At 35.9% G+C, this 137,105-nt stretch overlaps 23 protein-coding genes and 1 pseudogene across 28 annotated transcripts; 9 read left to right on the forward strand and 15 right to left on the reverse strand.

The window, feature by feature from the left end:
* Positions 1 to 3,362: 3,362 nt before the first annotated feature.
* Positions 3,363 to 4,776, forward strand: LOC18025778 (zinc finger CCCH domain-containing protein 20). The gene has a single exon (XM_006408837.2). The coding sequence runs from the start codon at positions 3,422 to 3,424 to the stop codon at positions 4,499 to 4,501; it is 1,080 nt and encodes a 359-aa protein (XP_006408900.1). The 5' UTR covers positions 3,363 to 3,421; the 3' UTR covers positions 4,502 to 4,776.
* A 2,525-nt stretch (positions 4,777 to 7,301) lies between these two features.
* Positions 7,302 to 9,614, reverse strand: LOC18025779 (putative F-box protein At2g04810). The gene is made up of 3 exons (XM_024160201.1): positions 9,587 to 9,614; positions 9,128 to 9,358; positions 7,302 to 8,233 (listed from the first exon to the last, which is right to left on the reverse strand). Exons 1-3 carry the CDS (start codon positions 9,612 to 9,614, stop codon positions 7,302 to 7,304), a joined length of 1,191 nt encoding a protein of 396 aa, XP_024015969.1.
* A 6,871-nt stretch (positions 9,615 to 16,485) lies between these two features.
* Positions 16,486 to 18,568, reverse strand: LOC18025780 (vacuolar protein sorting-associated protein 32 homolog 1). The gene is made up of 7 exons (XM_006408839.2): positions 18,371 to 18,568; positions 18,070 to 18,186; positions 17,672 to 17,771; positions 17,439 to 17,524; positions 17,242 to 17,333; positions 17,033 to 17,147; positions 16,486 to 16,930 (listed from the first exon to the last, which is right to left on the reverse strand). Exons 2-7 carry the CDS (start codon positions 18,139 to 18,141, stop codon positions 16,748 to 16,750), a joined length of 648 nt encoding a protein of 215 aa, XP_006408902.1. The 5' UTR covers positions 18,142 to 18,186; positions 18,371 to 18,568; the 3' UTR covers positions 16,486 to 16,747.
* Positions 18,569 to 23,264: 4,696 nt separating this feature from the next.
* Positions 23,265 to 26,625, forward strand: LOC18025781 (hexokinase-1). Its single transcript, XM_006408840.2, has 10 exons — positions 23,265 to 23,398; positions 23,511 to 23,797; positions 24,395 to 24,545; positions 24,650 to 24,832; positions 25,037 to 25,111; positions 25,219 to 25,374; positions 25,454 to 25,552; positions 25,631 to 25,761; positions 25,830 to 25,911; positions 25,991 to 26,625. The coding sequence occupies exons 2-10, from the start codon at positions 23,526 to 23,528 to the stop codon at positions 26,339 to 26,341; spliced, it is 1,500 nt and encodes a 499-aa protein (XP_006408903.1). The 5' UTR covers positions 23,265 to 23,398; positions 23,511 to 23,525; the 3' UTR covers positions 26,342 to 26,625.
* A 434-nt stretch (positions 26,626 to 27,059) lies between these two features.
* Positions 27,060 to 29,094, forward strand: LOC18025782 (uncharacterized tRNA/rRNA methyltransferase slr0955). The gene has a single exon (XM_006408841.2). It carries the CDS (start codon positions 27,158 to 27,160, stop codon positions 28,970 to 28,972), a length of 1,815 nt encoding a protein of 604 aa, XP_006408904.1. The 5' UTR covers positions 27,060 to 27,157; the 3' UTR covers positions 28,973 to 29,094.
* Positions 29,095 to 30,984: 1,890 nt separating this feature from the next.
* Positions 30,985 to 35,125, forward strand: LOC18025783. Its single transcript, XM_006408842.2, has 14 exons — positions 30,985 to 31,347; positions 31,761 to 31,816; positions 31,939 to 32,113; positions 32,239 to 32,340; positions 32,446 to 32,517; positions 32,743 to 32,859; positions 32,998 to 33,075; positions 33,225 to 33,287; positions 33,384 to 33,480; positions 33,581 to 33,659; positions 33,741 to 33,955; positions 34,121 to 34,266; positions 34,393 to 34,515; positions 34,614 to 35,125. The coding sequence occupies exons 1-14, from the start codon at positions 31,261 to 31,263 to the stop codon at positions 34,764 to 34,766; spliced, it is 1,563 nt and encodes a 520-aa protein (XP_006408905.1). The 5' UTR covers positions 30,985 to 31,260; the 3' UTR covers positions 34,767 to 35,125.
* A 154-nt stretch (positions 35,126 to 35,279) lies between these two features.
* Positions 35,280 to 38,840, reverse strand: LOC18025784 (NADP-dependent malic enzyme 1). Its single transcript, XM_006408843.2, has 19 exons — positions 38,596 to 38,840; positions 38,391 to 38,511; positions 38,215 to 38,289; positions 37,965 to 38,116; positions 37,782 to 37,887; positions 37,631 to 37,696; positions 37,454 to 37,549; positions 37,289 to 37,360; positions 37,117 to 37,200; positions 36,953 to 37,051; positions 36,827 to 36,874; positions 36,704 to 36,757; positions 36,524 to 36,622; positions 36,348 to 36,437; positions 36,191 to 36,268; positions 36,027 to 36,101; positions 35,835 to 35,925; positions 35,621 to 35,749; positions 35,280 to 35,523 (listed from the first exon to the last, which is right to left on the reverse strand). Exons 1-19 carry the CDS (start codon positions 38,715 to 38,717, stop codon positions 35,435 to 35,437), a joined length of 1,746 nt encoding a protein of 581 aa, XP_006408906.1. The 5' UTR covers positions 38,718 to 38,840; the 3' UTR covers positions 35,280 to 35,434.
* A 285-nt stretch (positions 38,841 to 39,125) lies between these two features.
* LOC18025785 (probable RNA-dependent RNA polymerase 3) lies at positions 39,126 to 43,958 on the reverse strand. The gene is given in 19 exon segments (XM_024160288.1): positions 39,126 to 39,449; positions 39,577 to 39,737; positions 39,822 to 40,129; positions 40,244 to 40,392; positions 40,478 to 40,534; positions 40,536 to 40,700; positions 40,838 to 41,052; positions 41,150 to 41,298; positions 41,389 to 41,495; positions 41,571 to 41,642; positions 41,743 to 41,763; positions 41,893 to 42,036; positions 42,133 to 42,220; positions 42,315 to 42,513; positions 42,665 to 42,845; positions 42,989 to 43,062; positions 43,194 to 43,300; positions 43,395 to 43,539; positions 43,631 to 43,958. Coding segments are annotated over 19 exon segments (2,907 nt in total). The 3' UTR covers positions 39,126 to 39,212.
* A 739-nt stretch (positions 43,959 to 44,697) lies between these two features.
* LOC112089218 lies at positions 44,698 to 47,159 on the reverse strand (annotated as a pseudogene).
* Positions 47,160 to 47,614: 455 nt separating this feature from the next.
* Positions 47,615 to 52,862, reverse strand: LOC18025786 (probable RNA-dependent RNA polymerase 5). 2 transcript variants are annotated; one of them, XM_006408845.2, is made up of 18 exons: positions 52,377 to 52,862; positions 52,143 to 52,290; positions 51,926 to 52,055; positions 51,683 to 51,757; positions 51,291 to 51,474; positions 50,974 to 51,172; positions 50,776 to 50,863; positions 50,535 to 50,678; positions 50,408 to 50,428; positions 50,257 to 50,328; positions 50,073 to 50,179; positions 49,830 to 49,978; positions 49,489 to 49,711; positions 49,124 to 49,349; positions 48,900 to 49,048; positions 48,502 to 48,806; positions 48,247 to 48,401; positions 47,615 to 48,099 (listed from the first exon to the last, which is right to left on the reverse strand). In XM_006408845.2, the coding sequence occupies exons 1-18, from the start codon at positions 52,729 to 52,731 to the stop codon at positions 47,863 to 47,865; spliced, it is 2,967 nt and encodes a 988-aa protein (XP_006408908.1). In that variant the 5' UTR covers positions 52,732 to 52,862; the 3' UTR covers positions 47,615 to 47,862. The 2 variants fall into 2 exon arrangements, with proteins under 2 accessions (XP_006408908.1, XP_024015999.1); XM_024160231.1 differs by having other exon boundaries at positions 47,863 to 48,099; positions 52,143 to 52,287.
* Positions 52,863 to 53,129: 267 nt separating this feature from the next.
* LOC18025787 (probable N-acetyl-gamma-glutamyl-phosphate reductase, chloroplastic) lies at positions 53,130 to 55,946 on the forward strand. Its single transcript, XM_024160250.1, is given in 15 exon segments — positions 53,130 to 53,176; positions 53,269 to 53,339; positions 53,446 to 53,616; positions 53,859 to 53,966; positions 54,056 to 54,142; positions 54,224 to 54,274; positions 54,350 to 54,421; positions 54,503 to 54,622; positions 54,701 to 54,761; positions 54,850 to 54,930; positions 55,018 to 55,097; positions 55,178 to 55,267; positions 55,344 to 55,389; positions 55,392 to 55,471; positions 55,558 to 55,946. Coding segments are annotated over 14 exon segments (1,212 nt in total). The 5' UTR covers positions 53,130 to 53,176; positions 53,269 to 53,282; the 3' UTR covers positions 55,666 to 55,946.
* A 126-nt stretch (positions 55,947 to 56,072) lies between these two features.
* Positions 56,073 to 61,265, reverse strand: LOC18025788 (golgin candidate 1). The gene is made up of 21 exons (XM_006408847.2): positions 61,062 to 61,265; positions 60,808 to 60,888; positions 60,439 to 60,488; positions 59,684 to 60,343; positions 59,524 to 59,586; positions 59,302 to 59,379; positions 58,995 to 59,198; positions 58,785 to 58,841; positions 58,607 to 58,681; positions 58,438 to 58,509; positions 58,177 to 58,239; positions 58,001 to 58,099; positions 57,566 to 57,643; positions 57,397 to 57,465; positions 57,208 to 57,255; positions 57,027 to 57,122; positions 56,870 to 56,946; positions 56,715 to 56,760; positions 56,522 to 56,620; positions 56,387 to 56,431; positions 56,073 to 56,309 (listed from the first exon to the last, which is right to left on the reverse strand). The coding sequence occupies exons 1-21, from the start codon at positions 61,087 to 61,089 to the stop codon at positions 56,253 to 56,255; spliced, it is 2,145 nt and encodes a 714-aa protein (XP_006408910.1). The 5' UTR covers positions 61,090 to 61,265; the 3' UTR covers positions 56,073 to 56,252.
* Positions 61,266 to 62,794: 1,529 nt separating this feature from the next.
* On the reverse strand, positions 62,795 to 63,489 carry LOC18025697 (pathogenesis-related protein 1). Its single transcript, XM_006408848.2, has one exon. The coding sequence runs from the start codon at positions 63,412 to 63,414 to the stop codon at positions 62,875 to 62,877; it is 540 nt and encodes a 179-aa protein (XP_006408911.1). The 5' UTR covers positions 63,415 to 63,489; the 3' UTR covers positions 62,795 to 62,874.
* Positions 63,490 to 65,618: 2,129 nt separating this feature from the next.
* Positions 65,619 to 66,310, reverse strand: LOC18025698 (pathogenesis-related protein 1). Its single transcript, XM_006408849.2, has one exon. It carries the CDS (start codon positions 66,283 to 66,285, stop codon positions 65,764 to 65,766), a length of 522 nt encoding a protein of 173 aa, XP_006408912.1. The 5' UTR covers positions 66,286 to 66,310; the 3' UTR covers positions 65,619 to 65,763.
* Positions 66,311 to 67,581: 1,271 nt separating this feature from the next.
* Positions 67,582 to 68,141, reverse strand: LOC18025699 (pathogenesis-related protein 1). Its single transcript, XM_006408850.2, has one exon. The coding sequence runs from the start codon at positions 68,113 to 68,115 to the stop codon at positions 67,582 to 67,584; it is 534 nt and encodes a 177-aa protein (XP_006408913.1). The 5' UTR covers positions 68,116 to 68,141.
* Positions 68,142 to 75,140: 6,999 nt separating this feature from the next.
* LOC18025700 (cell division cycle protein 27 homolog B) lies at positions 75,141 to 80,490 on the reverse strand. Of its 2 annotated transcripts, XM_006408851.2 has the most exons (16): positions 80,321 to 80,490; positions 79,579 to 79,651; positions 79,345 to 79,454; positions 79,154 to 79,200; positions 78,959 to 79,056; positions 78,591 to 78,877; positions 77,864 to 78,019; positions 77,505 to 77,718; positions 77,150 to 77,373; positions 76,997 to 77,062; positions 76,685 to 76,804; positions 76,453 to 76,529; positions 76,244 to 76,363; positions 75,931 to 76,150; positions 75,548 to 75,829; positions 75,141 to 75,412 (listed from the first exon to the last, which is right to left on the reverse strand). In XM_006408851.2, the coding sequence occupies exons 1-16, from the start codon at positions 80,423 to 80,425 to the stop codon at positions 75,362 to 75,364; spliced, it is 2,250 nt and encodes a 749-aa protein (XP_006408914.1). In that variant the 5' UTR covers positions 80,426 to 80,490; the 3' UTR covers positions 75,141 to 75,361. The 2 variants fall into 2 exon arrangements, with proteins under 2 accessions (XP_006408914.1, XP_024016069.1); XM_024160301.1 differs by lacking the exon at positions 80,321 to 80,490 and having other exon boundaries at positions 79,353 to 79,454; positions 79,579 to 79,648.
* Positions 80,491 to 81,969: 1,479 nt separating this feature from the next.
* Positions 81,970 to 86,043, reverse strand: LOC18025701. The gene is made up of 5 exons (XM_006408852.2): positions 85,133 to 86,043; positions 84,073 to 84,945; positions 83,521 to 83,979; positions 83,244 to 83,433; positions 81,970 to 83,149 (listed from the first exon to the last, which is right to left on the reverse strand). The coding sequence occupies exons 1-5, from the start codon at positions 85,541 to 85,543 to the stop codon at positions 82,236 to 82,238; spliced, it is 2,847 nt and encodes a 948-aa protein (XP_006408915.1). The 5' UTR covers positions 85,544 to 86,043; the 3' UTR covers positions 81,970 to 82,235.
* Positions 86,044 to 88,486: 2,443 nt separating this feature from the next.
* LOC18025702 (CRS2-associated factor 1, chloroplastic) lies at positions 88,487 to 90,977 on the forward strand. Its single transcript, XM_006408853.2, has 4 exons — positions 88,487 to 89,279; positions 89,417 to 89,544; positions 89,635 to 89,988; positions 90,097 to 90,977. Exons 1-4 carry the CDS (start codon positions 88,487 to 88,489, stop codon positions 90,856 to 90,858), a joined length of 2,037 nt encoding a protein of 678 aa, XP_006408916.1. The 3' UTR covers positions 90,859 to 90,977.
* Positions 90,978 to 91,206: 229 nt separating this feature from the next.
* On the forward strand, positions 91,207 to 92,442 carry LOC18025703 (putative RING-H2 finger protein ATL12). The gene has a single exon (XM_006408854.2). It carries the CDS (start codon positions 91,207 to 91,209, stop codon positions 92,440 to 92,442), a length of 1,236 nt encoding a protein of 411 aa, XP_006408917.2.
* A 518-nt stretch (positions 92,443 to 92,960) lies between these two features.
* On the reverse strand, positions 92,961 to 98,315 carry LOC18025704 (protein phosphatase 2C and cyclic nucleotide-binding/kinase domain-containing protein). 3 transcript variants are annotated; one of them, XR_002900876.1, is made up of 15 exons: positions 96,792 to 98,315; positions 96,553 to 96,684; positions 96,237 to 96,467; positions 96,011 to 96,136; positions 95,842 to 95,916; positions 95,684 to 95,766; positions 95,345 to 95,576; positions 94,935 to 95,251; positions 94,753 to 94,840; positions 94,329 to 94,676; positions 94,176 to 94,241; positions 93,956 to 94,077; positions 93,707 to 93,863; positions 93,290 to 93,604; positions 92,961 to 93,132 (listed from the first exon to the last, which is right to left on the reverse strand). XR_002900876.1 is itself a non-coding variant. In XM_006408856.2 (14 exons), the coding sequence occupies exons 1-14, from the start codon at positions 97,878 to 97,880 to the stop codon at positions 93,359 to 93,361; spliced, it is 3,312 nt and encodes a 1,103-aa protein (XP_006408919.1). In that variant the 5' UTR covers positions 97,881 to 98,315; the 3' UTR covers positions 93,203 to 93,358. The 3 variants fall into 3 exon arrangements, 2 of the variants coding, with proteins under 2 accessions (XP_006408919.1, XP_006408918.1); XM_006408856.2 differs by lacking the exon at positions 92,961 to 93,132 and having other exon boundaries at positions 93,203 to 93,604; XM_006408855.2 differs by lacking the exon at positions 92,961 to 93,132 and having other exon boundaries at positions 93,226 to 93,604; positions 95,854 to 95,916.
* Positions 98,316 to 104,788: 6,473 nt separating this feature from the next.
* Positions 104,789 to 107,204, forward strand: LOC18025705 (50S ribosomal protein L4). Its single transcript, XM_024160275.1, has 9 exons — positions 104,789 to 104,871; positions 105,119 to 105,251; positions 105,339 to 105,394; positions 105,510 to 105,636; positions 106,001 to 106,149; positions 106,247 to 106,354; positions 106,431 to 106,550; positions 106,683 to 106,856; positions 106,945 to 107,204. Exons 2-9 carry the CDS (start codon positions 105,176 to 105,178, stop codon positions 107,044 to 107,046), a joined length of 912 nt encoding a protein of 303 aa, XP_024016043.1. The 5' UTR covers positions 104,789 to 104,871; positions 105,119 to 105,175; the 3' UTR covers positions 107,047 to 107,204.
* Positions 107,205 to 110,315: 3,111 nt separating this feature from the next.
* On the reverse strand, positions 110,316 to 112,490 carry LOC18025706 (protein SPEAR1). Of its 2 annotated transcripts, XM_006408859.1 has the most exons (5): positions 112,260 to 112,490; positions 111,390 to 111,506; positions 111,055 to 111,095; positions 110,852 to 110,927; positions 110,316 to 110,420 (listed from the first exon to the last, which is right to left on the reverse strand). In XM_006408859.1, exons 1-5 carry the CDS (start codon positions 112,488 to 112,490, stop codon positions 110,316 to 110,318), a joined length of 570 nt encoding a protein of 189 aa, XP_006408922.1. The 2 variants fall into 2 exon arrangements, with proteins under 2 accessions (XP_006408922.1, XP_024016088.1); XM_024160320.1 differs by lacking the exon at positions 111,390 to 111,506.
* Positions 112,491 to 120,390: 7,900 nt separating this feature from the next.
* On the reverse strand, positions 120,391 to 121,263 carry LOC112089219. Its single transcript, XM_024160202.1, has one exon. It carries the CDS (start codon positions 121,261 to 121,263, stop codon positions 120,391 to 120,393), a length of 873 nt encoding a protein of 290 aa, XP_024015970.1.
* Positions 121,264 to 128,127: 6,864 nt separating this feature from the next.
* LOC18025707 lies at positions 128,128 to 128,565 on the forward strand. The gene has a single exon (XM_006408860.1). The coding sequence runs from the start codon at positions 128,128 to 128,130 to the stop codon at positions 128,563 to 128,565; it is 438 nt and encodes a 145-aa protein (XP_006408923.1).
* The last annotated feature ends 8,540 nt before the right edge of the window (positions 128,566 to 137,105 follow it).

Here is a 137,105-nt window from a genome sequence, read left to right on the forward strand (position 1 = left end):
GGTGCGGCAAGTCTTAAGGTATGTTCAAGGGACTCAAAGTGTCGGCCTTACATTCAAGCGAGAGGGATCAAGGGGAGATGGACTTGTGGGCTACAGCGATAGTAGCCACAATGTGGATGTTGATGATGGTAAAAGTACCACAAGTCACATTTTTTATTTGAATGATTGTCCAATTACTTGGTGCTCTCAAAAGCAGGAGACCGTAGCTTTATCATCATGTGAGGCCGAGTTTATGGCTGGAACAGAGGCTGCAAAACAGGTGATATGGTTGCAGGATCTCTTAAGTGAAGTCGCAGGCAAACCGTGTGAGAAGGTGACAATCCGGATTGATAACAAATCAGCAATTGCCCTCACCAAAAACCCGGTTTTCCATGGTCGTAGCAAACATATACACCGAAGATATCATTTTATCAGAGAATGCGTCGAAAACGAGCAAGTGAATATAGAGCATGTTCTCGGAACAGAACAGAAAGCAGACATCTTGACAAAGGCACTTGGTAGGATCAAGTTTAAGGAAATGAGAGAGCTCATAGGTGTTAAAGATGTACTTCAAGCTTAAGGGGGAGATTGTTGGAAGTAAGCTTGAAGAGCAAGCTTCTAGATTATTCTTTGAATGAAGTTTTCCTAAAAGAGTTAGGATTAGAAAAAAGGAAACTAGGAGTTGTCTATTTCCTTTAGGTTTAGGAGTTATCTAAATCATTCCCTATATAAGTAGTTATTAAAGATGTGGTTTCATTTAGTTTTGGAAGTTTTAGTTTTTGAGTCAGTTTTCTAAAGCAATAAAAAGAGAAACTTTTATTAACCTAAATCTTTAAAGGTTCTAATAATAGTACATACGTATACGTTAAAAAAAAAAGTAACAATATATAAACCGTCGAGTTCAAACGTTTGGTCTATAGACACTACTGTAATATTAGACTAAACATATATATATATATAAACTTGTGCCGTATTAGCAAGGAAAAATTTTAATCCTAAATTTAGTTCAGTCATTGAACCGAAATTATGGAACAAAACAACAAATCATTATAAGAAACTGTTTCACAGAAAAATAGAAATTAAATTTCACTTTCACAAGATTAATTAGATTATGGTATCAATTTCACATAAAAATAGAAGTTAGACAATGCTTATGGTATTTTTGATGCGTATTATTGGTGCATTTAGATAGTGATGATAATATTAATATCACTGGTGCCTTTAGATAGCGATGATAGTAGGGATCACCGGTGCAATTGAACAATGACGATGATATCATTGATGCGTATGATAATGAATTAATGACGAGGCTATTGCATGTGTTTTAAAAGTTGTGTTCATTAGTATCATTGATGTGTTTAAATAACGAAGAAATTTTTATTCTAAAGGTTTTTTTTATCTTCTTTTTTTTCGTATCATGGTTATCTAATTAGAAATCTTTTATTATACTCTTTTATAAATATTTTTACAGCAGTATTTGGCATATATGCTTTCCCACAGTATGTGTTTATTTGGTAATCTAAGCTTAATTATAATGTTTATGTATTTTATATTTCTATTGTGTTTAACTCAGTAAATTATACTATATTTCTAACATAAGGTATTATTTTGTTTAACAATTTAGATGTTTCTCAAAAATCAAAAGTCAAGACTGACCGTCCATATGACAAGCCAATTAAGCGCAAAGGTAACAGTCATTAGTGTTTTCCTAGGGTTGCTTATTTTCTTTTATGAGAGCTAATTATAATATGTAATGTAAACATCACCAATTTTTTTCTACTATGTACGTAATCGTTGTTTAAATTTTTTAAATACAGTTCTATACTTTTTAAAAGTTGATATTGTTTTCTGATTAAGACCACAACTTTTATTAGAAGAATCATCTTGTAAAATTATTGCCATGCCTTCTGACTTTTGAGAATGACTTTTGAGAATGCAAGAATCAACTGGAACTAGCTAATAGTAATTTATTTGGAGAAGTTCATTAGTTGTATGGTCGAGATTCTCCGAAGACACCAAATTTGGAAGTTATCAGTCACCAGTCACCACTAGTCAATGTGAGCGAAATTAAATAAGATATTTTGAAGAAAACAAAAATGGGTAACTTAAAACTTGTGGCTGAGATGAAGCATTGCAGGATTTGATCATTTTGAGGTCCACTTTCTCTCTCTTTTGTTTTCAAAGTGGTATGAATATTATGTTTTTTTTAAAGTAATTATTACAATAGTTAACTATTTGTAAGTGAGTTGTAAAAATAGTTATGGTCAGAAAAAAATTCCATTATCGACGAAACGATCAATAGTGAAGAGCATTTTAATGTACTCGGCAGTCTCGGCTTGAAAATATCATAATCTGACTGGTATGTTTAGGTAAGAAGGCTGTTTCACTAATTATGTAATGTTTTTCTTTATCATTCTGCTAAACCTTTTCTTTTGTTAGTTAAAGGAAGCATTCTGATAAACTCTTTTTTTTTGGTTAAAAGAAGCATTCTGCTAAACTCCTTTTTTTTGGTTAAAGGAATTATTCTGCTAAACTCTTTGTATTCTGTTTTAACCAAATGTTATTTCTTAGATATATGATATATCCAACAAGACCTTGAGTAGAAAACTATCGTGATTCGTAACAAAGAAAAGAAAAGGAAAAAAACAAAAAAAGATGAGGATAAACGAGAGAGGTGGAATTGCTTCTAGATTTAGTAAAGAAGCATAAGAGAGCCTCCTTTAATGTCTTTTAACGTTACTCTTCCCAATTTGTTCCAACATGTCTTCTTCTTCACAGACACATACGTTTTATCCCTTTCTCTCTCCATGTAAAATATCCAAAATTCTCGATCAGTTTATATAAATCAAATGAAAATATTTTTTCCGGGAAAAAAATTATACCCGTACCTTAATTTGCTAATTATGTGATTTTTACTTTGAACATGAAAAAATGATGGTGAAGAGTGATTTCAAAATTAATGATTATGCGTTCCCATTAGTTTTATTTCTATATATAAAAAACTAAATTAAATAGTACTAATAATTAAAGTTGGATTATCTGTTTTGTCGTTTTCAAGCGTATCTAAAGGTTCCTTCCACCGCCTTCGGAACTCAAAGAAAGAGTTAAAAAGAAATCAGTTTAGTATCATCGCAGCCGCTCAACTCACAGAGCTGTCACGTAAAGTAACTTATAAATCTTCCACGTCATCAAATAATCCACGTGATCAAGTCTTACACCGCCGATTTGTGACTCGTATCTCACAGGCACGTCACGCGAGCTTATCACTTTGGATTTAACCGCGGTTTGAAAAAATATAGATAACCATGGTTAAATATTAACCAAACAGTGGTTTAAGTATTTCCCACTACTCAGCATCAGTTTATAAAGAAGCAAAACTTTGCCGGAGATTTAGCAAACACATCGGAGAAGACGAATGTGATTTTCTCTTTCACTTAAATAAATGATGATCGGAGAAACTCATCGTGCTTATCCAACGGTTCATATTCCTCCATGGCCATTTTTCGACGATCTAACGGCGGCAGATTTTAATGGAAGTCCTGACGGCGGAAATAGCATGATCGAGGCTTTGGCTGCGTTGCAGCATTATCTTCCGTCGAACGAGCCGGATCCGGATTCGGATCCTGATTTATCGGGTCCGGATTCACCAATCGATGCTTACTCCTGCGATCATTTCCGGATGTTCGAGTTTAAAGTCCGGCGATGTGCCCGTGGCCGGAGCCATGACTGGACGGAGTGTCCGTACGCTCATCCCGGAGAAAAAGCTCGCCGTCGAGATCCGAGGAAGTATCATTACTCAGGTACGGCGTGTCCTGATTTTCGAAAAGGCAATTGCCCAAAAGGCGACACGTGTGAGTTTTCTCATGGAGTCTTCGAGTGTTGGCTTCATCCGGCGCGTTACCGGACTCAGCCGTGTAAAGACGGTGGTCACTGTCGCCGTCGTGTTTGTTTCTTCGCTCATTCGCCGGATCAGCTTAGGGTTTTGCCGAATCAAAGCCCCGATCGAGTCGATTCGTTCGACGGTGTGTCTCCGATACGTAGGGCGTTTCAGTTTTCAATTTCTCCGGCGTCTGGTTCGCCGCCGGTGAGTCCACGAGCTGACTCGGAGTCTTCTGCTTTACTGAGTCGTTCACTCGGGTCTGGTTCTGTGAACGACGTCGTTGCGTCTCTGAGGAACTTGCAGCTTAATAAAGTGAAATCTCTTCCTTCGTCTTGCAACAATCATCAAATCGGATGCTACGGATCCGGGTTCGGGTCTCCTCGTGGATCAGTCTTGGGTCCCGGGTTTCGGAGTTTACCAAATACCCCGACCCGACTCGACACTGGGTATACGGACATTTGGGATAATGGTTTGGAGGAAGAACCGGCGATGGAACGGGTTGAGTCGGGTCGTGAACTGCGAGCGAAGATGTTCGAGAAGCTGAGCAAGGAAAATTGTATGGATCGGGTTGACCCGGATCCATATCAGGGATCGGGTGAAGCTCCTGATGTCGGGTGGGTCTCTGAGCTCGTGATGTTATAGAACCCGATCCGTACCCGGATATTTGAATTTGGTTGATAAATTAAGGAGCTAAAGGATTATAATCGTCATGGATTTTCTTAGAAAAATTATGTGTAAATATTTTCTACTAATTTCGCCTATATATATTATTGATTATCGGGGGAGATGTCTCAATGTAATATACAATGCTTAGGATCTTTTTCTTATGATTAAATCTGTAAGAATATTATATTGTTTTGTTTTTTTTTCATGTAGTTTATTAATTATATGAATGTAACGCCAACGCAAATTATTAATTTTCTTAGAGCCCTAACTGGGATATTTGTTTAATGTTTCAATTTGAGTAATGATTTGTTTTGTTCTATTTATTTAGGCATGCGTGAAATGGTGTGTGATGTGGATTAACGTCCGTAAACATCATTATCCGAGAGTGTGATTATGTCCTAAATAAGTGGGTGATCAATTTTTGTCTTGTCGAACTTGGGATGGGTCGTTGTACTTGTGTGTCCTTTTGGCAAATATAGTCATTAATTTGCTTAAACAAAAATTTAAATATATATTATACTTAGTGGAAGTTCTATAGACCATTTCCATTGAGAGTTCTAAGGGGATTCATGGTCCAGAATTCAATGCATTCGGATTTTAAAAAAAAAAATAAAAACGCTCAATAACTTAAGAATTGCCGTTTAGTTAAGAGCTCGAAAATTGGAGTTATTAATCCGTAGTGCGTTATTAGGCGGAGAAATAATGTGTTTTGTAAATAAAAATGACATTTCTCTTTCTTTTGCACGACATTTTATCGTGAATCAAAAAAAAAAAACATGTTCGTGTTTCACCAGCAATTTTGTTTTTTTCGACGATTTGATTGCGATGGCAAATCGGAGCGGAGTTGGGGAAAATCAAGACTGTTAACTCCATTCTCGTTGTCAAGGTTTGTTTTCCTCCACTGATTCTCTGTTTTCGTGTGCAAATCGGATTTGGGTGAAAAATTAGGGTTTTTTATTTGGAAAACCCCTAAATAAAATTCACTAATAGAAGATAATTTTAATATGGGATTCTTCACTATTTACAAAAAAAAAATGGTAAGAATCCCAAACCGGGTTCATTGATAGAGATGCTTTTAGTCCAGTGGTCGATTAAAAGTTCATTAATGCTTTCACACTAAGAAGTTTAGGTTTCAATCCTGGAAAATGCGATTTTGTAAGTTATTTAATAAAGACAAGTTTATAAAAAAAAATTTTAGCGTGGTGTAAAAAGAACCGTTCGTTGTGGATTCAGACTGTGTAGATTCTAGTGGAGCGGATAAATTATTAATTGAAAAAATTGTTTTTGTAATAATTCTTCTAATAAAATAAAAAAACATTGAGATGATAAAAAAATTATTATACTTAAAATTAAATAATGGATCTTAAGCTGTATAGAAAATATTTTGCATGTTGCATGATGTTGAACTCTTATTTTTTTTTGTATATGAGAATTGAGATATGAAACTCCGCATAAAGATATGGTAGTAAAGTACGCAGCTAGTTTACAAAACAACTGTAAAATAATTATACACAAGAGATGAGTATTTTTGTTTGTTTGTCAAAGGATATTATAAGAGAGAGTATTAATCAGCATTTGTTGAATAAATAATTAAAAGCAAGTGTCGTATTTTGATGGTTAAAGAAGAGAGTATTAATCACTTTTTGTTGAATAAATAGTTAAAAGCAAGTGTCGTATTTTGATGGTTAAAGAATAGGATACTTCGTCTATAAATTCTTCTGCTATGGTAGTATATTTGTCAATGCTTCAAATGATAACAACGTACTCCTAACGACGCCTTTAAGTAGTTTACTTCACATTTTAATTAAGTTCTTAGATTTGAGTTGTTGTTGTGTATTGACTCTAAAAATAGTCATAGATCTTATCCGAAGGGATTATTGCAACGCACCTTAAAGAAATTAATGGGAGTTTTATAATAATGTTTATTGGATCGTTTTGATGATAAAAAGGGGACATGAGGGTCCATTGTTAGATACGCAAGTCCCGTATTTCTTTACTTTGACAAAAAAAGAATTAATAATTATTAAGCTATGAATGAAGAACAAGGATATGATTAATAGAGGAAAAAACTAAATTCGTAGGGTTGCGTAGTGATTATTAGTCTACACAACTAAAATAAGTGACGGAGAAAAGAAGAAACCTATTGCACGAACTCATTAGTAGACTCATTATCATATTGGTGATAATGCTTAGTAAAAGTGGAGACAATTTTTTCTTTAACCTAGTCCGGTATATATGCATGTTAGACTCTTATATTATCAGCAGAACGAAGATTAGGATTCACTTAAATATTAGCTAAATGCCTATATTCATACGGAAATTATGGTCCAGGTTAGATATAGGGTACGATTGATAACACTATCAAAATCCATAAATGAGACAGTTAAGAGAAAAGATAGATTAAAAGAATGGTTCTAATAAAATAGCAGTAAAAGAGAAGGTTTGGTTGAAACTTGAAAGTTGAAACAGACAGTTAAACAATGTTTTTAACTATTTTCTGAAAGTATAGAAATTTGACAGAAACCTTTTAAGTAGTTTTATATATGGGTTCTTACAATCTCATCTCATTGTCGCTAATGAGACACTGATCAAAAATTTGTTCGTTCTTCGCGTAAGCTCTACTTAGAAACTACTTAGAAAAAAAAGAGAGTAGGAAAAAGAAACCATTCAAATGCAGACTAATAATCAACTCCTGGAACATTCATAAATCATTCAAAGAACAAAACTAACAACAAGAAAGCAAACAAAATACTTGATCAAAACTGAAGAAAACTTGTTAAAACAAACGACTATAGTCATAATCAACTCCTGGAACAAACCACTGAGCTTCGTTTATATAAAAACATGATTTCTTAGGCCATTCGATTCTACCAGTAGCCATGTCGAAGACACCACAATCCGAAGCACGATCTTCATGATCTTGATTATCAGGCCAAACATCATCTTCAACGAAACAGATTGAATCACTCTTGATCCCTTCAGTAAAACAACATTCAACAGGTGCTCTTAGTGTAACCCCATGACCAAAAACCACCATCTCTCCATCTCCTATAGAATCCACTCTTTCCCACTCGCAGCTCTCGCGATTCATCTTGAATACGTAGAACAAAAGTTTCTCTTCATCATATTTCTTTTCTTTTAAGCTCAAGATGATCAAAACCTCTCCTGATCTCTGAATCGCTATTTTCCTCTTCCAAACGAATTCCCTCGGCTTCTCATCGAATCGAAAAGGATGTTTACGATAAGGGTTCTTCTTCTTCTCTTCTCTAGGGTTTCCTTCTTTAGAAACATCGAAAATCTTGATTTTCTGTTTAGTTGTCAACACGTAAAGCTTGCTGTTCTTATAAGCTATGTCAAGAAAAACCGACTCGCTGCCTTCTCCTCGAGGTTTAACATTCGACCAAGAATCATCTCCCTTCTTGTATGTGAACAAGTGGTGCTGACTGAAAGTCCAAGCAACGAAGTAATCCTCTTTAACCTCGTCTATCCACAGAACAGCTGAGTTTTTCAAACGATCTGGCCCTTCAAAGGATCCATAGCTCTTCCAATCATCGATTGCTGGGAGATTGATCCTTTTGCGCGTTAACAGGTTCAAAAGATGGAAATGAAAACGAGAATCAACCATCAGGATCCAACTCCCGGAGCTAGCCATACAATAGCTGCTTTCTTTAAGTCCTCTTCTTGTGTTTTTTATAGAGGACTCGTTTTCTTGGGGATCAAGCAACGGTTGACCACCTTTTGTGTAATAATTGTTGGGCCGAAATTATTGAACCCATTAAGGGTGAAGATGAAATGAAGTGTGTTGTAAGTGGTTTTATCCCACATCGGTAGATTAGTGGGAAAATCTGTAGTATATATTAAGATATGTTTTATACATGTTCAAAACATGTGAGAGAGAAAAAAATAAGCCCCACACGCGCCCCGCCGCCAAGCCGGGTACGGGTCGTGTTGGTCGAATGGGCCTAAGGCGAATATTCTTTTTGGACCATATTTTTATGGGCGTTTTGGTTGACTTTCTGCATATGTTTTGATTCAGTTAAAGAGAATATTGGATATTCATTATCCCTTCAAAAACGTATCAGATTGTGATTAATCACAGATTGCTGATTTCTCGCCTTTGACTACGCTAAATTTATGGTCGAGATTCGTGTTGACTAGCGGATTTCTTGGGATTTTTTGAGACTGCTCAAGTCTCTTCCTCCGCTATATATACACGACTTTTCTCTCATTTTTTTGACCTTACACCTCTCATTTTTCCTCTCATAAATTCTCTCAACAGTCTCTCTCTCTCTCTTTTATTTTTCGTAAGTCTTCTACCGAGAGTATAGTAGAATTATAGTTCGTTTAAATCCGTGTTTCTTAGTGCTGTTGAAAACGGATAAGTTTGGTTGTATCCTGCGACTCTTGAATTACAGAAACCCGTCGCACTACGGGCAATTCATAGAGTTAAGGAAAGAGATCATACTCTCGCCTCCATTCGTTTATATTTTCCTTAACGTTTATTTTTAAAAACTCGTATTTCAATTGCTATTTCGTAGTGTTCAATATTTATGGTTTTACAATAATAAGGGGACCAGTTTTCTTGGGGATCGAACAACAAACCACCTTGGTGTATGATGCGTAAAGGACACGGAGGACGATTCAAGCATGTTTTCCAAACGGAAAACCAATCTGAGCAAACGGCTTTTGCTTGGTGAGAATCAATAGGGCTCAGTGTCTCTAAAATCTTTCGCAAAACGTCAGGACTAAGGTTGGACCAGTCGCTACATCTCGTCTTCTCCTTTCTGATATTTCTAAACGCTTTTGTCACAGGGTGAATATGTCCACCTTTATCTTACCTTTATCATATTCCAAATAAATTAGTCCGGTATTTCGTTTGGTACGTTTGGTACGTTGCCTATGTAAGGCCTTTTGGCATTTGTAGAAACCTTAATCGAATAATCATTTCCTCACTCTTCACTCTCTCTCTACCTTTTCTCTCTGAAATCTTCTCTATCTCCTCCGTCGTCTCTATCCACGGATTCCAAGATCAAAAGGTGATCTCCTCTCTCCTTCTATCACCATTTTGAGACTGTTTCTTCATCTCCATCAGATATTCCTTCTGGGTTTCTGATTTGGAGTTACCTATCTTATATTTACTGCTTCATTGGTATCAGAGCTCTGCACGATCCCGGAGAGATGACTATGGAGACGAGACAGCATTCGATTTCCGAGCTACACAAGCAGATCGATGACCTGCGTTCACTACAATCGAAGCAAGACGCCGATCAGAAGCTACGAACAGATTCTTTGTTCGCTGGTCTCCGATCTGAGCTCGACGGGAAGTTCGCGAGCTTCGACGACAGGTTCACGGGGTTGGAGACGGCGATTCTGAAGTACTTTTCTCAAGGATCGGTACTGAATCAGCCTAACTCACCTCAGTCAGCTGGAACTACTTCATCGGCGGGTACCACCAACTCCGCCGGTCTACTACCGACGCCGGGTTCTACAAGGCCACCAGATCCGCCAGATCTGACAAGATCGGGACCGAATCTGAGAAGCAACAACCCAACGGAGGTTACGACGGATCTAGCGCTGCCAAATGGGTTGTTTTCGAGGTTGACGAAGGTCGGATTCCCCTCATTTGACGGTACGACGCTCCGTGAGTGGCTTTATCGGTGTGAGCAGTTTTTCTCTCTAGACAACACCTTACCGGAGTATAAGGTCCGGCTCGCATCGATGCACATGACAGGAGATGCGCTGGAGTTTCATCAGAACCTCATCAAGGAAAGGTATGGAGTGTACCCTCCCTGGTCTGAGTATGTTGAGGCTATTTCAGCAAGGTTTAGTGAATTGTTTGATGATCCGATGGCTGAGTTAGTCTGTTTGAAGCAAGATAATGACTCGATCGCCGATTACCTGCGAAAGTTTGAGCGAGTTAAAACCAGGTTGACCATATCGGCGGCTGATGCTCTCAGCATCTTTCTCACCAATATGAATCAACATCTCGCGTTACACGCCAGACAGTTCGGGGTCAAAACAGTCACTGAGGCAGCTCGCATAGCCAAGCTGGAAGAGTCTGTCCTGCAGTGCCTACCGACAAAGTTTCATAGAGCTCCCTTCAGTCCTTTTTCGATGCAACACCAACAATCCAACTTTAAGAGCCCCAGCTCCTCTACCATGGTGGCGTCGCCGAAGCAGTATGAGATGTCTAAGCCTCAGTCTATCAAACCGAACTTCATACCTAAGAGTGCCCCAGATAAGTACCCTCGGAAGTACTCTTTCGACGAGATGCAGGAACGGAAGAGTAAAGGCCAATGTATGTATTGCGATGAACCCTATACACCCGGGCATCATCTCAAACATAAGAGAGCTCAGATTTTCGTTCTTGATGGAGATGAGGAATGTTCAGATGACGATGGTGAGTCCGTGGAGTTGTCAGAGGAAGCCACTCCCGGTGAAGTTGTCAAAGCTCCAACCATCTCCATACATGCACTTAGTGGAACTACCAGTTTCCACTGTATGCGAGTGGTGGGTCAGTTCGGTGAGAAGAAGGCGAGACTTCACATACTGATTGATCCGGGAAGCACTCATAACTTCTTGGACCTTGGGATTGTGGAAAAGATCGGTTGTTCCGTAACTCCTATCAAAACTATGGCCGTGGTAGCAGCGAGTGGGTTAATGGAAACATCCTACAAATGCTCTGAGTTTGTCTTCCGAACACATGGTTATGAGTTTCAGACCGAAGTCCGAACACTTCCTCTCGATTGTTGCGATTTGGTGCTGGGAGTGCAGTGGCTCTCCACATTGGGGCCTATTTTGTGGGATTTCCTCAATCTCACTATGGAGTTTACATTGGCAGGAATTCGGTACAAGTTGAAAGGGGTCACTAAGAACAACTGCAAGGTCATTAAAGGTGACGGCCTCAACAAGTTACTCGCTCAAGGACCACAGATTGCTATGCTCCAGGTCCGGGAGGTTGTAGAAGGAGACACCAATACCCGCTCTTTGGAACCAGAAGCAATGCTTTCCCACATCTCCGCGAAGAGCCCTGATAGTACGCAGGAGGCTGAGCTCCAACCTCTCCTGGATGCTCATTCTGATCTGTTTGCAGAGCCTACTGCACTACCTCCTTTTCGCGAAGGGTTCGACCACCGTATTCCTCTTGAAGCAGGCGCCAACCCGGTCAACCAACGACCCTACAGGTACTCTTCTCTCCAGAAAGATGTCGTTGATAAACTGGTGCAAGACATGCTTTCGCAGGGGATAATACAGTACAGTTCTAGTCCATACGCCTCTCCTATCGTACTAGTGAAGAAGAAGGATGGTTCTTGGAGATTATGTGTGGATTACAGGGGGCTCAATAAGCAGACGATCAAGGATAAATACCCGATACCATTGCTTGAAGACTTGTTGGATGAACTGGGTGGATCTCGCTACTTCTCTAAGCTGGACTTGCGCGCAGGGTTTCATCAGCTGCGCATGGATCCACAGGATGTATACAAAACCGCTTTCAAGACACACGCCGGGCACTTTGAGTATCTTGTGATGCCCTTCGGGCTAACAAACGCTCCCTGTACCTTTCAGGGCTTAATGAACCACATATTCCAAGGTGTTGCCAGGAAGTTTCTACTCGTCTTTTTCGACGACATTCTGGTATATAGCCCCACGTGGGAGGCGCATCTACAACACCTGTCCGAGGTATTTTCCATTCTGCGAGAACAGCAGTTATACTTGAAGGCATCCAAATGTACTTTTGGTGCCACAGTGATTGAGTACTTAGGCCACTTTATCTCGGCGGAAGGCATTAGCACAGATCCCAGCAAAATTAAAGCCATCGAGCAATGGCCCACTCCTACTAGTCAGAAGCAGCTACGGAGTTTTCTGGGTCTTGCAAACTACTACAGGCGATTCATTAAAGGGTACAGCATCATTGCTCGCCCCCTCACTAATCTTCTAAAGAAGGACGGGTTCTCTTGGTCCGCTGAAGCAACAGACGCCTTCACAGCTTTGAAAGCCGCTCTTGTGTCTTCACCAGTGCTAGCTCTTCCGGATTTTGAGAAGACCTTTGTGGTCGAAACTGATGCATCCAACACCGGCGTGGGAGCAGTGTTGATGCAGGATCACCATCCAATTTGTTACATCAGTAGATCACTTGGTCCGAAACACCAGTCCCTGTCTGTGTATGAAAAAGAGTTGATGGCGGTTGTTCACGCAGTGCAGAGTTGGAGTTCTTATCTGACTCATCGTCCTTTTATCATCAAGACGGATCAGAAGAGTCTGAAGTTTTTGATGGAACAGAAAATCTCTACACCTTTCCAACATATGTGGTTATCCAAATTGATAGGTTACAATTTTGAGATTCAGTACAAGCAGGGGAAAGAAAACTATGCTGCAGATGCTCTTTCCCGTGTCACTGGTTCCCAACCCCTTCACGTTACGTTATCTCAAGCTCATCAGGGGTTCTACGATTCGATCAGGCTCCTCTGGCAAACTGATCCTCACCTTAAGAGGATAATCACCGATTTACAGTCAGATCCTGCTTCACATCCTCTGTATTCTTTCACAAATGATGAACTCAGGCGAAAGGGGAAGCTTGTTGTGGGTAATGACTCTGGGGTAAAGCTGCTTATCTTGAAATGGTTGCATGATTCAGCGGTTGGAGGTCATTCTGGTCGTGATGCAACTTTACACCGAGTGAAATCTCTGTTCTTTTGGCCGAAGATGAGTTTGGAAGTTCAGCGTTACATCAGGAATTGTGGGGTTTGTCAGAAAAACAAGTACGACGTTTCTGCTAAACCTGGTCTCCTCCAGCCTTTGCCTGTTCCAAAGGGGGTCTGGGAATCGATCAGCATGGATTTTATTGAGGGTTTACCTCCCTCGTTTGGCAAGCACTGTATCCTTGTAGTAGTGGACCGTTTAAGCAAAAATGCCCATTTCCATCCTCTATCTCACCCTTATACGGCAATAGAGGTGGCTCAAGTGTACTTGGATCACGTCTTCAAGCTTCACGGGATGCCTCAGGATATTGTCAGTGATAGAGACCCGACGTTTTTAAGCGAAGTCTGGAAGGAGTTATTCAAGGTTCATGGAGTTGAACTCAAGTTCTCCACAGCCTACCACCCTCAAACTGATGGGCAGACTGAGGTCACGAATAAGACCTTGGAGACCTATCTCAGATGCATGACTTCAGAGGCGCCTCACACATGGAGCAAGTGGTTGCCACTGGCTGAGTGGTGGTATAACACCACTTTTCATTCCGCAGCTCAGAGTACTCCATTTGAGATAGTCTACGGGCAACCACCTCCTTTGCACCTCCCTTATTTACCAGGTGAGAGTTCCTCGGCAGTGGTTGATAGGAGTCTGCAGAAACGTGAAGATCTCATCGCTATGTTGAAGTTCCATTTACTGCAAGCACAAAACCGGATGAAACAGTACACTGATTCTCACCGCTCAGCTCGTGAGTTTCACATTGGTGATCATGTGTATTTGAAACTTCAACCATACCGTCAACACTCTCTGAAGAACCGCAAGGTACCTCATAAGTTATCCCCTCGTTATTATGGTCCATTTCGTGTGGTTGATCGTGTGGGTAAAGTCGCCTATAAGCTGCAACTCCCTACCACTGCTGCTGTTCACAATGTGTTTCACGTCAGTCAGTTGAAGCTATGCCCGAACCCTCCATCCTCGGACCCAGTCCTACCCCAGTATCTCCTGGATATCGGCACAAGCAAAGAACCAGAGGCCATTCTCGAGACAGATGGTTCAGCGACAGAACAAAGCTGTCACTAAGGTACTCGTGCAGTGGAGAGGTCAACCCCCAGATCAAGCCACTTGGGAATTCTACCAGGATTTCATAAGCAAGTATCCAGAGTTTCATCTTTGAGGACAAAGATGGTTTGAACAGGGGAGTATTGTCACAGGGTGAATATGTCCACCTTTATCTTACCTTTATCATATTCCAAATAAATTAGTCCGGTATTTCGTTTGGTACGTTTGGTACGTTGCCTATGTAAGGCCTTTTGGCATTTGTAGAAACCTTAATCGAATAATCATTTCCTCACTCTTCACTCTCTCTCTACCTTTTCTCTCTGAAATCTTCTCTATCTCCTCCGTCGTCTCTATCCACGGATTCCAGGATCAAAAGGTGATCTCCTCTCTCCTTCTATCACCATTTTGAGACTGTTTCTTCATCTCCATCAGATATTCCTTCTGGATTTCTGATTTGGAGTTACCTATCTTATATTTACTGCTTCAGCTTTTTCTGTCTTCTCTCTTCTCATCAAATCATTAAGCGCATCCATGCCTGCGCTTACCTGCCACCGAGCACACTAATGGAACTAGCTAGGGTTTTGTTTTGATTTTATCAAGTGTTTATTCACAATTTATCAATCATTATTTTCAATAACTTACATTTTTATTTCGTATAATAAAAAAAAAAATCTCTAAAACTTATAAACATCTTATTCTATTATATAAAGCAATATTATAATTTATCAGATCGTGACATTTGTCATGGTTAATTTATATTGTGACATGTGTTAATGCAATAATATATATTTTTTTAATTTTCAATTATTTATTTAAAAATATATGTTATTTTAAAATAAAAATTATTAAAAATAAAAAATAAAGTTAGGAAAAATAGAAACAACATATCTTGGAAATTATCTCTTCGGAACCTTATAATTTATTTAGAGGATCGTTTATGAGATTTATGGATACTATAGATTAATCTGTAATTTCTTAATTGTGAATCTTAAAATAAAATTTGTGAATAATTTAAAAAAATTAATTTAGAATTTAACTATACATATCATAATTACGCTGGTTATAAAATATAAAGTTTAATTATGTTTTCTTCAATAAAAATTACTAAATAGAAATAAGAGAAAAAAACAAAATGTACAACAGAAATTATGTATTTGCAACCTTATCATTTATTTAGAAGTATTTATTTATAAATTTGAATTATGAATCATAAAACGTAATTTGTGAATAAATTAACAAAATTTTAATTTAGAATCTAATCATCATATAAATCATAATTAAGCAGATTATTAATTCAAATCTAAATAGTTTCTTATTTTTCCATGTATTACGCGGCACTTTATCTAGTTAATGTATATTACCAAATCAGAACGAAACTAAATCTTGAAAATCTTTTAATATCATTATATCTACTAAACCTATAATCTATTCTATAATCTATTTTTAATCCTGCGAACTTTTTTTTTTCTAAGAACAAGAATCATATAAATTTTGACAGAAATCTTAAAAGCAACTCTATGGGTCAAAGACCCTGAACTAAAACTTATTCATACAAAAAGATTGATGTGGTTCTTTATACCTCATTTAATCTAACATGAAATTGAGACATTTATTAAATCTATGAATAAGTTCTATATGAACAGAAACTCCAAATGTAATCTTACTGATCAGTTTTGTATTTCTTTTCAGTATCTTGATAAAGTTGGGTCAAAGCATCTTTTTGTTTTGTGCAAACTTCTCGTTTTATATTTAACTTGGTTTCGAGCATACAAACAGAGAGCATGTTTTGCAAGGTTTATCAGCCAATACATTTGTTGGATCAGGAAATAAACTTGAAAGCTAAGTAAAAGACTAAGAGATATCGAGAGGACTCCATCAAGATCAGATTCGAATCGGATTCTAAAAAATCCCAAATCCTTTGTTAGATGCCATAATAACGGTTAAAGACTCATCTGATTGCCGGCACAGCTTGTAAGGCTCGAAAATATATCTTCATTTATGGACATTGTGAAATAACACTTAGTGTAGAACAAGAACAGTAAGTTTTGAACTTTACTTTACAGATGGGATTTCATTGAATTTGCAGGCACGTAGTTCTATCGAGGAAGTCAGAAACTGTCAACAGAACCAGAATGGAAAGCAAGGAAGAGAAAAAGAATAGCAAGTACCAAGTCAAAACCAAGAAAAAGAAGATTAATAACACAATAAAGTGTTAAAGAAACATTCAAATGCAGTTTATAAATAAAGCTCATGAGCCAATTGTATATAAATATAATTTCTCCGATCAATTTGACTCGGATCCTTATATACATATATAATCTTCCTTTCTGTTTTAAAAATAATGCACACCCAAATCTCATCTTCCAAGACCAGCTTCAGTTGCAAGAAACAACAGCCGTTGTTTAACTAACTATATGATTCTTCAATGGGTTTTGATTGTTTTTAATATGAGACGTTGAAAAGGTTATACCTTTAGAGAGCCATCTCAGCCTGTAATGCAGCGAGTTCATCTTCATCAGCGGTTTGTTGCTTCTGAGTTGCAGGACGAGCAGGTTGCTTCTGAGGTATACCGTTTTGAGCGGGTCCTGTTGGCTGAAGAAGTTGCTCTTCTAGCTCCGCGCCTTCTAGTTCTTCAAGTTCTGCTTCCAATTCATCCTGCAATCTCCCAATAAAGACAATGTTGACAAAGCTGAAAAAGACTATGTGTGTGTGTTTTTGTAAAGAGTATGATCGTGGGGCTAAGAGAAAAGTCTTTACCTCATCGAAATCAGCACCATATCCAAATGGAGCTGACAATGCTTCCTGGATCTGTTTCATGTTATCAGTTTGCTCGTTGATCTCATCCATTGTCTTGTCAACATCGTCAATGTTTCTGCATAACACAGATGTGTTCAAAACGCACACTTAGTCCTCTGCTTAAATCATACCCACTATTTGGAAAAACTCAGGTAAAAATAACCACATACGTTGCTTTTTGCATAGCTTTCATTGTAGAAGCTCCAGTCCTCAAAGCATCTACAGTCTCTGTTGTTGCTTTGGCACCTTCTAACATAATCATCTGTTAAAACACAGACAGTGATATATTCAATAAATCGCTTAATCATCGTAGCAAATTTCATAATATCCTTCATAAGTTATCAAACCAAAAAATAACAGGGCTTACTTGATCATGAATACGGAGCTGGAAATTCCCAAGCTGTTCAACTTGTTGCTCATATAACCTCTTCCTTTTCAAACATTGTATAGCCGCTGCACGATTACAACAAGCGTAAGACAATCTTATCTAGAGACAACGCAAACACATTCTCGGAGGTTTTCTACACAGAGAATATTCTAACAAGTCTAAACGAGAATTTGGTTCATAACAATCACAAAAACGAGGTTTAGCCTAATTACCGCGTTTGTTCTTCACCCGGGAGAATTCCTTCGCTCTCTCAACCTCTCCAGCAGCTTTTTTCAAGAGAACATTCTCCTTCTTCTCTAACATCTCAAGAGTCTGAGGAAGAACAATGGCACAATCGAGAAATTAACACAAAAGAAGCATCGAAAGAACAATAAACCAAAGTTGGTTTAACAAAGTAAGACAATTCCAATTTTCCAAAACACATACAAAAAAGAAACTAAGCTTTGTCTTGACTTTACATTGAAGAAGATAAAATAAGCAACAGTCCTTGACCCATTAAAGAGTTGTTGTTATCTAAATCTCTTAGCTTGTTAAAAAAATCCAGATTTGACATAAAGATCAAAATTTTCAAATCGGAAAAACAGAGGAATCGAGTGGTGGTGATAGATACCTCGTTAAGCTTGTCTAATGTTTGGAGAGTATTAGTCTCCTGCTTTGGTTTCCCGAACAGCCGATTCAACATTGCTGATTCTTGATTGATAATTCGCAAACCACACTGAGATCTCCTCTACATAAATCGAAACGATAAAAAATAAATAAACTTTCGCGTTCGAAATTAGGGTTTCTGTGGGTTCCGTTCACAAGAAAAAATTTTGATTACAAACCTAAAACCTTTTATTAATATTAGATGCCGAGATGTCTAGGTGAAGATTTTACAATAGAAAAGGAAGAATAAGGTTTTATCAATATACCTGAAGCGAAGGTTGCTTGATTGAGAGAGATTAATCGAGCGATGACGAAGAAGAAGAAGAAACGGCGTTGAAGTTTGTTCAATTTATTATACAAAAAAAAATCTAAGGATTTGGGTTTCCTAATCCTCTTCGACTTTGTAATGTAATAATTGATTGATATTTTCTTATAGACAGACATTGTGATATTTGATTTGTTCTTTTTTTCTTGTCGGGTGATATTGATTTGTTTTTTTTTATTATTATTTACGATGATATTAATTTGTTCTAACTTCTACCGTTTATATATTATCGCACTTCTATCTCCGAAATTTCGTTGAATCTTTTGCGAATTCCTCGGAACATATTAATAATTTGCTTGTAAAACTACTATACCCTAATTTTTACATATATTTAATTAAAAACAAAAATTGACATCTTTTGCTTACTGCATGATTCTTTGATTTCGTCTCTCAAGGGATGGGCCTGTGATCTTTCAAGAAAACAGATGGGTCAAATCTGAGATAGAGCCCAATTATAAGGGAATTCGAGGATACTTTGTCTAATAAATCCGGTTGAGTTTTGTTTTTTTTTTTGTTTTTTTGAAATTTGTTGATTTCCTCTTTTAATTGTTAATCTAAATTTACCAATTCGATGATTCTATGTGTGTACGTTCGCACGAGCTCGAGAAATGTCCTTTGTTTAATGCCTACCCATTTCAAGAAACACCATCATGAAATAATAATGTAAACGTTCCGCTAGCCTTCTAAATCTTTTAGGATCTTCATAATACCGATCGAGTACGTACGTACCATCATACGAGAGTAATTTGTGATTTTTTTTTTCGAGTGGCAATAATACTGTTAACCTTGATGTTGACTGACCATCATCGTTGTAACGAGTGGGTTCAACGCTTACATTCATAGTTGCTAAGAGCACTTGGTGTCGATTTTAAATATCGTGGTACTTGAACATACATGTCATATACTTATCCTAATTCTTGTGGTTATCTATCTTAATATATTCAAGTTATATTTAGCTATCTAAATATATTCTAGTTATATTTAACTAAGTTACGCAACCACGCACATCCTAATAGAGCGATTATTTTAAGTAAATAACAGCTTTTTTTATTTTTAACCTTGTAAATAACAGTATGTTGTATGATCAGTATGGACGTGTGGTTAGAATGAAAATATTCAGGTTTGTATTGATTTAGTCTTGGGCCGGCCTTTCTTATAATAAAAAAAAAAACTTAATACGAGGAAAACATAAAAAAAATGAATATGGAAAATGGAGAAAACACGAATTTGCATTTAACAAAGAACACGAAAAACAAATTGTTAAAAAAAATGAGGATGTATAGTAACATGGAAAGGGAAACTTCTAGCAATCGATGTCAGACTAAAGACGATGACAGAAGAGAAGAGTCATCTTTCCACCGTTAACAAAAAAAACAATTCTTTCCACCGTTGCTTTGAGAGAAGTAGTTCTGGACCACTATTTATTTTATTTCCAAACGACACATGATAATGACTAACCAAAAAGATGAATTAATAATGCTAAGACGTATACAAAACGGTATAATGTATATTCTTTGAACTGTGAAAGTTCATTCCCTTCATGTCTTAAATTCAAATCTCAAACGATTTGAAAGATCGCCAACGTTTGGTTTGCAGTAAGGTTAGATGTGGAAACTGTATCTCTCTTTCTTTCTTTTTTTTTTTTTTGCAGTAACTTAAAACATCTGTTTACAAAAATTAACGTCATTTTGAAAAAAATTATTTAAGAAGCTACATTTGTCCAAATAAATTATCAGAACTAACATAGGTTCATACATAATTTTACAAAAATGTTTTTTCAGATTCGATCCTTTTGATCAGAGTTTCAAGTTACATAATTGTATTTTCATGATAAATCGACGAGATCAAAGTCGTTTCCTAGATGATCAAGATTCCAACTAATGAAACCTTCTTACGATAATGAAAGATGTTGATTTATTGTAACGCATGAAAGTTACAAGTCAAAACTCGTTATTCAATAATATACTATAATAGTTCTTCCTATCATTTCGTAATTTTGTTCACATACGAACCCGTTAAAAAGTTACCCAAAGAAGACTCATAACATATCGTCTGTTAAGTTGAGTAGTTGTAGGGATCCCGACTGATGTGTTGTTGTTGTTCACGTGTTGCAGTCTACTTTTTTTTTTCGACACGTGTTGCAGTCTACTTAGCGATTGGAAAATGACTTCCACTACTCTTTTTATTCTATTGGTTTAATTCGGTTTGGCTTAAAAAAAAAAAAAAATATATATATATATATATATATATTATTCATTTTGTTGTTCCATTCGATGTGATGGAATGTCTACTCCTACCACCAGGGTTTGGACAAGGATTTTGCATAGTTATAGACTTATAGTATAAAAAAGGCGACTTAAAAAGTATAAAGTTAAAATTTGATTAGCTTTGTTAACACTTTATGCATAGTTAAACTAACAGAGACTACACATCTAGAGTGTGGGACTTACTGGGGTGTGGCGAGGGACAAAACTGAGGACCAAACTATTTTGCTTTCTCGTACCAAATCGATGTGAAATTTAAAGTGACTTTGAGATTAGAAGGAGAACATGCGCACACCAACTTATAAAAAAGGGGATAGATAGATATATTCCATTGATCTTACCGAGCTAATCCATTTTTTCTAATAACAATTTGTTTTTTTTTTTTCGATTTATAGATAGATATTACTCTTAGTCCCTACTCATTAATAGCTTTTATTGAAACATAGTTTTTGACTTTATGATCCTGAGGTGATTTGTCTAGGAGAGGGAAATGCCATGCATAAATATTTAACGTTTAACCAACATATTTATTTTATTTATTAAATGGACATTGAATTCTTTTTTTTTTTTCTTTTTTTGACAACCTGAACATTGATTTTTGTTTTTTTCTTCTCTCTTATTTTTTAATTATACAAAAAGACGTACTGGAAATTAGCAATGCACAATTACTGGATTTTTTCTAATGGAATTTTAAGATAATCAGTGTATAAAATCACAATAGTGTGTATACATTTTTTTAAGAATTTGGTGTACTTTTATTAGTTTTTTTATCTTTATTTAGGTTTATTATTTTACAAATTAAAGTGATCCTCTATATAGATTTGATATCTTATATTTTATGTAACTCTATAATATATAAAACCAGTTTGCACAATGTCTAAACATTATGAAAACACTCATGCATTTTATAGGTCATTTGGTATCTGAGCGGAACAAAAGGCTGAAGCTTTTGCACACACACTCTCACATTTTAAAGAACGACTCATATTTACCTCTTCTCTATATGTATCTTTTGAAGTTTTGTATCTTCTTTTTCAAATAAGCTTTTCCTTGTGTTTTATTTTCTGGTTTGATTTCTACTTTTGTATCTGTTTTAAAGACTAGATTTTGTACCATTTCCTTGCAGATTCACGATGCACTTCGTTTTCTTAAGTGGACTTACATCCATTGCATCTTGAGGCTCAGATTGCAGCCTCAGATTCATCTTCACCTTTCAACTCTTTTCAACCGGATCTAGGGAGCGATCACGTACCTTCCAAGGCGTACTATGCCAGTCGATGTGTGGCTCGTCTATGCTCCCTGTCTCTGCACCAGGATCATACACATTCTGGCATTTGTTTCTAGACATTAACAAACATTTGTTATTAGCAAAAAGAGTTGAAGTTTCTGTAAAACTATATCCTATCTGACAAATGCTTTCAGATTATGATTAGTTTTTAATTAGCATGTTGATTTTACGGTCAGTTTCAAAATCATGTTTCTTTGCTTTCAAAGGATTATGCATTCTACCCATTCCCTTGCTTAATGGAGCTTTATAGTGTGCAGTCGGTTTGGATCATAAATTTTCATTTGCATGCTGGTAAGCTTATATTCCATTTTTAGAACGGTGTGATAGTTCACTTAGATACTGGTGGCTTTTGAGTGAGAAGAATTATGGAGACGTGCCAATGAACGTCTTTGATGCAGTGTTGGACCAATCAATTTAGATGCCTTAGCCAAAATTTTAAAATATGCTTAACCGAATTATAGAAACATATTAATAAAATTTTTTTTGATAGTTTATTTATTTTTCTTTCTTAATTTTTTTTAATTATACATAAAGACATACTGGAAATTTGCTATGCACAATTACTGAATTTTTTCTAATGGAAGTTTAAGATATTCAGTGTATAAAATCATAATAGTGTATGCACATTTTTTGTAGAATTTGGTGTACTTTTATCAGTTTTTTTTTAATCTTTATTTAGGTATAGATTTGATATGTTATATTTTTCTTGTAACTCTATAATATAAAAAATCAGTTTGCACAATGTCCGAAAATTATGAAAACATTGCAATAAAATGAAATTAGAGAATCTACTAAATTATTAGCATAATATTAGTCTGTGGTCAAATCAATAACGAATTACTTGCGTCGTTTAGCTCATAAGTAGAGTCAAGCAAAGGAAATCAATCTGTAAAATTTAATGAGATTTTTCAAAAACCTATAGACAATCGTTTTGATAAGCTCTGAGAATATATAATCCATGAAAGACAAAATAATGACATACAATCTGTTCATTATTCATACAATAATTACATAAGCGATATACATACAAAAAAATACTTTCTTTTCTTAGAACATTCGATATATCATGATCATTACATTAATTTTTATACTTATTAATGTTTTGTAATTATCGGTTACTCAACGTCCTCCACAAAATTCGGCAAGAAAAAGACCAAAACCAAATCTCGGTGAGGGTCAGTTTCGTAATTCTAATCAAAATCAATGTCCATTATTTTCTCAGCTCAGCGAATAAAAAAAACCGGCGAGAAAATTACAAAACTCCTTAAATCGGAAGCAATTTAAAAAAAAAAAACAAACCAAAACCGAAAACTTGATCTTCTTTCCGTAGTTTACAGACAACGGAGCTGCTTACGTGGTCTTCTCTCATTTCTATACCATTCACAAACAAGCACCAGCTCAAGTAGATCGATCTAGGGTTCTTATTCTTTTCCCCTTCCTTTTTTCCTAATCCATTGATTTCAAACGAATTCGTTTTTTTTTTATAAATTGTTTTAGATCGGGATTCGTTGTTTTTTGTTTTGTTTTAGAATCGGTGAGGAGAGATGGGGAAAGTGGCTGTTGGTGCGACGGTTGTGTGCGCTGCGGCGGTTTGTGCGGCGGCCGTGTTTATTGTGCGGCGGCGGATGCAAAGCTCTGGAAAATGGGCTCGAGTGATTGAGATCTTGAAGGTGCTCGAGGAGGATTGCGCAACGCCAATCGCCAAACTTAGACAGGTGGCTGATGCTATGACCGTTGAGATGCACGCCGGTCTCGCATCCGAAGGTGGAAGCAAGCTCAAGATGCTTATTAGCTACGTCGATAATCTTCCTTCTGGGTAATTTTTCTTTTTCTGAATATTGGATTGAATTAAGATAAACATTGGCGATTTTTGTGCAAGTTTATCTGAATTTTACTTAAATTGTCAGATTCATTATCTGATTTAGACAAATCGTTGTCAAGTTTATTCTTTTTTTTTTCTTTTGGATAATTGATGAGCTCCATCTGATAAAGTTTCATGCTTTATGATTCTTTTGGATCGGGTTTCTCTGATTTTGATTTGATTTTTTTTGTTTCTTATTGCAATTAAAAGTTAGGGAATTCCATGAATTTAGATGTTTTTATATATGTTGTAATTAAAACTACTGATGGAATCCATTTGCGTTAATTTGAATCATAATAATCTCTCTTGAATCTGATTTTGGGGCTATTTGTGAAAAAGAAAAACTAATCTGGACAATGTAGTTTAAAGTCATTCGAGTCCTGATTAGTTTTCCTTGGAGTATCTGCATTTTGTTTCCATAGTTGACATGTTTTGATGTCTCACTGTTCCTTGGTTTTGATGTCTCACTGTTTCCATAGTTGACATTCTGATGCTGTTGACACAGTAAAATTGAGCTGTTAGTGAATCTAATCTTGAGCATCAATTTTACAGGGATGAACATGGTTTCTTTTATGCACTGGACCTAGGTGGAACAAACTTCCGTGTCATGCGTGTGCTTCTTGGTGGTAAACAAGACCGTGTTGTCAAACAAGAATTCGAAGAAGTCTCAATTCCTCCTCATTTGATGACCGGCGGCTCAGATGTTAGTTCCCTGACTAGAGCGTTTCCGATTCATTTTCAAGTTTAGTCTTGGTTGATTGATTATCTTTGTGTATTGACTATGTTTTGCCTAATTGATGGAGCCAGGAATTATTTAATTTTATCGCTGAAGCGCTTGCAAAGTTCGTCGCTACAGAAGGCGAGGACTTTCATCTCCCAGCGGGTAGACAAAGAGAATTAGGTTTCACTTTCTCTTTTCCGGTTCGGCAGACGTCTTTGTCATCTGGCACTCTCATCAAGTGGACCAAAGGATTTTCCATTGAAGATACAGTATGAGCTTCATTATCCTTCATTCTTTTCAAAATTTATTCCACAAGCAGCTTCTATGCTTCACATTCCTGTCTATTTCATGAACCCCTTTCTTGATTTAGCCCGGTAGATGAAAAGATTACAGTCACTTGCTTATCATTTTAAAAGCAAACACTCAATACGATTGTGCTTGCTTTTTCTGAACTCTGTTTCTGCTTTCTGTAGGTTGGACAAGATGTTGTCGGAGAGCTTATTAAAGCTATGGAAAGAGTTGGGCTCGACATGAATGTTACAGCCCTTGTGAGTTTTCTTCTTACCCAAAAGGAATATTTTTTTTGTGTTTTTTCACTTAAGCTTATGTCATTTATTTGGTGACGATTCTTTAATTTTCTTTGTGAACTTTACAGGTAAATGATACAGTGGGAACACTTGCTGGTGGTAGATACTATAACCCGGATGTTGTTGCCGCTGTTATTTTAGGCACTGGCACAAATGCAGCTTATGTCGAACGTGCACATGCAATTCCCAAATGGCACGGCTTACTTCCCAAATCAGGAGAAATGGTTTGTGTTTTTTTGCAGCAACATAGCAACTTCAGTTAAGCTTTGTACCACTTGAATCTTAGAATGTACTGCGATGTAGGTGATCAACATGGAGTGGGGTAACTTCAGGTCATCGCATCTTCCATTGACAGAGTATGACCACTCACTAGATTTCGAGAGTCTGAATCCAGGTGAACAGGTATGAGCTTTGAAAAATCTGCTGCTTTCAAGTTTGTTTAGAGAACTAGGATCGATGCTCACACTCTGGCTTTCTCAGATTCTTGAGAAGATCATTTCCGGTATGTATTTGGGAGAAATCTTGCGTAGAGTTCTTCTGAAAATGGCTGAAGAGGCTGCTTTCTTTGGCGACTCTGTCCCTCCTAAGCTGAGAATACCATTCATCATAAGGTACATTGTTATTTAATTGTTACTTGCATCAAATCAGAAGTCTGATATAATCACTTTACGGTATGCAGGACACCGAACATGTCTGCTATGCACAGCGATACTTCTCCGGATTTGAAGGTTGTCGGAAGCAAGTTAAAGGACATATTAGAGGTTAGATTCTCCTTATGCTTAACAATTCAACACTAACATATAATGAGGTCTCAACGAGATTGCTTTCATGATCTCTCAGGTCCCTACGACTTCTCTGAAGATGAGAAAAGTTGTGATCAGTCTCTGTAACATCATCGCTAGCCGAGGAGCTCGTCTATCTGCTGCTGGGATCTATGGGATCCTCAAGAAACTAGGAAGAGAGACACCAAAAGATGGAGAAACTCAGAAATCTGTGATCGCCATGGACGGTGGACTGTTCGAGCACTACACTCAGTTCAGCGAGTGTATGGAGAGCTCATTGAAAGAGTTGCTCGGAGATGAAGCATCAGAGAGCGTCGAGGTGATTCATTCGAATGACGGGTCTGGTGTTGGAGCCGCGTTACTCGCTGCCTCACACTCTCAATACCTTGAGGACTCTGAAACAAGTTAATTTAAAAGAAAGGCTTCATCTTTCATGGCTCCAACAAGCATGGAAAAAAGGTGAGACCTTTGTGTTTTATCTTATGAAGAACTCATTGTTTGCCTTTAGGGTTTAAACAAATAAAAGAGAAAAAAAAGGTAAGCCCTCCGGGGAAATTTTTTTTGTTTATCAATGTTCAGGAACAATAATAAACCCCTGGATTCTTCTTCAGGCTCTGGCAAAATCCAAAAACCAGCCAATGTTGTAGAACTATATATTTCGAGTTCTATATATAAATGATCATATTCATTTTTTTTCCTAGATTACAGAGTGAGATGTGTAATAAATTTTGCATCGTGGGCAATGAAAAATATCATATTTTCTTCTCCAGATTTTGATTTCCAGATTCAGGTGATATCCATGTTTTAGCAATCACACCATTGAGAAAAGATATGATCTTTCTACTGATCAAAGAACAATTACAACAACTTGAGAACGAATTAAGCTGCATCTTCTCACATTCTTGAAAATAATCCAGATAAATATTTCATAAAATCCTTCACTGTAGAAACTTGATCCAAGGTAAAAACTTGATCCAAATCCTTATTTCGAGAGGCGTTTTGGCTAAAAAAATTTAGCCTAAAATGCGTTTTCCTGGACGATGCCGTTTTTGGTGTAATCTTTCTCCGGTCTTCCCTTAAACCCTAAAACTTTGATATTAAGATTTGGCTTCTCAATGGGAGGAGAATCTTCTTTAATTTTCCTTTTCTGAGAAATGCTTCTCTCTCTGTACCAGGAGCGTTTTCCCTGAGAATTTCACCGGGAAAAAGTTCAACCCAGAAAAAAATGTACTGTAATTTGACAAGAACCCAAGGATTTCCCATGGCGATTAGGGTTTCCTTACAACAAACGAAACTCAAAAGTTTCCAGTTCTCCAAGTCTTCGAATTTACCAGCTAAGTGTTACGTAAACCCCAAAGGAAGCGCCTTTGCAGATGTTTCGACTGGGTTTAGCTGCGGTAAGAGTCAAAGGAGTCTTTTAGTTAGTTCTCGTCTTAAATCTGTGGAGCTTGGAATGTTAGGGAAGCTTGAAAGTGTTAGAGACTTTTCGAGCTTCGATTCACAGAGATTTGGGAAACGAAGTAGTAATTGTGGTAGAGGGAAATTCGGATTAGGATCGAAAGCTTTCCGAGAGAAGAGAAGTGGCGGTAATGGTCGTGGAGATTCAATTTGGGTGAAATCTGATGAGAAACCAGTGGAAGAGAGATTCCAGAGAGCTAATCGATCATCTTGGGAGAGGAGAGATGGTAGAACTCGAAACGATTCGGTTTCTAATGACAGGAGAAGTAGATTCGGTGCTCATGGTGAGACGAGGAATCGAGATTCTTTTCGTCCTCGAGGAGATGATAGAGGCGTTGAAGCAGAAGAAGAAAGCAAGAAAGCTGGTGGAAACTCAATTTGGGTTGCTAATGATAAACCTGCGAAAGACCAATTGCCGAGAGCTAACCGGTCATCTTGGGAGAAACAGGAAACAAGAAACCAGAACTCATTTCGTGCCAGAGGTGATAATAGAATCGCTGAAGTAGAAGACGAAGCAATGAGTTATTCCCATGGAGATGATGATAGAATCGTTGAAGAAGGGGAGACTGAGCAAATTGAAGAAGAACCAAATGATGCTAGGTGGCCTGAGATCAGAAACAGGTTCAATAGATATGATGTTAGAGACCAAGGGCGTGACAATGCAGCATATCGAAACTGGAATAGGCAAGAGAATTGGGGAAGGAAAACGTGGCAAGAGGCTACAGAGTCAAGCGTGCCTAGGATGGTTGGTGAAGTGGTTTATGGAGTAAGTCCAGTGTTAGCTGCACTCTCTGTTGGGAGAAGAGAGTTCTACGCTCTGTATGTTCAAGAAGGTTTGGATTTGAGTAGTAACAATAGGAAAAAGAAAGACAAGAAAGGTTTCGAGAAAGTCTTGAAAATGTCTGAAAAACTCGGGTTAGACATAAAGGAAACTTCGAAGCATGATCTTAACATGGTTGCTGATAACAGACCTCATCAAGGATTGGTGCTTGATGCTTCTCCACTGGAACTGGTGAAAGTGAAAGAACTTGATCCGGTTTCACCAGAGGATGAGAAATTCTCTCTTTGGGTAGCTCTAGATGAGGTCACTGATCCGCAGAACTTAGGTGCGATCATAAGATCGGCCTACTTTTTTGGAGCCACTGGTGTTGTGGTATGTGCGAAAAATTCAGCTCCTTTAAGTGCGGTTGTGAGTAAAGCAAGCGCTGGATCGCTTGAAGTAATGGAACTTAGATACTGCAAAAACATGATGCAGTTCTTAGAAGCTTCTGCTGAGAACGGTTGGCGTGTGGTTGGTGGTTCGGTTTCTCCAAAGGCTGTTGCTTTGAACGAGGTTTTACCTGGTAGCCCGACAATTCTTGTCTTGGGGAATGAAGGAACGGGTTTAAGGCCATTAGTAGAGAGATCATGTACTGAATTAGTTCGGATTAGCGGTAATATGCCTAGAGATGTTGCAGTTGCAGAGTCTGATGATGCGGAAGGCGATGGATTCAGATCTTTTCTAGCTGTGGAGAGCTTGAACGTGAGTGTTGCAGCTGGTTTGTTTCTTCATCACTTGATAGGAAAGAAAGCAAGTGTTTGATTCCGTGGTGAGTTCTTCTAAGCAATTTCATTTTTGCACCAAACTTAGGATCTGCTCTGTACTTGTATTACTTTCTACTTTCATTCTATGATTATCTTACGAAATTTGGTTGTCATTGATTTCTTTTACGTGATCTCTTTAAGCTCGAAAGGTTACGCTATAACGAAGTTCTTATGTTGCATTTAGTGAAGGGATAGATATGAAACTAGTGTCTATACGAACAAGTCTTCTTTGTACATGGTTTCGGTTGTTTGTTTGTATTTTCGTTTTTATTTTTACATTCAGTGTGATTTTCTGCAATGAACCTAATTGTAAACGCAAAACCAAACGCAAAAATTTGCTTTTGAAACAATTGAGATCAAATCTCTACAAGCAAATCTTGTTGTAATATGCTCCTTGGTAATTTGCAATGAGTAGGTGGATCTGCAACACGTTATGTGCCCCTTTTATATTTTGTTTTGAAAAGAAAAGGATATGGAGACAAAACATACAAAAGGATGTTTCAAAACATTTGTGTCTTCTTATTGCTCTCACATGGCCTTTCGTACTTATTAAGAGTTACATCTAACTTTATGTGTGTGTTTGCTTTATGTGCATGTGTAATCCTTATTGTTTTTCATCATATGGGTATATATATCCTTATCTAGGGATAGCACAAGGTATAAGCCTGGTCCATTTCAGCCTCGGATTTTGGATTTATATTTAAGGATAGTTTAAAGTCAATTTTCTTGTATATATAGTTTGTACCTTGTACACAAACACTCATAATCCATTGAAGTCAATATCTTGCGATATAGGTTATATATCTTGTACTACACACGCAAGTCTAGTTACGTACATAAGCAAATAATGTATTAGATTGGTCCGGGTGATTGTTTGACCATGACCAAATTTGATTTGATTTGAAGAACATAGAGCTAAGCAAACAAAATCATTCATTAGAGTCACATCAGAGTAGAAGAAGATGCATAGAATATACCCACTGAAATATTAAATTCGCAAATGAGATCAATGATTAGGTCTTAGGAGTAATAAATTATAGAATAAAATATGTGAAATAATTTAGGTTGTCACGTATGATATAAGTTTTTTTTTCTAGAAAAAACACATGTATCTAAGCTGTCAACACTTGTGATACGCTCTGTTCGAAAATGACATGGTCCCTCTCTCTTCAGATTCCGTAAATAGAAAGAATATCCGCGCCGTTTCACATGATCTGAAGATTAATCTAAAGCTTCGATTTAGGACTTTCGAGGTATAAAAAAAAGAAGTTAAACTTGGAGAGTTATATATCCTTCAAAATTACCATTATCATTTTTTCTAGTTCAGAAAAATTAAATTCGATTTTATTTTAATTTGCATGTTTGTTATTCTGTTGTAATAATTTGATTTCATAAAATATCAAATGATAAATGAATTATATTACTTTAAAAGTTGGAAAATTAGAAATGATAAAACTATTAGAAGTAACTATAGTTATTATTTCAAAAAGAGCGTGACTACTATGAGTCTATGATAATATACCTTAAAATGCTGATAAGGTCAAGGAAAATGCAAAATCAAATCATACTAGTAGCAAATGATTAAATTATTGGGTGGTCTTAGACTATTTTGAGGTTTTGTGTGAAACTCCGGCTTTCGAATATCACAAAATATTATGGGCTGAAAATCTCGAACGCTCACGAATTTTTATGTTCACAGTAAAAACTTTAAGTACAACTCTGTTCTTGTATAAAAACGTTTTACGCGGATTACAAATTGTTGGCTGGGTAGATTAAAGATCAATATTATGCGCATACTGATTTGTTAATAATAAACGCGTAAATATAGTAATATACGTTTCCATATTTACTATATTATTTTGAGGACAGCGAAAAAACAATTCTTATTTAGGTAGAGAGTGGTATTTGGTAAATCGTAATTATTAATATAATATATTTGTTTAATTAAAATAGTAAAATGTTGAAATTTCGAATTAAAAAAAAGGGAAGAAAATGGATGTGTCGATGATTGAATGGTGAATTGTGTGATTCCTTTTGAAATATATAAAAGTTTTTGAACTCTCTCTCTGGATTTTCGCTGGTCCGTCAATGGCGATCTGAGAAATTTGACGACTCTTATTGGTTCGATGTGTGTGACAGAGAGACAGCGAGAGGAATTAAGGTCATTTCAAATCTAGGGTTTCCTTATTTTGCTCCTCCATTATCCCATTCCCCTGTTTTCTTCCTCTTCTTCTTCTTTATCCTTATTGTTGCGGGGAAGGGGGAGAAAGAAATTGAGAGCGGAATATGTCTGCATTGGACTCCATTGATGCGATTCTCTTCTCTCTCAGCAGAGCCTTTTGTAGCCCTTTCGCTGTCTTCGTTCAGATCCAGGTGAGCTTTTTTATTTTATTTCTTATTTCTTTTTGGGTTCAGATCGAAGTTTTGGTCACTTCTCTCTTTGAAATGTTGGAGGGAAAATTACGGATTTTGGGTACTCATCTTCTTCACGCTTCGGCCTCCAAAAATCTTGCTTGGTTTGGCCATTTTTTCCAAAGTTTGAGAATTCAAGATATTAGCTACATCGTTTATATCCCCAGGACAATTTTAGTTATGGTTTTGTTAGAACTGTGTGAAAAAGCGTATATAGGAAGAAAAGTGAACGTCTTTGATGAATCATAAACGTAAACTTGGCGTTTTTCAATGATTTCTTGAGGATCTTTCAATTTTCTGCTTAATGTCTTCTCCTTGACTTGTCTGATTTTTCTTGCGTTCGTTGTTCCTTACCGTTTATTTATATGCCTCAGGGATGTACGATATGCTTACTCCTTGCTCTAGGCTGGCTATTGGCTGCATATGTCAGGTAGTGTCTGTGCCAAGAAAAAATGGTTGCTTTAATTGCTATTTGGTTGCACAATCTGCGTTTTTTTTTTGTTTTTTAATTTTTTTTTTGCTGAAGTGTATGTTTATATTTCTATCTTTAAGGAACCGAGAGGTTAAGAGAATTAAAAACAGCATGAAAGCAGGCAATAGCTTGGCGTTCCTTTATCAAGATATCAATGAACTCGAACACTCTAGGCAGGTTAAACTTCCTAGAGTCTCCGTTATCATGCCTCTAAAGGGCTTTGGAGAACACAATCTGCACAACTGGAGAAGTCAGGTGAGTCCCCTCATGTTGCAGTATCATTGTTTCCTTTTTCTTGGTGGAGTTTATTTACTTTTCATCATGGTTATGCTTTTTTGCCAGAGGAATTGTTTTTAATCTTGATCGATATATTTGTGTAGATTACTTCTCTCTATGGTGGGCCATTGGAATTCCTTTTTGTCGTAGAAAGTACTGAAGACCCTGCATATCACGCTGTCTCCCGTCTATTATCTATGTATCAGGTAGAGACGCGTTTTAACATACCTTTGATAGTTCATATAGCATTTTGTGTTGAACTATGTACTGACTTCACATCTCTGCTCAAATCGATGCGTAAATGTGCACAGGACGATGTGGAAGCTAAGGTTGTGGTTGCTGGTTTATCAACGACTTGCAGCCAGAAAATTCATAATCAGTTGGTATGTATGATCTTTGCAGCAGACCAATCTTTTTGTAAATAGCTTTCATCGGTTGCACTACTGTGTGTTTTTTTGTCCTCAGAATATTTCCTTCGTAACTGTTTTTGACCAAACTCTAATCACAACTATGAAAAGCTAAACCATTTCTTCCAATATACGTTTGTCATTTAAGTTAATTCACTAGTTTTCTAAGTTTCGCCTTTTTTTGGTTTCTGTTTCTTGAAGATTGGAGTTGAGAAAATGCACCAAGATACCAAATATGTATTATTTTTGGACGACGATGTTAGACTGCATCCTGGAACAATCGGAGCTCTCACGACTGAGATGGAGAAAAATCCAGAGGTGGTACCCAAACGACATAGTTCTTGATAAATTTCTTCCTCTTTGTGTTTTTTTTTTCTACATGGCTAATGATATAGGCCTTTGATTATGTTTCCTTCAGTTTGGATTTGTTTTAACAGTAATGATGATCTCTTGCAGATATTTATTCAAACTGGATATCCTCTAGATTTGCCCTCTGGAACTCTTGGGAGTTATTGCATCTATGAATATCATATGGTACATTATAATCTGTCGCCCTTCTTCAGTCTTCCATTAATTCTATTTTTTACTGAATATCATCACTAGCTTCCCAATTCGGCGTTTAAATTCTTCCATGTTTGAAGCTTTTTGTTTTTCAGCTAATATTTGGCATGTTCTCTTTACAGCCTTGCTCAATGGGATTTGCGACTGGTGGGAGAACATTCTTTTTGTGGGGAGGGTGTATGATGGTATGTAAATAACATTCTTCTACACCATATATAATTTTTTTTTTTGTATTCACTGTGCTACATTTAATTTTGGTGATTGTTTGCAACTATATGTAGATGCATGCTGATGATTTCAGACAAGATCGATATGGTGTTGTCTCTGGCTTACGTGATGGTGGATATTCAGATGATATGACACTTGCCTCTCTAGCAGGTAACATAGAGTGGAAACTCTATTTTGTAGAACGATAGTTTTATGTATGTGTAGTTAGATAGTTTTTCCTTGTTTTCACTCACCTTTTTTATTACTCCAGGTGCTCACAAGAGGCTCATTACATCTCCTCCTGTCGCTGTTTTCCCCCATCCTCTTGCAAGTGATCTAAGTTTTGGACGGTAAACACTCGTATTTCACATGTTTGAACCCAAAGGTACTAAATTTTTAGATGCTTAACCCTTTTTCCTCCTATGATATAGGTACTGGAACTACTTGAGAAAGCAAACCTTTGTGCTAGAATCTTACATATCCAAAGTTAACTGGATAATGAACAAGGCTTTGTTTGCCGTCCATTGTTATCTATCATGGGGTTTTGTTGCACCATACGTTATGGCTGTCGTTCACATCACATCAGCTTTAAGAATCTACATCAAGGGTTATCATCAACTTGAAGACACGGCATTTGCTTCTGGTGGTGAGCATACTTTTCCTCTTATTTAGGTGGGTTATGTGTTCAAGATAAGAGCAATTTATCCTAGTGCCACGATGATTGCTCGTGTTTTTGGGGATATTAGAACTGTAGTATTGCTTGTTTTTTCTAATGCTACATACTGACCTGAAAGGATGAGGTTCTATGTAGGTATGTTGCTTGTTATAATGTTGGCGATCTGCACCTTCATCGAACTTCTTTCCATGTGGAATTTGACAAGACGAGAAGTTACGCTATGCAATATGTTATCCCCCGAGGCTCCCCGTCTCTCACTTGCAACTTATAACTGGGGACTTGTACGTGCTTTCTGTCCCTTTTACTGTTTAGATCATAAATCTGAGTAATGGTGTCGAAAGTTGTTGTCGTGATGACAAGAAACAGAGGTAAAGTTTTTCGGTTTGATCTTGGGGAAAAATTTGCAGGTATTTATAGCAATGCTAGTGGACAACTTCCTATACCCGATCTCAGCTTTCCGTTCTCACTTTTCTCAATCCATTAACTGGTCTGGAATCAGATACCATTTGAAAAATGGAAAGATTTTCAAGGTTAGTCTCATCTATAAGACGTTTAAGTAGTTTCCACCGGATCTTGAGTATGTCACATAGACTAAGCGTATTTGAGATTGTTGCAATGTGATATTCAGATTGAGAGAAGAAAGGATATGGTACCAGCAAAGACCGATTTAGGAGGCAAACACTTGTATGGTAAGAAAGGAGCTCCTCAGAAAGCTTCATTCTTAAGCTCATTGGGAAGAAATTTGGCTCATTGGCGACAACCGAAGAAATTTGATGTTTAAAAGTCGTCGGGTTTAAGATAACAGTAGAAGCAAAGCTCAAAAAGTCAGTTTTTTTTGCTCGGGAATTCGCGGGTGAATTGATGATTCTTTGAAATGTTGGTGATTCTTTTTCCAGAGGGGGAAGATTTGATCTTTGTTTTAATCTTTTTTTTTTTTTGGCTTCGAAATGTTTATTGGTGAAGAAGAAAGCAATTAATTCTCCTCTGGGAAATTTTTATTTATTGATTTATTTCTGTTTGTTTTATGGGTTTACTTAGTCGTTTTGGGAAGAAATATTTTCTCATCATCTTCTTCATTCATCAGCTTGATATCTGTAATTTTTGAATCTCCATCATCCGTCTGTTTAGTTTGTTATGTAACATACCACTGTTTTCTTTGTACTATATCATTCTCACATGCTGCTGATGTATTTTTTTTTTAATATTTGATATATAATAGATATTTATAGCATATATACTATAAGAAATTAACTCCTTTAAGTTACTAATCTCTCTCATTATAAGAAAAAATATCACTCAAAGAGTAGAATTAGAGATTCGAGTAACGAAGTTTAACATGATCAGCTTGCACGTTTCTGAACATTAATCTTGAAACAGTTCGGTATTATTGGAACCTAAAGTAAAACAAGGAATTAACAGACAAAGCAGAGTTTGAGCATGTTCTTGGTCTCAACGGTAGAGACGGTAGGTGGGGCTGTACATGCTACTCTCTGCACACTTGACAATATCTTTAGGCCGTGGAAGCCTCCCTGCCACCCCTGCAAACCAACATTTCCGCCATAACCACATAAAAATTCAAAACCGCAGTTTAAGGCTTATGCGAGAGACAGAGAAAGACAGGGAGAGGAGAGAGACCTAGTTCATATGCCTTAGTTGCTACATTGGCTGCGATATGAGCTGATATTTTCCGGATGGAAGAGAAGGAAGGATATATCATTCCTTTCTCATAGTTCTCTTTGCTTACTTGTCCAGCTAATGCCTCAGCTAATATTATTACACGGTTAAAACACAAAGCTTAAGAGCTTTTTACATCTCTTTTGAGATTTAAAAAGGCATTTGAAATACTTACCCGCGGCTAGAAGCATATCGTCATGTACTCGTACTGCTCCTGAGATTACCAAACCAAGTCCAAAACCAGGGAATATGTACGCATTGTTCGCCTGTGTTTTATAAGAAATGCAAAAGAGCTTTTTAGTAAGCAAGTTCCTTACATGCACCTGTGGATAGAGAGAGAGAGAGAAGAAGAAGTTTGTTCTATTACCTGTGTAGACACAAACACACTTCCTTCATACTCAACTGGATCAAAAGGACTTCCACTTGCAAAAATCGCACGACCCTTCATTCCAAGAAAGATCAGAAAACTTAAGACTTCATTTGAGGGACAGCCATATTGAAATAACGGTGCAGTGTGGAAAAAGACTTTACCTTACTCCACGTATAAGCTTCTTCAGCTGTACATTCTGATTGTGTTGTTGGGTTAGAGAGAGCCATTATCACAGGTCTCTGCGAGAAATCTTTTTGTTAGTTTCTCTTCTTCTTTAACCAAAAAATGCTTTGTCATAATAACTAGAAAAAAGTATACCTCATTAATGGAAGACATGACTTCAATTACTTCCTTTGTAAATGACCGTCCAACTCCAGCAGATCCAATCAGAACAGTCGGCTTTATGGCCTGACAAGACATATAACATATTAGGAAAGACAACAGATTGAGATAATAAGAGGATCAAGACGCTTAACAGGTAGAAGTTTTCGCACCTTGATAGCACCTAAGAGGTCTTTGACTGGTTCATGTTCATGAGCCCATGGTTTCTTGAAGTCTTGAAGTGAATCTTTACGTGAGCTAACAATCAGTCCCTATCAGAAAAAAAAACAAACTACTTGCTTCACACTGTAGTCCAACGAAATCTCTTATGTTTAGCTTATAATTTCTTCTACCTTGGAATCAACAAGCCAGATTTTCTTGCGGCTTTCCTCTACCGAAGCATTCATCTGAGCAGAAGAAAGATGAGATTAACTAAACTGACAAAATATTTCACAAATTTCAAGAAGATTCATTACCTGTTTGGATAGATAGAGAGCTATAAGTTCTGCTATTCCAGTACCAGCCTGCAAAAAAAAAAACAAACAGTATAAGACATCAAAGACTACAATGATCAGAATGTTCTGCCAAAAACTGATACTTACTTCACCAGCACCAAGAAAGAGGAAGGTGTGATCTGCAAGTGGACTATTCGTTAACTTCTGTGCGGAAACTAATCCCGCTAGAACAACTGCTGCTGTCCCCTGAAATGGATAATAACCATGTAGACAGCAAGAAACACTAAAAAGACAAGTTCATAAACTCTTACCTGTATATCATCGTTGAAGACAAGATGAGTGTGGCGGTATTTGGAAAGCAACTCAAATGCATTATGATTTGCAAAATCTTCAAACTGTGTCAAATGGAAGATAACAAACAATATACATAAAAAAATCTTACACAGAATTATACTCAAGATCCCAGACTTCGTAATTTAGTACCTGTATAAGAACATTTTCGCCATAGTTTTGTTTTACAGCATTCATGAATTCATGCAAGAGTTCGCTATACTCCTGCAATAATGTTTTCAAAAGAGCTACTTAAGTCTTTAGATAAAATCCTATAAAAACAAGATTACAGCGTGCAAGAAGAAAAACAAAAAGGACCTGTCCCGTTGCTCGCTTCTGTTTGAGTCCTATGTAGAACTCATCATTCAACAATTTCTCATTGTTTGTTCCCACATCAATGGTGACAGGTAAACACTGCAAGAAAAAGCAGTATAGTCTCAAATTACTGACTTCTAAAATACTGAAAAAAACCCTTTAGTAAGCTTAAGCCTTTACCATCGAAGGACGAACACCTCCAAGTGCTGAATATAAAGCCAATTTACCAACCGGAATACCCATCCCCTAAAGACCAAAACAAAAAAAACTCTGTTCAGGAACTTGTTCAGATCATATCAAAACCGAGATGAAGCAACATCCGAGGAATTACCTGACATCCAAGATCTCCTAATCCCAAAATCCTTTCTCCGTCTGTAACAACAATGACCTGTATATTCCTTTCAGGCCAATTCTTCAACACATCTAGAATTTTTCCCCTGCATATGAACATACGGAGCCTATGAGTAAAGTTACATAGTGGGAAAAATCATAAGATAAAAGATACAACCCATACTTCTCTTTTAAACTGATGAATAAACCCTGAGGTCGCCTGAAAATACTTCCATATTTCTGACAAGCTTCACCAACAGTTGGAGTATAAACAATAGGAAGAAGCTCCTCCACGTTTTCTATCAACAGCTTGTAAAAGAGCCTCTCGTTTCTTTCCTGTTTTTTTTTTTTAAAGTCCAATAAGATAGATTCATCATTCTCTGAATTGTTAATACAACAAATTTTTAGATTAAACAGACAGGATTTGATTTTACCTGAAGCTCTGTTAAGGCCATATACTTTTGTAATGGAAACTGATACTGTCGGATATTGTTCATCAACCTCTTCTCCTAAATCATTGAAAACCCCAAAAAAACGTTGACAAAAGTATTTTCCTATAAATCTCCATTAGTGGAAGTGGAAGTGTGGAACTATATCACCAAGTTTTAACCTGAAGCTCCTGATCAAGAACAACTGGAGGGAGAAGACCGCGCAAGTAGTGCGTATCTCTCTCTTTCTCAGTGAAAGCAAGTCCTTTGTTGTAGCGAGGATCTCTCAGCAATGAATAACCACTGAAACAAGAAAACAAAGGTTACTAACTTGATTCTTAATATAGAAACTTAGTTCTCTGAACATGGAGGTGTTATGTTGTTTACCTAGAAACAGAGAGAGACCATGGAGTTATGTTGTGCTCAGTGGTGGCTGAATCTTCTCCATACACATCAACAACGCCACCATTGACAGAGGATTTCAAATCCGAGTTGGTCACACTCTTCATCTTGAAAGGATCAATGACCACAATCCAAAAAACAAAAGCAAAAAGAAGTAGAAATTTCGAATCCAGAAGGACCACAAATCTGAAGAAAGTATTACAAGGCAAGAAATCTGAAACAAACTTTCTCTATTGTACAGTCATGGAAAGAAGAAGGTTGTGGACAATCCAAATGGAAGCTTGAGGATGCAGAGATGTGTCACACTGAGAAAGACAGCTTTCTACACCACATGGTGGACTCAGAAGTCGCCACGTTCAATTAATTGGAAATTAAATATAAGCTTACTCTTATTTAACAAACATGATTTTTTTTTATTTAATTCATAAACAAATATGCACACGGAATTATTTGTACACTAGATGACAAATCTAAAATTACAACAACACCACGTGCACTACACCACATGGCTCTTAACCTACAACTTAGGACACTTAGATCAGATACTTGCCTAACGCGCATGTTATGAGAAGAGCAGAACAGAACAGGACAAGTAAGTGTGTTCAACAAAAATACTCTTTGAGCACTGAAACTGAACCGAGCATTGACTTCTCATCCGTTTTCTCAAGGTAGAATCTGCACAAGACCGGGCCTGCAACCTTCCAGACAAACCCGCAATAACGAACTTTGTTCTTTAGGATGGCATAGTCGTAAGAGATGTTGTAAAGTGCCAAGGCTTGTAGGTATAGTTCTTCCAGGCTTATCTTGCTGTCTTCAAAACTTGCAGCACCATAGAGCTCCTGATACAGAGAAGAAACAGTTCAACCGATGAGTTGTTTCAGCACCAATAGATCAATTTTTGTCGATTGCAGACTTCCCCAGTACTTATCATTTGCTCAGATTTTTGCACTGGATCGAGGAGCTTACCTGCTTGTATTTCTGGTTAACTTCATTTGCTAATTCATTCTTCTCATCGGTTTCCATTGCATATTGCATTTCTTCTCTATATTTCTTGTACCAGCGTCTACAATTCTCCATGTGAAACTCAGGGACCAGCTCATCTTCAAAACACGGGAGTTTCTTGATTTCTGCATTGTAACATACAATTAAGACAATAAGACGTGAGAACATCTTCGACGAGTTCTTATCCATCGTAACAAGATGATCCGTACCAGATGGTGGAGGTTCCTCTGCGTTCTGAGATACAACAATGTCATAGATTAGTCCAAGAATAGAAGTGGACTTGAAACTTCTCTTATGCTTACGCTCCATGTAATGTGGGAAAATGTCGAGCTTTAAGTCTAACGGGAGATTGACCTTAGCCCCCTTTTTTGGTGCATCAAGAGCATCATAGTATACATCAATAGCCTTTAGAATTTTTTTCTTTCTTCCGTTTTTTTCCTTAACTTTCTCATCTCCTAACGTGAGGAAAAGATCCATTATTGTTAGCCAGCTATCTGCAGCTGCCCCTACAACGTTTCTGTAAACCGAGAAACAAGGCATATTTAGATAGATAGACACAAAATCCCAAAGAATGTCCCTTACAAAACTGAAGATCGTTCATCTAATCTGAGCCAAGAATTAAACTGTGTACCTGGAATGAAATCTTGCTTTCAAAAACATTTTGAAAAGCTCTTCTTCCAACATTTCTGGTGAAAGTTCACTTGGCTCACTACCAGTGTAAGTTTTACTTGGCGGAGAAGAGCTCACCCACGGTTCACTTGGCTTGAAGTGTTGGAGTAGCTAAGCAAGAAAGGTTTACGGTTCATAAGCCAAGTCTCAGCATTGAAGAAATTACTTGCAAATGCGATGGACAGAAGAGGAGTACCTTGGGGTTTCTGGAAATAAAATACATATCGCCATCAAAGTCACCACCTGCAATCTCATTCTCCCAAAGATCTTGGACCTTTTTGAGGGAAGAACACAGCATACTTGGAATTTCCTACATACTCTTCCAAGGCCTTAACATATTTGGCCTTAAGTACATGTATGTCTCCAAAATGTAATCCGGGATTCATATAAACTAACACATCCCCTGAAATTTGGCCAGACTCGCTACAAAACCACAAAAGAGAGAACAATGAGGAAATGAAGAGATAAATCTAGAGAAAAAAATCATATTACCAAGGAAGCATATGCACTCAAACTAAAAGATCAAAAAGAATAATTGGGTAGCATACAGGATGACGCAGACTTCATTTTCTTTGAGCTTTCTGGTGGGATCAACTGTGCCCATAAGATAGTATGATTCAGTCACAGGAAGCCTTCCTGCTTTGAGATCATTCTTCTCTGTGTGTAAGAGAATAGACAGATGATCCTTCAAGTGTGGTTCGTCTAGTGGGATACCAACCAATATCATTTGTGCAGCGTTCTGGTCGTCCATATCTCCATAATTAAGCGCAGCTGCACAAACAAAATAAATTTAATAAAAATTCAGGACACATCTTAAGTTAGTTCACTCAGTAGTGTAAGAGCCAGAAAGCTTAAGGTTTCTAAGCACCTTTAAGCGCAGAACGTTTATTCTGGAATATAGTTTTTGAGTTTTCCAAAGTGTTGCGCAATATATCCAAAAAGAAGTCATTTGGGACTCCTCCATAGCTCAGAAGCGCGACAAGATTTCTTGATAGCTTTGTCCTGTTTGGTGGATTACTGGAAGATGGAAACAACAAGAGATCACCAGATAAGAACATCGAGCAATAAGTTCAGCTTCAAGATAACAAAAATGCAAGAGACAACTACCTTGTATTGACAACCTCCAGGGAGTTAAAGGTGCTAAAATTTGACAGGGTTTGATCATTATACACCTTGATCATAGAAGGTCGAACCTGGACAGTCCGATCAGGAAGCTGCCAAATAATGAAGAAAAAAATTAGGAATACCTTGCAAACCAGATTTTGTGACATGAAAGAGAGTCCACTTACTTTCTTGTTTAGGAGAAAAGTTCCCTTAACAGCATAGCCATCATAAAACATCCGAAACTGGATCAGCAGAGGCTGTTGGGAAAAACAGAATAGTTACTACTTGTGTTAAGTAGTTACTACTTGTAAACAAATAGAGAATCGAACTAAAAACATAAGAGTGTAAACTACATACCGGCTCTTTGCCACAGGTTCCCTGTGCTTCAACATTTGGAATCTTACTCTTCGATTTAAAGCAAATAAGACATAAACATGATAAGGAAACTAGAGTGAACAAAAGGAAACCAAGCAACCATCAAAATAGTCCTAGAAGTAGATGTAAGACCTGAATATTGTCAATCCCAATACATTTCCCTTTAAAAATATCTGTTGGACACATCCGAGCAAGGTCCTCAGAGATGTAGCCAGTTCCATCTGAATGTATACAAGGTTTCCCATGCTTATCAAGAACATTATTATTTTCTTGATCCTGGAATTTTGGAAGAGAGTGAAAATGGTCAAACAACTAAGTAAAGGCATTACAAAGAGACGCAGTTCCTGAACAAAACATGAATTAAGGACGTACATGGCAGTGTATATCATCGATTTGTTGGAATGTAATCCCAGTCATGTCAACTTCAAGCTTCTTAGTCTTTGACAGAATTAAAGAAAACCTGAAGCATGAACAAAACAAAGGTGACTCTGATTACAAAGGAGAACATCTCTAGAAGTGTTTAAAGATGACACAGTAGAATATCTTCAGAGTACCTTGCCATATAGTTAGCCAAAGATGGCAATGTGTTCACATGCATAAAATGCATTCTAGCTTCATGAATTGACTTCCCAGAGAAGAAGTAGGGGTTTTGCAAATCAATTGACGCTGTTGAGTCTGTGCGTATAAAGTAACATTTCACTCCCTTTGTTGAAAAATCTTTCTTCTTCTCTTCTTTCCCACCATCTTTGAAAACTGTTTGAAGGAAAAATAAAAAAGCTACTTTATGCAGTTCGAAAAATAGAGCGAAAGTATGAAAAGTGTTGCTAGACATGTCATTAGCACCTGAACAATGTAAAGTGTTGTATGTGCAGTGATATAAATAGTAACAAGGAAAAAGACCCACCAAAAAATTGATAACGGCGCAAACCAACCATAATACCATTCTTAGCAATCCCTTTGTATGTAGAGTAAAGGTCATTACAATAAGTTTCCTCGCCTGGCACGTCTGCGAATTTGACGGTTAAAACATTATCATCACCCAAAACCTTGTGCAGGTGTGTTCCAGTGTTCTCCATAAGAGGGCCCTGTGAACACAGTCTATCAATAAGTAACAGGCATATTAAGGCACTGTCCTAGAGGTGTCTCTTGAATTCAGATATTCTTATAACAAAGAACATATGCAAGTGAAACAGTTGAGAGGGATAGTGCTTGGAGAGCCAAATTGTACCTTTAGTCTGTAACTACCATCAGCAGCAACATGACACTGATAGTAAAGAGTCTTCCCGCTATCCATTCAAGCGACTATAGAAAAGAACAAGAAGAAGCAATTAGTACAAACTTGAAACCAAATTTTAAGTTCAAAAGAAGTTGCAGTATCCATTAGAACAGAACAGAGAGATGCCATACCACTCTTCGCTCCTTTGGGGAACAACATTGCTGGCCAAAGCGGTGCCAAACCGCTGCTTCATATGCGACCATTGGCAAATCCTTCAATTGTCTGATCTCATCAGCAGTTATAGTAACCTCAGCCAGGGATTTCCTGTACACATAACACCAAAAAAGAACACATTTTTTGAAGAAACATATACAACCGATGGTAAAAAAAAGGTAGAAAATTTGCAGGCCAAACACACCCTGGGATGTAGCTAAGCAACAGAAACGCCTTCTTGAATTCAAGTTCACCTAAAGCTAATAGCTGAGGACTGTACTTAGAGACTCCTTTGTCTTCTCTTTTCAAGAGCTTAGGAGACGGAGATTCCGAATCAAGAGACATCTCTGCTACAATCAAACCACACTCTATAGTAAAAAAAGTCTTCTTGAATCTCCAAAATCCATCAAAAAAGAAGGAAAGAAAGAAAGAGATAGTGACCTTGAAAGAGCCTGCAACATTTTTTACCAGGAGACTGTACCGGAGACTCGCCGGAGCTCGGGCTTGGAGAGCCATTAGAATTAAAGAAATACATGATGAACCCGTCGAGGGTTCCTTTCACATACTGGGAATTGAAAACTTTACTGAGCGTACACAAAGCCTGTTCCTCAGAAATCGACGAAAGTCTCCGCCTTGTCTCCACTTTGATCGGAGGTTGATTGTGTTTCCCGTAGATTTTCCTCAAAACGGTTTCAACGCGACCCGGGAGAGGGATTTCTGACGGAGACGAAGCTTGATCGGCGATGTTAAGATTTGTAGTGGTCATCATTGTTTTACTCTAATTCTACAGTTTCTCTAGGGTTCATCAAAAATATATAATCCAGTGGAAACAGAGAGTGTTCAAGTGTTCACTGTTTGGCTTTTGCCATTATTATCAAAAAGTTTCTTCCTTTAGCTGATAACTGGCGCGACTTTGTTGATTTGACGACACTCTGACAAGAACTATTTGATATCTTTTTATTTTCTTCTGCGAATCAGTTTTGTGAATTTGACTCTTGTTTAAAATTGATGTTTAGCTTTTTTATATACCAAAAATGCCCAACAACGAACACCAGAATTACAAAGTGCCAAGGCAGGCTTGCGGGTAAAGTTCAAAAGGACCACGAAATCTGAAGAAAGAATTACAAATTTACTAGGCAAGAAATATGGAACAAAAATTTTCTATTTCCAAGGTAATGGGAAGAAGAAGGTTGTGGAGAAATCCAAATGGAAGCTTGAGGATGCAGAGATGTGTCACACTGAAGAAGACAGCTTTGTACACCACAAGGACTCATAAGTCGCCACGTTCAATTAATTGAAAATTAAATATAAGCTTAGTTTTTTGTCGCAATAAGCTTTGTCTTATTTAACATGATTTTTTTTTTAAATTTCATAAGCAGATATACACAGAGGAAAAATTTGAACACTAGAGGACAACTCTAAGATTAGAACTAAACCAAAGGCGCTACACCACATAGCTTAACCTATAAGTTAGGTTACTTATGTAAGATACTTGCCTAATACACATCTTATGAGATGAAGACAACACAAGGCTTATTTTTATCAGAACAGAACAGGATTGAACAGTAAGTGTGTTTAACCCAAATACTTTTTGATTGACTTCTCCGCGTTTTCTCACGGTAGAATCTGCACAGGACCGGTCCTGCAACCTTCGTAAGCGATGTTGTAAAGTCGTAACCGATGTTGCAAAGTGCCAAGGCCTGTAAGTATAATTCTTTTAGGCTTTTCTTGCTATCTTCAAACCCTGCAGCACCATAGAACTCCTGATACAGAGAAGAAACCGTTCAACCGATGAGTTTTTTATAAAGCATTAGATCGATTCTTGGTGATTGCAGATTACCTGCTTGTATTTCTGGATAACTTCATTTTCTGATTCATTCTTATTATTCTCATCGGTTTGCATTGCCTTCTTCATTTCATCTCTATATTTCTCGTACCAGCATCTACATTTCTCCATGTGAAACTCAGGGACCAGCACATCTTCAGAACACTGGATTTTCTTGATTTCTGCATTGTAACATACAGTTAATTAAGACGTTAAAACATAATTCGACCGAGTTATTGTGTACTCTGATTATCGATTATAACAGAAAGATATGTACCAGGGGGTTCCTCTGCAATCTGAGATACTACAATGTCATAGAATACAAGAATAGAAGTGGACTTGAAACTTCTCTTATGCTTACGCTCCATGTAATGTGGGAAACTGTCGAGCTTTAAGTCTAACGGGAGATCGACCCTTAGCCCCAGTTTTTGGTGCATCAAGAGCATCATAGTATATATCAATAGCCTTTAGCATGTTTTTCTTCCTCCTAAAGTGAAGAAACCGTCTATTATTGTTAGCCAGCTATCTGCAGCTGCCCCTATAACGTTTCTGTAAACCGAGAAAACAAGGCAAATTTCAACCAAAAGACATAAAGAATGATCCTTACAAAACCGAGAATCGTTCATCTAATCTGAGCCAAGAATTATAATTATGTACCTGGAATGAAATCTTGCTTTCAAAAACATTTTGAAAAGCTCTTCTTCCAACACTTCTGGTGAAAGTTCACTTGGCTTTCTACCAGTGTAAATTTTACTAGGCGGAGAAGAGCTCACCCACGGTTCACTTGGCTTGAAGTGTTGGAGTAGCTAAACAAGAAAAATTCTAACTCTTCAGGTCTCAGCATTGAAGGATTTACACTTTCAAATGCGATGGACAGAAGAGGAGTACTTTGTGCAGGTGTGTCCCAGCTTTCTCCAGAAGAGGGCCCTGTGAACACAGTCTATCAATTAGTAAGGGACTGCCAGGGACATGCAAGTGCAACACGTGAGGATGCTAACATAAAAGATAATACATGAAGAAAGGAATGAACCTTGAATGTGTAACTACCGTTAGGAGCAACATGAAACTGATAGTAAAGAGTCTTCCTGCTATCCCATTTAAGCAACTGGGGAAAAGAAGAAGAAAAAAGAAGCAGTTTAGTACAAATTTGACACCAAATTTAAGTTCAAAAGAAGTTACTTTCCATTTCTTGTCAACCCATTCAGAAAGACACCAAATTTTAAGTTCAAAAGAAGTTGCAGTATGCAATAGAACAGAACAGAGAACAGAACAGAGAACAGAACAGAGAACAGAACAGAGAACAGAACAGAGAACAGAACAGAGAACAGAACAGAGAACAGAACAGAGAGCTGCCATACCACTCTTCGTTCCTTTTGGGAACAAACATGCCGGCCTAAGCGGTGCCAAACCGCTCTTTCGTATGCGACCATTGGCAAATCCTTCAATTGTCTGATCTCATCAGCAGTTATAACCTCAGCCAGGGATTTCCTGTATATATATGACACCAAAAGATAACACATTTTTTGAAGAAACAAATACAACCGATGGTAAAAAAGGTAGAAAATTTGCAGGCCAAACACACCCTGGGATGTAGCTAAGCAACAGTAACGCCTTCTTGAATTCAAGTTCACCTAAAGCTAATAGCTGAGGAATGTGCTTAGAGACGCCTTTCTCTTCTGTTTTCAAGTGCTTAGGAGAAGGAGATTCCGAATCAAGAGACATCTCCGCTACAATCAAACACACTCATAGTAAGAATCTGTATTGATCGAAAAATCCATCAGAAAAGAAAGAAAGAAAGAAAGAGATACTGACCTTGAAAGAGCCTGCAACACTTTTTACCACGAGACTGTAACGGAGACTCGCCGGAGCTAGGCCGTGGAGAGCCATTAGAGTTAACAAAATATATGAATATGATGAACCCATCAAGGGTCCCTCTCACATACTTGGAATTGTAAACTTTACTGTGCGCAGACAAAGCCACTTCCTCAGAAATCGAAGAAAGTCTCCGCCTTGTCTCCACTTTTATCGGAGGATGATTATGTTTCTTGTAGATTTCTCCAAAACAGTTTCAACGAGACCCGGAAGAGGGAATTCTGACGGCGAAGAAGCTTGATCGGCGATGTTAAGATACGTAGTGGTCAGCATATTTTTCCCTCCCAATTCTTCAATGTCTCAAGGGTTCATCAAAAATATATAATAGCCAGTAGAAACAGAGAGGGTTCACTGTTTGCTTTTTGGCCATATTCTCCAAAAGTTTCTTCCTTTTCCTAACTGATCTGACGACACTCTCTGACCAGAAAACTTGATGTCTTTTTCTTCTGCCACTCATTTTTTGTGAGTTTTGTGACTCCACAGAGACTCTAAAGTCTAAACCCTATACGGTACAAAAATCTAGCCGTTTATTGATGTTTAGACTGTTTTGTTTTCACCGAAATGCCCAACCACGAGCACCAGAATTACAAAGCTGCCACACCTTTCTTGCCGATGACAAATTATCCTACTTTTGGTCAAATTTCTTCCATTTGCTTCGGACCAGGACGCTGGTACACACCTAATATTCTGAAAATATATATTACGACACCTTACATAATACATGCTTTCATTTATTTAACATAACTTGTTTTGTCTTTGGAGCAATACACACAAAATTAACATACACTACAAGACTACTTGTAGATTAGATAGAACTAAATAAAAGCACCACACCACATCTTGATTGGATACCGTAACCTATAAGGTTTGCAACTTAGGTAGCATACTTGCCTCACACGCTTGTTATGATACATGAAGAAGACAACAAAAGGCTTAGTCTTATTACCAGAACAGGGCAGGAACAAGTCAATTGTGCTCAACCCCACAGCTCTTTCAGCATAGAGAGTGAACACAGTAAAGCTTTTCCTCCAGTTTTCTTAAGGTAGAACCTGCACAGGACCGGTCCTGCAACCTTCCAAGCAAACCCGCATTTTCGAACGCTTTTCATTTCGATTGCATAATCGTAAACGATGTTGTAAAGTGCCAAGGCTTGCGGGTAAAGTTCTTCCAGACTTTTCTTGCTGTCTTCAAACCCTGCAGCACCATAGAACTCCTGACAAACAAGAATAAACCGTTTCAGAATTGTTTGTTTATAAAGCATTAGATTAACTCCTGTTGGTGGCAAACTTCTGTGGGACAATTCAAGAAAAACATCCGCGATCCATTGAGGTTATTGGTGGCACAAGATTGAGGAGCTTACCTGCTTGTATTTCTCAATAACTTCACTGGCTGTATCATCCTTATTACTCAGCGCCTGGATCATCTCAGCCCTGTAATTATCATACCATGGTCTACATTTCTCCTTGTGAAACTCAGAGACCGGCTCATCTTCAAAACATTGGAGTTTACTGATCTCTGAATTGTAAACCACAGTTAAACACATACCATGATATATAATGATTTCTTGTGTGTTCTGATTATTAGTACTCAGTCAGTAACAAGAGAGATCCTTTACCAGATGATGGTGTGTGTTCCTCTGCTGTCTGCGATTGAACAAAGTCATAGATTATTCCAAGAATGGAAGTGGACTTGAATTTTTTATCCCGCTCCATGTAATGTGGAAAAATGTCAGGCTTCAGCGCGTCTGGGAGAGAGACCTTGACTCCTTTCTTCGCTGCATCAAGAGCATCATAGTATATATCTATCAGACTTAACATTTTCCTCTTCATCTCAGCTTTTTCCTCAGCTCTCTCATCTCCTAGTGTGAGGAAACGGTCCATTATTGTTAACCAGCTATCCGCAGCCATCCCTATAACATTGCTGTAAACCCGAGGAAAAAAAGAGAGAAATAAATCCCAAAGATTGATCCAAGACACAGTTTTGAATCTAGAGTTCATAGTAAGTTGAGAGTACCTGGAATGAAATCTTGCCTTCAAGAACATATCGAAGAGCTCTTCTTCCAACTCTTCTGGTGAAAAGTCGATTGGTTTTCTAGTAGAGTTACTTTTACTAGGAGGAGACAAACTCACCCACGGTTCACTTGGCTTGAATTGTTCAAGTAGCTAAAACAGAAAGCAAAACCAAAGAAAATCAGGTCACAACAATGAAGATTTTTACTTTCTAATGCAGTGGATTACCTCTGGGTTTCTGGATATGAAATACATATCACCATCAAAGTCACCACCTGCAATCTCATCTCCCAAAGATCTTGGACCTTTCTGAGGGAAGAACACAGCATATTTGGAGTTTCCGACATACTCTTCCAAGGCCTTAACATATGTAGCCTTAAGTACATGTATGTCTCCAAAATGTACTCCAGGATTCCTGTAAACTAGCACATCCCCTGAAATTTGGCCAGACTCACTACAAAACCACGAAAAAAAAAAGAAAGAAATGAGGAAATGAACAGCTCAGACTCCCAATTCCAAGGAAGCAAGTTACTGTTTCTTGAAGTTTCCATGTAAAAGCTCAAACTAAAAGAGCAAGAGATTGGGAAGCGTACAGGATGACACAGACTTCATCTTCCTTTAGCTCTCCGGTGGGATCAACAGTGCCCATTAGATAGTATGATTCGGTCACAGGAAGCCTTCCTGCTTTGAGATCATTCTTCTCTATGTTTGAAAGAATAGACAGACGATCCTTCAAGTGTGGTTCGTCAAGTGGGATACCAACCAATATCATTTGTGCAGCGTTCTGGTCGTCCATATCCCCATGATTTAGGGCAGCTGCACAAACAAATTGACTTCTTTAAAGATCCATCTTAAGTTACTTAAGTGAGCAGTTTCAGGGACATGATTTCAGAAAATTTGCAAAAGAACCAGAAAGCTTTGAAATTGTAAGCACCTTTAAGAGCAGCACGTTTGTTGTTGAATATGGTTTTCGTCTCTTCCATCGTATTGAGCAATAAATCCAAAAAGAATTCATTCGGGACTCCACCATAGCTAAGCAGCGCAACCAAATTTCTTGATAGCTTTGTTCTTTTTGGTGGATTACTGGATGATGGAAACAACCAGATGTCACTAGGATAATTTCATTTCACAATAAGGACATCAAGTGAGAGCAATTCAGTATCCAAGAAACTCATACCTTGTAGTGACAACCTCCAGGGAGTTAAAGGTGCTAAAATTTGACAAGGCTCGATCTTTAGACACCTTGATCATAGAAGGTCTAACCTGGACAGTCCGATCAGGAAGCTGCCACATAATGGAGAAATATTAGGAATATCTAAACCGAAAAAAAAATGTTGTAATGTGAACGAGAGCAGACTTACTTTCTTGTTTAAGAGAAAAGTTCCCTTAACAGCATTGCCATCATAAAACATTCGAAACTGGATCAGAAGAGGCTGTTGGACAAAAGTCATTGTTACTACTTGTGTAAAGTAATAGGCAAAATATAGAATCAAGCATAACTATATTACATACCGGGTCTTGGCCACAGGATTCCTGTGATTCAAAACAAATAAGAAAACGAAACACAGAGTAAGAAGGAGTGAACAAAGGGCTCATAAACAACCATTGAATTGAACTGTCATGGAAATAGAGAAAAAACCTGAATATTTTTTTTACTGAGACATTTCCCTTTAAATATATTCACTGGACACATCCGAGCAAGGTCCTCAGAGATGTAGCCAGTTCCATCTGAATGCATACGAGGTTCCTTATTCTTATCAAGAACTACATTATTATTTTGATCCTGCAATTTCGGAAGAGAGTGAAAATGGTCAAAGCACATAGTGAATACGACTAAGTAAAAACCAATTAGATAGAGACACAGTTCCTGAAGGACGTACATGGCAATGTATCTCCTTGATCTCCTGGTAGGTAATCCCAGTCATGTCGACTTCAAGCTTCTTAGTCTTTGACAGAATCAAAGAAAACCTGAAGCATCAAAAAAAGAAGATTGACTCCAATCACAAAGGTAAAGATCTCCACATAAGCTCAAAGATGAAACAGTAGAATATCTTAATTAAGAGAAGAAACTTGAGTACCTTGCCATATATTTGGCCAAAGATGGCAATGTATGCACGTGCATAAAATGCATACGAGCCTCATTGATCGTCTTCCCAGAAAATATATAGGCCTTTCCCATATCATTCGCAGCAGTGGAGTCCGTGCGTATAAAGTAGCATTTCACTCCATTCGTAGAAAAATCTTTCTTCTTTTCTGCTTTCCCTACATCTTTGAAAACTGTTCTATCGAATGTTAGAAAAATATCCAAAGCAAGAGTATCTGACAATGAGAAGTGTTGTATGTGCAATGACATGAAATGTTATTAATCAAGAGAAAAAAAAGGAAAACAACCCACCAAAAAACTGATAACGACGTAAACCAACCATGATACCATTCTTGGCAATCCTTTTGTATGCAGAGTAACGGTCATTACTGTAGGTTGACGAGTTTTTCTGGACATCCGCAAATTTGACCGTTAAAACATTTTCATCACCCAAGACCTTGTGCAGGTGTGTTCCAGTGGGTTCAAGAAGAGGGCCCTGAGAACACAGTGTGTCGATAAGTAACAGCCTAGATAGTCAGTGTCTAGGACTTTACACTACCACTAAGGTACAATGTTTAATATACAGATGATAGCAAATTGGCTTAAGGGCCTCTAGAAGTATCTCTTGAATCAAAAATTTTTAACACAGAGTGACATGGGAAAATGCAACCTTTGAAAGATAGTATTTGAAGAGAGGAATGAACCTTGAATGTGTAACTACCGTCGGAAGCAACATGACACTGATAGTAGTGAGTCTTCTCGCTATCCCATTCAAGCGACTGTGGAAAAGAAAACATGTAAGACGAAACAACTACAACAACTTTGATAACTCCCAAGAAGAGATTGATAGCACAAAATATGTCTCTATTTCTTGTCAATTCACCTTTAGAAATGCAAACATGGAATATAAATAATACCAAATAGAACAGAAGAACAAACAGTCATACCACTCTTTCGACTGTTTGGGAAAGTTCAAGCCGGCTTAAGCGGTCCCAAACCGCAGCTTCATATGCAACCATAGGCAGATCTTTCCATTGCCTGATCTCATCAGCGGATAAAACCTCAGCCAGAGATTGCCTATAAGACATAAAAAAAAAGGTAACTGTTACGAAGGGAAAAGAGATGATAATGATGGGTAAAAAAAAGTCGAAAACTTGAACATACCCTGGAAAATAGCTAAGCAACAGAAACGCCTTCTTAAACTCGAGTTCACTCAAAGCTAAGATCTGAGGAGGAATGTGCGGAGATCCTCCAATGTCTCCTCTTCTCAAAGACTCAGGAGAAGGAGCTTCAAAATCAAGTGACATCTCTTCTACAATCGGGGAAAACTCGATCATAAATTCCTCCAAAAACCAAAACTTTGAAACATACAATAGACTCTGCATCTCTGATACTGACCTTGATGAACTCTAGAGCCGTGTTTTCGAGATGAACTAGGAGGAGACTTCGCCGGAGACCCACCGGAGCTCAGCCGCGGAGAGCCAGTAACAGAGACGGCCTGGTTAAACTTGGAGACGATGAACCCGTCGAGGTTGTACATCACCGGCGAGTTAAAAGCTTTCCTGAGCAATTCAAAAGCTAAGTCCTCTGGAATCGAGGACAGTCTCTGCCTCGACTCATCATTTATCGGAGAACATTTGTGTTGGCTGTATATTCTATCCAAAAGGCGTTCAAGCCGACCCGGAAGAACCATCACTGGCCGCGAAGTAAGTTGATCATCGCCATTAAAATACGAACTACTAGCAGTTATCATTTTCGATTGTCGTAGAAAAATTTCACACTTTCTTCTCTCACACACCAGTGTTTTTTATGCAGGATTTTGAAGATAAAACAAAAGAGCCAGAGTGATGTGATTCGTTGATTTGACGATACAAGAAGAAAAAAAATTGGAGCTTTTTGTTTCTGTAGATTTGATTTGACGACACAAGATGAATAAAACTTGAAGCTTTTTTTTCTTCTGTAGATTTTATTTGACTTGATAGATGTGATTTTATATCTCTCTCTCTACACACACAACATGTAGCCGTTTGGTGAGGTAATTGACAATTGTGCCATGCCTCTACCCCTAGAATTACCAAAATGCCATAGTTTTTGTCGCCGCCCGAGTTAACTCGCGTTTCTGCGATCGCAATTGCAATCGCTCCGTCCAGCCTCGCTTAAGGGCTTATGCAATTTTCAGTTCACGACAAGGACTCCATGTAAGATATCTCAATCTCAAATTATCTTCAGCGAAGCCAAGTTCTTGTTTTTATTCAGAGTTTAAAAGATTTAGTCTTTCTTCCTGTTGCAGAATCCAATCCAAGAATGACTGGTGCGTCCACTTTTAGTTCATGTTTCTTCGAACGAGGATGCTGTTTCAAGGTGTTTCCACTTTCTGATTCTCCATTGAATCCACATTGATGAAATTCAACGAAGAAAGTTCAAGTAATCTGATCATTATGCAAATGTGCCTTTTATTTTTAAATAGGGAGAAAGGAAGATTCGTGTAGTGGATAAGCGAGTCAAGAGGCTTACTTTGGGATCTCATGTGGCTTCTCCATCTTCAAGGAGCTTCAGAGTTTTAGCCAGTAGCTCAGCACAAACTGAAAAGGATATTCGGATTGGTCTTCTTGGTGCAAGTGGCTACACTGGTGCTGAGGTTTGTGCAGTATCCAATGCTTCTGTTTGATTGCTTGTTTCAGTGATCTCTTAAGTGGTATGCGTCTTGTTCTTGGTCAGTAATCTCACTAGTAAACGGAAGACAAAATCCTTATAATCATCCGTTTCCTAAGGTTCTTTTAACATTACATGGGAAAGAATGAATTTGGTATCTGAGGTTTGATTCAAATGCATGAGTTAGTAAGTTTTGGTTTTGGAATCTTTTTTCTTATTGAATGGCAGGTCGTTAGGCTTCTTGCAAATCATCCGCATTTCCGTGTCACTCTGATGACTGCTGATAGAAAAGCTGGCCAGTCAATGGAAAGTGTCTTCCCGCACCTGAGAGCTCAAGTATAGCCATTTCCATCTCTAACAAAATTCCAGGCCATGAATCTGTTCAAATGATATGCTTTGTGATCCTTTTTCTTTCTTATCTTCAGAAACTACCTAGACTTATCTCTGTCAAAGACGCAGACTTTTCTACAGTGGATGCTGTATTCTGCTGTTTACCTCACGGAACAACTCAGGTCCATTTGCTTTTTGGTTCTTTCATTATAAAATTGAAGTGTTTCGTAGCTTAACAGTAATGGGTTTGTGTATTTTGACAGGAAATCATCATGGGACTTCCCACCTCATTAAAAATCGTTGATCTTTCAGCTGTAATGCCCTGAAGAAACTATTCTTTTTTTCTCTTCTTTGCTCGGTGATATGCTAATTTAAATTTACGCTTTTAGGACTTCCGGTTGCGTGATATCTCAGAATATGAAGAATGGTATGGTCAGCCACACAAGGCTGTAGAGTTACAGGTACTTTAACTCTCAAAAGCTATTGCTTGATCTGTTGTGTACATATTGCATTCATTTACCTTATTGTCATGCTGGGTTCAGAAAGAAGTTGTGTATGGCCTAACAGAGATTCTAAGGGAGGACATCAAAAAGGCTCGACTGGTGGCTAACCCAGGCTGTTACCCGACTTCCATTCAACTTCCTCTTGTTCCTTTAATAAAGGTTAGTTTCTTATTTTTTTTTCCGTTTCTTTTAATTGTATCAGACTGTCTTGTCTGAATGTGTTGAGTTTTGGTGCAGGCAAATCTCATCAAACATGAAAACATTATTATCGACGCAAAATCTGGTGTTAGTGGAGCAGGTTTGAGCTTACTTTGCGGTCTTTAATCATGAACAACGATGCAGTAGATTGTTTTTTGTTTCTTGACTGATAAGAAATTTTCAATCAGGACGTGGTGCAAAGGAGGCGAATCTTTACTCTGAAATCGCTGAAGGCATTTCTTCTTATGGTGTCACACGTCATCGCCATGGTATATGTCACAAATTGATTATCACAAATGAGTCAAAATTTTGTGTTCTTTGATTTGTTTATTCAAAATTTCTCTTTTGTTTTACAGTTCCTGAAATTGAACAAGGATTAGCTGATGTTGCACAATCAAAAGTAACAGTCAGTTTTACGCCTCATCTCATGCCAATGGTATTAATAATCTTAAGCTTATTCTTCTCTATACAGTTTTTTATCTTATGCCTTTTATTTAACCCTCGTTTAATGTGTAGATACGCGGTATGCAATCGACTATATATGTGGAAATGGCTCCCGGGGTTAGAACCGAAGATTTGTATCAGCAACTAAGAACGTCTTATGAGGTGATGATTGCTTTTGTGTTATAAGCCAAATGATACTTTTGTAAGTTACTTATCTTGTTTCAAAAATGTTTTCTAGGATGAGGAATTTGTCAAAGTGTTGGATGAAGGAGTTGTTCCTCGAACACCAACGTTAGAGGATCCAACTATTGTTATATGAATGTCTTTCCTGATCGAATCCAGGGAAGAGCTATCATAATATCAGTGGTAAGCATAGAATCATCCTCTGTTATAAACTCGATATCTTTTTCCTCACAACGCCATTTTGTACTAAACTATATTTGTTGTTGCAGATTGATAATCTCGTGAAAGGAGCTTCGGGGCAAGCTTTGCAGAATCTGAACATAATGTTGGGATATCCTGAAACAACGGGACTCCTACACCAGCCGGTTTTTCCTTGAACGATGATAAAGAACATTTTGTTCTCCCGCCTTGAAAACGTCCAGAAGATTTCTTACTGTTGCTCTCTCAAGCTGTTTGTTTCCATTATCTTCAGGTAACCAATTTGAAGCTGTTGAGACAGGCAGGGTTAAGCATAAGAAACATAGTTATATGATTCATTATGTAGGACAAAAAGCCTCTTCTTCTCTTACCATTTACAAACCAAAATGGTTTTGTTGTTTGTTTGTTTCTTTTTTCCGTAACTATTGTTTACTCTGATTAAATTTTTCGTTTCACTCAGAAAATAATAGTTACACGTTCAGCTTAGTGTGACCAAAAAAAACTCCAAAGACAAACCAATATAATTATATTATAAACACCATTTACCACCAACATTGTGTTCTTGCCACTCCAACTGTTAGAGGAGACGGAAAAAATCTGGTGCAAAATGGAATTGTGAGAACCAGCTTCCGTAAAACAAAACAAAAGTTTAAAAACCTTCTCTATGAAAAATCCATAAGTATGCATGCTGCTTCCATTTTCCACTCAGCAATCTCTTTAAAACACCATTCATTTGCTTTCCTATTTGCTTTCCTTGTAGTATCTGTTATGGTCTGAAAACGTTGTTGGCCATTTCCGAAACTTCCTGGGCCTCGGCTTGCTCCTACACAAGAGCGTTAGATCAAGCATTCGAATTCCATGACTCTGATGTGATCGTCAGTGTAAAAGGACCAAACATACCTGGAGCCGGTGTAATAGATACATCAAGAAGAGATGAACAAAGATCTGCGAATTCATTGATGATGGAGGTTAAAAGGTTTCCGTAAATTCATAAGTTCGGCGAATGAGATTGAAATAGGTAAGAGAGCGCCTCACAAGGTAAAAGAGTAGGGAAATCCGAGCTATCGGGTACCGCCAAAGGAACCTCGTGGCCCTTACAGCTCCTGAGTCTAACAGTTTCACTGCGTTCTGCAACTGAAAACAGAAGGCAAACAAAGTGAACATAAGAGTAAAAGTTAAAAACAAAGGAATAAAAGCAGTGTTTCTAAGTGTGCTCCAAAGTCTCTACCTGTGTGCTCGCTGTAGCCATGTGTCTGTGATACAATGGAAGAGGCCTGAAATTGTTTTTTTGTAAGCATTGAAGAACAAACTCAAAATATATATATCTCAGGACCATCTTCTTTATTAGAAATATAATTAGCAAAGACATCGTTAAATACTTACTCGAGTGTCTTGATCTCCGAATCTTCTTCCCAAGTTGCTGATGGGCGTCGCGAAACTCTGCTCTTTTCTACCTCTACCTGAAACAACCAAGTTTAGAATCTTTTGAATGCAAATGTCAAAGTACATTTATGGACCGTCGAGAGCTTTGAGATCGAACCTGTGCTTCGTGTAGACGTTTGACCTCTTTCTCCAACTGAAACTCTGCTGCAGCCTTCTCACTCGCCATAGTCTCTAGTTGTGTTTGCTTATAGTACTGCATCCCATGGCCAGAAGGTATCAGAAAAATTCCCAATATAAATTTGACTTATATAATCAGTACATTCTGGAGTTCATGTTACCAGTAAATCTGTTAGTTCACGGTAGCGTTTCTCCAGCTCCGTATGCTCCTACTAGGTCAGGGGTATAACGGTTAAGCTCTTGTCACATAATCATATGCATTAAAGGTATCACTTGACAAGCAGGAGAAAAATAAATCAGATTAATGCATTGACGAGAAGAGACAGACTGTCAGAAACAGTGGATGTCACCTGGCGTGAGTAATGTTCTGCGTCCCTTTTCATGGCTGCCATTTCAACCCTCAACTTTTGCATTTCAGCCTATAAGCAACAAACGGATCCTGTGTAAACATAATGCAAATCGTATAGCACCAACAACAAATATATCATGTCGTAAAGAACTCCAAGGTTAGCAACATACCTCCATTGAAGAAAGTTTCTCCTCGGCATCTCTTTGACCTTGTCGAGCACGGTCCACTTCGTCCTGCCATGCTTGAATCTGTAAAATTAAAAGTAACTTCTCTGGAGTAGCCAAAATCTGAACTTCAAAAAAGCTGTTTAAATATACTTCTCACTTTTAGAATTTCTTATCGATAAAGTGAATAGTGTATATTTTTAATGTTTATAACTAAAAGCAAAATGGTGATTTTTTTTTTTTTATGAGATACTACACATCATAAAAATCTAATAAAAGAATTGAACTCAGATACATGAGTTATCAAAGAAACCAAGGGTAAATGATTTTCATATATGTCCTGTCGTTTTCACTTCTAACAGGAACTTTGAATGTGTGCTGAAAACTCACTATTGAAGTTAACTTTCACAATGTAGAGCATGAAAAACTAATATGACAAACCTGGATCACTTGGTTTGCTTCATCAGGGGACTTCTTTTGTCCTCTGCGAGCACGAACTTCCATATCTTGCAGCTCTTGATTCAGAGATGTACATTCGACCTGAGTATCATTTGCCAAATGAAGTTCAAATATATGATGATGGGGGAACAAATCGTGTGGAAGATAAGTTCATCTACCTCAAGCAATGCCACCTTCTGTTCAAGTTCTGCCACTTTTGCAGTCCTTTCATCAGCAATTCTCTAAAATACCAGCCATTTAAAAGTCAAAAAGGTAGTTTTTGGGAAATAAGAATTCCACATAGAATCTTCAAGTTGTTCGCGAATATGTAACATATGAAAACACAGAAAGCCAATACTCAGCAACTAACACCATATTTGATGTCCTATTTGAAAGGTACGATAGTGATAGTAGCGCTCAATCCAAGGATTATGTCTCACCTGGATTCTAACAAGTGCTGTGGAAGCATCCACAGCCCTGTGCTCTAATTCCCTTTCCCTTTCCATGGCAGCCTGTCTTGGAAAGAGAAATTTATGTAAAACAAAAATTGATATCATGCTTTCATTATAAAAAAGTTTCCGAATCGTTCAGGGCCTTCAGGCAACAAACCATTTTTGTAGCACTATGTGCAGAACGCTCCTCTTCAGCTCTCCTTTCAGTAGTTGCCAGCTCCTCCCGCAATGCCTGAAAAAAAAAAAAAAAAAGTCATTCCATGGTCTGAGGACAATATATGTTCATGATTAGCAAGCAGCAATTTCCTGGAAGAAATTAATGAAAAAAAAAATACCTGCATCATCCTAGTCTCAGCCAATTCTCTGTTTCTCATAATAGCCTCCATGTCTGCCTGATAATAGTAAACGATTTTACTCAAAGGTGGTTGGGTGAAAAAGAAAATGGCAACTGAAGAGAGGAAGTACCTAAGACCATTAAAGACTCATGGTATGCTATAACGGGAAGCATGCAAAAGAAAATCTGAGCAAATAAGACGCCTAGAAACCTGAAGAGATGACAATTTTCCTTCGTTCAGAGCAGCCTGATTTTTCAGGGCATCCATTGAGCTGACAAGTGCTTCTATCTCTGAGTTCTTAGCTGCTAGTGCCTCAACCATGCTTGACTCTACTTTCGTCACTTCACTTTTTGAAGCTGACAAATCTTTTTGCAATTGTCTAATGCTAGCTTCATATGACTTGGTAAGCTCTTGCTATTACAGTAAAAATGAAGAAATAAAATTAGGTGACTGACCATCTTATCACTTTAACTTTTTCTTATCTGGGTCAAAAGAAACTCAAACTGTTGAAATTTACCTCCGCAGAGAGAAGCTCTTCCAACTGTGCATTTTCTCCCTTAAGTTCTTGAAGACGGGATGAAAGTCCAGCACAAACCTAGAAGCAAATGAAGCCAAAAAAAGCATACATATAAAATTGGTCATGTCCAACCACTATCATGGATAAATCCTATCCGATAGATGAAAAGTGTTTTTATCACCCATTTGATGCAGGAACGCAGCAAAGGATATTTGAGCTTACCCTTGCTAACCTGGCTTCTTTTGATTGCCCAGTGGAAACTGTAGCTTTTAGCAACCCCTGAGCCTAGAATTAGTGAAAAGATTGATCAACATACATGCAAATTCAAGTAGCAGACATAGCATCTGCTATTTTTGTTTTCATCTTCCAGAGACTAACTAACCTCTTCAAGTTGATCTTGAATCTTCGTGGAAGTTGTATCAGCTTTACGATCCTGCTCTCTCTCCAGATTCGTTGAGGTGTCAGCAACTCTCTGTTCCTGTTCTTTATCCAGATTGATTGAGGTGCCAACTTTCGTATCATTGCTTGTGGTTTGAATTACATTCCTTTCGTCTACGGAAGAAACGTGCACTACAGATTCCAGTTTGTCCAGGTCACTTTTTGAAGAATCTTCCAACTCTCCTCCTTGACCGTTTTTGGTAGCATCAACCAAGTTCTCACTGGCAACGACCTCAATTTCTTTTTCAGGTAAAGATGGTGACGGTTGCACCAAAGAGTCATTTGGAACATCTCCATCAGCATGCTTGCCACTTGGAGTTGACTCGGCAGCATCACCGCCCACAACAGATTCTGGAGGTACCACAGCAGCATCGTCACTTTTTGTATCTTCCACTGTTAGTGGAAGTGAATGAACACTCTGGACATCTGCACCAGTCTGTTGAATCTCCCTTGTCTGCGACACAGGCCCTGATGAAGAAGCCTCGTCAGTGGAGACGGAACTTTTAGATGGAGGCACCTCTGACTGTGATACTCGTGGGCCAGATCGATCACCAGAAAGGTCTCTTTTGTCAAAAGATTCTTCTTTTACAAGTTTCTGACGAGCCTACAAATACATTCCACAACCAAATAAGCTCATCCTGAGTATCAATGTACCAAACAAAAAGAAAGCCTTCTAGATAAGAGAACCAGGGTAAATACCTTTTTCTTTGAACCTAATCTCTTCCCTTGAGACACTTTCCTATTAGAAGCTTTAGCCACCCCAAGCACAGGAAAACATAATATAAGAGACACTTACATGACTAAAATTAATATAATAAAAATATGAGCTCATGACTAGATCGGATCCATATCAGGTTGTCAAAGCTAACTCCAAGCCAATGCCAGTGTTACTAAATAGCTGGAGAAACTCTCATAGAAAATTTCTGATTATCATGTGTTATCCTTTTTTCTGAAGATATATCAATTTATTCCATGACTCTGACATTCAAATTATAATCACAGATCAATTAAGAACCAAAGATGAGATTTTTTTTACAAGAGCTAATCTCAGAGTGATCTCCACAGTACCTGGCAACTGCACTTCGGACTGTTCTTCTGACAGCTCTTCAACCACAGACTTTGCCCTGCGATCCACAACCTCGAATAAATCTGAAGAAGAAAATTCATAATAACGAGAGTTTCAAAATCTGCTATCCAGGTTCAAAGCTACACGAAATCTCAAGACTTTGTCTATTCATATGCTATCTCTGCATTAACCCACAAGAAATACCATTTCTTCATCCACGCATTACGAATTGAGTGCATAGAATCACTGAAATTACCTTCGGCAGCTTTGAGCCAAGACGCCATTGATAATGAAAGTAACTCCCCGCTACAGAGAAGCTTCCATGCACAGACCGGCTTGGATCAAAATGAAATCTGCGCTTGCTTTTCGATTATCACACCAATGTTGTACGGATTCGAGTCTGATCTCTGTAACAGAGCTTGTTCAATGAGACGTACGAGAGTTCTTCAGAGGTTTCAACCAGAATTAGCATATGAGCGAGCGTAGAAGGAAGAACTCAGATCGTTGCTCTTGTGGTTTCACGTCCACCAGACTTACTGTGGTCTAGCTGATCGTGGCCGTCGATATGGGATTATGAGATTTATCCTAAATGTGTGTTACTGGATTGCTAAATTTAGGTTTGGACCGTTTGGTGTTGGGCTTTCATTGAATATCATAGAGATTTAGTGACTTTACTAACACGTTTTTAAAAAATAAGATTATATTGATGATTTGAGAATATTTTACATTAACGATTTTACAACAAAGTTTTTAAAAAGATCGCTATCACCGTTTGTTTCCTCATTATTTTCGACTTCATAGGTTTGTGCATCAATGCTATCATCTAAAATATGTAACGAACCAAATTAACAACTAATCAATCTATGCTACATTTTAAGACGAGCAATGTATACAGAATGTAAGAAACTCTTTCTCATGAATGAAACCATAGTATACATACATCTAATTATCACACATGCCATGTCATGCTTAGCTTCACAGAAGCTTAAAGCAGGTTTTTAAAATGTAGGCTGTAGCCCTTGTTATAACATTAAAAGTTTTTACAGAATCATAATTTTGTGCTGAAAACTAATAACTGAAATCATTTTTTTCCTATTAAACCGTTCACCATATATATTCACATAATCGAGTTTACTAATCAACTTTTTTATCTGAGTTAAAATTCACAAATGACATAACTTAAAGTTGTAAATCAATTCTAACACATTGCAACTCAAGTTCAAAGTCTCAAAATAATTTAATTTTTGATGGTAACATTTTTTAGTTATCTATGAATTAGTCAGACCTATATAACTCAAGTTAAATCAATGGTACCAAATGCTTTAAAACAAAACAAAAATAATGCATGTCCTCAATTTCTTTCTCAGCCAATGTACGCATTATTACGTTTCTTGAAAGTTGAAAAGCTAATCCATCCTACTTTCGTTCTTTTTTTTCTTCTTTCGCTTTAATTTAGTGATGATGTTTCAGAAGTCACAAGCTAGAGAATGTTATTAATCTATCACATATAAGCTAGGATGTCTAAGAGTCCCATAGGCATAGCGACTTTGTTTTCTTTTGAAAAGACCAATAACGACTTAAACAGCATCACAAAAAGCTCACCTACGCATTTGAACATTTTATAAGGCCGAGTCTCTCGACCGAATTTTGCTGCATAATTTCTGCTAGAATTGTGCCATATCTAAATGCTCGTAATCCAATCTACTCAAAACACACGGTGTTCCATGTCTTAGCTATCTCTTTCGCAAATAAAATATACCTGATCCTTTTTTGTTATTGATTTACAAGCCACTCAAAACATTGAAAATCGTTTATAACGAAAAAGTTTATATATATATTCACATTTTTCCAACAATCTACCACTCTTCTTTTTGAATGGTGATACAAAAAACAACACTAGCTACTACAATATACAAACAAGTATGCGGCATAAACTCTGGTCACATATGATGATTAACATATATATTAGATATAGAAATGTATCATTAACTTAGATAAATCATATATTATTATTGTTTATCAATATCACATTACCATAATAATTAATTCATGTTTTGATACAAAAATCATCAGTAGGGACGCGTATCCGCATCACCAACCGGCATAGGATAATAATCACATACAATATAGATCAACTCATTATCATGACACCTGAACGAGCCACAACCGAGACTAAACGATTGGTTGGCCACGATCTGAGTGTAGTGCCCGCATGTATCTTTGCACTTGTTGGTTGCATGATCGTAATTAGGCTTCTCTGTGTACCAAAACTTCGTCGCGATCGGACCGCTCATTTGGTCCTTAGGTTGGACCCAACCGGCGGCTATGTTTTCGCCGTAGGGTCCACCAGAATGTCTCATCTGGCTGTACTGGCAGACTCCGGCTTTGGCTTGTTTGTTAGCGTAATTCTGTGCATAGGCTGCAACAGTTTTGTTCCACACCAATGGAGCCACCCCAACCTCGGCTCGAATCTTGTTGTGAACCGCTAGCGTTTGTCTCGGCTGGACATCATCGATTGGCCTTACCTTTGGTAGACCATAGGCTGATCTAGTTACAAAGACACAGAGAAACGTTAGTATTACGAGGAAGCTTTCACCAAAATACGACATTTTTGTTTTTGCCTTTGTATATATATTTTTTTCTGTTATGGAGCTTATGGTTATGTGATCTCTGTTCTGATTGCTGCTTCTCCTTTTGTAAGCCTCCGGGGAAAGAAACAAAACTTTTTATAAAATGGTATGGTACTATTTTTGGGACTATAGTATTTAACTACTAACAAAAAAAAGTTGCTTTGGTGGATACGAGCATTAATTTGGAAGGTTTACTTTCTCTTTAATTATTAACTAGCAAATATATTTAATTTTAGCATAAAATCTTCATTTTCAAAATTAGAAAAATATATACACATATTTCTGTGACTTTATATTTGCGATAATACATATATAGTTATATATAGGTATTTAGTCAAAGTTAGTGTAAGAATTATATTAGGGATATATAATACATATATAGTTATTTAGTCAAAGTTATCCTAGAATGAAATATATGATAATAACAAATATTCAAGAGTAGAAATGCATTTCTGAGACTTTATATTTATATATAAGGAAATTTTTAATGAATTCCTAAAATTTAGTTGATTTAACTTAATTTAAAAAAAACTATATAAGGCTTTAAATGATGACTAATATAATCTCGAGGAAAAAATTAATGTCAGACTTCTTTTTGTTAAAGGAAATCAATCTAAGATTTGGTGTTAAGTGATTCACCTACAAGGCTACAATAAATTGCACATAGTGTTACAAGATTTTGTTCATGCTAGAGTAGCTGAGTTTGACTATATATTGCATTTTGTTATATTCCACGTGTTGACAATGCAGAGGCAGATGCCTTAGCTAAGAATGCTCTCAGCTCTTTTATTGTAAGTTGTAACGTAACGCTACGATCAATTTGATAAGAATGAAACATATTTCGCCTAAACAAAAAGTATTACAAGATTTTTCTAGACTCTATAGTAAAGTATATGTGGCGATAAATAATCTACACAAATTTTGGTGAAGTTTTTGGCCCAAAAATTATAGATATCAAAATATCACATGCTATATATATGTCAAATCATATATAGATGATAAGGCTAAAAGCCACACACTTGAAAATTTATTAACTTCCAAATATTTATCCGGTTGAAAGATAATAATCTGATAAGCTATAAACTTTTGTATGAATTAGTCCACAAAAAAATTTCTAAAAAATATTGAAAAAAATCATACGATTTGTTGTAAATGTTTACTCGACGCCGTTCCTTTTCAAATCCTCTAAATACGGGTAACAAACAACAAAAGTCAGAATCAATCATGACGTGCACCATAATCGTTAATCACACCGAAAGTCGAGTTTGATTGGGTGTAAGAAAATAATCACAATTATAGAATTATGTATATCAAGAAGTCTTCTAAGTTACGTATAATTTATCTAGTCTTCGTGATATAAATTAACAACACGTGAATGATATTCAATACCCGTGATTTCTTCTTAACTAGCTTCATTTTCGGAGAGTAATTGTTGACTTTTTACCTTTGTTTTTAGTATTAATTGGGATGATGGAATTAGAAGGTTCGTTGATTTCTTTCTAATTCTGATCATATGTGTTCCCGCTTCAGTTTTGAATTTAAAAGATATAATAGCTACGATAGTCTTTTTTATTTCCTTTTTTCTTTTTAGCTACGATAGTCTTGCGACGGTAAGGATATCTTTTAGAATTTTGTTTTTAGAATCTGAAATATGGAAAAACAGGAAAGAAAACTGGTTTTGAGTCGGGAAAAGAAGTCGTGATGCCCTAAAAATAAACATTTACATTAATATACTTCAAATCTCACACAAGAAATAATAAAATCAAAATTTAATAATTTATAACTATCAATCGTAATTTATTGATTTTTTTTTTTTATAAAAAAGTCTAACTACATGGTTTCTCTAACTACATGGTGTATGGCTTTATGCTAGTGTCGCTGTAGTGTCACCATTCGAATTCAAAGAACAAGAATTTACAAATTCAAATTATCTTTTTATTTATTTTAACTCTATAATATATCTATACGAAATGGAAGAAAAACAATTCTACAAAATAACTATACGAGAAATTAAAAATGATGGTGTATATATATAAGCGTCTATTTCATTACTATAAAGTTATACAATTACATGGGAGATGATTCTATATACCTTCTCCAACCAGAGAACAGACAATTTACACAAGAACATATATATATATATATGTATTTATATTCATTTTCAAAAACTCACATAAGAATTCTCCAAGAATGAGTACTATTATTATAAATCCCTAAATAACAATCCCTGATCGTATAATACAATGTCGATTCATTATAGTAACTTAGTATTGTAGTTTTTATTAATTACATCACACACAATTATCATATGTATATACTTTTATCAATTTAATACGGACGTGTATTGGCATCACCCATCGGCCTAGGAGCATAGTTACACACGACCCAAACATACTCATTATTATGACACCTGACCGTACCACAACCGAGTCGTGTCGATTGATTAGCAACAATCTGAGTGTAATGCCCACAAACATCACTACATTTGTTGGTGTCATAGTTGTAGTTAGGTTTCTCAGTGTACCAAAACTTAGTCGCGATGGGACCGCTCATGGTGTCCACAGGTTGAACCCACCCGGCGGCTATATTCTCGCCGTACAATCCGTCGGTGGAATGTTGCATGGCGCAGTCTTTGGAGCGTACGTTAGCGTAGTTCTGTGCATGGGCTGCAAGTTTATCGTCCCACACCAATGGAGCCACTCCAACTTCGGCTCGAATCTTGTTGTGAACCGCAAGCGTTTCTTCCGGTTGGAGATCATCCATTGGGTCTACTTTTCCCAAACCATAGATTTGAGTTAAGACGATGGACAATAATGTTAGCACCACGAAGCTATAACCAGAAAACGACATTATTCTTCTTTTTGTTCTTCTTTTGATTGGGAACTTATTATGCTTTCTTTCGATTTCGTTTAGATCTCTTACCTTTTGTAAGCCGAGAGCTCCGTGACTATTTTTGGGATTTGGATACTCACCGTTAAATCAGAAGAAAAAGATACGAATATAGTCACTTTTAGGAAATTTCTTAAAATAACTTCAATAATTTAGGATGAAATTCTAATTTTAGAGTAACAAAATATATCTTTCATTTAAGTAATCGATCAACGTTATCTTATATATAGTCCCATAAAATTTGTGATATATGGTTTAGTTATGATTTAAGAAAATAGTCAAAGGTTTCTCCGCAAAAAGAATTAAAAGTTATTTCGATGTGTGTGATTCTTTTGATTTTGTATAGGATAAATAGTATTAAATTTCTATATCTACCTAAAACATCTCGGTATTACTACCAATCGTCGAATTTTGATTGGTCTTATTAGTTTTTTTTTTTGTTAAATATTTTGATTGATCTTGTTAGTTACGTTCGTTAATCTCTCTAAACTGTTATCCACGTGATGTTATAAATCTCGTGACTCGTTAGTTTTATTCAACACCCGTGATTTTTTCTACGTATACCTAAACCATTTCTTAAAAGTATAAGACATAAACCTTTTGTCATGGAGTGACGTGTTCCACTAAAAGTCTTAAACCTTATAAAGTGTTCTTCTAGTAATTAGATTTTATATCTTAAAATTTTGCGTTAATTGAAATCTTGAGGAAGTCCATTCTAGCTTTCTAGGATGGTCCTTTTAATCCCACCATAACAAGATTCAACCTTTGTTATTGTCTTTATAATATGGGATATTTAATACATGTAAATTCATTATATATATCTCTCTATTCTTTTGTATATCTATTGAAATAAAAATTTTCCAATGGATATTGATACACAGTTTTGGTGGATAAAAAAAAAGAGAAAACTCATCTTTCAATTCAGTACGTTGTTTTAAATAATCAAAAAGGTATAATCGAAGTAGCACCGAATTTAATTTAGTACAAATCAGTTTGGTAATAATATTGGTTTTGGATCGAGTTCAATTTAATTAGTAAAAAAAAAAAAAATCTAGAAATCTAAGATGTCAAACCATATTAACCAAAATAAATTTCATTCTTTCAATCTTTGTTCGAGTGATATTTGAAGTGACGCATTTAAAACTTGTGGCACTTTTTAAATTAAAGGATTGTTAAGAAAAAAGTCATTATATTAATTATCTTAAATAAAACAGATTACCATAATTAATTAGTTATCAAATCAAAATCATATTGTAATTAATACGGGCGTTGACCGATATAATTCCCCGGAGGATCATAGCTACAAATCACCCAAATATACTCATCATTCTTACACCTCACCGAGCCACATCCAAGCCGGACCGAGTCACGCCACACGATCTGAGTGTAGTGTCCACAAACACCATCACCACCACCACACGTGTTAGTGTCATAATCGTAATTTTCTTTCTCCGTCATCCAGTACTCAGTCGCGACCGGACCGCTCATCGTTCCCCAACCAGCGGCTAGATTCTCCCCGTAAGGTCCCGAGGAATGCTTCATGGCGCAGTCTCTGGCTCGTTCTTGTGCGTAACTCTGTGCATAAGTAGCTAGAGTTTCGTTCCACGCCATTGGACCGACTCCGACTAAGGCTCGGGCCTTGTTGTGAACCGCGAGTGTTTCTTGCGGTTTGACATCTGCGTTTGCGTTTGTTTTTGGCGGTTGAGCTGGCGTGTGACGATATGCTTGAGTTAAGATTGATAGTAATACGACTACGGTGAAACTATACCCAAGAAATGACATTTTCATCATTTTGTTTTTGTGAGTTTTGGAACTTATCGTTTGGTGGAAGAATATATTTTTCTTGGCCAATGTATTATTTATAGAGTGTTCTTTGGTTGGCTACGGAGAAAAATTGGAAAAGGTTTATTTTCTAATTTTCTTTTAATAAAATTAGTCGTAAAGATCTATACATACGAATCAATCATTAAAATTAAAATTAATATTAATATCCTAAGTTCGAAAATATAATAGAAAATAAAGCTGAGAATTTAAGAGAGTGCTTGGACAATAAACTTAAAAAATGGTAATAAAAATTGAAGTTTTTCAAGCCATAGTTCGTCCAAAAATACTTAATTTAAAAGTTTTAAAAGTTATTTTAAGGAAAATGCTTATTATTTGATCAAATATTAGCCATTTGCATCCAAATAGTAAGATAAGCAATTATAAACATATGTGATGTATGAAAGAGTCCAACAACTTTAGGATTTAACATATAAAAAAAAAATCTAAAAATTGAAGGCAACCATACGATTTGTTATAAATGTTAACTCGTACCCGTTCCTTCAAATTCGAAAAGTTCATTTAACCATATAAGTCAAAATCAATGACGTGAGACACGTTAGTTAATCAAACCGAAAGTCGAGTTTTGTTTGGTCCGAAGAAAATAATCTGTATCATAAAATTAGCATAAAACTATTATAGAACATCTATAAATTAATACTCGATAAATTAATAATACCTATAAATTAATAAATTTTTTATCCCAAATCAGGCTAGTATAAAAATCTATTAAATTCGATAAAATAATAAGATAATAAATTTTTTGAAACTCTTATCTAAATAAATAGTCCCAACATAAACATAAATTAATAATTACAAAAATTTATATATATATATGTAAGATATAATATACTAAAATATGATTAAAATGTTTTTTTTATTTAAATTCATCTCTTTAATTATTTACATCAATAACTTTTAATGTTGTTTTTTAACTCCATTTAAAATTTGTGAAAAAAAATTAGCTGTTATAATTGATTTTCTTACTCGTAACTGTTTTCAAAAAATATATTATGGTATTGTCTTCAATTTCAGCACTAACATAAAGCATAATAGCCATATTTTTTTTCTAAATTTTGTACTAATGAACATTTATACTTTTATATAGATAATTCAGTCCACAATTAACAAATAGAAATAACTATTCTATTGCAATTGCTATGATTTTAGTTATAATTTTAAGTTTGTGTATGTCATTTTATAAGCATATGAGTTTAGGTTTTTAAATATAACATCATTTCAAAGAAATTTTAAAAAGAATACGGGCGGAAAATAATTTTTAATTTATAGATATAAATTAATATCACGATAAATTCATAAAATATCATGATCCCAACATTATTAATTTATAGAGGTTTTACTGTATATGTATCAATGAGTCTTGTAAATTACTACGTATTATCCCTCAAGTCCTTGTGATTTCTTCTCAGCTTCATTTTGGGAATGTAACTGTTGACTGTTTTTACCGTTTTAGTATTAAACGATAAAAACTACGGTGGTTCTTCATATTTACACCCCAAAACAAAAAAACTATGCTGGTTTCTTAATTTAATGTGTCCCTTGCTTAGAGAAAAACATATGGTTTTTTTGTGTGTGTTAAAATTGTGATTTTTCTTGCTCATAAGCTTTTAATGCGCATGATTGACCTACTCTACTCTTCTCTTAAAAGATCAAACTACAGATTACTTATCAAAGAAATTAGTGAAGATTAGTGTTACATTTCGCAAAAAGATGTAGGGTTACATTGAAATAATTAAAGTTACACTGGTGTGTATCTTTCTTGTTTTTTGAAGTTCTTTACAATGTTTGTCTCTTTGACATTCCTCACAAGTTCTGCATTCCCATTTCTTTGAGTTTGGAGCAAGAGGAGAATCAAGGAACTAGGGCCGGCCTGGCCTGAACTAGGGCAAGAGTTTTAGGACAGCCACAAAATTATCATTTTTTTGACATAAAAAAAAGTTCAAATTTTTTTTAAAAAATATGTTTTTAACTTTGTTCCACATCGTTCAGATAAAAAAAAGTTGCATTATATATAAGAGTCATTATCCACTATTGCTTCTAATAGAAAATCAATTTTAGGTTTTAAAAAATCGATTTCAAGCTTTAAAAAATTGATTTAAAGTTAAAAAAAATTAATTTTAGACCTAAAAAAATCAATTTTAAACTTTAAAAATTAAAAATATGGCGTAAATTTTTTTATTCCAATTAAAGACATCAATTTTAAATTACGCTTTAGGCGTCATATGACTTTGGACCGGCACTGCAAAGAACTAATTAGTTAAATTAGTTGCGTTACATGGAAGTCATCATATACTCGAGTTACAACTCATGGATGTTAATTGTTATCAAAACGTTGACATGAGAGTTACCAATAGCTATGATAGACGACTTCCCATTATATATATTTTTGAGAGTTATTACAAAAAAAAAGCCCCTAGTCCATATTAGTGAGAGTTATTAGAGAGCAAGAGGAGAATCAAGGAACTAGGGCCGGCCTGGCTTGAACTAGGGCAAGAGTTTTAGGACAGCCACAAAATTATCATTTTTTTGGACATCAAAAAAAGTTCAAATTTTTTTAAAAAAATATGTTTTTAACTTTATTCCACATCGTTCAGATAAAAAAAAAGTTGCATTATATATAAGAGTTATTATCCACTATTTCTTCTAATAGAAAATCAATTTTAGGCTTTAAAAAATCGATTAAGCTTTAAAAAATTGATTTTAAGCTTAAAAAAATTAATTTTAGACCTAAAAAAATCAATTATAAACTTTTAAAATTAAAAATATGGCGTAAATTTTTTTATTCCGATTAAGGACATCAATTTTAAATTACGCTTTAGGCGTCATATGACTTTGGACTGGCACTGCAAAGAACTAATTAGTTAAATTAGTTGCGTTACATGGAAGTCATCATATACTCGAGTTACAACTCATGGATGTTAATTGTTATCAAAACGTTGACATGAGAGTTACCAATAGCTATGATAGACGACTTCCCATTACATATATTTTTGAGAGTTATTACAAAAAAAAAGCCCCTAGTCCATATTAGTGAGAGTTATTAGTATTACTCTCTTTAACTTGTCTTTTCGTGATACAGTTTTTCCAAACACGATACGATAACTAGGTAATTCGGCTCAGGATTTCAAAACCGGACATATCAACATGCATGCAAAAGTCGACGTTCAGGAGTGCCGGACAAAGATTCATTCGGGAAAATAGTATGTATGAATTATAATATGATGTCCTAAAATGAGGAAAAAAATATTCAAACCAATCTTCGAACATACAAATATGAGAACTTGAGAAGTTCTCTAAACAAAACTCAAATTTGCAAACGAGAACTTTGGAACTGGTCAAAGAAGAAAGAATCAGCGAAAAGATGCTTGCTAAATTTAAACTATTGCCAAAATATTTGTCGTGTTAATGAGAGAGAGAAAGAGAAAAATAAAAACAAATCATACCCGAAAAATAAAAGATAGAAAGAATACATGGTCCACTGAATTTCTATGTTTTCTCCTATTTTAGCTATTTGACCAACATTATTCACGGAGTATTTTGTTTTACTTTATTTTTATTACAAAACCAAAAAAAAAAAAAATCCATCAAAATAAAGAAGAAGAAATTAAGAAGTACAGTAAAAGCAAACATGGTTAAGGATGTAAACGTCGCCGGTTTCATCATCTTTTTGATGATCTTTTTGTTGATTTTAACCGGTAACGCACATTATCACAAATGAATCTCACAAAAATCCTTTGTTAGTTGTTTACGTGCAATTTTAATTTAGTTTTAATTTTATTTTTCTTAAATGAACCTTATAACCTTATTTTTCTTAAATGAACCTTATAACCTTATTTTTCTTAAAACCCATTTGATAACTACAAATACCAAACGCATTCAAATTATCAACTTTTGTTTGCGTTTGGAACTTGTCCTGCAAAATTATTTTATCAAATAATGAAAATACTAGAAAATTTAAAAAATGTTTTCTTTTCACTTGTAAACACAAAAATTGCGTATGAAAAAAATTAAACCCATACGCAGTGGTTTCTGAATGTTTTATAAATATATTTCTCTTGTAACACCTAACTAAAATTAGAATATGCGTCATAATCAATGTGATTTCAAATTGTTCTTACTCATTGGTTATTTAACTCCATTTAATGCCAGAAGAAGGTATAGAAGCTGGAAAGTGTGAAGGTGATCCGGCATGTAGGAAGTGGTGTGCTATTGCTTGTTGGGTTCCAGTGTCCAAGAATGCGCCACCTGGAACTTGTTATATATTTAATAGACGCGATATATGTACAACTGCATGCAAAAAGGAAAATCATAAATCTGGGAAATGTTTACCGTCTAAAACGACAGGACAAATAAGATGCTTCTGTGAAATTTATAACCCTGACTGCAATTATTTTTGCAATTTATAAGCCTTGTAAACGGCTGACTAAAACACATAGATTATGTGAACATTTATTTTAGAGCTTCTTGGCAAATATGATAATTTTAAGTTTTTAATTGGTCAAAAGGGTATGTATTTGGGTTTATGTGTGTTTTTGGTAGTTTTTGAACAGTAACATTTTTAAATGGCAAAAGAACCCTTATTAGGAGGAAGAAAGCATGGGAGAGCGTGAGGGAAAGTGAAAGAGAGTGAAATAGAGTGGGGAGAGAGTGGAAGAGAGCGTGAGAGAGCGTGAGAGAGTATGAGAGATGGAAAAAAATAGTGTATTTAAATATTATTATTTTCTCTTTCCTCTTTTTATTTTTTCCCTTGAATCAATTACTGTAAATTATTCATAATAATAAAATATTTAATAATATATATATATATATATATATTAAAAATATAAAAATCTTTTTTAACACATAAAGAAATTTGAATTTTTTAAAACAGACAATATTTGATTTTTTTGCAATATACATAAAAATTTGAAAGTATTCATCATTTGATGTACAACTATCAAGTATTCATTTAACGGTATTCATCTGAAAGTATTCATCCCTAGATATTTATGATTTGTTGTTCATTCATTTGGTGTATACGTAAAAGTATTCACCAATTGGTGTACATGTAAAAGTATTCACCATTTGGTGTACATGTAAAAGTATTCACCATTTGGTGTACACCAGTGTACACATAAAGGTGTACACCAGTGTACACATAAAGATATTCACCAGTATTCATGATTTGATATTTATTTATTTGATGTACACAATAAAGGTATTCATCATTTGGTGTACACCTGAAGATATTCACTCAACGGTATTCACCATTTATTTGGTGTACAACTATTAAGTATTCACAATTCAGTGTACGACTCGATACATTCAATTGAATACCATGTCTAATGTATATAACTGAAGTATACTGTCTTGAATGTTTGCAGTTTATAGAATAGATTTTGATTTTTGTTTTTCAAAAAATCATTTTTTTATCCAATCATGATTTTGACAAAATTGATTTCTATTTTTTAAGAAAACTAGTTTTTAAAATAAATTCCAATTTTTAAACAAAAAACTATGGCCATGAATGTTTGCATGGGTTTTAGTTTTTGGTTTCTGGTTTTTAACTTTTGATTTTTGATTTTTGAATTTTTTTAAAATTTTGGTTTTTGATTTTTCTGTAGATTTTTGTTTTCTAAAATCTTAAATGGTATGATTTGTTTAGTTTCTGATTTTCTTATCAATAATTGTTTTTTAACGTTTCTATGCTTTTTAATTTTAATTTAATTTTATGTGTTTAAAATTTACAAAATTAAATAAATAAAATTGAAGTTTCAAATCATATATTTTTCTAGTAAAATTAACTGAAAAATTATAATAAATAAGTAAAATGAGTAAAAGTTATAGATCTTTTCTAGAGTAAAAGTTATATATAAAAATGTACATAGGTAAAATGAGGTTATTTTAGAAATGAAATTTTGTTTTGCTTATACATTTTTTATTTTAGAAATATAGTTTTTTCTCATAATTACTTATTGAAAAAATAGCAGTATTTAAACAAAAATAACGTAAATAACAAAAATTTACGAAACTTCTTTGAAAAATCCATATAGGATGGTTTTTGGTTTTTTTTAGAAAAAAAAAAATCTGAAAAACTAGTTTTCCTATAATTTAAGAAATCCATTTTTTTCAAAAACTTGACTGGTTAATAAAATGGTTTTTTGAAAAACGAAAACTAAAATCTGTTAAAAAAACTGCAAACAATCAAGGCCTAAAATTTACGTTTTAGGAGTTTTATGTCAAGATTTTTTTGTTTAACACTATCCTATCTTATCCACCATTCAAGTTTTTCTAATTTCAAAATGTGTAGAAAAAATTTATAAATTTTTTAAATCCTAAAATCTACTTTTTAGGAGTTTTATGTTAAGATTTTTTTTGTTTAACACTACCTTATCCTATCCACCATTCAAGTTTTTCTAATTTATAAATTTATGAATTTTTTAAATATATATTATTATATATTTTATTATTATAAATAATATATAAGAGTGAATGAATTAAAAGAGAAAGAAAAAATAAAAAAGAGGAAAAAGAAAATAATATTTTTTAATTAAGATTTGTTTTTTTTTCTCACATTATCTCTTTTTTCTTCTTTTCCTCCTTTTGTTTTCTCTTTCTTCTTTTATTTTATTTAATACTTAATTTATTATAATGGCATAGAAATGTAAATAAACTGAACTTAAGAGGATAATATAGATATTAACACATAAAAACTACCCAAACACATCCACTTTTTTAAAACACACCATTTTGGCAAATTAAAAACTTAAAACTACCATTTTGGCCAATTATCTCTTTATTTTATAGATTATATATGCTTTATGTGTTAAAATTGTGATTTTTCTTGCTCATATAGCTATGAAACAATACAAAAATAGCAAAGTATTTTCTCTGATTCAGATCTCAATGATGTTTTTCTGCATGAACACTGTTTAAAAATTGTTTATAATATCTAACATTACTTGGGGAAAAAAAGTTATAAAAGAAACATGAAGTCTCTAAAATAAATTTCTATATTGCGATAAGTAGTTTAGTTATGGACAACATACAGATTAACTCATCATACATGCTCATGTGGTAAGCTCGTGTGTCTGTGTTACGGTTTGGTACCAAAGCTACAAAAACCTTGTAAGATTTGAAACTCTACTAGTTCTCTAAAAGAGGTAGCCATACATTTGCTGCTTTCTCCATGGTTCTCTTGGATCAGCTAAAGGTTTCATGGGCTCTCGTCGATCTCATCTGGAACATGCAATTTCTCCATTGCAGCCTGTTTCAGACAATAACAACCAGTTTACGCTATGAATCTCTTTCACCAGACTCTGAAAACAGTTCATATGTAAGAGCAGTAGATAAAATCATCAGAGGATGACTCTGTTTGTTGTGTTTTCTATAAGACTCAAACCTTTATTGCAGCAACATCAGTTGCAGGCGGCTTCATATCCAAAGCTAGACCGAAATGAAGCATGGCTTTATCGTGCATGTTTCGCCGCTTATAGATCCTGCCCATTAAAGCGTATACACTGCTCTCTGAAGGCGCATACTCTTTGAGCTCCTCTAGAACTTCTAGAGCTTCATCTAATCTTTCTAAGCAGACAAGTATATTAGCTTTCTGGTACATTGGAAGAGGATTCTTCCTGTCTGCTAATATAGCTTGCTCCATTATCTCTATCGCTTCCTCGCTTCTCTGTTACCAAAGAAGAAAAGAAGCATTAAGTTATTCTTCAAAAGACTGTTTTTTCTTGTACGCTTAAAAAAATTCAATCAAATGAGAATAATAATATTAACCTTTAAGGCATGCAAAGCCGTCCCTAAATAAGACATTATAACAGATGAACTCGGATTTATTTGGAAAGCCATTCTGAAGTGATGCTCTGAAAACTCTAACTTCTCTTGGCGTAGATAGATCATTCCAAGCCCATACCATGCGTTATAGTGTCTTGAATCTACACGAAGTGCGTTTTGGTAACTTTTCATTCCGTTCTCAAAATCTTCTAGAGTTGCGTATCTACAGAGACAGTAAAGAGAGAGTCTCGCTTTAACCAACAACCAGAGCATTTCAACCAGCGTATTCTCAAAATAGATAGAAATGCTTTCTTACTCGTGGCCACATAAAGTATGTGCATATGCAAATCTTGGATTCAGTTGAACAGCTCGTAGGAAGTTCTTTAGTGCAGTCTCATGGTCTTTTTGCAAACTATAACAATTTCCCATGGCACACCTACACAATTGCTTATTTCGCTTATTTCACTTATTTGCCAACAACATATGATTACCGTTAATCAGAAAGAGACATTTGAAAAAATTTACCAAGATTGAGGAGCTAAGCGATCTGTTGATATTAGTTCCTGAGCCAAGTAACTCAGCTTCATATCTTCCTTCAAATGCTACAAAAATATCATTTTTTGATGGAAAAAAAATACAATACATGAGATTTTTGTTGTGCAAATTAACCAGCTTTCACTGAGCCTAAACGAAAAGTGTCAAAGTTTCGTCACACTCCGAGGAGATTTTTTGTTTGAAAATAGGAAAACACACTTACGTAGAGGACCGTAGAGTATATATCCATTCCCTCTAAGCTGTAAGGAGAAGCCTGGCGAGCAAGTCGGAATGCTTTTTCAGCTTCTAAATAGTCTATTAATTCAAAGTATGCTTTCCCGACCTGCATTAATAGCCATTGCTCGTATAAAACCATCAAAATGCCTTCACCAAGGTATATTACAGGCAGCCAGAATAAAACTTCATGCACGGATTCTCTTTGGAAACTTCACTTCAAATTCGTCGTTTTGAATAGTCTATACACAACCACCAAACTGAAGTAGACAGCGTAAAAGAGAAAAAGGTCACTTATTACCTGGGAAAGAACCCATCCTGTATTATAATGCTTATGTGGAAGTTTCATATACGTATCTAGTGCCTCCTGAAACACCCAGAAGCACAAGGAAGACAATGAAATAATCAGTGAACATGACCTTTGTATTATTTAAGAAAGCAACAATATGCTTACCTTACACCTGTACATGTACGAAAGTCTACACCCTTCCCCGAGTGTCCTTAGGAGGCTAAATAATTCTGAAACACCAACTGTGATTTTTTGTAAACTTAACGTTGTGCCACCAATCGACATTGTTTCGTCTTCTTGATCATAGGATTTAGCATCAGTGGAAGCCATAGAACCAGTCGTTGAGGCAGTATTAGGCCTTGAATCATCAAAAGGTTCCCCACGAACTCCTAAACCAATCAGAATGACAAGGCCTATGGTGTTACATATACGCAAACAATAAAAAAAGGAATGATGAACCAAAATCACAGCAACCCAGAAATCAAAAAATATGATGATATAGTGCATGAAATGTCACAACCTTCATCAATGTTTTCATTTGCCCAAGAATGTCCCTTCCGAAGTGTTACAGAACGAAGTGCCAAAGAACTCAATTTAGAACCCCCTAAATACTTGGAAGCGTTGTTCCCATTCCCGCTTACTGTTGCAACACTTGCATTAGTGTTTGCCCCAGAATCAGCAGACAGCCTCGAACTACGTCGTGGACCAGAATCAGAAAAAAGCCTGCCCGAAATCTGCAGAGGAAAGAAACATACACTCACAGTAAGACAAAATTCAACCACGTAAGAATCAGAATATTAAAGAGAAAAGTAAAGACAAACTACTCAGAATTGTGTCTTAATGACAACGAGTAGACCAGTAAAGACATGTGAATACTACCTTACGTAGCTTTCCTTCATCTACAAATTTTCTTCTGGGTGCTTGTATGGTAGAGTTTACTGTGGACTTTGGCGAATTGTCAGTAACAAGGGAGTTCTGGTTTGGAACAGCCGGCTGAAAATTCCGGAAAAGTGGTGGTGGAGCCAAACCGGATAGCTACAATTTGAAAAATGTAAAAATCTCACAGCTGCTCGTTATAGATAAGTAATGCTTCTGACCACAACAATGCTTCTCAAGTGGAAACATAAGATTCTTCAGATAAGTAAAAATCTAGCGTGCCAAATCAAAGACATTAAAAACAGACTCAGAACTGATAGTCAATAAAAGATTAGTCAAACAATTATTGGCACTGGAGAATGGAGATAGAAAATAAGCGATGCAAGCTGATAGCGAAAAAGAAAACAGTGGTAAACACAAAGGGCGATAATTTAGGGATTTGGTATTGAGTGATTGTTGAAGTTTCCATTTATTTGATATTTTCTTCTTCTTAAATAAGTCTCGTGAGAGACAGAACGCAAGCAATTTAGTTCTTAGTTTTAATTTTTCCGAGGGGCGTGAGATAATTCTTAGTTCTTAACAAAGCTATTGTTTTTCTATCTTTCGGTTCTTTACTCTATCACAAGCACTATAAAACCCATGATGCATTGATTTCCGAAGTACTGAAAGAAGGTGTGATCACGAGACTGAAACATCACAGTTGTTCACATTAAAAGAAGGATGGCATTACCTGTGCAGCCACTGGCGAAGGAGTATTATAGAATGTCATATTCGAAACAGCTCCGTTAAGACCATGAGAATGGAAATTTCCAGAGATATCTTTAAGGCCATGGCCTTGTGTGTGTTTGGACTGCCTTGGACTATAATCTTCAGTACTCGTGTTTTTAGTAGAAGTCAAATTACGTTCTTCATTGTATGTGTTTAAGCCGAGGGAAGTTGACAGTTGTTGCATGTACTGTTTTTGGATGGAGAGAGCAGCTGATTCACCGAAAACTACAGTTGCTTCCTCAGCAGCACCTGAAAAAGTAGGACGACCAGAAAAATGTAAGAAAACCATAACAAACGTACTAAGTATGCAGAAAAAGGTACTCTATTCACCTAGTATACATAACTCCTCATATGCGGCCCAAAGTAGAGGATCTATTATCAAAGACTGCTTAAATTGCTGGGCAGCATTCTTCTTTCTATCAGTATACCTGAAAGGTCACTATCATAAATGAGAAATCATCTCGAGGAAAACATTCAGAGTCAAGACAAAAAGGCACAGAGAAAACATCAAAACAAGAAACGAACTTGTAAATAAGTCCAAGAAGGTAATGACCAGCTGCACCATTTGGGATCTGCAGAATAACCAGAAGCTATGTAATCATCTTCTTACGTGAGCTAAATCAACATAAAAGGTCCAGATACTGGCACACTGAGTTTGTAAGAAGACATTCAGTAAGCGAGCGAATAAAGGCAATCTACCAGAGATCACTAAATACCTCCGCACCAGGTTCATTAACAGGGCAGAGTGCAGTTTCAGCTTCATTGAGAAGGTCCATCTGGAAGCATGATAACGCGAACAAGTACCGGGACTGAGCCATTTGTGTTCCTTTTTACATAATATCGAAACAAGAAACAAATATGAGCATAACAACCTAACATAAGAAGGCGCAAGATTCTGACTTTAGACAAATTTGGTAAAAGGCTCATAAGCAAGAAACCAAGCCACGCACCCTTTAACAGATGATATGCACTGTAAGCTTGATTATTCTGCAGGTAGCTGGTTGCTAGTAGCTGCAAATTAACCTATATAAAAGCAAAAACACAAAGTGATTAAAGGCTTGTCTTTTATTGATATGCTTTCTCTTAACTGAAGCTAACAGTTAGACAACTGCAACAAATGTTGGATTGAGCCAGACCAACTGCTATTTCTAACTGTTATTGAAGCTGTACCAACCCAAATTTCTACATATTTTCTGGTATGACCAGAGATTTTCTCTAACAGTTGGACACATAGCTAAAGGTCCAAGGATAACAAAAACTTATAGTTGGAACACAAAGTAGATGGAAAGAAAAAAGTCAAAAACTTTTGGAGTAATCTAAAGAAAGAAGCAACCCTCGTTCAGCAATTGGTCAAAGATAGAACATGACCAGATCAGTACTGAGCAAGGCTACTGGGGAAAACAAAATCGAATTAAATTGAAAGAGTAAACAACGAATTCTTCCCCTGATTGACCCAAGAAGCAACATATAGATCTTGGAGAAAAGGGCTAAAAAGGTAAGAAACCAAAATCAATCTCGAAGAACTCAGGGAGGCGATTAAATTCCACGTACAAAAGTAGAAAAAGGAGATGCATATACTAAAGTTTCAGAGATACCCAGACGCAATAAACCAAAATCTCTAAATTTCACAACCCCAACAGCTTCGATTTACAGAATTTATAGAAGGAGAAAAGAGAGTGAAACAAGAGGTACCTCAGAAGGAAACTCGGCGCAGAGACGCTCGCACATGAAAATAGCATTCTTGTACACAAAATGACGAAGACTGTTCTGTACACAGTCCACAAGCATAGCTTCCATGGTTGTCTTCCTCGAGAGAAAGAGAAAGAGAAAGAGAAAGAGAAAGAGAGAGAAAGGGTTTTCTGTTTTTCTGGATTTTTTTTTTACCCTTTAGGATTTTTTGGAAGTCGTAATTTCAAATTTTAAGGTGGCACGTGCGATGCTCTGTTTTCAAACTATTCGGCACGTGACAGATCAGTAGCCATTTTTTTCAAAAAAAAATTATGGCCTCAGTCTCTGTTGAGTTAGTGTTGGGTTTAGTCGGTTATTGGGCTTTAGCGCTTTTACAGTTAGCCCAATTATTTATAATGGTAAAAATGTTTCAACGGTTACTTCTCCTTGAAGCACTAAAAAGAAGAAGAGAAATTAGGTCATCTAAAGCTAATTAGCTTGCTTTTTTGGTCAAAAATGATGATATAAAAGTTTTAGTTAGCGAGTTCTTGATGATGTTAAGAAGAGCATATTTGGTTGACCGCGAGACTGGTGTTTTTATGATTCATACTAAAAATATGCAGCACCACTAATGATACAAATACTGTTAATATATATTTTTTTAATACTGTTAATATTGATGCTTGAGATGCTTTCGAGCTTTGATTTTTGTCAAGAAATGAATAATATCGATTGAAAGACTTGCGTCTTACAGGACCTATAAATGTTTATATTTATTACTACAAGAAAGAATCCTAAAAGAGAAATAGTCAAATCAATTAACGCAAGTTTTTTTGTCTTTTTTTTTTTAAAACATCGGTTTTTTCTGTTAAAAATAATTCAACCAAACTGTAAAATATAAATAATCACTAAAGTTTAAAAACTCTTGATTTAATGTGAATCAAAAATGTAAAAGATCATTAAAACGAAAACAAAAATATTTGGTTAAAACATCAACACGGAAGAAATAAATTTATGAAGTGAATGGTACTAGTTTGAATTTGTAAGGATGAACTTACTAGCTTCTTTATTATTGGCACCAATTGTTTAATACTAAACTAATGTTTATATAAAGTCTTAAAGAATGACCAAAAGCTACAATTGATAGCATGGATTGTAAGGATAACTCTTTGTTAATTGTGACCAAGTTACAAATGAAAATGTTTTTCTTTGTCTAGTTCAAGATTATGACGATTTGTGTTTACGATATAGCAAAATGTCTGAGCCATAAACATCATTTTGTCGTTTGGACAAAGAATTACATGTTCATGATTCTAATGGTATATCTGTGTTACTAGTTGTCATTTTTTTTTCTGTCGTTGTTTGTGCGTTTGACTTTAAAATAAAATGAATAACTAAACTATATAGAATGTTAACGTACAATTGTTTATATTTTTCTCAGCTTATTAAAATTTCAATAAATATTTGAGGGGTTGCTATGAAATATTCAATCAGAGAACAAGAACGCTTCACATAATATAAATGTTACGAGTCTGAACAGATACTTCTCACTGAAGCACCAAAAGGAGAAATTAACCTGCTTTTTTTGTGGGTTCTTGATGATGTTGAATATTCGTTTCACAATCCTCGAAGCAATTTTGAAATTGTCAATTGAAATAAGAGAAAGGACCAAAAAAACAAAGATATTAATTAACCGAATATAACAGTTGATAACATGTAACAAAGACCTACACGCTTTAATTAGTACAAAATGAAGAACGTTTTCACTAAACATTTTCTACTTTCTTGTACAAGTAATTTATCAACACAAAGAAAACCCATATACCAACCAAATCGGTAATCGCCTTATCAAAGTATTATACCACATTTCAAACTGAACCGGCGGCGTATCGCCCCACTTAAACCGAGTTTTGTACCAATGTACAGCTTTAGGTCATTTTCAAGTTAGCTTCCTCGGCAAGTTATACGTCTTCTTCAGAAACTTAGTGGCAGATTCTTCGTAACGGTAACACAAAACTCTCAACAGTGTGTTTGGTTCTGTCGGACTCCACGGACCAGAAGTCGGTGGTAACGGAAGCTTCCCTCTGTCTGAACCATGATTCTCCAGGCAAACCGCTTTAAACCGTTCAATCAGAGACTCAGTGTCCGTACGCAGAAGAGGAAGTATACTCTTGACCGTCGTCGAAACCTTCTCGATCAAATCCAAAGGCAATCCATCTCCGTTTGACCAGAAAAGATCGCACAGAAACTTGAAATCCTCATCAACCACAGCGGAATCTTGAACCGTGAAGCAACGCGATGGTCCACCTGCGAGGATGACCAATAAGAACCCATCGAAAGAAGCTCTCATGATGTCTGAAATGACTCTGGTTCGGACTCTATCGTGAACTGATGATGAGATTATCTCAAGGCACCGTTCAAGCTCTTGAAGAAACGGTTCAATCCTCGAGGAAGATGCTTCTCCGACGTACAGACCGTCCCAGAGAACGTTGCTCAGATCGTGGAATACGATTTTGTAAGCAGTTGCTTCAGACAATTGCTGTATTCCTTTCGAGCAATAACCGATGGATTGTTCAAAGATTTTAGCTTTACCATCCAAAGCCGCTATTTCGGATTCCGGGAGACGGTTTAATGTTTTTCTTCCGGATGATTCCATCTCCGTCCTGATATAATGCAGAGTGTTGATTCTGCAACAGAACTGAAGTATTTCCCCTGAGTCATTACTCTGTGATTTTCTCCTGTGATGAGAAGCTACCATTGGCTTCTCCTTCTTCTTGAAGACACCGTGTAGTCTCGACCCGACTGTGCATCTTGTTAAGGCGGGTAAAGCGGGTAGAAACGTGTTCCGCGAGCCTAATGGAGACCATAAAAGAAAAAACAAAAACTCTATAAGTGAGATCAGGAAAGCACGAACTTCATCATTTCACAAACCAGAGAATCTGCATACCGCATGAAGATTTCGCCTTTGATACATAATGCTGCATACACTTGTCGAGACCCGAGGTTAGCTCGGGGAGTAAAACTGGATGCATAAGTATCGGCAACAAGAAAAACGCTTCCAATGTCTCATCTATCATCCTCAGTACATCCACAGAAGAAGGAGCAATACCAAGTTTATTCGATCTCGGATTCCATACCTGCAGATAGAAAACCAATCAACATACGTAACTCTTTAAAGAACCCACAAAAAATGAAGGGGAAAGATTGTTAAAGTCGTTAGGTACCTCTTGCTGGAGATTACGATCAATCCACTCCTTCAGTCTATCGACTCGGGTCTTGATCCATGATTTCACAAGGTTGCCAATAGCGACTTCCGCTTCAAAAGGAGGCATCTCTCTTATAACGGATTTTCCGCCATCTTCACTATCTACTGCGTCTTGAACTGCAATCTGCACCAGATCCTTCTCAAGCTTATCTGCAGCAGTGAGTACTCTTATAGCATCCGGTGTCAACTCGGTAATACTCGAAACGAATTTCTTTAACTCGGTTCCATAGCACGTATGAAGCGTAGCTGCAGCCACACCAGCTGCAAGAGGATGCCAGTTCTTTAAGATTGGACTAAATATCGCCTTCTCGTTGAAAGCCAAATGACCAATATCCTCTGCAAGAATCGCAAGAACCGGAAGATTGCTCGTGCCCTGACGGGATTTTGACCGCTTGCTATGTTCCACCATCCTCTTTGTCTGTGACAAACAAAACCAATAGAAAAGAAACCTTACATGAATCACTGCAGACACGTAGATCAACCTAAAGAGAACATAAGTGTGTAAGCAAACCTGCGAAAAGGCCATACGCAACGAAGATCTGATATAGGTATCAACTCGATCAAGCCCTGTATCGACATTCTTTTTCTTCCTTCTATACTCGCTAGAACTATCTTCGGCTAGTACTTTAGCAACCGAAATCCCCAAAGAAACCGTTGTTTCAAGCGTCTCGACGTTATCAATGTTGAAAGTATCATGGTAAGCAAGAAGTCTCTTCTCAGCCCAATCCATGATTAAACTCAAAACAGAACTCGAGATCTTCGAGTACTCGGGATCATTGGTCTCCTTTGCGTCGTTCTCAACTTCGAGTATCAAGTGATGAGCAGCTACAAGCAAGTCATTCTCCACTTGACCAGTTGTGACATACCGATTAAACAACACCCAGAGAAAGCAAACGTTGTGAATCATCTGGTTCATACCCAAGACAGGCCATGTTTTCTTTATAAGCTCTAAAACTTCATCTACTTCTTCAACAACCGACAACTCGTCGTTAACATCAAAACAAGACTCCAAAAGCATTTGATAGATTCTAAGATTCAGGGGAAACCCGTCAGCCCAATGACAAGTCTCGGAACCGTTCACATTGTTGTTGTTCGAACGACTAGCAAGAGACATTACTAGACTCCTAAGGTTCTGTGTCTCTCCCGTGATCTTCCCGGTATCTAACGGCCTCTCGAGACCCGACCGGATGATTTGCTTAAGCTGTTGCACAGATTTATCGGATTTACTTAAAGGAACATAAGGATGTAAGATCAAACCGGCTTCGAGAAGCTTCAAGTTTCTTCTCTGCCATGATTCATACTCTTCCTGATCTGGAAAATCTGTGGCTTTGAGCTGTTGCAGAAGCTCGAGAGGTAGAACCATAGTCTCCACGCGTCTCCCAAGCTAATCAAAATGACAAATTTCAAAGCTCAATTTTACTAAAAACAACTTGAAAGTCTGTAATTAACGATCATGAAGCTTGGATTCAAGCAGATCTTCTTCATAAAACCCAAATTGTTGCTCTTTTGAGCGAGAAAAATCCTGCGTTTTTCATTTTCTTGGGGAAAAAAACTGCAAATGAGAAACGTACCTGACCAGAAGCGATCCTGAGAAGTGCTCTTCGAATCCTTGAATCGATCTGCTCCGAAATCCGCATCTGTACACGAACTAACTCACCAACCGTGACGGATTTCTTGATCCGATCCGGTTCAGCCGAAGATTCTCCTGCTCCGCCGCTTCGTTTCTTCATCCCTAACGCCTTCTTCACCTTACTCGCCGCGGTCGACGTCAAGGATCTATGAAGCGACGGTGATGGCGATAGCGCCGTCGTCGTCGCGCCGTTGCTACGGTCGGACTTGGGTGATTGCGGGATGTAAGTCAACGGACGACTTCCGGTGCTCCGGCAAGCTGCGACTAAGATCTCGTAAGCTGTTTCTCGGAGCTCCGAATCCGATAAATTTGGGGCTGGGTCGCCGAATGGAGAAGGTAGAGATTCTTCCATTGCACTTGAAATTAAGCAAAATCGAAACTTTTGGATCGAAGTTAAAAGGGAGAAGCTAAAACTCAAAACCCTTCTTCGGATTTAAGCACAGTACCAAAAATTGATTCTCTCTTGTATTAAAAACTTAAATTACTTTTTTTCGGGATTATTTGGATAAACTCAACTCGAAATCAAAAAGCAAAAAAAAAAAACGATAAGAGAATTTTTCGGGAAGGATCAGATCAAAGTGGTGATGCAATCATTGATTCATCACCAAATGCCCAAAGAACCAACAAAACAGTACAAAACTTTTTGTTGTTTTTAAAAAATAATAAAGAAGATGAAGAATTTGGGTTCCGCAGATAATGATTCTTGCTTGAGGTTAAAGAATGAATGATTTGGAAAGGAACAAAACGAAAAAGACAAAAGTAAAACCAAGCGACAAGAAAAAAAAAATGAAAGAGAAGACTAGAGACAGGTGTTTTCTTCGGTAATCGGTACCAAACGCATGTATACAGACATACAGAGAGATATGAATGTATGTTTGAGAGGCAGGTGACTTTATTTTATAATATGTTTTCCATATTTGATTCTTTATTTTTACACCAGAGGAATAAATCGATAGCGAGATTTGGAACTGGTTTACAGAAAAAGGGATTAGGGACTGTTACTATGTATTATCATATCATGAGAAATAAAAGGGTTAATCTGAGTCGGTTGAAAGAAATTACATAATTTTACATTGATCACTTTGTTTAAGAGTTTGCACAATGATGATTGACTTAATAATAACAAAACTATATAAGTCTGGGTCCTGCAATTGGTGTTTGAACACTACTAATTCAATAATGTTTTTAAAAATATATATACTTGTAATTTTGTTGTTGACCAAAAAAAAAAAAATGTATACTTATAATTTTGTTCCTTGCGGCTGCAATGCAAAGAGTCAGAAGACTTCATACCATTTTATGTGTTCTAGATTGAAGGAAATTTTCAAAGTTTGAAATGGCATTTTTCTTGGATAGCACACGGCTTTCGTTCAAAAAATAAAATAACACACGGCATTAAGCTCCCACACTAGTACCGGTTCAACTAAATTGTTACCTAGTTCAAATTCAAATGAAAACACAAAACAGTTTCAAAACAAGCAGAGATTTTTTGACAAGGTTAACATAAAACAGAGATTGTCAAAAGGTTAAATTGCAAAAAAAAACATAAATTTAGATTGAGTTAATTTTCTTGATTTTCCTTCGTTTTCAATCGAACTGCTTATCCACATATCAAAAGCAACCAAAGTGCAAGATGCGGGTCTGGAGTGAAACAACCACCACTTACTGAGGTGTTAGTGGCCTAACCGGATCGTCAAGGTTGAGTATGTGGATGCTCCTCAGCACTAGGGTGGCAAGCATTTTGAAGCCGTTTAGAAAATCTTCAATCTTGTCTCTACAAAATAATATGAAAATTAATACAGAAATGTATAAATTTTAATAAAAAAAGTTACATTTATTAGAGAGAGTGTGTTTAAAATTTCTAAATCTTTTTTGGGTCAAAATATAAGATGTACTTTATTTATAGCCATGTAGCGTGTGGCGGTAGTTGACCATTGTTTTTTTTTTTTTCAGATCTCTTTTTCTGATCATATACTACTAAATCATTTATTTTGAAATAGTAAACATTTTTTTGAATGACTAAATGATGGTAATTAAAGAATACAAAGCAAATAAAGAAGCCGATATTGTTAATCTTAAAACACAAACACACAAAACAAGCCGAGCCGAGATTGTTAAACACAAACACACAAAAACACATGAAAGTTTTTTTTTTTTTATCAAACACATATGAAAGTTTAGTATGGGAAAAAAACAAACAGAAACTAAGATTTAAAGAGAATCTTCTTTTTTTTTGGTAAAAAATTAAAGAGAATCTTCTTGATCCTTGGAGTTCAAAACTTCTTCTTATCCAACGATGCGACCAAGTTGATCATATGATAATATTACAATGATCAATGATGCTTAGATTTGATGTTGATGTACGATGACATCTGAAAAAGAATCGAGCTAAGGGCCGTGGTCTTTCCATATGTATGTATATTGGTCTACATGAAGGAAGTTTGCGTGAAATGTAGTGCATGAAATGGGCTGACGATCTGAGCATGTATGATTTTGTATGGGAGGACTGGGGACAAATGTAAGCCTCCATACATGTATGGGATTGTCTTAGCTACGGCCAGCCTCTAGTTACGAGTTTCTTATGGCTATCACAAGGATGGCTTAACCTAACGATGGTTGAATGTCTTGCATTATTGAAATTAGTGATCGGGTTTCTGTTGAATAAGAGATCTAGAGGTCAAAGAAGCTTAGAGATAAGATTGAATTGGATATAAGCTGTATATGAGTGACTATACTGAGTTTGGGATAAAATACAAAGAAAAATGAGTACAAGAATATTTGAGCTTGGAATGAAGAAAGAATAGAGAGTTCATGAGTGTTTGAGTTCGGAGAAAGTGTTTAGTGTAGATTATCCGGGTTGGAATTTTCATTCTCATGCTCTTTGATCCTAACTCTTCAAATTCAACATCAGCCTCATCATCTTCATCTTCACCATCAGGCATACACCTAATTCAATTGTTATTAATTTAAATATTTAATAAAAGAGTCTAATAAGAATAGTTTTATCTATGTTCTTTGTTTCTTTTTCTTTTTTGGCATTGTCAATGTGCTAAAAAATGTTGGCACAAGAGATTGCTTAATTGTACACTATAAAGTATTCCAAAAGAATTATTTTTAGCATTGTCAAATGTTGGAAGAAGAGAATGTTTTAATTGTGGGCTTTAAAACAAATGGGTCAATTCGACCCTATATTTTCAAGCTTTCGCAAATTTGACCCCATAGTTTCAGTCCACACCACCCTGTGGATGAGTCTCTAAAAAACCTTCACTTTCCTCCGACCTCCGTTTCTCCGGCAATGTCGTTGAAACTCAATACCCCTTTTCCGATTTTCGCGCCATCTCTATTTCCAAATCCGAACCCAAGAGGACCCGGCGAGATCCGATTCTCAAGGTGGGGCAACGCCAATGCGGAGCGGTTCGAGCAGCGTCGCCGGAGCCAAGAGGAGCTCGAGGCGGAAATCCGTCGCGACCGCCGCTTTGACGCAGCCACCTCAATCGTCCATACACACGATTCCGCCGCCGCAGCTTCTGAGCCGAAAACGTCGCCTTTTAGGTCAAGAGGCACTCCTTCACTTCCCTCCGCTCGATCGATTCCGGGTCGGAGATCCAAATACTCCAAACCCGATTCAGGACCCACCAAACCGAAGAACAAACCTAAAGTTCCCGATTCGCCGCCGCAATTAGACGCGAAGCCGGAGGTTAAGCTGAGCGAAGACGGATTATCTTACGTCATCGACGGAGCTCCTTTCGAGTTCAAATACAGCTACACGGAGACACCTAAGGTCAAGCCATTGAAGCTTCGTGAGCCTGCGTACGCGCCTTTCGGGCCCACGACGATGGGAAGGCCATGGACTGGCCGTGCTCCGCTTCCTCAGTCGCAGAAGACACCGAGAGAATTCGATTCTTTCCGATTGCCGCCGGTGGGAAAGAAAGGAGTGAAACCGATTCAGAAACCGGGTCCTTTTCGACCCGGGGTGGGTCCAAGGTATGTTTACACCAAGGAGGAGATTTTGGGAGAGCCATTGACCAAGGAAGAGATTAGAGAGCTTGTTACGTCATGCTTGAAGACGACGAGGCAATTGAACATGGGTAAAAAAAAAGCTCAATGCTTTCTGCTGAATTTGCTTGATTCACGAGATCAATTCTTCTTCTTGATGATCAGATTTCTTGGAAATAGATGAAGATATGATCTAAAGTGTGCTTTTTTTTTTTTTGTCTCTTCTCAGGCAGAGATGGCTTGACTCATAACATGTTGAACAACATACATGATTTGTGGAAGCGACGAAGGGTCTGTAAGATTAAATGCAAGGGAGTTTGTACAGTCGACATGGATAATGTTTGCGAGCAACTAGAGGTTTTTCCTTGGAAGAGTTCTGTTATGTTTATTCATATTAGTACAAATCTCTTGTATTCGTTTTCATGAAGTTGTGAACTGAATTGGCAGGAAAAAATTGGTGGGAAGGTGATATACAGAAGAGGAGGTGTGATATTTCTTTTTCGTGGTAGAAACTATAATCACAGGACAAGACCACGGTTCCCTCTTATGTTGTGGAAGCCTGTAGCACCTGTTTACCCAAGGCTGATTCAACAAGTGCCTGAGGGTTTAACTCGTCAGGAAGCTACCGAGATGCGGAGGAAAGGACGAGAGCTCATGCCCATATGCAAGCTAGGGAAGAATGGTGTGTATTGTGACCTTGTGAAAAATGTGAAAGAAGCATTTGAAGTTTGTGAATTGGTTCGTATCGATTGCCAAGGGATGAAAGGCAGTGATTTTAGGAAAATCGGTGCCAAACTCAAGGTTTTGATCTCTCGTTTAATTCACATATGTTTTGTTATTTCAAATCTCGTGTTTTAAAGGTCTCTTTGCTGAACCACCTGTTGGTTGTGTTGTTGCTCTCGTTCGCAGGATCTTGTTCCATGTGTGCTCATATCTTTTGAAAACGAGCAGATTCTTATCTGGAGAGGAAGAGAGTGGAAATCGTCTCTCACAACTCCAGATAAAAAGGATGATATCCTCGGAGATATCGAAGTTGATACTGCCTTGCCTGAAGGTGATGATGATGAAGCATCGGAGTCACCAAATCAGACGCAGGTTGTTACCCAGAACTCTCCTTTGGGTTCTAAGGAATTGCAAAATGACCAATCAGCTGTTGATATCTTGGCAATGGAAGGCAGAAACAGTAGTTTACAGAGCTCGTCTACAGAAAGAGATAACTCTCTTGGAGATCATCAAGAACCTGAAGAGGAGTCGGAAGAGATCAACACACAAAGCATAGAGAGAGTTCTAAATCTGATGAAACAAGCTGTAGAGAGCGGGAATGCGATTGTGCTTGAAGCTACTGATCTGGATGCAGACACTGTATTTGCAAAATCAGTCGCCTTTTCGAGTGTAGCTACACCGGGACCAGTTTTCCAGCATGGGTTGAGGAAAGAACCAATGGTTAAGAAACAGGAAAACCACCGAGAATTCGGGTACCAAAACCTAGAGGCAAAGACTAGTAATGTTGTGTTTTCCCGGGAAAAAGAAGTTGCAGTGGGAGTGGAAAGAGATGAGAAGAAGGAGAAGGAAGGGTTGAAGAAGAAATTGGAGGAGTTTGATGAAGATTACAGAGAAGTGATACCTCATGGAACACTTAAAGTAGATGAGCTAGCTAAACTACTTGCATAATAAATTCTCTGTATTTTATGTTGTCTTGTAAGTGTATAATGTAGTCTAATTATCATTACCAATGTGTAATCTTAAGAAAGGTATGTATCTTAGATTTACTCTAGATTATTCATGAACAATAGCATATTATAATTCAACTTAATCCATAGTATATGTGTATTATTTTTATTCGAACCGTATTATTCATGCCTCAGTGAGATCAATAATGATGTCACGTCGATGATAGATTATTGCGTTTAAAATGAAACCCAATTTTTCAACTCTCTTCAAATCCGTAGAAACTTCTCCGATTGAAAAAAAAAAAAACCCAAAAAACTTCAAGAAAAACGGCTTTTAGTTTCTCAGATGATGAATCCACCAAAAACAATCTCCATTCTCTTCTTCTTCTTCATCATCATCTTCATAGATTATGTCTCTGCTCAATCTGCTCCTCCTCTGTACAGAACCAACGACCTCTTCAAGCCAAGCTTAGCCATCATCACCGGAGTTTTCTCCGTCGTCTTCACCCTCACTTTCGTTCTCCTCGTCTACGCAAAATGCTTCCAAAACGATCTCCGATCAGAGAGCGACGGTGACGGAGAAGGAGACAGAGGAAGACACGATCGTCTGTGGCAAGGACTCTTCAATCGATCTTCTCGACTCTCCTCCGGTCTCAACAAAACAGCAATCGAATCTCTTCCCTTCTTCAGATTCTCTGCTTTGAAAGGATCGAAACAAGGGCTTGAATGTTCTGTTTGTCTGTCTAAATTCGAAGATGTTGAGATCCTCAGGCTTTTGCCTAAATGCAAGCACGCTTTTCACATCGGGTGTATTGATCAGTGGCTTGAGCAGCACGCCACGTGTCCCTTGTGTAGAAACAGAGTCAACATCGAGGACGATCTCTTTGGTTTGGGTTGTAGTAGCAATAGTCTGAGAATCATGAGCCAATCTGATATAAGAGAAGAAGACTCGAGCTTGGAGATTTACATCGAACGAGAAGAAGGAGTTAATAGTGATGATGGTTCTTCGAGATTCAGCAGTTTCCGGAAGATTCTAAAGATTGGCAAAAAGGAAAAATCGTTGTCGCTTGATGAACAAGGAACCGAGAAACTTATGCACAAGTTCAATCACAGGATCGTTGTTTCAGATGTCGCGTTTAAGAACCGTTGGAGTAACGTGACTTCATCGGATTTGGCGTTTTTGACGTCGAAGATGTTGAATTCAGTGTCAAGCGACAGATTCTCGTCGGTGGATAGGGTTCAGAGAGAAAATGGAGGTAACTTGGGGAACAAGGAAGAGATTGAAATGAAGAGAATGTTGAAGAACAAAGACTCGACGAGAAGAGCGGTTTCTGAGATCACAGCTGTTCCTAGACTCGGAGTTCTGCAAGTGACAACCGCGACTAGAGAAAAAGCGGTTGGAGGAAGCGAAAGCGGTTTGGCCGCTTTTACTGCTTCCACGTCGCAGAATGATGCGGTTGCTGCGACGGAGGAAAGTAGACGGCAGTTATGGCTTCCGATCGCTAGAAGAACGGCTCAGTGGTTTGTTAACAGAGAGAAAACGAATGAGCCAAACACGCCACAACAAAAAATTCTTGATGTATAGTTTTCTTAAAATTTTCAGTTTTGTTCATAGTTAACTTTGAAAGTTTTTGTTGTATAAATTAGGTCAAATGATGATTTTGTCTTTGTGTAGATACATAATGGATTGATTATGATGATATACGTTTATTGAGTTGAATTTGCTAGAATTTCGAGTTTTTTTTTATTAAAAAAAATGATTTTTGCCAAGACTTTGTTTTGTGATACACATTTGTTGATCTTATGTTATGGATTGATGATGGTGATGCACAATTACACACTTGTTGAAATGAATTAAAAAAAAAGTTAGCACAATTGTATAATTTGTTTCAAAGAAATGAATAATGTGAAGCATGATACTATTGTTCGAAACATGTAAACCACTAAGTCTCCATACATTTTTTTATTTTATTTTTAATTAGCAGACGATTTGCCATAGAATCTAATCAATAATGGATTGATGTCTATCTCTTTTTGTTATAAGTCCACTCTAAATTAAATGATTGTATCAACGTTAAAAAGCTGTATAGTCAAAAATGTTGGTACATAGATGAAATTGAACCTTATAATTTCAAAGATGGAAGCCGTCGGATTTGTTGGCCGTAAAATTCTCTTTTGTTTATGACCTAAACAACTGTATGGTTATAATTCTAGAATATTCCTTCTCCAAGTTTGAATACTGCAGGCTACGCCGCCAGAACAAAACAGAGAACTCCTTCAAATCAGAAACAAAACAGAGAATTCCCTTCAGCCATCTAACATATACACCTATTTACACCACACAATCAAAAGAACCTATAACTTTCTCATGAATCAAGGTTTTTAAGATTCTAGGCTCTCTTGTATTTCAGCATCAATGAGTGTTTACAGACCTGTAAAGCATGGACATTTGAATTGAATAGACGCGGGAAAGAGGTCGCGGTTTTGTTGAAAATCTGTTTTTACCATTCTTCAAGCCAGTTTTGAGCATCTTGATCCTCTGTATTGTCCAGCGACTGGGAAGTTTCTAGAGGAAGAACGGTGTCATTCTCAAGATGGTGATAGATGCGCGAGATTATCTCTTGAGGAACTTGAAATCCGCGGGTACTAATCCCTCCCCAGTTAAGTCCATTGAACCAGGGATGTATCTTGATTGACTCGGGACCTTCTTTGCTACCTAACCGCAGGTTTTCATCAACTTCAAGCAACTACGCAAGAGGTTTAAATACGTGGGTAAGACAGTGAAACAAGAGATTCTATCTACTGAGAGCTTTAAATGGATGTGAAAAAATGGAACTTAAAGATGAGACCTTTGTGATGAGATCTTCCGCTTCTGAGCTTAGATCTCGAGGGAAAGTTAATTGGCCTTTAGCAATCTTCTGAAACGTGTCTAGCTCGTTTTCTCTCCATGACCCGAATGGCATTTCACCTTCTAGCATATAGTAGATCAAAACTCCAAGTGCCCACCTTTTCGATTCAACCAGAAAAAAAGGTTCAGAATATCACACGAGAAAAACAGGAGATAAAAACAAGAATGCATAAAAAGGGGGAATCAGTACCAGTCAGCTGCGAAACCATGACCTCTGCCTTGAACAATTTCCGGGGCTAAATAATCTGCATTTCCACAGATTGTAAATGTTCGTTCCCCGGACAGTTTCTTGGAGAATCTGAAGTCTACAATCTACAATAAAAAAAAAAAAAGAGAGAGAGAGATCATATAATTACGATCAGGTGAACACTGGAGCAAGTTATGGGGCCATGTAATGAAAAAACACAGACCTGTAGATATCCGGATTGATCCAACATCAGTAAATCGGGAGATGAACCTCTGAAGAGTATGCCGTTCTACAAATTCCAAAAGAACAGAATAAAAAAATTTCAGACCGCGAGATCTTAGAAATTAAAAGGAGATGTTAGAGACATAGATTTAACCTTGTGTATATCTTCTAAGGCAGAGACAAGTGAAGCAGTAATGAAACGGGCAGATGACTCGTCAAGCGGAGAATGAAGCAGTGAAGACAAAGGACAAGCAAGAGTTGTGTTGAGTAATATGGCTGCATATGTTTGATCAGCACAAGTGCACAAGATTCCAGGAACAAAAGCTGAAGGCTTTATTTCGTTCTTCATCAGATTCCGCTCTTTCAAGACTTGTGCCTCTTTACCTAGCTTCTTCACCTTTTGCTTTGAAAATCTTTTCAAGCTAAGCAAATTTTCTTTATCTTTCAAATGCACGAGCCCGATCTCACTGCAGTCTGTTGAACTCAAGCATGCTGTCCATTCCTAGATAAGAATTTTTTTTTTGCGTAAAACGAGAGAGGACCGATTTGCGATTGATGTAGAGTCAAAGTCTGCTTACCAGGTCTGCAAGGGTGGCTTTAGCAAGAGCTGTGGTATCAGTAACTTTTGCAGATTCCTTGGACATATCAAACGAAGAATGTCTTGACCTAAACAAAAACATTACACAGAATTATTCCACCGATGAAAACCACGCAGCTGAATCCAGAAACAAGTGGCATGAAGAACATTGTAGTATCATACTTATGACCATCATCTGAAAGATTGGTCAGAGGTCCGACCGCTGAATCGAAATTTTCTTTTGTTAAAATCACACAGACAACTTCGCCCACTGCTACTGCTTTTAAAGAGTCTTTGAGTTCGCCAAGAAGAGCCCATTCACCAAAGTAACTTCCTTCTTGCTTTTCTATGGAGACCTCTGTTCCGGTTTCAAGATTCTCATACTCTTTAGTGATATCAGTTTTAAGGCTTGAAGCATTTTGACTTTCCAACAACTCTGTGCCGAAAGTAATTTTCACGAGTCCCTTCTGGATAACATACAGGCCCTGAAGTTTTTCGTCCTATTCATTCACAGAACAGTATGAGAAAGAATCTTTTGGAGTAGAGAAAGTTAATTATCTTTACAAAAAGCAAAACTAACTTCACCAGTTCACCTTGTTAACTATTGTTTGTCCATCGGAGAAGCAAGCGTCGGAAAGAGATTCTGCAACATGGCTTAGTTGCAAAATTGTAAGACGGGAAAGAAGATCGACAGAACGAAGAAGCTTCAAAGATGCCAAATTTGAAAACTCAGACATCAGAATTCCTCGAAAATTTTCTCTTTTCAAGGCCCACAATGTTCCATGGTCCACAGCACGTACAGAAGCCTGAAGCGGCTTGTTATGCCTGGCGCCATCATATATCACAAGAAACTATATTAGCCAGAGAATATTTCTTCATACGGAAAAAAATATTACTTCTAACAAATAACAATACAAGTGCAGAGAACCCACATCAAGGCGAGTTCACCGAATGATGATTGTTTCTCAGCTGTATACCGCTGCAAGATCCTAGGCACGTCGCCGTTCTTTTCATCCTAACATAACAATCCCCACCGGTTAAACAGAGTGTTAATAATGCTCAAAGCTGATCACAACTCTGATCAACTTACTATGGAACAAACCTGAGTTGCCAAGACCTCGAATTCTCCACTACCCACTACGTAGAAGCAGTCCCCTTCACCACCCTGCAAAAGAATAAACCAGCGAGATTGTGATAACAGATGTTTATTGATATATGTCATTTGCAGACTCTGTGATCAATGAGGAATAAGCTTCGACCTGTTTCACAACAACATCCCCTGGATTAACTTCAAGCCTTTGCATGCAATCCAGCAAAACCTGGCACTGAGATTCAGTGAGTTTCCTGAAGAGGAAATGGTCACGCAACACCCGCTCAATGTGTGCCTGCAACAACAAAAATTCCAGCTTTTAGCCTCAGATGTCAAGAATGGCTTGAGGCATTCCCAATTGGAGGAGCAAAAGCAAAGCAGTCATCCACTCTTACTTCTTCTTCCCAGGTTTTCCTATGGGCTGGAGATGGAGGAACCCAAGCATGTCCATTCTCTAGTGAACTCTCAATGGCGCGTATTCTAGCCCGCGATAAATCATGCCTCACGCGTTGGTTTTTAGAGTTCCATCCAAAGGTGGAAGGAGATTCCGAACCTGTCAGCTCCACAACTTGTGGAATAGGAGGCTGCAATTGAGTCCCCGTACTCGTCAACTGGCGAGGAGCATCCTAAGAAAGATTCAAAATCTAACCTCAGCATCTAACAAAGATAAGAAGAGATGATACACAGTCAACAAACAGAACCTTTCCTTACATCTTTCAGCCCATTAATGTGCACGACAATGATGGTTATATCATCTGTACGAGTTTCATACTGTAGCCATAGCCTATATGATTCAGCAACAATCGCAGCACAAGCATCTCTAGGATCCTTATGTTTTGCAACCTGAAAAAAAAAAAAAAAAAAAAAAACATTCAGATTTTGTGAGACTTGTCCCTCTACTACTAAGGGAACTATAGTGAGCAAGACCGTGGAGGGAAGAAATACCTTACCATGTCAACCACAGTCTGACTAGAGATGAACTCGAAGACACCATCACTAGCAACCACAAAGAAAGGATTATCCGGTGTGAGCTCAACAACAGCAATCTCAGGGTTAGCAACAACCCCAATTGTCTCTGCAATAGAATCACCAATACTCCTTGTAAAAGCAGTTCCTGGGTACATCCCATTGGGCACCCAAAGTCTCGGAGGGTCTCCATCATCGTCTTCCTCGGTACCCCAACACTGAACATCAGGGTTTTTCAAGCCTTCAATCTGATCAAGAGTAAGAACTCTAGCTCCACAAAGCTTAACCCTTTCCAGCTCATCAGGTCTAAACGGAGTCTGATCAATTGACAAATCAACAGCAACAAGATCACCTTCTCTCCTCTCAGCTAAAACCGCCCTCGAATCACCTGCATTCGCCACGTATATCGTCCTTCCTCTAACCATAACAGTAATGGCCGTTGTTCCACTCATACTATCATCTACTACATCAGCATGTAACTGAGAATTCGTGCTCAAGAAGGCCGAATTACAAGCCTCTGCAGCGTCGACACGAAACCTACCATGTCTAAGAAGATTCTCGCACAGCCTCCGCTTCACAAACTGCGAGCACTGCGCACCAAACTCGCCATGCCCATCGAAAACCCCAAAGAAGTGATCATCCGAGTTGCTCCCAAAAGGCGTGTGAATCGCGAAGCTATCTTGATTGGCCTTGTCTAGAGCATCAGGGTAATACCCTCTTTGGGAGAGAAACGAGTATCTCAATTCATAGTTACAAGACGGGACCTTGACAATCCTTGACCCATCTGGTGGTAGAAATTGAGCAGAAACCCTAGAAAGCCGAGTGATTCCCCATTCCTGGTCTCTGCTCAAGCTCAGCTGATGAATCTCGTCGTCGTCTTCATCATCCACTGCATCTGAAGAGAAATTGAACACCGGATTCTCTCCCTCGGTCGTCGCCGCCGCCGCCGCCGGAGTCGCGGTCGAAGCAGCTTTCGTGCCTCTCGCCGGAGCCTGTTGATGAGTTTGCCTGATGCTGTTTTCCTTCGTCGCGCAAATCTGACCAATGCAAGTTTTGGAATAAGCGCAACCCATCACTGAGAGAGACGAAGACAAGGCGAAACCCTTGGAAAGCTCAACAATCAACGAATCGGAAACTTGAGAAAAACCGTCGGAGAGAGTAACGGAAGTCCAAACAGTTTCTCCAAAGGCTTCCTCACTTTCCGAGAAAACAAAATTCGAAAAGATACAAAGAGAATGTCGCTTGAAAATCTATTGAAGATACTGAAGAAAATTCCTTTTCAACCGATGGAAATGGAATTAAAAAAAAAATCAATCGGAAGATTATAGATTCGATGGATTAAACTGAAACGTACAAAACTTTTCAACGGAAAATTGACAGCAATAGAAATCTCGGGGGGAATAAAAAAGAATCCAGATAACAGAAAAATTTGAAATTGAAGAAATCGCGAAACACAAGTTCTCGATCTACTTCAAGTAAGAACCGTTGCAGCGAGACGAAGGATAAAATAGAAATGTATTAAGGGAATATATTAAAAACCTGCTTAAATTTTTATTTTGTGTGTGTGTGTGCTGTGTGTGTTACAACCAATCGAATAGCGGAAAAGCAATTGGATAGAGTGTAGTTAGCTACGCTTTTGGACTGATGACAAATTATTATCTTTACATCATTACTTTTTGTATGGTGCACTCTATTTTAATACAGGTTCTTATATTCTTCTAAACTTATAAGAGGCTTAAAAAAAAAAAAATTAGTTATCTATGTTACTAAAATGTATTTATCTTTTTGAGTATTGATTTTGAGAACTCTAAAATTAAAGATGTTTAAGCTGAAGCAATTTCAAGATAGGTGATTTATCAGAAAATAGTTCATAGTACCGTATGAAAACAAAACACGGGAAAAGATTATGGGGTGATTGTCGAGTATCAGACAATGGTAAATCCACAGACCTAGAAAAAGATCAATCATCGAATAGTAGTGAATCAACGGACCTAGAAAAAGGACATTTGATCCTTGAGTGAGGGCATTGGGCCTTAGAATGAGGGCGTTTGACTCACTGAAATAAACAGTTAAGACGTTAGAAGTTGATACGGTCGGTCCGTTTGATTCCTAAAAAAAAACGAAATCGGAATATCACTATTACGGTTGTCGCTCCTTTTTCTTATAAAAACTATAGTGTTTTTTTGTTAAGAACAAAAGATTATAGTTCTTATTGCTAAAATGGACAAAAACAAAATCAGTACAATCTAGATATTAGTTTTGTATATAGAAAATTTGCATAGAATGTATATATATTGTAATTACTAATTAGAATGTATTTATAATGTATATGCATATAATGGGGATTTTTCTTTGCAAATATTAATTTTTCTTATTATGACGACCTTACCCAAAAAAAAAAACTATTTTCTAATTTGGTTTATCTGTTCTTGTTTGTTATTTCAACCATGTCTATATATTTTTTTAATATTACGATTTTGGTAAAAGAAAAACTTAAAAAAAAAAACTAACTGTAGTGTGTAAAAAAAAAAAACTATAGTCTATAACGTACACATGCATTCTATGCACTATAACATTCCATGGAAAAACAGAAAAATCTAACAGACATCATATTAAATATAGAGACGACACTTTACAAGTGAGGAAAGATATTAGGAAGAGAAATGAAAGGGCAGCCACGTTGGGGCATTAAATTTAAATAATAATTGATTAGATAATAATAATGGTAGTAATACGTCAAGCCTTTTGAGGTTATGAATGCGAAATGGTCCCTCACGAGTCACGACCTAATCTCATTCAAATAATATTTAGCATTGCATCGTGTCTCATTACCCTTTCATTGCTTCCCAATTCCCATTATTGTTACTTAATTATTATTCCACTATTCTTTATAGCTTTTCCCCATTAACCTAGCTATTTAATTAGTTTAGAAAAAACATCAGTACCCTTTCATTGCTTTTGTACGGTACTTCATAATAATATGTTGGTACTTTTCCTAATGAAACAGAGACGCCAAAAGGTTATATTTAATTAATTTAACATAATATTAGTTCAGCATTTTAGTGATCTAATTATATTTGCTCAACCCATACAAGCGTCCAAACTTTTCGTAAAAGAATTTCGATTCAAACATCTAAAATTGTATACCAAACCAAGATGTAAGTAGTCTAGTGACGTTTTCATGATTCCTATGAAAAATGTTGAACCATTCTAATTCCTAGTTCGAACCTATCGTCTTGTTTGGGAGAGACGCTAATTCTTAATAGTAGGTTTGAGTCCGCGCTTCGTGCGGATTTTATTTTATATGTTTTATATATTATTTTATAAAAAGCACAATATATTCTGTTAGTTATCATTATTAGTGTTTCTATATAACAACAAATTTTTCTTAATTATTGTTTTTATTAACTTCTATTAATATTTCTATGTATATATATATATATATATATATATATTTCTATTAACTTCTAGATTTTATTTATGATCTACGTGTTACGCAGAAATTTATTTTTTAAACAGTTAATTCATCATATTTATCTTTTTATTTTTTATTAGACTCATTATTCATTTTTATATTATCATAGTTTGTTAGTTTCATTTTTGTTCTCCTTTCTGATTTTCAACATTTTTGTTCATATATTTTTTGAAATTCTTTTTTATCAGCTTTGTGTTATTTTTCCTCATTTTCTTTACCTTTCTTTTTTTTCATCTTCTTCGACTTCTATTTCTTTCTTTTTTTCCTTTCAGTTTTTTTTTATCTTTTTCTGATTTTAGTTTATCTTTTATTTTTACTTATCTTGTATATGTATTCTTCCTCGTCTATTTCGTCATATGTATACTTTTCTTTATATTTTGATTATTTCCTCTCCCTCTTATTTTTTCTTATTATTTTCATATTCTTTGATATTTGTTTTCATCATCGTCTTTTTCTTTAACTATTTCTACTTATTATTTATTTTTTCCAGTTTTTACTTCTTTTTTCTCGATAAAAATAATTTTTATAAAAATGTATGAATTAATTAAGTCATTAATTTTAGTACTAATATTTTTCTTTTATTTTTTTTAAAAAATAATACTTTTTTAAAGTGTGTGAATTAATTGAATCATTAATTTTATTTTTTTCTATCTTCATATTGTAGTCTCTTTTCTCATCATCAACGTTTTTATCTATGTGTTTTTCAAAATTGCTTTTCATCATTTTTGTTTTTTTCTTCTTTCTATTTTTTACCTTTTTTTTCATCGTCTTCTTCATCATCTTCGAAATTTCATTTTTTCTTATTTTGCGCTCTTATTTTTTTTTTGTTTGGTGTATGTATTCTTTTTTTTTACTTCGTATTCATCTTTGTCGTCTTAATTATATTTTGATTTTTCTTCTTTCTCTTTTTTTTTTATTTTTTTTCATCGTCTTGAACTTTCTTTTATCATCTTTTTTTTCCTAATTTTTCTTTTCAGTTCTTACTATTATTTTTTTGATAAAAATATAAGAATTATAAATAATGTATAAATAATAATCATTAATTTTAGTAGTAATATTATTATTTTTTTAATAAAAAATAATAGTTATTAATGTGTGTGAATTAATTGAATTATTAAATTTAGTTTTCATTCTTGATGCTGATGTGAACACCCTAGATGGAGAGAAAACTCTCTAATTATATAATAGATTAGAATAACTCAAAAGCTGGTTCCTACAAAGTAAAATTATATATTTATTTGGCTACACGTAAAATAATATATACAAAAAGAATTTAATCATAAATGATAATATAGATTCAATCATACAATATCGGCTTATTTTATTATTAGACCAATAATCTAGAAGAGAAAGAGCTTTTACATAGGAAACAAAAAAATAAAAATAAGAAAACTAAAAAGCTACATTTGATGAACTAGTTTTTTTTTGAGAACCAACATTTGATGAAATATTGAAAACAAATACTATATGTTATAAAGAATTTGATGGTCGTTATTCTAACAACATGTATAAAAGATTGTAAATGGTGATCAAAAGTGTCGCAGTTGTGCTATTCTTAATAACACGGCAACTACATGCCAGAGTTGAAAACCTAAATTAGAACTTCAAACATAATAATTTCATCGAAAAATAACAAAAATATTATACATTCATTTAGTAATTGGTATATAGTAAAATCATATGTGTTTATTTTACCACCATATTTTTATCTTTAATGGTAAGTTATCTCTCGTGACAAAAAACAGGGTATGTTGTCTCTTAACGTAATGGTTTGCTAATTTCTAACCAACCACAATTCAAAGATGTATTGGGCGCCGATTGTTATTATATAGATGTAACCACAAATTTTTTGTAACAAGGGTTAGATGTAAGCCTGTGACAACTTAGAAAGGGCTAGATGTTATGTATGTATGTAAGTATGTAATCATGCATATTAAATCCTAAACCTTATAAAGACCCAAAAAACCTTATCCAAAATTTCACGTCAATCATTGAAGATCCATCTCATCAATATCTCCGCCAATCATGTATATATTTAATATCATTTCTATCGTCTATAGCCAATAACAACTCTTTTAATAAAATAAAAAAACTATTATTAACTTTTGACTAAAATAAGTTTATCTCCTTTTTTGGCAAAGACTAGAATAATTACATGTACTTGAAATTTATACCTCATTATGGTAAATATATATATATATATATATATAATTTGTTTGTCCTTAGTCTTTTTATCCCTCCGTGAGAGTTCAAACCCAAAGGATTTTGGTGACTTTATAAAGGATGAGCCTATGCATGCATCAATTTCAAAGTGTTAATATTGTTCAGTAACTCAACTCACTCAACTCCAGTTAAAACTCTTCTTTCTTCAGTCCAGAAAGTTCTGGTCCGACCTTTCATTGAATGTTGATAACTTGATACAATACTTTGATTGACGTATATGCTGTCTAGTTATATAGTTATAGCTACAACTACAGATTTATGAACCTAAAATGTGAATTATAGTTGTAAACGTTATAAGAGAAAAGTAACAACCACATATAGCTCAAAGAAATCAATTATTCGACATTCCAAAACTTTACAAGAAGATTAATAACTCTTTGACTGGATATGAGTCATAAGAATTTAGCTATACGACTATGTAGATCAATTATGTTGTCACTACAAAAACAAAATAATGTAAAAAGATTGTTGAGTTTTGAATGGAACTATATACGATTTTGGTGGGTGACAACTGACAAGATGCATGTACAGGGAGATAACAAAATAGCATTAAGCCCATAACATGTCGGAACAATATTTACCAATACAATTCTATGTTTAAATTTGTGTATTTATTAATTTATATAGTCAAATGTAATTTATACAGTCAAATTTTATACTATAATTAAATAAAAAAGTATTCCGATCCCATTGCCTCCCTCCTCAGTCCTCACACACAAACATACCTAAGCACATGTGAATATGTTTTTTGTTTGGGCGAAAAACATTCGATGAGATCAAGAAGCCACGTAATTTGGACACATATATAACTGTAACACTTTTTCTTTATTATTGTTTGGTAAGTAGAACACAATAACACATGTTACAATTATGAACTCTCTTTCTTGCTTTATGCAAGTTGCCACTGAAGCTATTGATACCTCCCAATGGCTCGATTCACATTAATAGCACATCATTTTGCTTAACCACATCAGACAAACAATCAAAAAACACATCAAACAATTTTCAAAAATAAACAATTACAACGAGAAAAATAACTGTTCGGTCCTCCCCTGATTTATAAAGGAAAAACTCTTTTTTGGGCTACCGAATTAAACAACTTCTGATTTTTAAAGTGAGGGTTTCTCAGTCTTTTCTTTTGAGATTCTCCGTTCGACTCTATTTTGATCTTATTTTTTCTTTGGGCCTACAAACGTTTTATCGCTACTCGTCACATGCTTTTTTTTTTTTTTTTTTTGAATAAAATGTTAAATTATATTCAAGAAAAAAACAAACGTTTTTACAACTTTGATCCAAACATCTTCAACTTAACAATAAAAATTTTAGTTTGAATCTTGTCTTGTTGAGAACCAGGTTCTCAATCCTTCCTCGTACTTCATTACGCCATTGCTTCGGATCAAACAGAGCTGATTCCGGATATTTCTATCCATCATCTTCACCAGTTTATGTGTTGTTGAAGGTGTAACACCATGCCTTCGGTTGTTCCTTTCCCTCCAAATGGTATGGACTGCAATTTGGAATGAGTATCTCACCAGGTACGCAGTCGTCTGGTCGCATAGTGGGTTGGCAAGTAATTCAGATACATTTCCCCAATCGTTAACAAATTGCTGCCTAAGTAAGCATTTCACCAACTTTTCCCAGATTTTTCTAGAAAACGGACAGGAGAAAAATAAGTGATCTCTGGTTCCAAAGGGATCGCTGCAGAGCACACAACCAATATTTGCACCCACGTTCCAAGTACTCATCCTTTCACCAGTAGCCAATCGATTTTGAAATGCAAGCCAAGACATAAACGAGTACTTTGGAGTAGATTGAGAAAACCAGACTCCTCTGTACCAATTTACTTCTTGTCTTGCAGTTCTGATTTGTCGCCATGTTTCTCGTGTGTTAAACAGTGCTTTGTAATTGCCGTCTTTTACTTTCCACAACCTTACATCCTCTTCATTTATTCTGGTTCTCCTCTTCTCATTGGCGTCACAGGCTGCTTAATAGCTTTCGAGTCGATTCAATACCAATTGATGTTTTTCTCTTTTTTTTAGTCATAAGACCAAGCTTTTAGATTGATCGATTGTTTCACACAATTTGTAACACCTAAACTTTTTTATTTTCAACTAAATATTTACAATTTAGCAAAATAAAACTCGGATGAGAAAACTAAAGTCGGCGACTTTGACAAAATCTGATATTGATTTATGGGCTTATTACCTTTATACATTTTAGGTTTATAGCCCAAAGAAGATCCGAACCGTATTGCAACGACCCGATCCGTAAACCTTCCCGTTTAATTCTTTTCACTGAACCTCTCGAAACCTTGATAGTCGCCGTTTTCCTTCTTCGTCACCGCCCATCATCGCCGCTTGTGACCGGTGAGTTTTTCTTCTTCTCTTAGGATCGATGTGCCCATTAGAAAGGATATGTTTTTTGTAAATCTGGGTTTTTGGTTTTTCTTTTCTTTAATCGCTCTAATTAGCCTTTGATAGGTACTGAGATTATGTGCACCATTTCGATTAGATTGCTTCTACTCTCTGACATTTTTTGTTTTTCCGATTAATCTGAATCTTTTCATTTTTTTTTTCTCTTACGAGTATTGAGAAATTGGATTTGGTGTTGTAGATGAGCAGCTAGGTTTCTTCTATCGGCATCACTTTTTATTCAATTGACTCAAAGGATATGGCTGCTTCAATCTCAAGAAGAATTTTTCGCAGTTTTGGATCATTGGCAGCTTTTGGACGCAGCGGTTCACCGAGTACTGTCTCAATTTCAAGTGATAAGTAAAAATTCAAATTTTGTTTTTTTTTTTGTCTCTCATTGCTTCTCTGTCTCATTCGAACAGATTTGTCTGCGAATGCATCTGGATATGGTTTATGCTCTCTTCCTAATGATCTGAAGGTTGGTGTTTACATCACTTGCATTGAACTGGGTTCTATTAGCTACTTCACTGGTTATCTTCCTTAGTATTTCATTTTGTTTGGAGAGGTTGATTTAATTTTTGTTGTCAATGCAGTATGGAATGGGTTTACTTTCCAACCGAAAGCTCTCCACTTCTATTTTGACTCCTGATTCAAGTGATGATTCATTTCCTTGTGGTTTACTTACCAAAAAGACGGTGATTACACCAGACCGAACCATAGGTATGAAGTAGTTAACATTCACCGAACTAATTCCTATCTCGTGTCTCTTTCATGTTGTTTCCTGAGCTTTTTGTACCTTTTGTGAATCTTGGAGTTTGGTTGGGGGAAACGGAGAGTGAGTAGTGGTGTTAGAGAGAAATGTGATAACTCTGTTTTTAGGAAGAGTAATTGATCTTCAAGCCTTGCGTAGCTTATTACATGAAAGGTTAACACAGATATGATTACCATTGTTCTGTTTGTTCCTACTTCTCGTGCTTGAGCTTGAGACCTGATCAAGTCTCTGAAAAGTGGTGTCTTCCTTATTGCTGGTCTCGTTTTATAATTCTGGACAAGTTTTCACTGGTTGGTATTGATACTTCCGCAGGACAATATCAAGACTTGGTCATTCCGGTGACAAATTTTCAGAATGAAGACAAGGGTTTCATGGTTTTAGCAGGTGATGTCTTTGATGTTCCAATAAGGAAAGATATCATTCACAATGTTGTGAAATGGCAGCTTGCGAAACGCCAGCAGGTTACTAACGAATTGTGTCTCATAAGTCATAATGCCTTTAATTAGTCATATAAGCAAACAATCAATAAGTCTGACACCTATGGTGGATATTATTCAGGGAACTCATTCGACCAAAACAATATCTGAGGTAAGTGGAACTGGTAGAAAGCCCTGGAATCAGAAGGGTACGGGTCGAGCTAGACACGGTACACTGCGTAGCAACCAGGTAACATCACTCTTGGATTTTATGCTTTCTTTTCACCAAACTGTTTTATTCTGATGATATTTGTTGCAACCATTAGTTCCGAGGTGGTTGTATAATGCATGGGCCCAAACCGAGAAGCCATGCGATAAAGATGAATAAGCAGGTTCGACGCCTTGGACTGAAGATAGCACTGACAGCTCGAGCCGCAGAAGGAAAAGTTAGTTTCTTTCTCTTATCACTCATAACCTTATGTTCATGATTTTTCCATAACCATGCCTTGTTATAAACCGGCCTGATCGAATCCGCTGATGAGAGAGCTGAATGTTTTTGGGAAAAAAAAACTATGCAGCTCATCGTGTTTGATGATATGGTATTGCCAACACATAAAACGAAGAACATTGTGAACTATTACAATCAAATGGAGAACACAAAGAAAGTACTCGTTGTAGAAGGTGGTCCTATCGATGAAAAGCTAAAGCTAGCAACCCAAAATCTCCACTATGTCAACATAATTCCATCAATAGTAAGTTACCGAATCACATATCGAACTTTGCGGTTTCATGATAAACTGGTTAGCGAATCTTGAATCTTGTGTATGTAATGCTTTGCAGGGGCTTAACGTCTACAGCATTTTGCTCCACGATACGCTTGTCATGTCCCGTGATGCTGTGAATAAGATCGTTGAGCGTATGCACACTCCTATTAACCGTTAAAGTGATGTCTTAAAACGGCATTCTCAGTAAGAAAACTAGAGATCACAAGGAAGACAGTTCCAAAAACATTCAACATGTAGTTTCTGTACCGGCAATGACTAGCCGGTTCATTGTTAGCTTTTGGGTCTGGAATGTTACAAGATTGAGTTTTTAGATGATGTTCCTCTCTGTTTTTACGCAAATCTACCCTTTTCTTTTACCGTTTTGAATATTTATCAGGTTTTGATGGTTTAGAAAGAAAAAGTTCTTATTTACTTAACAAAAAACTAAAATTATCTGACAAATTTTAAAATAAACACTCTTTCTGGACTAAATGTGCTTTTAAATGTTTGTTTTACAAAATTTGATATTTACTCTTGATTGTTTGCTTATCTTTGATTCCTTGGATTTATTCAATTCTCTCAGTATCCTACGTGATAAGTACTTCTTCGCTATGTCTTTTCTCGATGTTAGCTTTCAAGTTTCAAGTGTGGATATTTGGAAATTCTTTTTATTAAATACCGCTGATTTTGAAAATTCAAGTTCAAAATCAATACGAAAGTTTTGGAACAAGAGCGTGTGTACATATTATACACAAACATATTTATACAGACATAAACCCTACATTTATGTGGTTTAAAAATACAAAAGAAAATTTTCCACCAAAAAACAAATATATATACATAGAAATTTCTAGAACAATTATAATGGCAAGCAAGAGAGTCGCATCTATGGTCAGTGACTCAGTATTCTTGTTATCATCCTCAGAATGTCAGGTAAATCTCTTAGGTGATTGTAAACAGATTTTAATTGTATTTAAGAATTTGAATGTATTTTAAACAGCTACTGCGATATTAATCTTCTTATATAGGTCCAGTGTGTGTCCTGGACTCCCTGGAGTATGTGGATCTTTTGTTAAACCTGACTGCAATGGACTCTGCCATGAGTTAGGGTTTCCTGCAGGAAAAATATGTTGCTGTCACAAAAAACATCTGGATTTTTTGATGTACCAGCTACCACTTAAATGTTTTTTTTTTCTCTTAATTTCCTTCACTCTAGAAAAAAAAACAAAACTTTACATTTGCATTATGATGTTTACAATCATGTGCATTTCTTTATTTAGATGTATACATCGTCAAGAGCTATCTATTCTTATAACGGTCTTTATTTTTCTCTTGATTTATTTGTATTAGATGAATACCCGCGTATACACGCAGGTGTTTTGTTTGTTTTATATATATATTTTAAATTTCTATTTTTCAACAAAATTAACCTATTTTTATTTTTGATAAAGAAAATATTATCCAAATTTGTAAAAATATAGTCATTTTTTTTTCCACAGTAAAAATATAGTCATTAAATGTGATTTTTTTTGTTTTAATATAATTTATTAATAGACATTTTTTTATAAGTTTAATCTAATTTTTTGTATTTGGTAATATGAATATCATATGAACTCGTAAAAATGTAGTCATTATTTTTTGTAGATGTAATATTATTTATTTTTGCACCTAACCAAATATATCTTCATTATTATTTTTCTCAACCTGTCTTTTTGTTTGTTAGTTAATTTTTAATGATAAAAATATGTATTTTGTAAGACAAATTTAATATCTTCACCAAATCGTATTTTGCTTTCTGCCCGAGGACTTCAAGTCTCAACTCTTTGTCCTGGTGGTAGGGTTGTCATCGGTGAATATGTCTTTATACAAAGAAAATAGATCAATGTCTATGTAAACAAAACCAGAATGAATTCAATACAAGAAATATAATACAGTTTTCAAAAACCCATAAATCAAAGAGGAGGCAAAGAATAAAAAGTTTTACCTATTGATTTGTGGAATTTTGAGTCGATATTAAAAAGCATTGGAGATTGTTTGAGATTCCATCTTTCCAATTTCCAAAATAAAATTAATTTGCAGTTTATTATGAACCATAAATTGATATGTACTCCCTCTGTTCCTAAATAGATGATGTTTTAAGATTTAGTATTGTTTCACAAAAGATGATGTTTTAGAAGTATTTAATGTTATTTTATTTATAAATTAAAAAATACTTAATTTACATTGGTTGTAAGAATATCAAATTTCTGAAATAGTATTGAAAAGTGTGAATAAAGGTTATATATTTATTGAAAATAGCAAAATAGTTTAAAAAAAAAACAAAAAGTAATTAATAAAATATGTATTTATTGCTTCTTAATAAGTGTGAAAATACTAAAACATCATCTATTTAGGAACAGAGGGAGTACTTCTCTTTCGGTTTTTGTGTTTAATTAAAACGAAATTAGTATAATTTAATTGTTTAATTTTCTCATAATTTTTTTTAATCTGATGTGTCAAAAAAATGAATGCTGATGTGTCAACCTTGTGAAACTCAACTGAATCTTTATATAATAGATTAATGAGTTAAATCAGGAACGATTAGTTTAAGGAAAAAATCCCTTTCTATATAAAAAGATATCATAAAGAAACACAATAAAAATCAAACTTGGCTGACATGTCATCGTATGAGTGATTTGAGTTAATTGTATGTGTTTTTTTGTGTTCTTCAAATAAAATAACACCAACACTACGTTTTCGATATAACATCTAATTTTTTCAATATTTTACAAAACGCCAATATTAACTCTTATGAAATATTGGTGTTTGAATGATACTTGTGAATGATGATAAACTAAAATTAGTCACAAATTTTGCTGAGTGTTTATACTTAAACATGATAATTAATAATTAGAACCAAAATTCGAAGCACTATCCGATCACGAAAAAAAAATCATGACCCTAACATTAATTGTATTCTTATAGATTTCTTATAAGAATAGTCATCTCTATCTCTTTTTTACTGTTTATACGTTATTTAAACTCAAAAACGTCAAAACTTTCAAGTTAATAACATTTCGACTAATATTTGTTTGGAACCAAAAAATAAACATACAATACAAAAATGACCGAGTGTAACATTTGTTGGCAAAATTAATTTGGCTTTGGAGCCTCCCATGATGCATAGCAAGCATATTCTATAAACCAAAAATCTTTTAAAAACTATCTTTTAATTCACCGCTCAAAATGTACAAAGTACAGTTCCCATTCTTTATACCTTTTTTCTGCTGAAACCGTCAAACAATCCCTAAGAAGAAATGAAATCTGATAACCCCAGATCGAAAATAAGTAGCTCTTGTTGCTATAATTTATTTTCTGCATAACAACAGAGAATAAAAAAAAAATATATAATCACAATGCACGACTTCTTTTCAGTTTTATGAAGATTAAACTATTACAAATTAATGATCAAAGTGACAATCTCAGTTCCAAATCCAACTCTTGATTGTCACTCGATCCTGAGTTCTGGTTTCCCGATCCCAACGATTTACTTCGCCTTGTTGAACTTGGATCCTGTTTCAAGACAAACAAGAAATTGATTAGCTCACTTATATTCAAATCGACTACACTTTTAACAAGGTTAGTTAACCAACATTTAAATATGACATAACTACATTGAACCACGGTTACACTAAACTAAGATAAACCAGAAATTTCAGTGAAACAGATCCTATTTCAAGTACAAAACAAGTGGATCCTCCTTCGAATTTTTTTTTTTTAATAATAAAAGTATACATAGACTATTAGTCATGTGATATATGAAAATGTTAGTAACAATTGTACGACTTCGTTTAGTTATTATGCAAGATCCTGTGAAACACTGAAACTCTTTTTGTTTGTTAACTAGCTATGACATGATGAATATATATATATATATATATATATATATAAGTGAGGGTATATATAGAATAAGAAATTTCGCACAAAAAAAAAAGAATAAGAACCTCGTGTAAGAAATGTCTGGTGATGTTGGGTTCCAAAGAATGTTGGCTCTCTAAGATGCCGTAGTTTGGGTTCCAACTGTTTTGAACAAAAAAAACAAAAGGTCATTTTTAAGACCAAACCAAATATCCAACACAAAACAACCATAAAATATTTATAAAACTTAAAGGACAGTGAAAAGTGATTTTGGTGATTTTATATGTACCTCATGGTTGCTCTTTCGTACTGATCTCCATGTACACCCATCTGCCAATAACAAAAAAAAAAAACCTTTAATAGTTTATATTTAAGTTTTTTTTCTCATATTTCACATTTGCATCATCACTGCATGATTATTTGAAAAGAGTTTTGTTATAGAATGACTGACTAAATTTTTTATAATTTTTCATATGTTATAGGGATTTGAAATAAACAGTAAATAATTAATTAGATAAAGTTAGATTACATATCCAAGTAATATACTTCTTTAAAAACACACGCACACACACACCCAATATCATGTATAACCGCACACATATAGAGCCTAAGGAAAATATATACCATCATGTTTGGATAAAAGCCATAAGGAGTCGATGTTGGTGATGATGTTGATGCATATGTAAAGGATGGTGATGAAGATGGTATGGATGAATATCCTCCTTGAATCCTCACATCCTCCTACATTCACATTTACATATGACGGTTTAATTAACATATATATTATACTGATGAAAAGAATCGAATTAGATAGATTAAAAATATAAAATTAGTGATATATATTTCATAACATATAACTTTCTTCATGTACAACAATTTACTTGACAAAGAACAAAAACAAAATGTCTTTATGTATATCTTTAAAAGTGAGAGGAGTGCCCTCGTGAACTTAACAACGCATAGGCTATCAACTTATATGAAATCTATTGTAATCAAGATTTTAATCACTGATTTTACCTATCCTCGCGCCAAGAGTAGATAGTAGATTCACATATATATAGGTTTCTTTTCTACTTGAACCCAAAGGAAAAACAAGTTTATTATCAAGATTGCGACTAGTACATTTAATTATAGTTGGTGGATATGTTAAATTGAAAGATAAATGAGTTTTGACCTGATCGAACATGGTTTTGGGTCAAGACAAGAAAAGAGAAGAAGATATGTTTTGTGGTTTTGCGTTGTATTTGATTGTTAGATGATTTAACCTAAATCTAAAGAACATTTAGGTAAACTCCGATCACCCCTTTAAATTTCATAAAATCATCTAAAGTTCACGAGACAATTATTAAAAGAGATCCGATAACCCGCATAAAAAGAGTAAAAGCTATGAACTTGTACCAGATTTTTGAATCAAGGTTATGACACAATATACCACTATGTTACACTTGCATGCCCCGATCAACTCTGGCGAGATCATATAGTTATTGTATGTACCTGAGGATACAAAGAAGGATTATAATTGTTGAAGCTGTTGCAACTCATCTCGCCGTGTAATCTAATCTTCTCCAGTTGTGCTACTCCAAGACCTCTTTGTGGCTGCTTCGGCTTCTCGGAACCATTCTTCTTACCTCTTCTAGTCGCCGGAGATGAAGAAGATGACGTTGGAGATGATGAAGACGGCGAAGATCCTCTCATGTTTGGTCTACCAAAGAAACTACTTCCCATGTTTCTTTGATCAGATTTAGTTATAACTTCCGGTTTTGATGTACACCGGAAAATCAAGAGCTAGAGAGAGAAAGTCTTCTCTATAGAGAGAGAGAAAAAATGATTTTATTTTACTTTGGTTGGCTTTGAGCTGAGGAATCAGAGAGATCTCTTTCATGGTGAATTTGTGATCTCTTGTTTTATAAGCTATATTTTAAAGATTAGTTTTTATTTTAAGTTTTAATTTAAAACCTTTAGTATAACTACTGCCTAGCTGGATCAGGATTGTGTCCAGATTTCAATAGATACGCCACGCACACAAATACATTACATTACATAGATTTTATGCCCTTATTTTTGATTTTCCAACTCTCTCTTACTCTCTCTCTCTATTTATTTATTTGTTTATTAAACTAATTCATTAACCATTTTATTAATTACAATGATTGTGCTATTAAATAATATTAATGATTAGCAAATTTTTTCTTAATTATTTTCACTCTTGGATGACTTAAAACGCAAAGGACTTCGATGTTGATTCGATATAATTCAGTTCTCCTTGTTTTCAATAATCCAGCTCTAATCGAGAAATTTACTATATAAATCTACAATAAGTTGATTTTCATATTGACCCACGTAACAAACAGCTGAGGATCTATATTAATACTGTTACTTTCTTATAATATATAGTCTACAATTTATACTATTTTTCCTGAGTTTTTGAAATGTTTTTGTTTGTTGTTGCTAACTTCATATATCAAGAAAATAACAAACTAAAAAAAAAATCAGAAAAAGTATTTTTTTTTCACTGAAATACCAGTTTCAAAATTTCAAAAGATTTATGTTCAAAATATAATTTTTACGTTATAGTTTCTATTTACATTCATATTATGATCACTAAGATTCTTGCGATATAATAGAAGATCTTATATCCAGATTTTAACTACTAGCAATATTACGATATGCTATTGTTTCCGATATTCGTCTGTTGACGATATCTTTTTCTTCTTTCTTTATTGCTCATATCCTCAGACTCTTAATACCATGGCGGATTTTGTAGCCAAAAAAACTTTTCGAGCTCTCATAAATGATGAAGTTTAAAATTTGACCCAAAAAAAAAAACTACTAGCAATATTACAACATTTAAAAACATTTCTAAAAAACATATTAAGCATCGGAAAGTATATAAAATACTGTGTAACGTAAAATCACTTAAATGTCATTATTACGTAATTATAAATGGATTTTATTAGATTTCATATATAGTTTAACTTACATTTGGAAGAGTTTGCGAAAAATAAGGAAACATTCACATTTTTATCAATATCACATATTTCACGCGCAAAAAAATATGAAGGTAGATAATTTAGTATGAAATGCACGTATCTACCATCATGATGTTATGTATGTAAATTCGATATCACCAGTTTGAATTTCTAAACCGTTTTAAATATCTAAGCTATTGACAAAAAAACAAAAAAAAAAGTTTATAGTTTCAATAAATCTTTGTTGTACCTTCCTGAAAAATCTTCAGCAACCTAGTATTACGTAATTAGATATATAATTACATATGTCATGATATTAGGTTAACATTTATAAATAAAATAAAAAATATTTAAAAAGATGAAAAAGTATATTTATAAAAGATTAACCTATATAACTAATATATAGATTAAAAACAACTGTTTTGTCAATAATATAATCGCATTTACAGACAAAAATATCAATATAAACTCGAAGAACTATTATCTAATTTTATATAAATGTTTTTTGTCGGAATAAGTGATGTCTATCGAAGCTGCTATGTAAATGCACATTTTCACGATAACTCTTTTGTTATTTTTATGATATTCCACTACAAAGAAAACATGCTATTTTGGATGACTAATTTCATCGGAAATTTTTTGGAAAAAAACAATTACGAAATTTTATGAATTTTCAAAGTTAAAATCAATTGGTAACAACTATTTTAGCTCATATCTATTTTATATTTATGTTGGTTCTTCAAAATTTCACATATAAAATCCTAACATAACGAGATGATGGTTCTTATCAGTCTATTTCAAAGCGAACTTATTTTAGGACTGGTAGGTCACTTTATTTGGATCAATAGAGAAGCTTTGATATTATGTTAAGTTTGAAAGACTTCCAACTCAAAATCAATTAGAAGTGAATGGATTGCCTCAAATCTTTTATATTATTAGTGGTGGTCTCTTTAAACTTTCGATATGAGATTTTAACATTTCCCCTCGAGATGAGATTTCTTATCAATCTATCTTGAACCAAATCTCACTCTAAAAATAATAATAAACTTTCTTGGGCCTCCCTTCTTGAGTTAGCAAATAAGAATTTGATACTATATTAAGTTTTTATGAGTTTTCAATTTAAATATAATTGATAAATAGTGAATTAACGCACATTTTTTACATACTAACGTTGGTTTCTTTAAAGTTTAAACTTTCAATATTAGATCTAAACAGTTTTTATTAAGAGAATTCTGACAGATTATGATCATCGGATATATATATATATATATATATTAAATTCATCAAAAATCTTTTGAAATTTTTTGACAATTTTTTGAGAATCGGAAAACCATCGGAATAGTCTTTTTGAAACATATCAATCAAAATTTCGATGAGTGTCTGATAATAATAAATTGTCGAGAAATATTTCTCAAGAATTTTCAAGTGTTATTTCCAAGGTTTGGTACTTTTTTTTTGTTTTGGATAATTTGCTCGGTCTAGTACTTCTCTGTACATTTTTTCTCCTTTCTACTTTTTATTCTATACGTTTTCTGTGCTGTGTCAGTTCAATCTGTTATGCAAAGGCAAGACACGTCATGAACAAGTCCCATCTATATTAAAACAGAAGCATTTTTAGTACTTGCTTCCAAACACTCCTAATTTTTTTAAAAAAATTGTTTGGAAACAATTTTAAAATTATTCTAATTTATTACAATATTATTTTAAAAACATATTTTCTTTTGTATATAAATTTAATTCCAAAAATTAGATATTAGTTTAGATATTTAAAGATTTCCTTAAATATAGGTTATATTTAATTTAAAATTCAAACTTATTAATTTTGTAATTAAATCTAATTCTGAATAATAGATATTAATTTAAATTACTTTAGACTTCCTTAAATATAAGTTCATTTAATTTAAAATTTAAAATTCAAATAATATTTTCAGAATAACACATATGATTAAGGAATACTTTATTGTATTTTTTAATCATATTCAATCAGACTAAAATTTCATATATTGAAAACTGATAAATATTAATATTATATGGTAATTTGATGGAATGTGTTAGGTTTTTTTTTATAATTATGGTCTTATGCGGGTTAAGTTATCAAAATATGCAAGATATTAAAATAAAAATTATTTCAAAATTAGTAAATATTTATATTATATAGTAATATGAATGGACGGGTTAGAATTATAGTTTTATAACCATATTCATTTTCGGATTAATAAAATGATCGAAAATATGTTTTTATAATAATATTTATTTTTCGATTAATAGAATGACCGGATTAAAATTATGTTTTCATGATCGTGGTCATAATAATATTAGAAAAAAAAAATAAAAAGAAATAAATATATATATATATATATATATTGTGTATGTGTAAATTTAAATTCACATAAAAATAAAGTTCATAATTAACATTAGATCGATATATATTTAATTAATTGATACTCTTATTTTACTAATATACAAATCTATACTATTTAAAATCAAAACATAATAACAAATTTCTTGATTTAAAAATAAATAAATAACAAAACAAATTATTTCTAAATAAAAAATAAATAAAATTATATTAAAAATAAAAACAAAATATTTCTGTGCGGACGCACGTGATTAGAATATAGTTAGCAATTAAAACGTCATTTTTTCTGAAATGATTTATTCTTGAAGCGAAATAAAAAAACAACCCAGCTATTAAGGGAAAAACTCTTATCTTATGATTTCCATAAGCAGTGTATATATATATTACATAACTAATGTATCAGAAACCCTAATGGGCCATGAGACATTAACCTGATGGTTAATGGGCCGGTTACTAGAAGTCCATTTGTTTATAACACTCCCCCTTGGACAAGGTAACCGTGCCTGTCACAAAACCGGGATCTCTATAATGCGCTGGGGAACGTTGCCTCATTAAAACCTTACCAGGAAAACCCAATGGGAAAAACCATGGTGAAGGAAAAAGAGTACAACACGCATTACTCCCCCTGGTTTAGGCATCACTGTAGATCTCTAAGTCTACGCATTCCTATCTGATGAATGAGCTTCCGGAGTGTAGAAGTCGGTAATGATTTAGTGAATAGATCGGCTGAATTTTCGCTTGATCGGACTTGTTGAACCTTGACCTGACCATCCTTCTGTAGCTCATGAGTGAAGAAGAATTTGGGCAGAATATGCTTCGTCCGGTCACCTTTGATGTAGCCGTCCTTGAGTTGAGCGATACAAGCTGCATTGTCTTCATACATCACCGTAGGCTCCTTATCTTCGTCCATACCACAATCTGATCGGATATGCTGAGTCATGGACCGCAACCAAACACACTCTCTACTAGCTTCGTGAAGGGCCAAGATTTCCGCATGGTTAGATGAGGTAGCGGCAATAGTCTGCTTCATGGATCTCCAAGATATGGCTGTTCCTCCATGCGTGAAAACATAACCGGTTTGAGACCGGGCACAGTGCGGATCTGACAAATATCCTGCATCAGCAAAACCAACTAGACCATCCTTGTTATGGTTAAAATAAAATAATCCCAAGTCCTTAGTACCTTGAAGGTATCTAAGGATGTGCTTCATACCGTTCCATTGCCTTTGAGTTGGACATGAACTAAAGCGAGCTAAGAGGCTCACGGCAAAGCAGATGTCTGGTCTAGTGTGACTATCCAAGTACATTAATGCTCCTATGGCACTGAGGTATGGCATTTCAGGACCGAGGATTTCTTCATCGTCCTTCTTTGGACCGAATGGATCACTATCCAATCCAAGGCTCCTCACAACCATTGGGCTGGTCAATGGGTGGGCCTGGTCCATATTGAATCTCTTGAGTACCTTTTCAGTGTATGCCAATTGATGCACAAGGATTCCGTCATTGACGTACTCAAGTTGTAATCCCAAACAGAATTTAGTTTTGCCTAGGTCTTTCATTTCAAACTCTGCTTTTAAGCATTCAACTGTTTGGGCGATTTCACCAGATGTTCCGAGGATGTGCAAGTCATCCACGTATACTGCTGTGATTACAAATCCTTTGTTTTGATATTTTCTGATGAAGATGCATGGACTGATCGGATCGTTTTCGTAGCCTTCTCTGATGAGATATTCGCTTAACCGGTTATACCACATACGTCTGCTTTGTTTCAGTCCATATAAGGATTTGTTCAGCCTAATGCAGTGTTTATCACGAGATGCATGCTTATCTTTGAGCTCAATACCATCTGGTAATCTCATATAGATTTCACTGTCCAGTGGTCCATAAAGATATGCGGTTACAACATCCATTAACCGCAAATCTAAGTTTTCTCTTATGGCCAGACTTATGAGGAATCGAAATGTAGTTGCATCCATCACTGGAGAATAAGTCTCCTCATAATCGATTCCGGGTCTCTGTGAGAATCCTTGTGCTACAAGGCGTGCCTTGTATTTAACGACTTCGCCGAGTTCGTTTCTTTTACGCACAAAGACCCATTTGTTTCCCACTGGTTTAACATCGAATGGTGTCCTTAAGATCGGACCAAACACATTCCGTTTCTTTAAACTATTCAACTCCACGTTTATGGCTTCTTTTCATTTCAGCCAATCTGATCTACGAGTGCACTCAATTATAGACGTGGGTTCTAGATCCTCTTGCGTGTGCGCAATCTCAAGTGCTACCTTGTATGCAAAAGTTTCATTGATGTCGACATCTTTTCTGTTCCATAGAGAACCGAATATGATATAATTGATTGAGATCTCATTATTATCAATCCCTTCAGAACCTTGAGTTTTGGCGTCCCAAACCTCTTGAGATGGTTCGATAGGGTAAGTATCAGCTGAGGCTGTATCCGTGTTCTCTTGAATCCCGGTTTCAATCATTGCACCTTTCTTTGATTTCCGGGGATTCTTATCTTTGGAACCTGGTGGTCTGCCACGTTTCTTACGTGCGTCAGACTCTGTAGCAACTTGACTTTTCCCTGAGGGGACATCTATTCGTACTGGTGCATTACAAGCTGGTATGTACGATTTGGTAACTTTGTTCGGGTCAGCAAAGGAATCTGGCAATTGATTAGCTAGCTTTTGTAAATATATAATTCTTTGGACCTCTGAATCACATTCTAGAGTCCGAGGATCTTGCCATTGTGTGGATGTTTGATTCCATGAAAGTTCTTTTACCAGCTTGTCTGTCTCACCACCTAATCTAGGATATACCGATACATCAAATCGGCAATCTGCATATCTGGCTTTAAACAGATCTCCTGTAGTTGGCTCGAGATATTTTATGATGGTGGGAGAATCAAAACCAACATATATTCCCATCCTCCTTTGAGGTCCCATTTTAGTCCTCTGTGGTGGTGCAATGGGTACATAGACTGAACACCCAAATGTTTTAATATGGGAGACGTCTGGCTCATGACCCGTTAGCAATTGGGATGGTGAATATTTGTGCTCACTAGATGGTCGTATGCGTATTAGTTCAGCGGCATGTAAGACTGCGTGTCCCCAAGCTGAGACCGGGAGTTGTGACCTCATGAGTAATGGTCTAGCAACCCATTGAATTCGTTTAATGAAGGATTCAGCTAATCCATTTTGTGTATGGACATGTGGAACGAGATGTTCAACACTTACCCCTATGGACATACGATATTCATTAAACGCTTGGGAAGTGAATTCACCAGCATTATCAAGACGTATAGTCTTTAATGGGAAGTCTGGAAAATGGGCTCGTAATCTGATGATTTGGGCCAATAACCTAGCAAAAGCCTGGTTCCTAGAAGAGAGCAGACAGACATGCGACCAGCGGGTCGATGCGTCAATGAGGACCATGAAATATCTGAATGTCCCACAAGGTGGGTGAATTGGTCCACATATGTCTCCTTGGATTCTTTCCAGAAAGTTCAAGGTCTCTTTAGACACTTTGACTGGTGAAGGTCGGGTAATCAGTTTCCCTTGTGAGCAAGCTGTGCACTTGAGGTGCTGAGGGAAAATACCATTTGGTTTAAGGCTGTGCCCTTTAGAATTCTGGACTAATTTACGCATCATGTTCGCACCGGGATGACCCAGGCGATCATGCCAAATAGTGTAATCTAAAAACCGTGCTTTGATAGCAGCATTAGCCTCAATCATACTGACTTTAGCATGGTAAATGCCAGTAGATACGGCGGGTATAGTTTCAAAAACTTGTTTATGACCATTTATCATTTTAGTGATAATTAAAAACTCTTTGTTCCCTTCATCCTGAGTTTCGATATGGAAACCATTCAATCTTATGTCTTTGAAACTCAATAGGTTTCTCTTAGAACTGGGTGAGTATAAGGCATCAGAGATGTCTAGATATGTGCCATTTGATAACAGCACATTAGCTTGGCCATGGCCCTCTATTAGGCTCGAACTACCCGCTATAGTGCTAATGTTTGCGGTTTTGATTACTAAATTTATGAAGTAATTCTTGTCTTTTAGAATGGTGTGGCTCGATCCACTATCCACAATGATATCCATATTGTCTTGCATATCTTTATTAAACAAGAATTATAATTCAATAACATGCAAAAATGAGATGTAAATAAAACATTACTCCATAAATTAAAATGTAAAAGCAAAAGGTCTTAAAAATCCAAAGTAAAGACAATAAATCCCAAAAAACAAAAGATAAAAGTTTAAGGAGTAATGAAAAACAAATTCAGATTTTTGAGATCAATCAAGGAGGTCGGAGAGCTCATAATCCATGCCATCAATCTTATCATCCTTTGAGTCATCTTCATTGACTTGATGAACCAGGTTAGCCTCATGATTATCTTTCCCATACTTCTGGTAGAGCTCAGCAAGATATTTGGGAGTACGGCAGATCTTGACCCAATGATTAGTCATTCCGCATCTTGAGCAAGGAGTTGGTCTAGATGAACTGCCTCTTTGGGTCGGTTTGTTGATACCACGACCCTTACCCCGACCAAAACTGAGGTTAGGTCGGTTATCTTGGTTCGGTCTACCGCGTCCTCTGCCACGCAGTCCATGTCCATTTCCACGTCCACGTCCACGATCTGAGGATCTGTTACGTTGGACGAAGTTGGACTCTTTTCTGGTTCCTTCTGGCAATGGGGCTGATCCTGGAGGCCGCATGGCACTGTTCCTCAACAGAAGCTGATTGTTCTTCTCAGCAAGCAGTAAGCAAGATATCAAATCCTCATAGGTGCTATGATTCATGGCACGGTATTGTTGTTGGAGAACAACATTGGGAGTGCCAAAAGTAGAGAATGTTTTCTCTAGCATATCCTTATCAGTGACCTCCTCGCCACATAGTTTTATGAGTGCAACTATCCGAAAGAGTTCGGAATTGAATTCTTCGACGGATTTGAAATCTTCGAACCGTAGGTTCTTCCAGTCGAACTTGGCTTGGGGCAGTATGACCGTTTTCTGATGGTCATATCGCTTTTTCAGTGCCACCCAAAGTTCGAGTAGATCCTCAAGAGTGAGGTATTGTTGCTTGAGAGACTCAGCGAGGTGATGGCGGATAATAAATATCGCCGAGTACTGTTTGTTTGAGTCGCGGTGTTGGGATCTTTGATGCATTCACCCAGACTTTTTGAGTTGAGGTAGATCTTGGTGTCAAGGGCCCATTTGAGGTAGTTATCTCCGGAGACAGTGAGTGCCTCATATTCGACCTTCTGAATGTTTGACATCTGAAACATATAATAATTTATGTTAAATAATCAATAGTATGAGACTATGATCATTGGAATAAGGGATTTAAGGTATTCTTTGGGAAAACTTTTCATTTCAAGAAACTTCTATTTTAGGAAACTTGCTATATAAGGGAACTCTAAAATCGAACCTTAGGGTTTATAACCTAGCCGGTTTACTAGGGTTTCCAAATTTAGCTCTAACAGATAAACATTGGTTTTTTTTTTTTTTAAGGGTTTAGGGTTTAGGCAATCTAGAGATTGATTTTGGAAACTAATTTGAAATTAACCGATTAAGCTTAAACCGATCCGATTGATCGATTAAACAACAAAACCGGTTAAATTAGATTTAATTTTGGAAACCGGTTATTAAGGTTATTAATCGGTTAAGGGATTAAACTAAACGGATTTGCTAGGGTTTAATTTTTATTAGGAAAAACCGATCGGTTTAAACTTAAACCCTATCGATTTAGGATTAGAATTTATCGGTTTATAAACGGTTTAGGTGGATCGATTGGTTTAGAGTTTAAGGGGTCGATTGGTTTAGGATTTAGGAGCTTGCATGGACCGGTTTTAGGGTTTTCAAGGATCGGATCTAAGATATATAACCGATCGGTTTAGGATTTAAACCGATCGATCTCGGTTTAACGATAGACAAACCAAAACGATTTTAGATCTAGGGTTTTGCAAAGATTTAGGTTTCGGTTGCAAGGAATTTTAGTGTTTGGTTTAGATGATGCTAGGACCGATCGGTATAGGGTTTGAACAAAGCATTAGGGTTTAGGTTTTATATGATAAAGCCGATTAGGAAAAATAAAACCAATTAGGGTTTTGACAAGAAGAAAGAGGATCGGTTTGGTTATGGTTTTAAAAACAAAAAAGATGATGAAGAATCATGAAAAGAACCGATCCATATTAGGGTTTTCAAAAAAAAACCATAACTTTGATTAGGATCTATAGTTTTAGATAATACCTTTTCGCCAAATGGATTTCTGACCGGCTTATGATCTGGGAGTTAAAGACCACAGATATATACTGGAAACTCCTGAGAATGATGGCCAGAAGGGAGGACGAACAGCTGCTACAATGGAGGAACCACCGCTTGGAAAGAATCACCCGCTAAGGTGGGACAGCGCCGATTGTTTTGAGTCTTGAGGGCGCGTCTGGTGTCGGATTGAGGAGCGGTTTTCACCACTAGATTCTTATCTTCCAGGGCTTCAAAAGGATATGTAGATCGCCTTCTAACTCCTTGTATTTTGAGAGATATGATCGTTTGAAGTTGAGCTTCGTGCTGATAACGTATTAAGGGAAAAACTCTTATCTTATGATTTCTATAAGCAGTGTATATATACATTACATAACTAATGTATCAGAAACCCTAATGGGCCGGTTACTAGAAGTCCATTTGTTTATAACACCAGCATATTTTTTTTAATGGGCTAATTCACCCTTATATAAATATTCATTAAGATTTATCTGGAAATCACTTTTACAAGGCCGTGAGTTATTGCTGAAAGGATTGAGATTCAACATTGGTAATGGAAAAACAGTAAGTGCTTGGATTGATCATTGGCTTCCTACTACACCACCTCGACCTCCAAGACCCCTGCAACAAAATCTAGAACATTGTTTTGTCAATGATTGGATAACAGAATACTTTGGGTGGAATGAAGAGCAAATACGAAGTTTGGTAGTTGAAGAAGACGCAAACATCATCTTGTCTATGAAGATAAATGCCTGTAATACAAAAGACTATTTAGGATGGCATTACAACTCTTCAGGTCTTTATACAGTTAAATCAGCTTACTGGGTAGCCACACATGCCTCAACAGCCAACAGGCCGAACCCTCCGCCAGGTGATTCAATTCTTAAGGCCAAAATATGGAAGTTGCAGACAGCTCCTAAACTGAAACATTTTCTCTGGAGAATTCTTTCTCAAGCAATAGCTATTGGCGAATGTCTTAAGAAAAGACACATCACAAGAAATTCTCAATGTCCGAGATGCCATAATGGAGAGGAATCTATTACACATATGCTGTTTGAGTGCCAATACGCACAAAATACATGGAGGGCATCAGGTTATCCAAATCTTTCTATCATTGATCCGGTTTTATCTTTAGAACAAAAGATGGAGATTTTGATCACAAGACCAACTACAATGCCTCTACATGTCCATCAATTTGGTCTATGGATCCTCTAGAGATTATGGAAAAGCCGTAATGCTCTCATCTACCAGAAAAAAACAAATTCATGGAGACAACTAGTGCAATGGGCAAGAGATGATGCAAAGGAGTGGCAGGATACTTTTGATTTGGTCTCTAATAAACACGCTCAACTTCAACGCAAAGTCATACCATTAGCAGGTCAAAAAATAGTATGGAAGCGAACTTCTAGGGGATGGGTGAAATGCAACTCTGATGGCTCATATGTCTCAAACAGAAGACACAACAATGCAGGTTGGATTATCCGAGATGACAAAGGAACTTACTTAGGAGCAGGCCAAGCAACACATCTATCCGCCAATAATGCTCTTGAATGTGAATTTCAAGCATTACGATTCGCTTTACAAAATTGTTGGTGTAAAGGTTATAGGAGAATAATATTTGAAGGAGACTCTCAAACGCTGGTTAACCTTCTTTTGGGAAAAACAATAAACTTTGGAGTCTACAATTGGGTATGGGAAGTAAGAGAATGGAGTAAGAAATTCCAAGAAGTCAGTTTTGCATGGGTACCAAGGAATGCAAATCAACCGGCTGATCTTCTGGTAAAGCAACAAGCTTCAAACCTTGGCAACTTTTATTTTTTTAACTATGTTCCCTCTAGTATAACTAATGTACTACATAATGACTATACTTGCTCTTCCTAATAATAATAAAGACGTTTAAAAAAATAATAATAAATATTCATTAAGAAGCAAAGAAATTATGATTCTTACTTTCATTTTAAAACTATTCCATAAAATCTTAAACCTCTGATCAAATCTTGAAATCCTGAACGTGGTTATTAAAACATTAACGAAAAAAACATTCAACATCAGAACATTCAATTTTTATATAAAAGTGACAAAATAGTAATATTAGCATGATAGTACCGGGGATCAACAAGAAGAAGGTGGATTTTCACGATCCACCAAACCCTCTTCCTTAAACATCACGAGCTGGAACTGCCAGGGCCTCGGAAATCCCTGAACAGTTTCGAGATTAAGGAGAACCAAAAAGAAATATGGTTTTCCGGATATTATTTTCCTCATGGAGACAAAGAATCATGATACCTTTGTTCTCACGGAGCTTAAATATTTGGAGTACGATGACATCTTCACTGTCCCACCCCTAACTCCAAGAAGTGGAGGCTTAGCGCTCATGTGGAAAAAGGAGTTAGAGGTGGAGATCCTGCACTCTTGTGAAAAACTTCATTGACACAAGAATTACATCTAATGGCAAAAATTTCTATGCAACATTCATCTACGGACATCCAGAAAAGGGTAACAGACAAAAAATTTGGGATCAGTTGACAAACCTGGGCTCCAGTAGAAATGAGGCATGGTTTTTGACAGGAGATTTCAATGAAATCACAGAAAATTCAGAGAAACAAGGCGGTCCTCGTAGGAGTGAGGAGTCTTTTGTGGATTTTCGGTCTTTCCTGTCTGTGAATGACCTCTTCGTTATCCAACACCACGGTAACCCTTTATCCTGGAGAGGTACAAGGCATACTCACTTTGTTAAATGTAGACTGGATAGATCTATGGGGAATAGTGCATGGTTTGAATGTTTTCCCTATGGAAAATGTGAATACCTGCGCTTTGAAGCTTCTGATCATCGACCACTCATTATCAGCTTCGCCCCAAAGAAACGACAGAAAGGGCTCTTTCGTTTTGACAGAACCCTTCAAAACAATGAGGAGGTCAATCGGTTAATTAAGGAGGAATGGGCAGCTCAAGGAAGGAAACCTGTAAATGAAAAAATTGCCTGCTGCAGAAGAATCCTCATTGAATGCAAGAAAGCCAATCATGTTAATAGCCAAAAGTAGATTGTGGCAAAGCAAAAAGAACTAGAGGCCGCGATGGTAGACTCTGCAAACAACGAAAGCCTAATCAGACACATTAATAATGAGCTTAAAGATGCTTACAGAGCGGAAGAGGCTTTTTGGAGACAAAGAAGTCGCCAAAAGTGGCTCCAACTCGAAGATAAGAATAGCGGTTATTTTCATGCTGCAACAAGGGGAAGAAGAGCAAGGAATACTATCTCTGTGATCTACAACAATGAAGGCTCTGCTGTTTTTGAGGAAAGCCAAATAACGTTAGTCATTACAGAGTATTTCCAGAACATGTTCACCTCTCAAGAGGGAGATCGAGAGGATACAGTGAAGAAGGCAATCCAAGCCAGAGTCACAGATGACATGAATACAAAACTGATAAGGATACCATCGGATGAGGAAATACGTTCTGCAATCTTCTCTATACACCCAGAAAAGGGCACTGGGCCTGATGGATTCTCATCCGGTTTTTTCCATGCAAACTGGGAATCGGTTGGGCATGACATCATCCGGGAAATCAAGGAATTTTTCTCATCAGGGAATCTTCCTTCGGGCATCAATGAAACTCATATCTGCCTAATCCCAAAGGTCAAGACTCCAAAATCTGTGGCTGAGTACAGACCTATAGCCATATGCAACATGTTCTATAAGACTATATCAAAGATACTTACCGCTAGACTGCATCCGATTATCGGTGATCTTATAGCTGAAAACCAATCAGCATTCGTGCCGGGTAGAGCTATATCTGACAACGTGATGATAACACACGAAGTCCTGTATTTCCTGAAGACATCAGAAGCAGAAGTCAGAGGAGCTATGGCAGTGAAAACTGACATGAGCAAGGCGTATGATCGTATTGAATGGTAGTTTATCAGATTAGTGTTTCAGCGAATGAATTTTCATCCTACCTAGGTAAACTGGATTATGCAGTGTGTAACCACAGTGTCATTTTCGGTGCTAATTAATGGAGAAGCAAGGGGAAAGATCTTACCCTCTAGAGGAATCCGCCAGGGAGACCCCTTGTCACCATACTTGTTTATCATCTGCGGAGAAGTGTTATCAGGATTATGCCTGGAAGCCCAACGAAAAGGAAAACTAAAAGGTATCAAGGTAGCAAGAAACTGTCCACAAATAAATCACCTTCTCTTCGCAGATGACACAATGTTCTTCTGCAAATCAAGCTCAACAGCATGCAAAGCTCTCATGGAAATCCTTCGAAAATATGAAAGAGCTTCAAGGCAGATGATAAAAAAGATAAGTCAGCTATCACCTTCTCAAGGAAAACGCCACAGACTATAAAAAACCGAGTTAAAAAGGAGTTGGGGATCGAATCAGAGGGAGGTGTTGGTAAATACTTGGGCTTACCAGAGCATTTTGGCAGGAAGAAATCCGACCTCTTTAGCTCAATAGTGGACCGAATAAGACAAAGATCAATCTCATGGTCGTCCAAGCAACTTTCGGGAGCTGGCAAAATGATCCTCCTCAAATCAGTCCTTGCCTCAATGCCAACCTACACAATGTCCTGTTTTAAGTTACCAGTTGGCCTTTGTCAGAGAATACAATCAATACTCACACGATTCTGGTGGGATGCAAATGATGGGAAGAAAAAAATGTGTTGGATCGCTTGGAGGAAACTTACCAAGAGTAAAAGAGACGGAGGTTTACGCTTCCGAGACATCTGTGCTTTCAATGATGCACTCCTGGCAAAGCAAAGCTGGCGTATCATATCAAACCCCCAGAATCTCCTAAGCAGGGTATTAAAAGGGAGATACTTTAACGACTCAACCTTCCTCGAATGTGTGGCCACGGATTCAGCTTCTCATGGGTGGAAAGGGATTCTCATCGACATAAATCTTATAAAACGGAATATGGGGAAAGCTATTGGCAGTGGAACTCACACGAGTTTATGGGAAGATTCCTGGATTTCTACATCCCAAGTGCTTAAACCGATAGGTCCTGCAATAAAAGAAGTTTATGATATGAAGGTAGCATATCTTTTCCTTCCCAATTCAAAAACCTGGAATGTGGAGACTATAAGAGAAATCTTACCAGCTTTTGAAAAGGAGATCTTGTGTATCAAAACAAGTGGCTGTGATGGTCCGGACAGAGACATCTGGCTCTCCACGTCCTCAGGAGATTATTCAACGAAATCCGGATACCATTTCGCAAGAACGCTGGCTGATCAAGGAACAACAACTGACAACAACAATGCTGACTTTATGTGGCAAAATGAAATCTGTCAGGGCAAATTTTCGGAAAAAATCAAACTCTTTCTATGGAAGATCATGCAGGAAGCATTACCTATAGGAGAGAACTTGGTCCATCGGAGAATCCTTGCCCGAGCCTCGTGCCCGAGATGTGGAGAATGGGAATCAGCTCAACATGTTTTCTTCAACTGCAGTTTTGCTCAAAGGATATAGAGGCTAGCCCCTTTCAAGGATCAGGCTATACTATCAAACCCCCATAATCTCAGCTTATGGATTCGATACCTGAATTCGATCCTTTGCCTACCACCTTCGGGTATCGCAAATGGCCCCCTTGCTCCTTGGATACTTTGGAACCTATGGACAGGAAGGAATAATGTCATTTTCAAAGGAAAACAATAATCTGCAGAAGAGGTCATGAATAACGCTATCAGAAATGCAAAAGAATGGCAAAGGGCTCAACAATCGAACCTGAAAATTCCAAGTGATCTCAGGAAAGCTTGGAATCCGATTTCCCAATGGATTTTGTTCGGTGCTTCACCGATGGAGCATGGCAAAAGGAAACTCTAAACGCCAGAATTGGATGGGTTATCGAGATTCCAAACTTCAAGCGGAAACTCCAGAAATCAGACTATGTGGTCTTTGTGGGATCCCCCCTAATAGCTGAAGCAATAGCAATCAAAATGGCTCTGGCAGATGCGATTGACTTAGAAATCAGGAAACTCTGTGTGGCTTCAGATTCAAAATCGCTTATTCAGACAATCACGACCAAGACCTTATGCCCGAAAATCTATGGAGTTCTCTTGGATATATTTAACTTGATTTCGTTTTTCTCTGAGATTCGTTTCATGTATGTACCAAGGGAAGCCAATGCTCAGGCTGATGCTTTAGCAAAAAGGGCTCTTGAGGGAATCGAAAGAGACCAACCCAGAAATGTAAGGGATAGTTTTTCCTAGAACTAAATGAATGAATGAAAAACACTTCGAACAAAAAAAGAAAGTAATATTAGCATATTTGTTCATCAAAAATAAAACTGATAGCTTTCCCTCTGTATTTGGACATACTCATCCGAAATTTCTATACATATTTGAGAATCATTTTCTAACTCCAACTATTTAGAGTTACTTTTTGTAGGTACATATATATAAATTATCAACTAAAATTATTTAGAAATGAATGCATCAACGTTCTAACTGATCACTTATATAGGGCCTGTTTTTTTCTCTGTCGCCGCGTCTGCAGCTGCGTCGGAGTAATACGGCAGTAGTCGTAATAGGTAGGAAAGCAAAACGACAATGTCCAAGGTCCTGCTGGAAAAGGGAGGTGTCGTTGTGGTACCTGTGTTACCGGAAAAGTGACGCTGGAAAATTCCAGCGGCTATGAGATAATCCTGCGATCATGTTAAACACACACCTGCGATCATCTTCAACACACACCTGCAGTCATTCGGTGGCAATTGTTGTTTCTGTTGTACCTGTTTTACTTTGACGCAGCCGCAGACGCAGCGACACTAAAAAGAACAGACCCATAGTATTATTTTAGATGTCATCATATTTTCGAATGTGAAATTCTTACAAAAATCCTCAATTTTTTGTTGTTAATTTATATAAATATCTAAACACAATTGTCTAAACTATAACCTAAGGTTGTTAAATTGACCTGTCAAAGCTACGTTCAATAGCGATCAAAAGAATATTGGTATTGTCTAGCTACAGTGAAAAAAAGGAGTGTTTATAAAACATGTCGTCACTCGTGAATCATGTGATTCTTCGAACATGTCTTGGCCTTAATTAGCTCTGAAGGGAAAAAACATAAAAGAAATGCAAAAACGAGGGGTCACTTTTGAATGCACCACTAGTTATCAGACACGTGTTTTGTAATATTCCTATCCCAGGCTTCCTAGGAAAACCGGAGAAATAGGACATGTTAAGGACCCCAGTCCTCTGGTGAGCCTCAGGTTCCCAGGTTCAAAAACGCCCAGATAGCAATCAACAATATAGACATATCTGATCTACCTGAAAAATAAATGCAAGGAAGGAGGAGGGGTGAGTAATTGGGATTACTCAGCGAGGATGGACCTTAAGGAGGCCCACAACACCATCTAACAATCATGAACACAGCAGATAGACTAATCCTAAGTCAAGCTAGCAAACAAGGGTAACCTTACAATCAACTACCAAGTAACAAAGAAACCTTAACCCATTGAGGAGAGCATCACCGTCTTATCGACAATGTCGCTCCGCCCACCCAATCACCACAAAAAGGGGTCACCCATTCACCACAGAAAGGGATCTCAACAAGTAAAGGTCACTCAGTCGTCCTCAATCACTACAGAAAGGGACACACCCCCCAATCACACAGAAATGGTCACAAGGCGGTCACACAGACAGGCCTTCAGCCATATAGGCTCCGGAAGGATCGGCATACCTTCCGCTCACCGTTGGACTAGCCCAATCCAGCCACTAGCCCAACAAGAAACACCGCCCAATCACCACAGAAGGGGTCGGGGACCTAACAGTTCTATATCACACAACCTAGACTATCTCAAACAAGGTAATCCAGATCACACACAATCAATCCATATTTTAGGGTTTCATAGATTAGATCCAAGTTCAGGTTTAGTCATCAAGGTTCCTCCAACAACCAGCAATCATCAACAATCAATCAACAAGGAACCAGGTTCTAGTAATCTAACCCTAGCACACAGATCTAGTACTTAACCTAAGAAAAGGCTAACTACTATGGACAGGAGTGAAAGAGAGGGTGAAGCACAGGGTCCTCACCTTGGCACAGAAGGGCGAGTAATAGAAGGAGATGATGGCATAGGACAAGGGAAACGAAGTGGAGATCCACCATCACTGGATTCGGATTCAAGAGGAGGAGGAGTTAGAGGCGCACACATCTTGCAATGGAGAGGGAGAGGTTCGACTGAAAGGAGAGAGAGGAGAGATTAGGGCAAAGATGAGAAAGAAGAAGAGAGAGAGAAAACAGATCTGGACACCCGATACGCGGTTCACGATAACTCTCGTGTCCGATCACGGATCAGGGCGAGACCGGTCTTATTATGAATCTTACCTCCGGGGCTTCGATTTGATATATTATACGTCACGTGGAGCTTCACGGATCGCCGGGAAATCGTCTCAGAAGTGAACGGCGGTTTAAGAGAAAAAGTGACGAAAAAGAGAGAATATGAAGAGACTAGGTTTTAGAAGTTGATGGGGGATCGGAGGTATTTATATTAGGTTAGATTAGCCTGGACTGGGCTTAATAGATTAGATTAATGGACTTGCAGAGAGTTAAAAAGAGATTAAAAAGAGATTAGAATTGGGCTTAATTAGGAATGATGGTTTAATTTAAATAAACCGGAATTGATTTTTAATAACAACTGATCCGGCGGGTCGGGGTGTTACATGTTTGTTACAAAAAAATATTGTTTATGTGGATGACCATGACATATAGGTCTATATATTCGATCAATTCGATCAATTGTTAATATTCTGATGTGACGTCAAATAACTATCTAGTTTTATGATGTAGAAATAACCCCAGTTTTGATTACTCCTATCACTAAAATGCATTTATATTTTTTGCAGTTCATTCTAAAAGAAAGCTTTCATAACTAACAGTATTTGAGCTATGATAGTTTTAAGATGTTGAATTATTAGAAATAACTTGTAAATGAGAACAAAATACCAAAAAAATATATTTAGAACATCTCTAATCCGATTTCATTTTCTACTTCAGTTGTCAGTTTGGAAGAAAGTTTCTCTCATTCTATTCTATTTTCAGCTCAAAATAAATAAAAAATATTTTTTTCTCTAAATATGAAGTAATCCCATTTTTTTAATTTATTATGAAGTTGAATTTTTCATTTATAAAATTTAAAACTGTGTTTTTTTACTGTTATGATACAATATTATATAGTTTTATTATTTTTCTAAGAACTTTGATCAAAAATAATATTTAAATGGTGACATTTAAATTAAATATTTGGTTTTATGTTATTTTTCTGTGGTGTAATGTGTTTTTAATATTATAATATATATATATATATATATTTTAAATAAATTATAATTTATGAAAGTTTTGAGAAAAAATAATGTCTTAATTTGTACATTTTAAAGATAAAGTGTATTACTTACAATTAACAATAGATAAAAAGTAGATATATGTACAATATTTATTTGGAGTAGAAAATGGAAAAATACATTAGAGAAAAATCTAATTCTATTTACAGTTATTCCATTGTAATGATAAAAATAAAATTATACTCTTAGTGATCTGTATAATCAGTCAATAAATATTTCGAATTTCATGAAATAGTACATTGGATATTAAATAAAATGAGATTTATAAACTAAGAAATCACAAATAAACCACAGAAAATAGCGACCAAAGCACTACAGATGTTTTCTTTATTTTCAAATTTCAAAACGTACATCAAACATTATTTTGTGTTGATAAACACATACAAATGAAATCCAGATTATGAATCCTGAGCCAATATAATTATCTATACACATAATATATATATATATATACACATAATATATATATACACATAATATATATATATACACATAATATATATATATACACATAATATATATATACACATAATATATATATAGGTATTGTCAGTGGCGGAGAGAGTATGTTGGGAGGGGGCAATTGACCAGTGAAATTCAATTTTTTTATAAATATTTGTATTTTTCATGTAAAAGCTAGATATAATATTAATAATTTAGCTAAATAACCCCTGTAAAATTTGTTTAAAATACATTATAATTAAAATTGATCCTCGTAAATTTTTTTTCTAGCTCCAACCACTGGGTATAGTGCATCCATGAAAATAAGTAAATTGATATGTTAAAATATCTCAGAAACACGCGTACGTGCGGTCAATGGAAATATCACACTAATCTGAATCAATGGCTAATGCATATCAAAGGAAGTTGTTAAGAACATACATAAAAGTTAAAACTATCATATTAGGTTTTTAATCAAATTATATATAGATATATATAATCCAAAGTTGCAGTTCGATTTTGGCTTTTTGGTCTCAGTTCTTGGATTCAGAATAAAACTGAATTTACTATTGATTCATTTGGTATAGTTTTAAACTTTCATTTTTATTTGGAATTGACTTTTATCATAATTTTTTACTTTAATAAAAATATAATAGTATTAACTTCATTTTAACTGGATATTATAAAAAAAAATTTAACCAAACTAATACTATATTCAATCTTAAAATCATATTTTCCATTGTGGTTAATATCATAGTTCATTAATTATTCCAGATTGAAATTTCTGTATCTATATAAATACCGTAAGGTCCATAACAGAACTTTCATAAAATAAGCATAGGAAAATGCGAACCATTTAATCTAAATGGCCAATTTCAAGAACACGTACGTATGTCTATACGTTGATATACTGATATACATGCTTATATTGTACATATATACATACAAATAACTAATTGTGATCACAATGGAATTACTTAGAGACAGAGAAGGATATCAAAACAGGGGATTATGTTGAGATTAGAAATGATTTGATGAGTAATTAAGAGAGCATAACACCAAAAAAAGACAGAGCATAGTGGAGAGAGTATTTATTAAAAATTAATTTAATGAGTATTCATATGAATAATATCTACTGTAGATTGTGTGCACATGCATTTCCCCTACTACATTACATCACACTCTGTCTATTTCTTCTCATCTTTACTCGTATATGATTTAATATGAGGAACTCAAATTATTTATTGTTAAGAATTTTATATAAAATCATTTTTCTCGAATCAAATCCCTTTGATCTTGCTACTTACCTCGACAGCCAATCAGACCTAAAATTCCTCTCTGTACATTATTTTAATAAAAAATACAATACATTATTTTAATAAAAATACAATAATCAATTTATATTAATATTCTTAGTTTTACTTTATCTCTCTGGTCGTTTTAAATATTTAGCTTTACAAAAGTGTATACAATATACCATAAGATTATAGATAAGCAATAATAATGGAAGCTGGCTTTGTAAAACAAAGAATGTTATATACTAAAAATCAAATCAATTTTTTCGTGAACTGATATTTTATCACGAAACCAGCATTAGATCATTCCTAAAAAAAAACCGCATTAAAAAAAAAACTAAGTTCGAATTGATAGGTAAACACGTATCGATTTGATCTATATAGCACTAAAACCTAATCTCTAAAAATATGAACATTTCTATAAACGAAGAAACAGTATCCCTACAATCAAGATATAATATATATATATGTCCCAAACCTATTGTAGCCTTGTATGTAGGTGTTATTTTATTTGATGACACATTACATTTTTACATGGTATCGCATTTTTTGTTTTTGCGAATAAGCCTCCTAAATAAAGCTATTTATACCTAATTACCGAAAATAACTTACTCATGCACTATTTTGTTTTAAAACTTGAAGAATAAGGAGTAGTATATACGAAGCAGTTAGCTAGGAACGATATCTAGTATAACTCAAATATAGACCACGGCTTAAGTTTGTCATGCTTAATTCGTGGATCGTGATAATTGATTTTGCTTTAAAAATACTGCAGGCATAAAAGAGTGCAAATATTAAATAATTGAGAGAAAACCAATATTTTTTATCACGAATATATGTATATCTATAATTAAAGATATCTAAAGCATATCCCATTTAATTGACATCAATCATGCGGATTAAATAATTTAATAAAAAAGATTTCTGATCACACAAACACATGCATATGAGTGTTGACAAAAATAAAATAAAACACATGCATAGTTCAGCAAAACTAATTGGCTGACCTCAGTAACTCAAATGATGTATCATTTGGGTACCTAAAACGGGTAATGTTGTCGAGATCCCGAGTTCGAATTATCGAGATAAAGAAAATACTGAAATATCTGTTAAGAATTATTTTGGTTCCCGACCCCGAAGATATTGTGGTTTTTGGTTCAACCAAAAAAATAATTAAAAAATACCTTATAACAAATTGATTTAAAGGTTATTTTGCTAAATTGTCCACCTGAATGGTTTTTCTACAAGGAATACATTTAAATGTTCTAGTGTTCATCTTATACATTTTATGACTTTTATGATTTTGATCAATTAACAAATTAAATATTTAATAGCCGACGTTAATAGCTGAATTAGTTTCACGATGACGGATACAAACACCGGTGATGTAATATGCTCAGTTTTCTGAAGTAAAAAAGGAGATACTGTAGACCTGAAAAATAAAAAAGAAAATGTACGAATAAATAACAATTAAAAACATTACATGTAAGACATATGTGTGCCAAAACAAGGTCATCATGTAGACAAATCATATCATATATATCGTCAAATTAAATATAAGGTGCTTATGATATACAAACTAGATAAAGAAGACCTTGGGAACTCCAATATGACTTCAAAGAATCTAAAGCCCCGCACATGTGGAGTGATGCTTCTAAGTTTTTGACTTTTTTTTTAATAGTTCCTCGATTTTGCTACAACATAAATCTAAAAATTCATGCCCTTTTTTTTTATCAAAGCAAGCTAATAGAGTTAACCACAACCTTTTTTAATCCTATATTCAATATTCACACCTTTTGTTAACCATTCAAGCTAATAAAATTTAATTGGGATTTAAGTGATATCTCGTCTTTAGAATATACTAGATGATTACCCGTGCAAATGCACGGGGTTTTTCTGTGTGTTTAAAATTTTTTTTTAAAGATTTATTTGTAACTTTAACTAAGCTCAATTCAAAATTTTATTTTTGAGATTGTCATATACATGTAAATGTAAAGAACAATAGTTGTTATTTAATTCTTTTAAAATTAATTTTTTTATTAGTTTATTTGTTAGCTATTATTTTGTTTTCAAAGAAACCAATCAAACACATATTATACTAAACAAATCTAGAGTTGATAATCCAACAAATACAACTAAGTATAAAATATCAACTTATGGTTATAAACTCAGGAGGCATATCCTATATATAAATAAATAGATAAAGTTATTCGAAGTGATTTTCTATTTTAATTGGTAAAGTCTTTCACAAACTCTTCCGATATAAAAAAATGAATATAATGGAGTTCTATAACTATGATATCCCAAACTGTATTAAACCCATGACCACTTTTCTTCACTAAGTTTTTAGTATGAAATCATTATAGATCTCACGTTGGAGATAGTCTTCTATGCCAAATCTTTCACTTGAATTTAATCCATAAATTTAATATTTGTTAACTAAAGTGAATTTAAAAACTATCAGCCCAAATTTTCTCAAAGTGACGTATTATGTTTCCATAGTTCCATATGCTAAATCTTAAGAACATTTGCATGTTTGAAAAGATTATCGAGGTTTTGGTCACACGATTCCATCCTCTTGATATCTGTTTACTTTTTGGGCTCCTTTATGTAAATATAGAAAACTTTGGTACAGAAAATTGGCATATAAGCCCAAGTCTACTACTGTAGGCAAATTGAAAAAAAATTTAAAAAAAAAATCCAAATCCTACAATTATGAAATTCGTCTGAAAGGACTAAAATACGAAAAAAATAATTTAAAAATCCAAACTCTAGAGTTATAGGATTTTTATTTTATTTAAATTTCTTTCCAAAATAGTTACTTACTTCCGTGATTTTAGTTGTATTATTTCAAACTTTTTAATTTAATAGGATTTATCAGTCCCTTCATTGGTTACAAATTTTGGTTTGTACATCTAAAGTTGTGAAGTTTTATGCATGAGAGAGACGTATTGGTAAATTTTACAAGTACTTCCCAATAATTTGTTGCATGAGAGAAAGACGACTTTTTACAAAACAAAAATTCCTTAGTCATTAGTTATTACAACTAAAATATCTTCTTTCTCTAAATATGTTGTATTCACCTTCTTGACTCCTTTTAAAGGGATGTTATTTGGATTTTTGAGCATACAAATAAGTTTGATTACAACAGAACAAGGATTTGTCAAGATTTATAATCTGAAGGCAACATACAAACTTAAAATATTTGTAATCCAAATGCAGGCTATAAACAAAGAGATGATAATTCTCCTTTAGTTCCATAATTTTATGTTGTTGACTTTCTGAAATTCATTAACCTTTTAAGAGATTATGCACTTGATTATTTTGTTTTCTCAAATTACATTTGATTTTTTTGTTGGACCATCTTCATCAATAATTAATAAAATAAGAAGAAGTAATGGTTTATTTTTTCTCACTAAAATCGAAGCAGAAGAATTGTAACAAAAAAAAAATAGAAGAAAATGAGAAGTTTACTTTTTATACCGTATTTAATGGTTTATGACTTTGGTGTTTTCTAAACAAATTAAAAATCAATAAAATAAATTATAAATTATTTTATATTGTATTTAATGGTTTAGGACTTTGGTGTTTTCTAAACAAATTAAAAATTAATAAAATAAATTATAAATTATTTTGTAAATTTGATGTGTCAAAATAATAGATGCTGATGTG

The sequence above is a fragment of the Eutrema salsugineum genome, unplaced genomic scaffold, assembly GCF_000478725.1.
Source record: "Eutrema salsugineum unplaced genomic scaffold, Eutsalg1_0 scaffold_12, whole genome shotgun sequence".
NCBI classification, from domain to species: domain Eukaryota; kingdom Viridiplantae; phylum Streptophyta; class Magnoliopsida; order Brassicales; family Brassicaceae; genus Eutrema; species Eutrema salsugineum.

Coding starts and splice junctions, on each gene's coding strand:
- LOC18025778 (XM_006408837.2), top strand. CDS start 3,422: ATGATGATCGGAGAAACTCATCGTGCTTATCCAACGGTTCATATTCCT.
- LOC18025779 (XM_024160201.1), bottom strand. CDS start 9,614: ATGGAGATGAAGAAACAGTCTCAAAATG. Junction 9,359..9,586: donor GAAGAAACAGTCTCAAAATG/GTGATAGAAGGA, acceptor GATAAAGGTAAG/ATAAAGGTGGACATATTCAC. Junction 8,234..9,127: donor ACGCATCATACACCAAGGTG/GTTTGTTGTTCG, acceptor TTGATCCCCAAG/AAAACGAGTCCTCTATAAAA.
- LOC18025780 (XM_006408839.2), bottom strand. CDS start 18,141: ATGTTGAATCGGCTGTTCGGGAAACCAAAGCAGGAGACTAATACTCTC. Junction 17,772..18,069: donor CATTAGACAAGCTTAACGAG/GTATCTATCACC, acceptor GTTCTTCCTCAG/ACTCTTGAGATGTTAGAGAA. Junction 17,334..17,438: donor AGCTCCGTATTCATGATCAA/GTAAGCCCTGTT, acceptor GTGTTTTAACAG/ATGATTATGTTAGAAGGTGC.
- LOC18025781 (XM_006408840.2), top strand. CDS start 23,526: ATGGGGAAAGTGGCTGTTGGTGCGACGGTTGTGTGCGCTGCGGCGGTT. Junction 25,112..25,218: donor ACATGAATGTTACAGCCCTT/GTGAGTTTTCTT, acceptor TGAACTTTACAG/GTAAATGATACAGTGGGAAC. Junction 25,762..25,829: donor AGAATACCATTCATCATAAG/GTACATTGTTAT, acceptor TACGGTATGCAG/GACACCGAACATGTCTGCTA.
- LOC18025782 (XM_006408841.2), top strand. CDS start 27,158: ATGTACTGTAATTTGACAAGAACCCAAGGATTTCCCATGGCGATTAGG.
- LOC18025783 (XM_006408842.2), top strand. CDS start 31,261: ATGTCTGCATTGGACTCCATTGATGCGATTCTCTTCTCTCTCAGCAGA. Junction 32,518..32,742: donor AGAAAATTCATAATCAGTTG/GTATGTATGATC, acceptor TGTTTCTTGAAG/ATTGGAGTTGAGAAAATGCA. Junction 33,956..34,120: donor CACGGCATTTGCTTCTGGTG/GTGAGCATACTT, acceptor GGTTCTATGTAG/GTATGTTGCTTGTTATAATG.
- LOC18025784 (XM_006408843.2), bottom strand. CDS start 38,717: ATGAAGAGTGTGACCAACTCGGATTTGAAATCCTCTGTCAATGGTGGC. Junction 38,512..38,595: donor TGGTCTCTCTCTGTTTCTAG/GTAAACAACATA, acceptor TTCTTGTTTCAG/TGGTTATTCATTGCTGAGAG. Junction 36,269..36,347: donor TCATGTCTTCCATTAATGAG/GTATACTTTTTT, acceptor GATTTCTCGCAG/AGACCTGTGATAATGGCTCT.
- LOC18025786 (XM_006408845.2), bottom strand. CDS start 52,731: ATGATAACTGCTAGTAGTTCGTATTTTAATGGCGATGATCAACTTACT. Junction 52,056..52,142: donor TTGCTTAGCTATTTTCCAGG/GTATGTTCAAGT, acceptor TATGTCTTATAG/GCAATCTCTGGCTGAGGTTT. Junction 49,049..49,123: donor TCATATCCAGAAACCCAGAG/GTAATCCACTGC, acceptor TTTCTGTTTTAG/CTACTTGAACAATTCAAGCC.
- LOC18025788 (XM_006408847.2), bottom strand. CDS start 61,089: ATGGCGTCTTGGCTCAAAGCTGCCGAAG. Junction 58,842..58,994: donor GAAAATTGTCATCTCTTCAG/GTTTCTAGGCGT, acceptor TACTATTATCAG/GCAGACATGGAGGCTATTAT. Junction 56,310..56,386: donor ATCTATTACACCGGCTCCAG/GTATGTTTGGTC, acceptor GCTCTTGTGTAG/GAGCAAGCCGAGGCCCAGGA.
- LOC18025697 (XM_006408848.2), bottom strand. CDS start 63,414: ATGTCGTATTTTGGTGAAAGCTTCCTCGTAATACTAACGTTTCTCTGT.
- LOC18025698 (XM_006408849.2), bottom strand. CDS start 66,285: ATGTCGTTTTCTGGTTATAGCTTCGTGGTGCTAACATTATTGTCCATC.
- LOC18025699 (XM_006408850.2), bottom strand. CDS start 68,115: ATGATGAAAATGTCATTTCTTGGGTATAGTTTCACCGTAGTCGTATTA.
- LOC18025700 (XM_006408851.2), bottom strand. CDS start 80,425: ATGGAAGCTATGCTTGTGGACTGTGTACAGAACAGTCTTCGTCATTTT. Junction 78,878..78,958: donor TGAGGAGTTATGTATACTAG/GTGAATAGAGTA, acceptor CTACTTTTTCAG/GTGCTGCTGAGGAAGCAACT. Junction 76,151..76,243: donor CATACTTTATGTGGCCACGA/GTAAGAAAGCAT, acceptor CTGTCTCTGTAG/ATACGCAACTCTAGAAGATT.
- LOC18025701 (XM_006408852.2), bottom strand. CDS start 85,543: ATGGAAGAATCTCTACCTTCTCCATTCGGCGACCCAGCCCCAAATTTA. Junction 84,946..85,132: donor TCAGGATCGCTTCTGGTCAG/GTACGTTTCTCA, acceptor CATTTTGATTAG/CTTGGGAGACGCGTGGAGAC. Junction 83,150..83,243: donor AAAGGCGAAATCTTCATGCG/GTATGCAGATTC, acceptor GGTCTCCATTAG/GCTCGCGGAACACGTTTCTA.
- LOC18025702 (XM_006408853.2), top strand. CDS start 88,487: ATGTCGTTGAAACTCAATACCCCTTTTCCGATTTTCGCGCCATCTCTA. Junction 89,280..89,416: donor GACGAGGCAATTGAACATGG/GTAAAAAAAAAG, acceptor GTCTCTTCTCAG/GCAGAGATGGCTTGACTCAT. Junction 89,989..90,096: donor AAATCGGTGCCAAACTCAAG/GTTTTGATCTCT, acceptor TCTCGTTCGCAG/GATCTTGTTCCATGTGTGCT.
- LOC18025703 (XM_006408854.2), top strand. CDS start 91,207: ATGAATCCACCAAAAACAATCTCCATTCTCTTCTTCTTCTTCATCATC.
- LOC18025704 (XM_006408856.2), bottom strand. CDS start 97,880: ATGGGTTGCGCTTATTCCAAAACTTGCATTGGTCAGATTTGCGCGACG. Junction 96,137..96,236: donor GGAAAACCTGGGAAGAAGAA/GTAAGAGTGGAT, acceptor TTGTTGTTGCAG/GCACACATTGAGCGGGTGTT. Junction 95,917..96,010: donor GGGATGTTGTTGTGAAACAG/GTCGAAGCTTAT, acceptor ATTCTTTTGCAG/GGTGGTGAAGGGGACTGCTT.
- LOC18025705 (XM_024160275.1), top strand. CDS start 105,176: ATGGCTGCTTCAATCTCAAGAAGAATTTTTCGCAGTTTTGGATCATTG. Junction 106,150..106,246: donor AGCTTGCGAAACGCCAGCAG/GTTACTAACGAA, acceptor GATATTATTCAG/GGAACTCATTCGACCAAAAC. Junction 106,355..106,430: donor GTACACTGCGTAGCAACCAG/GTAACATCACTC, acceptor TGCAACCATTAG/TTCCGAGGTGGTTGTATAAT.
- LOC18025706 (XM_006408859.1), bottom strand. CDS start 112,490: ATGGGAAGTAGTTTCTTTGGTAGACCAAACATGAGAGGATCTTCGCCG. Junction 111,096..111,389: donor GCTTTTATCCAAACATGATG/GTATATATTTTC, acceptor TGTTATTGGCAG/ATGGGTGTACATGGAGATCA. Junction 110,421..110,851: donor CCAGACATTTCTTACACGAG/GTTCTTATTCTT, acceptor GTCTTGAAACAG/GATCCAAGTTCAACAAGGCG.
- LOC112089219 (XM_024160202.1), bottom strand. CDS start 121,263: ATGCATCAAAGATCCCAACACCGCGACTCAAACAAACAGTACTCGGCG.
- LOC18025707 (XM_006408860.1), top strand. CDS start 128,128: ATGGATTTTGTTCGGTGCTTCACCGATGGAGCATGGCAAAAGGAAACT.